Here is a 144,179-nt window from a genome sequence, read left to right as displayed (position 1 = left end):
TTGACCCACCTGTAGTTATAAGAAATTCGTGAATGGTCAATTTACTACTTATTGATTATATCTGTGGACACAGAAATATATCTACAGTGCGAAGAGTATAACTGTCAGTATTTAGTAGAGTGACCGACAATTATTGAATGTTTATTAATTAATTAAAGAGTTTAATTAATTAATCTTGTATCATTGAAGCTTCTAATTTGTAGGACCATAAGGTCCCCTTGTTGGCTCACTAAGGATAAAATAAGGGGAAACTGTTTTTTTGGAATAATTTAAATTGTTCAAATTATTTAAGGAAAACTTTATATTAATATGATTACTATAAAGTATAGCATATATTGATACATTATAGTTAATTATGAATGTGATTTATAATTAATGGATAAGGAAATTAATATAATGTATATTGATACACTATAGTTAATTACGAATATGATTCATAATTAATAATAAATATTTTAATAATATTTAAACTAATATAATGTATATTGATACATTATAGTTAATTATAAATATGATTTATAATACTATATGTTAAAATTAATATAAAGGAGATTCATATTAAAACTATAGGTTAGAAGAGAGAATTGCATTTTAATGTGATTAAAATGCATATTATATAGTTAATTAATTATATAATTTAATATCAAATAATAATAACTCCCCTAGGGAGTTATTTGGGTAGTTTTCACATACGAGTTCATTAACTCCTTCCCCTCTCTCTGCATATTCTACAATGAGAATACATTACCAAGTAAAAAAAAGAACAGAACATGAAAAATCCACAAGGAATTCTTTCTTGGTCTCTCTCAATTCTCTCTGCATTTCCCTCTCCTAAGAACACTAAAAGAGCCCATACGTCTTCATCTCTTAAATATCAGACAAGATACTTTGGTGCAAGTAGGAGCTTGGTCTAGAGTGAGTAAAAGTTCAGCCCAACAATCTTGGAGCTAGCTTACTCATGTGGATGACACATAGCAGGTATTTTTTTTTTGAGACGCTTAAGAATAGAAAATTATTGTTAAATGTACTTGTCCATTACATATTAACTAGAATACTGGGAAGAGTGATGAAGTTGTGTGCAACATGGGTGACTGGCTAGCAATTTTGATGGAATGATTGGTGGTTACTCTTGATGTGGCACCAAACGAGCTCCCCGAAACCATCTGCCACACAACTTTTTCTCATATTTCTTAACCCTTGGGTCCGTTTTCGCGCCGGAAGGTTCAGCACAAAAATTGGGCCCCGGGGCCGTTTGGGCACCAAATGAACTCCATTCCCAAAACCGTCTAGCATACGACTTTTTTTCATAGTTCTTAACCCCTGGGTCCATTTTCGCACTTTTTCGCACCGGAAGGTTCGCGTACAAAAATTAGGCCCTACGACAGCCCACGGGGCCCCGGGGGCCGTTTAGGGCATTAAATGAGCTTTGTTCCCAAAACCGTTTGGCATGCATCATACTATAGTATAAATGTTATATTATACGATTGAATGATGAATATGTTTCATTTTTATTGGTGAATAATATAAGTGTTATATTATATGATGAAAATGAATTGCATTGAATATGATATTATTTCGTAAATATAATGATATATTTAAATTAATATCATTAGATGCATGATAGTAGGTTTTAATGTTTCATTATTTTATAATTGTTATAAGTTCAATGAATTATATTAAAATCTCTAATCAAGAGTTGCAAATAACATAAGTCCTGATTAATTTTAAAATGTTTAAAATTAATTCACTTAGACTTATGTTAAAAATATTTCTAATATGATTAAAAATTGATTAATCTTTTATTTTTTTTATAGGATTAATTTAAATAATAAAAGATTAAATTTATAAAATAATTGTTTATAAGGGATCTCTGTCTAAGGAAGTTTCTATCTAAGGTTGGGGTATTTAAGCTAATGGAAAAGGAATACCCCTACCTGAGTATCAACCTGTAAGGTGAATTAGACAAATATTTTATAAACATGTAACACATGATTCAATTTATTAAAGAGTTTAATAAATTGTAATCATATATTGTTAAACTAACCAATATAAGAGTTATATTGGGCCAATTTAAAAATGGAATTAGATAAATTTATTAGCCGGATTTACCTGAATAATAAATCCTAGGTGTTAAAGTACTTAGTGGGAGAAAAAAGGTGTAAATGATATATCGTTTCTTCCACTCACGTTCTCCCTTAAAGTTCATACCGTGAGACTAATGCTCGGCCTCGAGGCACCCTGAGAGTGTACCACTTCAGATGACTTGTGCATTAGGTTAATATAAGGGCAAATTCTAGAATTGGATAGGATCGCTTTAGTTCTTGCCCCAATCGATTTTCCCTTTCGGTTGGCTCATTGGGGCGGAACTCTAGGATCTAAAATAGAGGGACACACTTACAGAAAATTATTAAACAAGTTAATGATTTCTTGACCAGATCAATGGTGACTAATTATTAAAGGAATAAGAGTTATTCTGGTGCAATAATTGGTTGAAAGTGTCTCATTTTAGTGAATGGGTGACTAACTGATGACATGCAGAAATGCATGTCATCTTAGACCTTTTACTTAGAATTATGAAGGTTGTTAAGCAGAATATGCGGCAATTGTGCTAGGAATCCATGAGAAAAGTAAGATTGCGTCGTTCAGCATGATGAATCTAGGCTAACCCATTATTATGCGATATTATGCGTTCAATGTTCTATTTTTGTAGCTAACGTAGGAAGTGGACACAAACCTGGAAACCGGACCACCGCATAGACGACCGCATGCAGAGAAACTCTCCATCGCAAAGGCGAACACGTTCGAGGGAGTTGCGCTCATCAAGCGATTGCGGTCATTGTGTAGAGTTGTGATATTAAGCGAATGTGGTCACTGAATGATTGCGGCTATGCGATAACGCATACTAATAGGATCAATGCAAGGTTGATAGAATGAACACATCAACGCATCTACCTTGGAAAAATCAAAAGCTGATGTTGACATTCCACCTACCACGCCGTTAGCAGTAGAGGTTAAGAAAGGACTAAATGCGCCGAATGTCAGAATCAAAGCAGTCCATTAATGCTGTCAGCAATCCAGGCTCTATATAAAGAAGCTGATGAGTAGAAATTCAAGTTATCCAAGGTTTTCGCTTGAGGTTCGCCTAGAGCGGATCCTTGTGATCCAGACAAAATGCATGAGAGGAAGCTTGAGAGTTCTTCACCTCCTTCATCCATTCCGAGTGACGACCAGAGCCTTCAACCGGAGCTAGATCTCGGGAGAGTCAGCTCCACCGCCCATCCATGGCACCACCGACAGCCTTGACGCACATCCGCTGGAAGCAAGTCATTGCTTCCAGCCGATCATTTCATTTTCTCTTCTTTTTCTTATATTGTATTATACTACATTTTGGAATTAATGAATTAATACATTTTGTGTGCAATACATTTCTATATTTCCTTCGACTCCCTCTTCATCTTCTTTACTTAGCATTTTTACCTTTATTGCATCACTTAGTGAGACTGCTTGAGTATTACATATTTAGTCATGTGGATTAGGGATATGAAGCATGTAGCAAACCATCGGAAGGTGTGCGTTGCGTAAGTGTGTGAGGAAACCTTATTTGCTTAGTGTGAAGCTAACGCAACACTTGTCTATGAGTGAAGTCAGCAACAACTAACTGCCCGGGAGGGTAAGTGGTTGGTCACATTAAGCAATGTAAGCATTGTTCACTAGAGATAGGAATAATTTTACGTTAGCCAAGTTCATGCGGTTACCTTGTCCTATGAGTGTATCATTCATCATTTAGGCATACTTGGGAGAGTAGTCTAAAACCCAAATCTAAGACTCGGAAGAGCAATTGGAATACATAGGCAAGAATGGGGATCTTAAAGATAAGCTCCGTTTGCTTTCACACAGCATATACACCCTACGGATAGGATATTGCATGCGTCTAGGAAGTAGGATAAGGTGTGATATGCGGCCATCATGTTCATGCGGTGAGAGCTCATGAGCGGGTTATAGGGGTTTAGGTTGGCATAGACTTCTCGGCAATATCGCATATACATCGCATACGTTCTAGAGTTAGGCTCAAGTGTGTGTAGCATGACAGCATGCCTTGCTTGACTAAGGTTGCCCTCTGCATGACAGTAATGAAAACATCTCTACATTTTATCTATTTTTCCATTCATTTATTTCATGTCAAGAGTTGTCGTGTCTTTACCTCCCATGCATATTCTCATCTAGGAGTAGGAGTAGTGTTAGTGTAGAAACCCTTCCATCATTCTTTTATTTAAACCGCCGCATGCACATCACCGCATACATCTTGCTACAAGTCCCTGTGTTCGACCTCGGATCACCCGAGAAACTTGCGTTCGCGTTATACTTGGCGTGAGCGCAAGAAAACTTGTGACAGGATGCATGTCATCACATACTTTCGTTAACGCATAGTCATTCCAACGCATGACCATCGACGCATGGCAATCAATGCATACACTTAGAACATGCATCGCATATTGCTTCCAAGGGATTTTAATTGTTGAGTAATTTGACATCTAATTTCCCGTTATCACTAACCACCCTTCGATGACTTTTATCCTAAATCACTAAAGAATTATTGCAAAATTAGATGTAAAAGAGTTCATTAAAAGTTTGCTAAACTTTTTTGGATTTATAAGAGTTATGCTAAAATCTAATGTAGAACAATTTGTTTCAACAATATGTCAAAGTTCTTTCAATGTTAGCCTCTATAAATTTGACCAAAGATAATTATACAATAGGGAAAAATTTACTTAAAACTATTTGGGTGGTCGATGACCTAAATTTTGACTTGACTGAGGAATGTCCTCCAGTCCCAGCACCTGATGCAACACGATATGTTCGTGATGCATATGAAAGGTGGACGAAGGTCGATGATAAGTCCCAAATTTATATTTTGGCGAGCATATCTGATGTCTTAGCCAAAATATATGAGAGCATGGTCACTGCATTTCATATCATGCATCATTGCAAGAATTGTTTAGGCAAGAGTCCTCACAGTTCAAGTAGAATGGGGATGTTTTTGACAAAACCAATAACATCAGCTCCCTAAATAAACTCCGATCCTTATTTAATGTCAAGGGACAAATAGAGGAGGCAAATGTTGCCAACTTTAGTGAAGTTTATCAAAGTGGTTCGACCTCTGAGATAAAATTTGGAGTTTATGGTAAGGAGTTTGAAGTTGATTTCAAATTTCTCCATAAAAGGAAGAAATCCAAGGATAGTAAATATGATTTGCTTGTCTTGAAAACATGTTTAGTGGAGAATGATGATTCTACCTAGATAATTGATTCAAGGGCCACTAACCATGTCTATTCTTCCTCTCAGGGAATTAGTTCCTGGAGGCAGTTGGAAGCTTGAGAGATAACTATTCGAGTTAATACTGGAGAAGTCGTTTCAGCTGTTGTCGTAGGCAAACTTAAGTTAATTTTGAACAAAAAACAATATATGTTATTAGATGACGTATATATTGTTCCTAATATTAAGAGGAATTAATTCCCGTTTCTTGTTTGATTGAACAAAAGTACTCTCTTTACTTTTCTGAAAATAAAGTATTTATTTTTAAGAACGGAATGGAGATTGACTTTGCTTCAATGGAAAGTAACTTGTGTGTACTAAGACAATTAGTTACAAATGCTATCCAAAATACCGAAATGTTTAGAACGACAACAACTACTAAAAGACAAAGAATTTCTCCTAAAGAAAACGCCCACCTTTGGCATCTAAGGTTAGGTCACATTAATCTCAGTAGGATTTAGAGATTGGTTAAAAGTGGACTTCTAAATGGTTTAGAGTAAAACTCTTTACCTGTATGTGAGTCATGCCTTAAAGGTAAAGTAACAAAACGACTTTTTATTGGAAAAGGTTATAGAGCCAAAGAGTCCTTGGAGCTTATATATTCAGATCCTTGTGGTTCGATGAATGTAAAAGCAAGAGGAGGGTGTGAATATTTCATCTCGTTCGTAGATGATCATGCAAGGTATGAGTATCTTTACCTAATGCAACATAAGTTTGAAGCTCTTGAAAAGTTCAAGGAGTATAAGACTGAAGTTGAAAACTTGTTAAGTAAAAAGATAAAAGCACTTCGATCTGACCGTAATGGAGAGTATATGGACCTAAGGTTTCGAGACTATTTAATAGAATATGGAATAACGTCCCAACTCTTAGCCCCAGATATACCTTAACAAAATGGTATATCAGAAAGGAGAAATAGAACTCTGTTGGACATGGTTCGGTCTATGATATGTCATGCTCAACTTCCTGACCCGTTTTGGGGATATGTAGTGGAGATTGCACTTTATATTTTGAATAATGTTCCATCAAAGAGTGTTTTAGAAATACCTTTTGAGCTTTGGAGAGGTCATAAAAGTAGTTTATGCCACTTTAAGATTTGGAGATGTCCGACACTTATGCTAATGAAAAATATAAAGAAGTTGGAACCTTGTTCAAGAGTATGCTTATTTGTAGACTACCCAAAGGAAATGAGAGGTGGGTACTTCTTTGATCCAAAATAGAATAATGACAAATGCTACATTTTTGGAAGAAGACCACATGAGGGACCACAAACTACAAAGAAAAATAATATTAAGTGAAATTTCTAATGAAACTACTGAGACTTTAATAAAGGTTGTTGAAGAGGCAAGTACATCAATAAGAGTTGTTAATATCGTTCATCTAGTCAAGCACATCCATTGCAAGAGTTAAGATTATCTCGACGTAGTGGGAGGGCTATGAACCCACTTGTTCATTACGTGGTTTAACAGAAGCCCAAGAAATCATGTCTGATACTAGGGTTGAGGATCCATTGTCTTATAAGCACACAATGGAAGATGTTGACAAAGATGAATGGATTAAAGCCATAAATCTAGAAATAGATCCTATGTACCTCAATTATGTCTGGAATTGGTAGATGTGTCATTTGGGATCATTTTGGAGCTATCAAAAGTGAAATCAGGCATTCAGGGCTTCAAAGGAGCAAAATGACAAATTACTCATGCACCTGCTTCGACGCTCAAAGGCAGTACCGTGTCCATGCGAGAGCACCGCAGTGCTCCAAACTTTGATAGAAAATAGTGCAGCATGCACTTGGCCAAAAAGCTAGAGCGCAGCTGCGCTCCCTCGCATTTAAAATGTTTCTCTTTACTTTTTTAGGGTTTATCATGCTGAATTCGATGGAGGTCGAGAAGAGACTTCAATTTCTTCCCCTCCTTCATATTTTTAGCATCTTACATTTGTTTTGGGGTGTATTTCATAGGTTCAAATCTTTTCCTCCTCATCCTTTGTCTATAAAGATGTTGAGGTAAGTTTTTCTTATTCTTGGGAGTTAACCTATGTAATGACTTTGAGGGTTCTTTGAATTAATTCCATGTTTTGTGCATTTTTAGATCTATTTAATTCTTCGATGTATGTTTATTGGATCGATTAACGCTCTTTCTTTTGAATGTATGTTGTATGCAAGAGATTTTAGGCTTGCACGATGTCTTGATTCTTCGTCTATCTTAAATCACCAAGTAGCAAATATTGAATCTTGCATGCTAAGGCTTATAGTCTAACTTTGAATCTCAAAATGCTTAATTTGATTTGGTCCAAATAACCTAGGTTAATTAGATTGGACTTTTCAGTTAATTAACTACCCAATGGAAACATAGGATTTAATGCAAATCTTAATTGATTCTTAACGACCGCTAAGGATCCCGTATGATCGATTACATTATGTCAGTTGGAGCTTCGTTAGAGGTTTTAATTATACTTAGGTCGCTTGCATGATTCGGTCTCAGCTAATTGTCCGTCTTTGTAGAGGCTAGTTAGGGCGAGTCAAGCATGTTATTGCGCAAAGCATAATTGATGTGAGTTAATAAAAATAGTTAGCTGATAATGATGTATGAACATAATCTCTTGTTAGTTATTTTTTAACTATATTTTCTTTTAAACTTGTTGCATAACCGGTTACCTACTAAACCGGTAACCTTTAATAGAATGTAACTGGTTGCCTCCTTATATAAATGACAACTTTGTATCATTTGAGAGCTAAATAAGATTTGAGTAATTTTCCTTTACTTGTGTATACATCAGATAGGAAATTACATAGGAACCCAATGACTCTCAAGAGTTAGAATCTCCGATTCTTGAGTACATTTACCCGTTTTATTTACTTTCTTGCACAATTTTCTTATCCACACCAAACCCCCCTATTTACTGCTATAACTAGTAAATTGACTTAAGAACAAATTGCGCTTCCCTGTGAATCGATCCGAACTTACCACTATTATTACTCTTTGTATTGATAGGAGTAGTTTAGTCCCGGGATCCACCATCCGTTAACTGCTAGGCATTTCATTAAAGACTGACAACTGAACTCTTCTTACCACAAATATATTATGTGTCACAGATCGCTCGTAAGTACAGCTCGGCCAATAATTAACCATTCAACAGTGTGACAACCTTTCACAGATCGCTCGTAAGTACAGCTCGACCAATAATCGTTATGCCTTTGTAGTTACATCTAACATCTTAAGTACCACTGATCCCTCTAATGAACATAAGTCAACTATGACTGAGTCATCTATTCTAAAAAGAAGTTGTGGCCACTATGTTCAAGTCCTAGAATCAGCCCTTAAGGGAGCAATCTCTATACTTATCCCTGCTTCGAGAAAGAAGTGAATTCCATATTGTGTATTGAGTTCCCAGCTTCCAGATCAGACAAGTCCCCAAAAAGGTAGGCATGTTGAGTTGGCAATCTGGCCATCTCACCCATACTAAGCAAAGTACCACCCTCAAAGGCAGGAGTTCCCAAAACACTTAGGATTGAGGTTGTGTCACCTATGGTCGTTTAGGTGAGATGTAAGTCTCTAGTATCAATGGCGTTATATATTGATAACTTGTAAAAAATACAAGTTATCTTTGCTCTTAAGTTAGAACAATTAAGGTTTTTAATGATAAATTCTCCTAATTTTTAATAGAAACGCATGGATTTACTTGAATAATAACAAATTCATGTAAAAGAAGTTTTATCACTGATTATCGCGGCGCTAACGCACTACTTTGCAGGATTTCAACGCAATAACTGACAAAAACGCATTAGACAAGTGCCAACGCAAGAACCATGTATCGGTGGGAATTCAACGCATAGAAGATTCGTTACTCTGGGCTGATTGTGTCACATCACCACTTGTAAGCATGGACACCTGCAACAGGCAGCGTCTGAAAAGCTTCCAAGAGGTCAGGCGGCCAACCAGGACATGGAATTTAATGTTGTCCAGGGCATGGATTTAAATGCAGCCCATCCTCCAAGTGGACGAGACCAGCGCCTATAAATACTTGAAGACCCTCCAAAATTAAAAAAGAAGAAGAAAAGACAATTAGAAACTCTATACTCTCTGTAAATTTTTTTAACTTAGTTTTAGCTGTACAAGCTGTGTCGAGGTGTAAGACGATCGAAGGAACTGAGAACCATCACCACCGCCGGCCAAGGAGTGGAAAAAGTTATTCTTGAGAAAGATACTCTGTCCTCGGCTCTTTAAAGTGATTGTACACAACAAGATTGAGCCAAATAACTACAAGAGATTGTGTTCTTTGGCTTGACTCATTCTCTCTCTTAATATCATTTTCATATCATTTTGATTGAATATAGTTCTTTGTAAAGACTCATTCATCCTTTGTTCAGTTCATATATTTGATCATCACTTTTGCTACTGTTTGTCTTCTGTTTATGTTGAAAGCATTAGTACTTCATGCATAATTATGTTTCAACGCCTAACCCAACTTGACAACTTGGTGAAAGCATCTTTAACTTAGTTATTTGAAAGAATAGCTAAGTCGCATGAAGCAGAACGCCTAGTACAGCTAGAGATAGACTTACTGGTGTTTCTTGCATTCTAAGTTAGACGCATATAACCTAGAGATAGACTTGTATGTCATTTGCATTGAGAAATGTTGAATGGAGTCTAACGCATGAACAGAAAGATGAACAAACCATCCCAATTCATCTACACTACATAAGTTGTGTACATGAATCTTTAACCGGTGCGTCCACTTAAAAAAAAAAAAAATTCCGTTCTCACATGAACCATCATTTTCCACTCAGCTCTTTTGTATCACACTGTACAGGCACAACATGTTAGTATAAACAACACATCTTTTGCATTTATTTAGGAAAACCCCTATTGCGAGTACAACGCATTCTCTGTGTTTAGTAAACTGAATCCCCGTGTTCGACCCTGGACTTGCCAGGAACCTAAATTAGATTTATACTTGGGTTTAATCTAGGAAAACTTGAACGCCATTTTAAGAAGTTGTGTGCCCTCTGTGTATAACTCTAACGCCCCGACGTATTGCACATATTTGGGCACATCAAGGCATAATACAACACTCATACTTAGAATTTATTTTTCCAATATGTTTTACTCTAAGCACTCCTAACGCACCACACGATAGAAAAATTGGAACAAGTTTTTGGCGCCGTTGCCGGGGAATTCAGCAACAAGAACTAACCAGGAATCCCGTTTGTATTTGTTGTAGGGACACTTCAATTAAGGGAAGTATTACAAGCTACGCCTAGGCTTGTGAACGTGTATGAACAGGGAGAACACTCCTGAGTTCAGATACGATCCCGAGATTGAACGAACCTTCTGGCATAGGAATAGATCCAACCGTCGTCGAAGGTTGAGGCAGCAGTTACTCAGATAGCAAGAAAGGGAAAGAGCAATGGCGGAAGAACAACAAAATCAGCAACTAGCACATGTTGCACAGAACCCAATCCTGATGGCAAATAACAGCATGTGTCCTATGAGAAAGTACGCGTCCCCTGTGCTATATGATTTCTCCCCAGGAATCATATATCTGACGCCTGGTGGAACTAGGTTTGAAATGAAACCTGTTATGCTCCAAATGCTCCAGACTGCTGCGCAATTTGGGGTAGCCGTGGCGAAGATCCTCATGCCCATAGGAAGCGTTTCCTGGAAACATGCAATTCCTTTGTGATTCCTGGAATCACACCAGAGGCAAGCAGGCTCTCCTTGTTTCCTTATTCTTTGCGAGATGATGCAAAGCATTGGGTACGTTCATTAGAGCCTAGCGAAATCACCACATGGGAAAAGTTGGTGGAAAAGTTTATGCAGAAATACTTCCCACCTACCACCAACGTGAGGAGGCATCGGGAAATCATGAACTTTGAACAGGAAGACACTGAGACTTTGAGCACTGCATGGGAGCGTTTCAAGGGCTTGGTCAAGAACTGTCCGAACAACGGACTACCTTTGACTATTCAGATGGAGACGTTTTATGGCGAACTAAACAGGGCGTCACAGATGGCAGCAGACGTAGCAGCAGCCGAAGGACTGATGGACAAATCCTATACTGAAGCTAAAAAAATATTAGATTGCATTACCAAACATAACATGGAGTGGGTAGATGACACATACGATGGAAGATATGACAGACGAAGAAGATCTCAAAACATTAACTCTATTGATGCCAATGCAATAGCCACGCTCTCTGCTCAAGTGGCTACCATGACCAACCTTCTACAGAACTTAACACTAGGTAACGCACCAAACCAGCAGAAGGTGAATCAAGTAAAGGCGTAAGGGCAACCCGGGGTAACTTGTGTGGGATGCGGAGATTTTCACTCATATGCTGAGTGTCCTCAGAACCCTCAGTCAATATGTTTCATCAAGAATAACCCATATTCTAATACTTATAACCCTGGATGGAGAAACCATCTGAATTTTTCGTGGACAGGAGGAAATCAGCAAGAGCACCACCTAGGTGCGAGCCATCAGCAAAGGAATGGACCGCTACCTGTTTTTCAACAAACGCATCAACAACCCTTCAATAGAGGCGGCCACGCATCGAGTTCTGGAACTCCGCTGGAAAACCTATTGAAGGAGTATATAGCCCAGAACGACACAATGCTGAAGAATCAGGTGTTATCAATCAGAAACCTGGAACTCCATGTGGGGCAGATTGCAAGCGAGTTGAAAAGCAGGCAGCCAGGTGTTCTACCCAGCAATACAGAGACACGTGGGAATAATAACGGGAAAGAACAATGTCATGTAGTAACGTTGCGGAGTGGAAGAGCCCTTGCAGAAAGAAAGATGAATACAAGAAACAATAGTCCTTCGAAAGAACACATTACATGTACAATGGATCAGGAAGAGAGAACGCCATAAAATACAAGCCATTTGGAAACCGGCACGTCTAACGTGGGAAAGCAGGAGGTGCTTCTGAACGCACCATTCCCCAAGCGTCTGATGAAGAAGAATGATAGACATCAGTTCAAGCGCTTTCTCGAGCTCCTAAAGCAGCTTCCATCAACATTCCCTTAATAGAAGCTTTGGAGCAAATGCCAACATACGTGAAGTTTTTGAAGGACATTTTGATGAAAAAGAGAAAAGTCAGTGAGAAAGAAGTAATAGTACTTACGCAGGAATGCAACGCATTAGTAAGCAACAAGTTACCACAGAAGCAGAAGGACCTAGGGAGCTTCACAGTTCCTTGTTCAATTGGAGGATTAGATGTGGGTCATGCGTTGTGCGACCTAGGAGCAAACATCAATCTCATGCCCCTTTCAGTTTTTAAGAAATTAAGAATATGCGAGGCATAACCTACTTCTGTCACCCTTCAACTCGCTGATGGGACAATTAAGTACCCGGAAGGAAAGATTGAAGATGTTTTGGTAAAGGTTGACAATCTTATATTCCCAGCAGATTTCGTTATTTTGGATTATGAAGCAGATAGGGAGGTTCCAATCATCCTTGGACGCCCTTTCTTGCATACTGGGAAAGTTCTGATTGACATGTATAAAGATGAGCTAACCATGCGTGTGGATAATGAAGAAGTGAAATTTAATGTGCTCAACGCATTAAAATTCCCAGACACTGATGATTGTCCGCTAAACAATATTGAATTGATTGAAGAAGAGACTCGAGTATGTAAAGTTCTTGCGCTGGAGGGAACCCTGAAGGAATCCGAGCCGCCAAGTCTTAGTGAGCGGCAGACAAAGCCAACGCGTCCTTCACTCGAACAACCACCTGAACTCGAATTAAAACAGTTACCCGGACATTTGAAATACGCTTTTCTTGGAACTAATAATACATTACCTGTTATCATTTCCGCTAATCTCACAAAGCCTAATGAAGATTTACTCTTGCAGATGTTGAAGAAACATACACGCACAATAGGGTGGACGCTTGCAGATATTCGTGGCATAAGTCCATCCTATTGTATGCACAAAATTAAGCTGGATGAAGGGAAGACAGGGTCAATCGAACCTCAAAGAAGGCTTAACCTCATTATGAAAGAAGTGGTAAAAAAGGAGATTCTGAAATGGCTGGACGCGGGAGTTATTTATTCGATACACGACAGCAGTTGGGTCAGTCCAATTCAATGCGTTCCCAAGAAAGGGGGAGCGACCGTGATAGTAAACAGCAACAATGAACTCATTCCTTCAAGAATTTTCGCAGGCTGGTGAATTTGTATGGATTATCGAAAACTCAACGCAGCAACTAAAAAGAACCACTTTCCTCTGCCTTTCATCGATCAGATGCTCGATAGACTTGCAGGTAAAGAATTTTATTGTATTCTCGATGGTTATTCTAGTTACAACCAGATTTAATAAATCCGAAAGATCAAGAGAAAACCACGTTCACATGTCCCTTTGGCACTTTCGCATTCAGACGCATGCCCTTTGGGCTATGCAATGCACCGGGGACATTTCAACGTTGTATGATGGCCATTTTCTCTGATTTCCTGGAGAAGACCATGGAAGTCTTCATGGACGAATTTTCAGTCTTTGGAGACTCATTCCAGTCATGCCTGGATAACTTAGCAGCCGTCCTCGCTCAGTGTGAGGAAACAAACTTAGTACTGAATTGGGAAAAATGTCAATTCATGGTGACAAAAGGAATTGTTTTGGGGCATAAAGTATCCATGGCTGGCTTGGAAGTGGATGAAGCCAAGATTGATGTAATAGCAAAACTTCCACCACCAGCGAATGTAAAAACATTAAGAAGTTTTCTAGGATATGTCGGCTTCTATAGACGGTTCGTCAGAAGCTTTTCTCAGATTGCGCGACCTCTGAGCGCATTATTAGAGGCGAACCGGCCCTATGTTTTTAATGAAGACTGCACTGACGCGTTCAAAACCTTGAAGTATGCGTTGATAACAGCCCCAGTATTGATAGCACCGGACTGGATGCAACATTTCATTCTTATGTGTGACGTGAGTAATGTCGCAGTAGGAACTATGTTAGGGCAGAAGAGGGGAAACTTGATACATCCCATCTCCTATGCGTCCAAAACACTAAACGACTCTCAGGAACACTATACAACTACTAAGAAAGAGATGTTGGATGTAGTATTCGATATTGAAAAATTTTGTTCTTACTTACTTTGTGCATCAGCCACTATATATACCGACCACTCAGCCATCAAGTTCATGATGAGCAAGAAGGATGGAAAGTCGAGACTAATAAGATGGGTTCTACTACTACAGGAATTTGACATTGACATCCAAGATAGAAAGGGAATAGAAAATCAGGTGGCTGACCACCTATCCAGGCTAGAAAATCAAGAAATGCAGGTCCAGGAAAACGACATCAAGGACGCATTCCCTGATGAGAGCCTGTTTAAAATTGAAGGCTGGGAACCTTGGTATGCCGATATAGTTAATTACTTGACCACCAAGCAGTTTCCTGAAAACTTCAATTCCCAGCAGAAGAAACGGCTAGTCCATGACAGTAAGTTTTATTTCTGGGACGAACTGTTTCTATACAAACAAGGCCCAGACTCTATACTACGTCGATGTATCCCAGAGGAGAAGACACAATGCATCTTGGCCGAGTGTCATTATTCTCCTTATGATTGGCACTTTGGTGGTCAATGGACCACGGCGAAAGTCCTTCAATGCGGTTACTTTTGGCCCAACCTTTTTAAGGATGCACGAGAGTTTGTTCAAAATTATGACCTCTGCCAACGCACAGGGAATATTTCTTCAAGGGATGAATTGCCCTTGAATAATATTTTTGAAGTGGAGTTGTTTGAAGTCTGGGGCATAGATTTTATGGGCCCGTTCCCTCTGTCTTGTGGTTAGCAATATATCTTGTTGGCTGTAGACTATGTATCTAAGTGGGTAGAGGCAGTAGCCTGTGCCAGAAATGACGCGTCTACTGTATCTAAATTTCTTATCAGGAATAATTTCACACGCTATGGAATGCAGAGAGCTCTAATAAGCAATGAAGGTACGTACTTTATCAATCGAATCGTTTCAAAATTACTTGCAAAATATAATGTCAGGCACAAGATTGCTACCGTCTACCACCCTCAGACAAACGGTCAGCAGAAATTTCAAATCGAGAAATCAAATCAATTTTGGAAAAAGTCGTTAGCACAACGCGGAAAGATTGGGCGCAGAGGCTGGATGAAGCACTCTAGGCCTACAGGACTGCATACAAAATGCTTATAGGTATGTCTCCTTACTCACTTGTATTTGGTAAAGAATGTCATCTTCCTATAGAGTTGGAGCATAAGGCATTTTGGGCAGTAAAGAATTTGAACATGAATCCGGATGCGGCGGGCGTTCAACACAAGCTTCAGCTCAACGAGCTCGAAGAATGGCGAATGAACGCATATGAAAACAACAAGAACTACAAGGAAAAGATAAAGTGTTGGCACGACCAACGCATCAGCAAGAAGATACTTGTTGTTGGTTAGAAAGTTTTATTGTTCAACTCACGCTTGCGTCAATTTTCAGGGAAATTGAAATCTAGATGGTCCGAGCCCTTCATAATTAAAACGATCTTTCTTTATGGTACTGTGGAATTAATGCGAGAAGATGGCACTGATGCATTCAAAGTAAACGGCCAAAGGTTTAAGCCGTACTTTGAATACGAAGTGGAACGCCAAAAGTCATCTCTTGCGCTACGCGAGACAAGTTGAAGCTCGCATTGAGGCATCTCTGCGGTTGTAACGCCACATCCTCCAGGGACGCCTCTCAACCTTATTCTTTTGCATTCTGTATTTTAAGTTATGTTTGAGATTGTTAGTTTAGTTATTTGAAGGGTGTAAGTTGATTGATTTGCCTTTACAAAATTTGGAAATTTGATTGTTTTTCTTTTAGAAGTGTATAATTAAAACTTTGAACACGTTAGACACAAGTCTAACGCAGGTGGCAGTGATGGGACGCGTCTCGAAAACACAAAACACTCGAGTGTTTTGGCTAAACGAGGCGACCCTTCCACTTTGCATTAATTGCAGACTTCAAGCGCCGCCTGACATCAGCCGCGATCATCCTCCCCTCCTATAAAAAAAAAATATATATATATCTTCACTCCCTACGAACAAGTTTTCTTTCTTTCTTGTTCAGCATCCCTACGAGCCCTCATTTCTTCAGAAAACCTAGGACCTCAGATTTACCAAACCTCCATCTTTCCTTTCTCGCTCAGCATCTTCAGTGAATAATGTCGCCTAGCTCATATTCTCAGAAAAAAATCTATAGCCTAGGCAATGATTCACCGGTAAGTTCCTTCTCCTCCTCTTCATTTTCGAGTTCACCACCACCTAATCCTAGGAAATCAACCCCCGCTTCTACCCAACCGACAGCCTCTTATGGCGGCGCTACCTCTGCTCAGCGTCTGATCGTCTCTACACCTTCTTCTACCTCCGAGAAAGCTTTGGTCAAGATCTCCATGAAACCTGTAAACCCTCCGGCCAAAAATTCTCTGCCTAGGGCTAAACCCCACAAAAACCCAAGTCTGCCCCTAAACCAAGAGTAAAAACACCAGCCAAGACCAGGACGTGTCCGTCATCTATGGCCGTATCCAAACCTTATACCAAGCCTGCCCTGGCACCATTTATCTCGAACATAACTTTAGTGGGTGCAACGCATGAACCCCTTCCTACCTATACCCATACCGCACCATCTCCAGCGGTGCGTCCACCTCCCCCTCTATCCATTGAACCCTTGGCCACAATTTACCTGGTGGAATCAGACACATCCAACCAGCCATCACCTTCACCCATCTTAATATCCTCTCCAGGGATGCCTCACACCCTAGTGGGCACCCTGCCATACACTCCACCTATCTCAGCCTCTGATAGTCCTGTGTCAGAGCATAACCTTGAAGACTTGGCAGAGTTAGCAAGACGTAATGAAGAGGAAGTATTTGAAGTTATTCTAGCATCGCTCATCCAAGAGCAAGAAGCAACTCAAGTGATGCGTTCAGATCCACCAAACGCATCACTCGCATTGGATGAAACAGAAAGATATGCAACGTTGCTAGAAGAAGAGATGGAAAATGAAGAAAGGGAAGAGAATGAAGGAAGAGAAGAAAAAAGTAGATAAAGGAAAGTAGGCCCCAACGCGTCGCAGCCACGCCCATCTGACGCGGATGAAGGGTCTATAAAATCAAAGAGAGTATCAAGAAAGAAAAGATTGATACTGGAGGAAGAAGAAGAAGTTACACCCGGACCTGAGTGTGTAACGCGTAAAGGGCACAACACGTTAGAAGAAGAGTTGGAAAATTACATGCCTGCGAAACTCGGGCGGAAGAAAACTAACCTCCAAAAGGAATTGGAGAATGAGTTGAGAGAATTGGCTAGAGAGGCCAAAGAACACACGGCTGGGAAACCCAAGGTAACGGAGGCGTTACCTAAAAGAACCAAGGGAAGGAAGCGTCAGTTCAGCGACATCTTAGTAGAAAAGGGCTTCTTCCCTGAACGCCACCCTTTACCAGTTTATATCAAGGAGACCATCAATGCATTAGGGTGGAATCAATTTTGCGTTAGGCATGATAGCATCTGGCCCAACCTTGTCCGCACATTCTACACTAGCAAATTCGACATTGAGAAAAACACCGCCTTTGTTGAAGGGGTGTTAGTTCGCTTCCTAGCAGAAAGAATTAATGAAGTGTTCAACCTAAGCAAAAATCCTAGTGCAGAGGGGAACCACATCTTGGAACAGCCAACGCCCAGTGAATTAGAAGATGCATTGAAAGTGGTGGCCAAACCTGGAAGCAAGTGGCAGACATCAAGAAACGGATTCAAGATGCTTGCTTCCAGGAATTTGAATCCGGACGCAAATATTTGGTGTTATCTTATTAAACGTAGCATCATGCCTACAACGCATGATGAAACATTAACCAGAGAGCGTGTCTTGGCCACCTATTACATAATGCAATGTATCCCCTTGGAAATTGGAAGGATCATTTGGGATCAAATCAAGGCCATCAAGAACAAGCCTAGAGGGCAATTATACTTTCCATGGCTCATCTGCGCATTATATGAACACGGGGGCATCCCTCTGGGGGATGAGTATGAAGTAGTCGATGGTCTAATAGATATAAAGTCAGTACGACGTCTACTTTGAGGATCACAACATCAGCCAGCCTTACCAGCCAAGGAAGTAACACGAAGACCTCGACCATCAGAACGCGCCCCCAAGAAGCAACGTGTCATAATAGTTGAAAACAACGATGAGGCTTCAGAAAATGAAGAAGTTGAAGCTGAGCCAGCAATCTTAGCTGAGGAAGTGCAACCTGCTCTTGAGTTTATCCATGATTCGCCAACAGCCCAGCCAACAAGGAGCCCTGAACAAACACAGCAAGAACCCACTTTCATAGATCGGGACTTCTCTCAATCATTTCCTTCACCCACCAAAGTCCAAATCACACTTTTGTGCCACCTCCAGTAATTTTCGAGCCAACTGGGTTAGAAACCAGTAACGCGGTAGCATTCGAAGGCCCAGTTGGACGAGAAGAGCCAGCGCCCCAACACAGCAGCATAGACTGGGAAGACTTGAAAACATTCATTAGTGATCAACTCTGACCGTTGGCCGCATTAATTGAAGAACTTCGACAACAGAACAGGGTACTAAGGGATTACCTGAGGCAGCAAACAAGAAGCATGCAAGACCAGTTCGTGTACACAACACAATACATCAACCAAGTCTTGGTGGGTATGTTTGTCTTGCCTCCATTACCAACACATCTCAGGAATCCCCTGCGTTTCATGGATGAGAACCCTGAATAAGAAGGACGTAAAGATGATGCGCTAGCGCAGTAATATTTTAGGGCGTTGGGTTAAAGAAAAATTTCTGTAATATTGAGTTTATTTGTTCTTTTACATCTTTTTGTTATGTTAATGAAATCTATGTTTAAATATGAAGAATGAATGAAAAATTATCATTTCGAATCTTTGCGTTTGTCTTCAGCATAATTTATTTTTGTTCTTTGATTATTTTTTTTAAGTATTGTGCCTAGCATAACCTCAATGATATCAACTATATGAACTCATAAGCATAAGATCAGAGTGAAGGAAATAGACAAGGCTTAAAATTCTCTTAAAAGATTTACTTTACTTTCTAACGTGTGCAAGCTTTAGATCTTAAACTCCTTTCAATTTCTCAAAGCTTTTTAAAACTTTGTTTCTCTTTTAGCAATAAGGATTTGCCTCATTTCCAAATTTGGGATGAGTCTAGCTCATTTCCAAATTTAGGGATGGGGGAAATTCGAGTGTAGATGCATCAACGAATATACCATTTTTTAAAGAGAGAAATTCAAATGCAGCTCCTCTGTCATTTCCTTAAAAGAAGAGAATCTTAATTGGCATGAGTTTAGTTGGAACAGGCACTTGGCCGTAGTTGGATGTTCGCATGACAACCCTGGGGTAAGCCAAAATGAAGTTAAGTCACTTAGACCAACGCGTCCCATAAAACTCCTCTATCTAGTCAAAAGAAAGAAACTATACCTTGAAAAAGGAATGAATATTACATGAGTTTAGTTGTAAAAGGTTCTCACTCGTAGTTGGATGCTCGCATGACACCCGTGGGCGCAAGCCAAAACGAAAGTGAGATACCTGGAGCAATGAATGGGTAAATAAGTACGCAATCATTTTCTTTTTATCCAGTGTTTTTTAAGGGAAAAAAAAACATCTTACGCATTGCCGGTTTAGAAAAGATTGAAATGTTTTGAGAAATGAAAGGAGTTGCGATAAGAAGCCTGCTGCACTAGAAACAAAATATTAGTCATTTTAAGAAACACGTCAAGCTAAGTATATTTTCTCAACTCTTACTTAGCTTTGTGATTGAATATGATGAGAGGTGAAACTTGAGTATTTAAGGCTGAGGAAATAGCAAGGAATTACTTTAGAATGCTTGAGGACACGCATTGTTCAAATTTGGGGGTGATTGATAACTTGTAAAAAATACAGGTTATCTTTGCTCTTAAGTTAGAACAATTAGGGTTTTTAATGATAAATTCTCCTAATTTTTAATAGAAACACATGGATTTACTTGAACAATAGACAATTCATGTAAAAGAAGTTTTATCACTGATTATCGCGGCTCTAACACACTACTTTGCAGGATTTCAACGCAATAACTGACAAAAACGCATTAGACAAGCGTTGACGCATGAACCATGCGTCGGAGGGAATTCAATGCATAAAAGATTCGTTACTCTGGGCTGATTGTGTCACATCACCACTTGCAAGCATGGGCTCCTGCAACAGGCGGCGTCTGAAAAGCTTCCAAGAGGTTAGGCGGCCAACCAGGACATGGAATTTAATGTTGTCCAGGGCATGGATTTAAATGCAGCCCATCTTCCAAGTGGACGAGACCAGTGCCTATAAATACTTGAAGACCCTCCAGAATTAAAAAAGAAAAAGAAGAGACAATTAGAAACTCTATACTCTTTGTAAATTTTTTAGAATTAGTTTTAGCTGTACAAGCTGTGCCGAGGTGTAAGATGATCGAAGGAACTGAGAACCATCACCACCGCCTGCCAAGGAGTGGAAAAAGTTATTCTTGAGAAAGATACTCTGTCCTCGGCTCTTTAAAGTGATTGTACACAACAAGATTGAGCCAAATAACTACAAGAGATTGTGTTCTTTGGCTTGACTCATTCTCTCTCTTAATATCATTTTCATATCATTTTGATTGAATATAGTTCTTTGTAAAGACTCATTGATCCTTTGTTCAGTTCATATATTTGAGCATCACTTTTGCTACTGTTTGTCTTCTATTTATGTTGAAAGCATTAGTACTTCATGCATAATTATGTTTCAACGCCTAACCCAACTTAACAACTTGGTGAAAGCATCTTTAACTTAGTTATTTGAAAGAATAGCTAAGTCGCATGAAGCAGAACGCCTAGTACAGCTAGAGATAGACTTACTGGTGTTTCTTGCATTCTAAGTTAGACGCATATAACCTAGAGATAGACTTGTATGTCATTTGTATTGAGAAATGTTGAATGGAGTCTAACGCATGAACAGAAAGATGAACAAACCATCCCAATTCATCTACACTACATAAGTTGTGTACATGAATCTTTAACCGGCGCGTCCACTTAAAAAAAAAAAAACCATTCTAACATGAACCATCATTTTCCACTTAGCTCTTTTGTATCACACTGCACAGGCACAACATGTTAGTATAAACAACACATCTTTTGCATTTATTTAGGAAAACCCCTACTGCGAGTACAACGCATTCTCTGTGTTTAGTAAACTGAATCCCTGTGTTCCACCCTGGACTTGCGAGGAACCTAGATTAGATTTATACTTGGGTTTAATCTAGAAAAACTTGAACGCCATTTTAAGAAGTTGTATGCCCTCTGTGTATAAGTCTAACGCCCCGACGCATTGCACATATTTGGACGCATCAAGGCATAATACAACACTCCTACTTAGAATTTATTTTTCCAATCTGTTTTACTCTAAGCACTCCTAACGCACCACACGATAGAAAAATTGGAACATATATAAAGTCTAATCATCTCGTGGTTCGGTCTTATACAAAATCTTTGTATGGAACACCCCGTTCGCACGTTTCCACATGAATGGTCAGGATCTACCATCTGTAGTAGTTTACAACACTTGCAAAACAAAGCGGGCCGTATCCGTAGTGTCACCAGGATTAGGTATCTCACCTTAATCCTTATACTACATAACTATTTAGGTTATCACTTAAGGCATGATCCACTAGTATATTATATATACATGCTTAAGTTTACATAAGATAGCCACAGAGCTTTGTTTATTGGACATGAGTAAATGCCATAATGAAATAACAGTTATTTTATTCATAAAACAATGTGCATCATTACAAACACCGAGACTACCGGAGAATTAGGACACCAATCCCAACAATCCCCCACTTGTCCTAATGCCTCGGGAGACTAATGTACAATACAATATAAAACATGTACAATATAAAATTAACTAGGGCATACCTCAGTATCATCTCCCACTTGCCCTAGACAAGATGTCACAGGTCCCGCAGACCCAAACTCTCCAGGTGACCCTCGAACACTTTAGCCGTGAGATCCTTTATAAAGGAATCAACAACTTTGTGCTCCGATGCGATCTTCGTGATTATCACATCACCGCAATGCACAATCTCCCTGATAAAGTGGTATTTTCGCTCTATGTGCTTACCCCGACGATGACTCCGAGGCTCCTTTGAATTTACCACAGCCCCGTTGTTATCACAATACAGAGTGATAGGAAAATCCATATTTGGACAACTTCCAAATCTGAAAGGAATTTCCTCAGCTAAACTGTTTCCTTAGCTGCTTCACAAGCAGCTACGTATTCGACTTCCATAGTGGAGTCCATAATGCATCCCTGCTTGATGCTTTTCCATACTATAACTTTTTCATTCAGAGTGAAAACTGACCCCGATGTCGATTTGCGAGAATCTCTATCGGTCTAAAAGTCAGAGTCCATGTATCCTATAAGCATCAGATCCTTATCTCCATACACGAGCATGTAGTCCCTCATTCTCCGAAGATATTTGAGGATCGTCTTGACCGTCGTCCAGTGATCAAATCTTGGATTGGACGGATACTTACTGACAATCTCTACTGTATAGCAAATGTCGGGTCTGGTACACAACATTGCATACATTAAGCTTCCTACACCTGAAGCATAGGGAATCCGTCTCATCTCCTCAACCTCTTGAGGTGTCTTAGGACATTGATCCTTAGACAAAACGATTCTACCTAAAGGGTAACAAACCCCTCTTGGAATCCTGCATCCTGTACCTGATCAACATTTGATCGATGTACGATGCCTGAGATAGGGCTAACCGTTTGTTCTTACGACCCCAAATGATCTGGATCCTTGGAACATACTGTACCTCACCCAAATATTTCATTTGGAACTGGGCAGCTAGCCCTTTCTTAATGTCAGTCAGATACCCTACATCATTCCCAATGAGTAGGATATCATCCATATACAGTACCAGGAAAGCTACTGAGCTATTGATGATTTTCTTGTAGACACAAGGCTCATCAACGTTCTGATTAAAGCCAAACGACTTGATCGTAATGTCAAATTTGATGTTCCAAGATCTAGATGCTTGTTCCAGCCCATAAATGGACCTATTAAGCTTGCAAATGTTTTGCTTTTGATATGGAACTATAAACCCTTCTGGTTGAGTCATATAGATGGTTTCCTTAAGATTACCATTAAGAAAGGCAGTCTTGATGTCCACTTGCCATATTTCATAATCATAAAATATGGCTACGGACAGGAGAATCCAGATAGACTTGAGCATGACAACAGGTGAGAAAGTTTCCTCATAGTCAACTCCTTCGACCTGGGTATAACCCTTTGCCACGAGTCTAGCCTTAAAGGTTTGCACCTTTCCATCTACACCTCTCTTTCGCTTATAGATCCACTTACACCCAATAGGTCTTACCCCATCAGGTGGATCAACAAGCTCCCATACGTTATTGAAGTACATAGACTCCATTTCCTGGTTCATGGCTTTAACACATTCATCTTTGTCAACATCCTTCATTGCTTTCTTAAAAGATAACGGATCATTGACCCCATCATTCGAAATGATGTTTTGGGCTTCAGTCAAACCCATGTAGCTATCCGGTGGGTTCATAACCCTCCCACTACGTCGAGGCAGTCTCAACTCTTGAGTTGGTTGACTAGATGTTCCGACCTCAACAACTCTTGTTGATTTGACAGCCTGCTCAATAACTCTTGTTGAACCCTCAAAAGTCTCAGTCTCACTAGAAATCTCATGCAAAACGAGCTTACTTCGTGGATTATGATCCCTCATATGGTCTTCTTCTAAAAAGATAACATTTGTAGAAACAAACACTTTGTTTTCACTCGGATCATAAAAGTATCCACCTCTCGTTTCCTTGGGGTAGCCTACAAAGAGGCGAACCTTCGAACATGGTTCAACTTCTTTAGGTTAGTCACTAGCACATGTGCTGGACAGCCCCAAATTATGAAGTGGCGTAAACTACCTTTAAAACCTCTCCATAACTCAAAATGTGTTTCAGAAACATCTTTCGAGAGAACATTATTCAGGATATAGCATGCAGTCTCCACTGCAAAACCCCTAAACGAGTCTGGAAGATGAGCATAACTCATCCTAGACCGAACCATGTCTAACAAGGTTCTATTTCTCCTTTTTGATACACCATTCAGCTGAGGTATACCAGAGGCCGAGAGTTGGGACGCAATTCCATGTTCTATCTTATAGTTCTGGAATTGGAGGTCCATGTACTCTCCACCACGATCAGATCATAGTGTTTTTATCTTCTTACCAAACAAGTTTTCAACTTCAGTCTTATACTCCTTAAACTTGTCAAGGGCTTCAGACTTACGTTGCATTAGGTAGAGATACCTGAACCTTGAATAATCTTCTCTGAAAGAGATGAAATATTCATACCCACCCTGAGCTCTAACATTCATCGGACCGTAGAGGTTTGAATGTATAAGCTCTAAGGCTTCCTTGGCTCTGTAACATTTTCCAGTAAAAGGTCGTTTGGTCATTTTGCCATCGACACATGATTCACATACTGGCAAGGAGTTTTCTTCTAAACTCTTTAGAAGTCCATTTTTCAAAAACTTCTCAATCCTATTGAGGTTGATGTGACCTAACCTTAGATGCCAAAGATGGACATTTTCTTTAAGAGAAACTTTTGGTCTTTTAGCTGTTATTGTCGTACTGAACATTTCAGTATTAAACAAGGCTTGTATGACTAACGACCTTAGTACATATAAGTTACTTTCCATTGAACCATAACCAATCTCCATTCCATTCTTGAAAATAAACACTTTATTCTTAGAAAAGGAGATGGTATACCTTTGTTCAATAAGACAAGAAACCGAGATTAAGTTCCTCTTAATATGAGGAATTACAAAAACATTATCTAGTAACAGATAATGTTTCTTGTCAACAAATAACTTCAGCCTGCCTACAGCAACAATTAAAAAAACCTCACAAGTACTGAATCATAGAGTCATCTCTCCCTGTAGCAATGTGTGTCAGGAACTGAATCCTTGTAAGAAGAACTGACATGATTGGTAGCAACTGAATCTATGATCCAGGCAGAACCATCATTCTCTACCAAACACGTCCCCAAGACCAATAAATCAGATTTACTGTCTTGCCTCCTCTTTTAGAGAGTAGTGGGATTAGTGTCAGAACAACTGACACTACTGGTTTCATCATCCATCCCTTTGTGCTAAAAAAGTAAGAACTGACGTTCAAACAAATCTTGCAGTGAGTCCGTGATCTCGCGTGCAATGACCATGTTTTCAACCCTTTTGGCCAAAACATCAGGTGTGTTAGCCAAAATGTGAAGTCGGGCCAACTAATTAGCCTTCATCCACACCTCATATGCATTGCGAACACTTCGCGGTACATCAAGGGTCGGGACTTGAGGACACTTCTCAACATGACAAATTCGAGGTCGTTTGCCAAGAAATACATTTCACATGATCCTTTCCACTATATGTAGTCGATCATATTAAAAGCACTAAACGGAAATACTAACGAGTGGCTGAAAAGAAAAACACATTGATCTACGTTAGGTTTTTAAGCAAATACCCGTTGTAAAAAAAACAACATCCAATAAGGTTTTAGCAAAACTAATATGAACCCCGTGTGACATCTAATTTCGCAATAGCGCTTCAAAGGTTTAGGACAAAAGCCGTCGAAGGGAGGTCAATTATCCCTCCTCTGAATTGAAAAGTTCTCAACCAGTAATTAATACCAAAACAACTTTTGCTCTTTAACGACTAGCCATCATTGATTTGGCCAAGCGATCATTAACTTACTTAACAATCTCTCGTAAATGTGACCCGCCATTTTAGGCCCTAGAGATCTACCCCAAGCAGCCAATCCGGAGGGAAAAAATCCGATTAAGGCAAAACCTAAAGCAACCCTATCCATATCTGGAGTTCACCTTGATCTTGACCAACTGCACAAAACCCATCCAAAGGGGAATTCTCCCACGGCATCACGAGGCCAAGCATGAATCTCACGGTGTGAACATACAAGGAGAAACGTTTGTTGAATCATAGACATATTAGATACATCTCTTCCTCCCACTGAGTATTTTATAACCCAAAGTTTAGTTTACTTAGAAAAAATATGGCTAAGGATTTTAACTAAGTGACTTTTAGGTTTGCCCAAGAGTAACTTTTACCTTGGATAGTTAAAATATTTTTTATCATCATCCATTAAACTCTTTAACAGAGTCTTTGACCAAATTGTCGCAGGCTTGTTGAAAATCTATTTAATTCACCTTTCCAGGTAGGTTCCCAGGTAGGGGTGTTACATTTCTATCAACTTAAGAACTCCAGCCTAGACAGAACCCGCCTTAGACAAAAGGTCCCTTATAGATAGATTTAAAACAAATTTAATCTTTTATGCCAATCAATTTAATCCTATTAAACTGATTTTAAAAGATTAATCTAGGTTACTAAACTCTTTAGAATAATTTGAACTTAGGTCTATCTCAATCCAATTTTAAAACCCTTTTAAAAAACTTGAGTTCACCCTAAGTCTGTATGCAACTCTTTCTTATTGATTTTAGTTCTAATTTCCTTTATAACACTTATAAACAGAAACAACCAAACCACAATGTTAAGCTAACACATGCAAGGCATTCATAACGATTATAAACAACCTAAGTATCATGTTCAATACATTGTTTATTCATTGCTACTTCTTTTATAGAACACTTATACAAAACAACAATGAAACAAGCACAACATGCTTCCATTCATCCTTAGACTATAACACTTATAATAAAAGGATGATGCATGATAATGCTCACTCCTTAAAATTAAAGCTAACTATTACAAAAACAAGGAGTCTCCAATTCAAACAAGCGAACCGGGTGTTGAACAGTCCGGGCGAAGCAACGTGTCTCCAACCATCGTGTACTAAACTCTCGGCGATCATCTACACGAAATAACAAACGGTTCGCTCTATCGTTTACCAACGCTCCCAGAGCTAAACGATCGTCTAGCAACGATTGTGTACCTTTTACTAAGTGATGAAGCCCAAGATACACGATCACTTAGCGCGCTCCGTACAACGCACGCCTTATGCAATCGTCTAAACGACTACGATGCGGCAAAGCACCATCGCCTAAAGGATCCCTTCGCAAACTCCTTAGTATCGTATACCGTACAATCGGGTAGGTAGTAACTAAGCGATGAGGCTTACTAACAACACGATCGTCTAGCGCACACCTTTTACTAAACGATGAGCATCAAATGCTCCCATTACGATCATCTACCTCCAGCGCCTACGCGATCGGGCAACCAATACTACGCAATAGAGTAAACGATTTACCCCATCACATAGCATTAGCTAAACAATCGTTTAGTAAATACTACATGATCGTATAGAAAAATCTACACAATCGCTTACATAAATCTCAACGATCATTTACCTTAGGCTACACGATACGACCAACTCTTGATCTTTTTCCTCATTGAGAATCGCATCTCTGCTTCGAAACTTCATCATGAACGACTCGACTAACTCAAACTCTTTGACTTATAGACTCGATTGCAAGTTAACTATGCCCAAAAACACAGGGGCCCTTACAAATTAGCACTTTGTAATTGAATAAAGCTTTAAACAAAGGAAATTAAACCCAAAAACATTCATCAACTTCATCCACAAATGCATTTAACAATTAAACACAAATGCAGAAAACCTACAAGACTGTAAAAGAAGTTTAAAACCAAATTGAAATTTGGAATATCAGAACAACCTGTTGTTGGGGTTGATGCCTTAAAGTCTCGTGTCCTGTAGTTTATAAACTGTTTGTACGAACGTTTGTGTTCTATAATATATGATATTTACTTCACATCTTGATTTTGCTTATTTGTATGTTTTATTTGTTTTACCACAAACCAATAAACATAAAATCCCTGGTTGTCTGTATGTAACTCAAGCATGTATATGGTGACATATAAGTGGATCATGTCTTGAGTGATAACCAAAATGAACTGTAGTATATGGATATAGGAGGAAAACCTTATCTTGGTAACGCTACGGATGCGGCCCGCTTTGTGGAATGGTCACAAGTGTTGTAACTTGTCACAGATGGTCTGATCTTAATCATTCGTGTAGGGGACATGCGTGCGGGGGCATCCTACACAAAGAGTTTGTATAAGACCTGACCATGAAGTGTCAACATCTCATTATATAACACCATTCATGACAGAGACTTCACTTCACTAGGATGACCATAGGTAACATGACCTCAATCCTGAGTAGGTTGGAAACTCCTACCATTGAGAGCAGCCCTTTGATTTGTATGGGTGTGAATGGCCAGGTCGCCGATTCAAACCTACCATTTTGCGGATTTGTCTGATTTGGGAGTAGGGAACTCAACTACACAAGATGAAATTCACTTCTTCTCTGAGGCAGGGGCAAGTAGATAGATAGCTCATTTAAGGGCTGATTCCAGGGCTTGAACGATGTGCACCACACACCTTCTCTTGGCCCAAGAGGTGTTCACACATAGTTAGGTAATGTTGTATTGTTCATTAGAGAAATCAGTGATATTTAAGGAGTGAGATATAACTACAGAGGCAAAACGGTAAATTGGCTCAGCTATACTTACGAACATCTGTGAAGGTCATCGTACTCATGATTGGTTATATCCGATGGATATAGAAATATATCTGTGGTAAGAAGATTTCAATTGTTGGTCTTTAATGGAATGCCCGACAGTTAACGGATGGTGGATCTCATGGCTAAAGAGTTTAGTTAGCTATTCACGTATCGTTGGAGCTTCAAGCCACAGGTCAATTGGGCCCGTGGGTAGCTTGGATAAAGTCGAGAATCAGTGTTTGGGTCAGTTTGAAATGTTCTTGACAGGAGGGAGTTCGATTATATATGATATAATTGAACTGGTTAACTATATATGATATAATTGGCTAAATGTACGAGATACATTATTTTGGAGAAAATTATATATATAAATATGATTTATATCAAGTGGAGGAGAAATAACTATAGTAGATATGTGATATCAAACTATAGGGTAAGAATATAATATGATTATACTCATTTATTCTTAAATTGGTTAATTATGAGATAATTGGCCGTATTATTCTCCTCAATCATGTGTTAGTGGGAGCAGCCGCATTCGGTTATGGTAACCGATGAATAAAATGAAAATTTGTTTCATTTGGAAAAAAAAAAACGTTCGAAATTTCGTAAACGATTGCCTAACTTGAGAGCCTATACGATAGTAGCTCATTGTCTAAACAATCGCACACCAATGTCTAAACGATTGCACGTCTGTCCCTAAATGATCGCTTAGTAAAACCTACATGATCGTGTAGCTTCATCTAAATGATAAACACCCTTGCTATACGATAGCTCTTTCTCTCCCACTTGCTTATCGTCTACACGATCTTTCTTTTCTCCTACCTCTACAAAATTCACCAAATATCATACTTTGGATTCTCACTCTGAGAATACCAAGGGCTCCAACTGGTGGTGTCGTCCCCGCTGCTTTCTTGTTCGCGAATGTTCGTGTTGCTGTCGTTCATGTAGACGATTGTGCTGGCACAGCCAACTGATTTGCTAGGCAATAGAACGTGTAAAGGTTCTTTCGCTGCTTCTGAGTTTGACATTTAAAGATAGTCTTCAACTGGTATGAGAACTCTTTCCCTTGTGTTTTATTATTTGAAGCATGTCGTTAATTAGTGTTTATTTGCATAACTATCTGTTATAATGTATATGTTATTTTTTCGATCATAATGAAATCGGAAAGATCTAAACGCGCTCATGGATACTCTTCGTTAAGAGTTCCTTCACTTGTCTCTGATACCAATTTAAGGAAATCGAACACGAGGATTTCCATGAGCAGTGGAAAGATCATTCCAAATTACAATCGCATATGAACTTTACAATTACAATCACAAACAAAAACATACGGTTATGCAAAAACACATAAATTACAACATGCTATACAAATGTTCAAGGACAAGAGAAACACACTTTTGCAGACTCATCACAAAACTCCTTGATCACGAACATTCAATCACTGCAACACAACAACACATGAATGCTCGTCCCACACGACTATTATATTGCACAAACATCGCGCACTCAAACTAAGCAATCGCCTTGGTCACAAACACCTTGAACAACACGAACAACGTCCACAGAACCTCGACAGTGTCGAGTTGAGTATAACACCACTAAGAAGACTACCTTGGTATTCTCGGTGTGAGAATTTAGAGGGTGGGCTCTGTGTGGACTTGGTTTGAGGCAGAACATAGGAGAAAACCACAAACCTGTAAACGATTGAGCAAGTGGGAGATGGAAGAACCTATCGTATAGGTCGATGCTCAATCATTTAGGAAAAACTAAGTGATTGTCTAGCAAAAGCTATGCGATCGTTTAGCTCATCGCTTAGCTGAGTGTTTGTCTCCTACTAACACTCCACGATCGTTTACCTTACTCCAAGCTGTCGCTTAGTAAATCCAATTTACCTGATAACTTCCCGTGAGTATTTTTTCGAGATTGGAAAATCTAAAAGAAAAACAATCAATAATTAATAATATTATAAATATAAATGATAACTAACTTATCCTAATATATTTATAACCTATAGTTTTAATATTTCATCTCATGAAACATATAAACCATAACTCTTTTTCTATTCCATGGTACTTAATGTAAATCTCATTTGCATTAACCTCCACTTGATGTATCTCATACACCATACCGATCATATCATATATAATCAAATCACCTCTTGTTAATTTGAATATTTCAAATCAACACCAAGAACTGATCATCAACTGAATCCATCGAGCTACCAAGGGGACCTTATGGACCTGTAGCTCAAAGCTCCAACGGTACGTGAATAACTGACTAAACACTTTAGTCACGGGATCCACCATCTGTTAACTGTCAGACACTCCACTAAAGACCGACAACTTAACTCTACTTACCATAGATATATTATGTGTCCATCTTAATCAATCAACAGTGTGATGACCCTTCACAGATCGTTCGTAAGTACAACTCGGCCAATAACCGTTATGCCTCTGTAGTTTCATCTAACTCCTTAAGTACCACTAATCCCTCTAATGAACATAAGTCATAGTTCTACTATGACTGAGTCCTATCTTTCAAAGAGAAGTTGTGGCCACTATGTTCAAGCCCCGGAATCAGCCCTTAAGGGAGCAATCTCTCTACTTATCTCTGCTTCGGGACATGAGTGAATTCTATCTTGTGTATTGAGTTCCCAGCTCCCAGATCAGACACGTCTCCAAAAGGGTAGGCATATTGAGTTGATAATCTGACCACTCTCACCAATATTAATCAAAAGACCGCCCTTAAAGGCAAGAGTTCCCAAAACACCCAGGATCGAGATCGTATCACCTATGGTCGTTTAGGTGAGATGTAAGTCTCTAGTATTAACGATGTTATATATAGAGTCTAATCATCTCGTGGTCCGATCTTATACAAACTTTTTGTATAGGACACCCCCGCTCACATGTCTCCACATAAATGGTCAAGATCTACCATTTGTAGTAGTTTACAACACTTGCAAACCTCTACAAAGTGGACCATATTCGTAGTATCACAAGGATCAGGTATCCCACCTTAATCCTTATACTACAGACCTATTTAGGTAATCACTTAAGGCATGATCCACTTGTATATCACATATACATGCTTAAGTTTACATAAGATAACCATGAAGCTTTGTTTATTGGATATGAGTAAATGTGAGAATGAAATAACAATTATTTTATTCATAAAACAATGTGTATCATTACAAACAACGAGACTACGGGAGAATTAAGACACCAATCCCAACAAGATTTAATACTACGGTCAAGTCTTATGAATTTGACCAGAATGTTGATGAACCTTGTATTTACAAGAAAATCATCAACAATTGAGTAGCTTTCCTAGTGTTGTATATAGATGATATCCTACTAATTGGGAATGATGTAGGTTTATTGACAGATGTAAAGTAATGGCTAGCCGGCCCGTTCCAAATGAAAAATTTGGGTGAGGTTCAATTTGTTCCAGGGATCAAATCAAAAGGGATCGTAAGAACAAAATGTTGGTCTTGTCTCATGCATCGTATATTGACGAGATGCCTGTCAGATATTTGATGCACAATTTTGAGAGGGCTTTATTATCTTTTAGGCATGGAATTTTATTGTCTAAGGAACAATGTCCTAGGACTCCTCAAGAGGTTGAAAAAATGAGACTGATTCCCTATGCATTGGTAGTTGCCAGCCTTATATATGCAATGTTATGTACTAAATTGTCTCATTTGTAGGTACATCGATCTCAAAGAGCAAATAACTCGTTTGAATGAAAATCAAGCCTAAACGAAGTAAGAACGGAAGTTTCAACGAGCAAACGATTCGTTGAAAGAAGACATCAAAATTACCAAGCTGCCTTTGAGGGTAGCGTTGCAACCCTCCTTCGTCCCTCACGTGATGTTGAGAGGAAGTAGGCATTAATTTTGGAAAATGTGATAACTTGTAGAAATACAAGTTATCTAGACTGCCTTATCTAGATATTGCGGCCAAAAGATAGTGAATATGCGTCAATTGTATGAAAATTAGCTTAAAATTACAATAATTATAACTTATCGCAATTACACCCACTAACATCTTTAAGATGAAAGAAAAGGAGATTTTACTTTGTTTTGCAAGAAATCGAGTCACCGCTTGCGCTTAAGACTCAAGAAGAACTGAACAACGCATCTCTGTCATATTGCACCTGTCAATCAACAATGAAGAGATGATTAATGCAATGACAGCGTAATGCGATAGTCGATCTAGAGTTGAATTTTAACTGCATGCGGTAATAAAAACAACACCACATGAGAACTCACGGTCGAAAGATGCAACTGAGCAACGCAAAAGCGGAGGATTGAGACACGTGTACATTTAACGTTGTGCAGAATTGATAGTCTGATTGCATAACAGAAGGAATAATATCCTTCCATCTTCGGAATTTCCATAACAACAAGTGAGGACCACAAGGCCAGAGTCAAAGATCCTCGCCTATAAATACCCCATAGATTTCAAAGAAAATATATGCTATTAGATACGGGGCTAATTGCTGCTAAAGTGTTTAGAGAAAAGGCTGAGCTGAGTGCTTAACTGAAGAAATCTGGGAAGAAGACAAGACAAGGCCGAGAGGTGAGTCTCAGTTCTATTCTGCCTAATACCCATCGAGAAGCTCTGTGTTGAGAACCCTGCTACCGGTTGAGCAAGCCTGAAAGGGAAGCTCATCCATCTATCTGATCCATCCAACCCGGCAAGAAAATCTCCACCCGAATCGGTGCCAAGATGTTGGCGCTTTTCATCATTGTACTTCACTTTCTTTATCTTTTCATTCACACACCATGTATCAAATGCTTAATAGACATATTAAATGTTTCAATTGCTTTCATATTCCATTTTCTGTCTACTTCCGTTCCTCCGTGAATCACTTTCTCCATGATGTCTTCTTAATCCAGTGATAGTTATATGAATTAAACGAGTATTTAACTTGTATTAAAGAGATAACTGCGTTTAGCTAAAGCATACTAGACGACATCTTCACCTGTGAGAGCAGAAATGAAGATGCCATTCTGATCTATCGAGAGAAGGTGAGAAGAATGCGTTAACTAAAGGAGTAGTACTTCCAGACATAGAAACAACCTTGCGTCCATTACGTTCGTCTCTGATTCACCATAGACATGTGGGAGCACAATCGAGAGAAAAGCGGAACCGTACTTATAACTTCAACGCAATTAAGAAACTTGCGCTGTTTATATTATTTATCTTTCTCTTTCTGTTCGTACATAAGACTTGCCGCCGCATTCTATACTCTTTGCATAACCTTCACAGCCAGCCTGAACCTCAGCATCTTGTATCATGAAGCCTGTATCTTGTATCATCTAGCTTAGGTTTACTGTACTTATTTTATTAGCATTTTACTGCTTTCCTTTACTTTACCGCAATTTTATATACTTGTACAAAACACTCTTTAAAGATTGAAAAACCTGGTCGCATATACCACAATAACCTCAAACAGTCCCTGTGTTCGACCTCGAATCACATCGAGAAACTTGCAGTGGAATCACATTTAGTTCCAACGTAAGGAAACTTGTGACAACACAAGACATACTACAAGAATATTCATAATTAACGCATATCTATAAGTAGTATCACATATTTGTCCACATGCTTAAAGATATGAATTTTGTATCAGCGCATTGTTTAAGAGTAAAATTTGTGTAACAAAAAGTAGCGAACGTCGCAACGCCATGCCAATGCTCCAGCTCGATGCTATTGGACAGAAGCATGCAAACAGGGAAATGTTGCAACGTTGAATAGGGCATTACAACGGAACTATGCATGCAATCATATAATATAATTCTTATATTAAATATGATGCATAAACATTCTTAATTAAATCATGCAACTATATAATATAACTCTTATATTAAATATGATGCATAATTTTATGTTTATCTTATGGTAGGATTTTAATTTAAATAATTAAATCATACATCACATGCATTAAATAGTAAATAGCAATAAATTGATATAACAATTATATTAATTTAATTAAAAAAGCAAGTAAAATAATTAATTACAATAAAAATGAAAAACCTAAAAAACTGCTTCAAAACCACTGCAAGCTGCTCAAACCCACGACCACGAACTACTGACGTGCGCGTTGAAGGAACTCGAGGCATCGCAATGCTGCGGCGCTGGATTTTATGTTGTCGTAGCGTACTCCTACTTTGCATGTAGCGTCGCGACGCTTCGCTACAGCATTGCAACGCTGCTGCCGAGCATAATGACGCTGGGCATTTTACTTTACAATGTAAAGAACAACGTTGCAATGCTATGCTTTACGCTTTAGGGCAGAATGCTTCCTCTGCTTCGATCTCTAGCCCAATCTTGCTCCAATCACCACCAAACTCTTTAGCAACCAAAAACCAACGAGCAACACAGACTTAAAACTCGATAGCAGAAATTAAATGCCCAAAAAATCGGGCAATTACAACTTTAAATACTTTAAAGTAGCAAATCTATGCCAATTTTGAAACATCCATGTGCAATACCATATACATTCAAAATGCAGTAACCAAAAATCCCACCAACTCTGTAAATAAGTCAGAAAATGAAATTCAAAGACGATATGGCTTTGATAACAATTGAAGGTAATCGATTTCCCATAACGGAAGCGAGCGATCGCTCATGTCTTTGAAATCATTTATAGAACTTAATAAATAGAGCAATAACGGAATCAGTGATAAAAGTCCAACTTTAAGCATGCTTCTAAAGGAATTATAGAGAGGAAAAGGGATATGAACACTAACCCTTGAATAACCATTCTTCTCACTTCCTCTCCATCAGCACGAAATATCACAAACAATCTTCTTCTCTCGATCTCAACACCACGAACATAGCACCCCAACGAATATGGCAAGAACACCACCACAAGGAGTCTTCCTTGTTATCCTCAAGGAGAGAATCTACAGAGAGAACTGGGCTTCCTTGTTAATTTTGTTGTAAGGGAGTTTGAGAGAGATTATGTTCTTTTTAGAGAATTTTCCACAGGGAAGTGCAAAGAGAACACTTCTTCTGCTAGATTTTGTTTTCACATAAAACACACCAAATCGTGTCCCCCTCTTCCTCTCCAAACCGTATATGAGAGATAACTAAATAACTCCCAAGTAGTTAGTGATTTTTGAATTCAAAATTCAAAAATTCAATTTTAATTTAATTATATTATTTAATATAATTGAACTATATTTTATATCCCATATAATATATAGCCTATAGTTTATTATATCACATATAATAAAACCTATAGTTTATTATTATCTCATATAACTATAGTATTAATATGAATCATATTCATATTAATTTTAACATATAGCTTTTATATGAATCTCATTCACATAATAAATACTTGAATCATATTTAGATATTTATCTCTCTCATTAAACTATATAATGTATCAACATACATTATACTTTAATGTACCAATATACATTATATTAATTGTATCTTATACAATTTATTTTCTTTAATTAATTTGAATAATTAAAATTAAACCAAAATTAATTTGATTCTCATCAATCATTCTTGAACTAAAAAGGGGACCTTATAGACCTATGATTGAAGCTCAAATGATACGAGATTAGAGTTTAATCAAATTAATCAGCATTCATTAACTATCGATCACTCCACTAAAGACCGACAACTGCACTTTTCGTACTATAGATATATTTATGTGTCCATTAGATATAACCAATCAATAGTGCGTTGACCGTTCACAAATTGCTCATAAGTACAACTAGGTCAATATTACCCTTTCTAACCCGCTTTAGTCATATTCCCACTATAACTAGACCCCACGCTGGCCAGTGAGAGGGTGATTACCCTCATTGTTCAAGACCTGGGATCAACCCTTAAGGGAGCAATTCATCTACTTACCCTAACAAAGGGAATGAGTGAATTCCATCTTGTGTAGTTGAGTTTTCAGCTCCTAACTTAGAAGAATCCCAAAAATGGTAGACATATTGATTCAGCGAATCAGGCCACTCTCACCCATACAAATCAAATGACTGCCCTCCAAGGTAAGAGTTCAGAACTCACTCAGGATTAAGGTCAAGTCACGTATGGTTATCCTAGTGAAATGTAAGTCTCTTTTAGCAACTGTGTTATAAAGAGAAACTAATCATTTCATGATCTGGTCTTATACAAACTCTTTGTATAGGAAACCCCTGCTCACATGTCTCCAAATGAATGATCACGATCAGATCATTTGTCACACCCCCTTCTAGATTTCCCTTTAAACTTGCAAGGAGATGTGAGTGCAGCAATTACCAACCCTCTAGCTGGCACTTACTGCCTACTAATCTGCTTAACTTGACTTAGAACCCTGAAATGCATACATACTTAACCATATACTGAAGATAATAACATTTCATAACAGAGTTCTACATAACTCTTCATTAATACAACTTATATACATTACATAATCAGTTAGCCCAACACTCAAACTAGTACTTAAATGACATAATACATGTGTACTACTTATACATAACCCACACTTAGACTTTCTAACAATTTGGTCTTGAGTGGCAGAGAAACAATAGAGTCGTCTTCTGGGGGTGACCGCTACCTGTAGAGAAAACATTTAAACAGGGTGAGCTAGAAGCCTAGTCAGTGACTAACCTTTGAAATATAAAACACATACATATCAATCATGCATAACATAGAAATCATGAACTGAAAATCGTAGCTGAAAACTGAGAATTTAGTCAAGCAAGTATTTACATAAAACTTCATTACACGTAACTAAACATAACATAGGCATCATAGACATCAGCTTTGGAAGGCCTTTGGAAGGCCTTTAAACTAAAGCCAACTCCTCTGTTCTGCTCTTTAGCATAACCTTACTGAACTTAAACTTGGTTGAGAGAGGGACCCTCTGGCCTAAATTTCACTATAACCTTAGTCAAGGTGTGTCACTTCTGACCATTACTTATGTCTTTAATTGTAACTCATCAAACAACTTCCATAAAACCTGAAGCATAAAACATAATAACATTATGTGAATACTTCCTGAATCTTAGTTAAGAATGGGTATTCATCGCTTAAGCTCTCAATGTCCGTATCAGGCCAAGAGACCCATACTTCGGCCTCAGGTTACTGAAATATGGCCTATGAAACCCATACTTCGGCCTCTCATTCAGAACTTTCTACGTGCACGTGGAGTTACTAAGTGATAACTGGTAGAAATACAAGTTATTACAACACAAATAAGTAAAATAATGAGAGAATGTGACGGTAAAATAAGCAATATCATGTCCAAAAGTGTTAGACTGAAAGAAATTGCGATCGCAAGCGCCCATCGCATAAAAGAAGTAATTTACTTATTTTGTGCAGGAAAAATGCGATGGCGCAAGTAAAATTGCGATCCAAAGGAACAAGACGTCAGCACGCTTGAAGATTGCGATCGTAAGTCATGCGATTGTATGTGATCGTGAGAAGTTTCTTACAAAGGTGGCCGCATAAAGACTGTGCATCAAGGTGACAACATAATAAATCATGATGGTACGGAAAGCTGATAACGGTCAAATCCGAATTTAGTTGACAAGCCGTTAAAGCTACACTGTAGCAAGTACACTCAACTTTCAGTGACCATTAATCGGCGCATCAGAGCATAAGAATTAATATCTCCTATCATTCATATCATTAGAAAGGAAGGTTGCTTCACCTTAAGTTCTATAAATACTGAAGGCCACCAGTGTAAGAGAGGTTAACAAGTTAGAGAGTTAGTAGTTCGTTCAAGCACATACTCGTACATATACTTAGAGGACGGAGAAGAGCAAGGAGACGAGGAAGCCGAGAGATCATTCCCGGAAAGATCAGAAGACTGCCGAAAAGCGTTACAAAAGAGAGAGGGCTAACACTTGTGAGAGCAAGAATACACATCGAGAACAGAGTTGGCGTGAAAAAGAACTGTGTAAAAGGCCACGGGAAGCAAGACATTACTTACCGGGCTTTTTATCTCTCAATTCCATTTTTTATTTTGTATTTAGTACTTTATTTATAGAAAATGGAAATCTCATTTCAATCTACGTTCAATCTCTCCATACTTCGCATGAGTAGTTAAATTTCTAAACGGGTTGAGAAGTACTTATCCATACTTTATAAGTTATTAATCTATCAAGCATTCATAAACATCAGTCAAGTAAATAGCTTGGCAAATGTTTGAGGGCTAGCTATAAATAAGTAACTTTCATTAAAGCATTACTTGCTAAATCAATCATAAACATTTGCAAACATTAGAGTCACTCATAGTCTTTGGAAAATCCTTTTAAGATTGATGTGCTTCTCCTACTAATGTCAACCCTGTGAACATATCAATATACTTTAGTTACTAGCCATGGTCTCCCTTTTAGACTCACTTTCCGAATTAAGCTCGTATTAAACCTCTCGCATTAGACTTTCCAAATTCAACTTCTAACATAAATAACTAGAATTCTAGAACTTATCTGAAGGGAAATGCTTCTAAAAACTTGCTTAGAATTGGGTTAGTAACATTACCTCAAAATTTCAGCCCAATAATCTTCATGGTTTGCTCTAGAGCATCAAATCTTCACCATCGGCCCCAAATCAAGCAGCTGCCTACTCATAAAATGAATTCTAGGTTTAATTTCCAAAATATGTAACTCAAACCTCAGACTTTATTTTGTAAAAGTTCCTTCTATAAACTTACTTATAAAGGTGATAACAATATTACCTTAAATTTTTAGCTTGAACTTCCATGTGGTTCGGCCTGGATCTTAATTTCTTCATCAACGGCCTGAATTCACCCAAATACGAATCCCTTCACTACTTCCTTCCTTCTCTGGCCTTCTTCTAGTGAGACTTCCTTCCAGTGGCTCAGCTTTAAAAATTAGACTCTTAGAGCTTTCTAACGGTACCAAGATTGCTTGATTTTCCCGAAGGAATTGTCCAAAATGAGCTCTTGAATTCCCCTTTTTCTTTCTTCATACCACCGCTCAGCCTTCTGCATGAAATCTCCTTAAGCCACCTCACTCACTAGTGGAGATTAAGGGCCAAGATTAAGCCAACTGTCTGGATTACTTAGAGTTTAAATCTGAACGCTTTGTGTAAAACTCGATACTCGAAGGAATACTCAATATTATTTTGGTAAATACTCGATGAAAAATTCAATGGTATTTTAGAAAATACTCTATGGAAAAACTCGATGCTCGATGGGATACTCGATGCTCAATGTCTTGCTCAATGCACAATCCTTCCTCTAATACACATACTCGATGCACGATCCTTCCTTGATCGCACATTCTCGATGCTCAACGGTATTTACTCGATGCATGCCTTGTGCTTACTCGATGCTCAGCCACCATTTTTCACGACCAACACTTAGCCAAAATTTCTTTTTGCAAGGCTAGCTTATTAAGCACCCGAGAGCCAAGTTTCTCATACTTAAACATTTACCTCTTCATGTCCTTATCCTTTACCCATTTCCCAATAATTCCACATTAAATTTTAATAACATAGTAGTAATATCAGCCTTAACCTTAGTAATGTCCAATCCTTTCCTCAAACATACTTAAGTAAGGTAATTAAACTCGGGTTTTACAATTACCTCCCCCTTACAGAAATTTCATCCTCAAAATTTTCTCGAACCTACCTTGGTTAAGGGTTACTCCTTTGTAAACCTTGTATTCTTCCCAAATACCACGCTTCCGTTGCGCCACTTTGATACTAACTGTCTTAGTATTTTCTTGGTGCCACGATTTCTCCTTAGCACTTTACTAAGAGTATCATTTTACCTTCTAGTTCTTTTTCTTTTCCATCAAGAATCTAATCTTCGATTCTCTTCCTTGTTTACTATTATAACTCCTTTGGTTATCTTAGGTAACCTTCAGATTTTCTTTGATAAGGTTAACATTATCTGATGTTTGTTGAACATACTCTAAGTCCGACAATTTCTTTCCTCTAACTAGCTTCAACATTTACATGGCCTCCAATAAAAATCTAATTAAAAGTCTTTTGTGACGTGTTCTTACGTCCATTCTTGCTTTGGGAGTAAGTTTTACTCCTCTCCGGCTTCTACTGTTCAGCCTTCTCATGGTTTCTCTATTAACTTACAAGTCAAACTCTTAATTTTCTTTTCTAAGAAAAGGTGTTTATAACTGCTTGAACTTCTAGTTAATTCCTAACCCTTACCTTTCTAGCTGACTTCTGAAATTCAGAATCTCTTAGGGCATATCTAAGAGTTTGAACCTTTGGAAAATGTAACCAATCCCTAGTTGAGGGCGAGCATCTTCTGCTCTGGTTCCCAACATTAAACCATTGCTAAGAGAGATCCTTACTTCGACCTCTCATTGTTGTACTACCTACGTGCACATGGTAACAACTAAGTATCGTCATACCTTAGGTACTATAACCCAGATACATTTTCAAAGTCCTTCAGTATCGGGTTAGTCAAGTTATCAAGGCCCACATACCTTCTCGAAGTCCTTCAGTATTGGGTTACTCATATACCTTCTCTATGTCCTTCAGTATCGAGCTAATTATATCATCATAGCCCAAATACCTTCTCTATCTCCTTTAGTATCGGGCTGCTCAGATACCTTTTCCATGTTCTTCAGTATCGAGCAAAGCATGAATTTAAGCAACACCCTCATTAATATGTTGTACTAGAAACATGATAATAAAATTAGCTCATGTATAACTTTCATACATAATATTGAAATGCCCTTAGGATACCTTCTTTACCTTCAGTATCCTTCTCAATATGCTTTTAAGAATACCAATGCTATTTCCTAATTTAGGTGTTTTAAAAAAAATAATAGGTCAATATTACTAAGGCCTTAACATCAACTTGACTTAACTAGAAGTTATGAACAATGAACTTAGCATACAATTTTCCTCAACTGTTCAAGAGATCATCTAAGCAAGGGTAATACACACTTATTCTCGACTGTCTCCTTAATCAACTACCTATAATCTTTACGTAACCTGCGAATACCATCTCTCTCTTTCCCATGCATGGCATTGGTACTTCCCAAGGTGACATATCGAGTCTAATATACTCCTTTTTTATTAACCCCAGTAAATGAACCCTTAGCTCTTCCAATTTTATTGACAGCATCTTGTACGGTGCCTATGGAATGGGGTTATACCTAGGATTGAACTTACAATAAATTCAATGTCCTTATCAGGTAGCAAGCCTGATAATTCTTGTTTCTCGCATATATCGTCTTTTACTTCCTTAATTTCCCGTGTTCTGCCTTTCCCTTTAGCAGCTACTAGATACAACTAATTGCATAACACCAGAATTTAACAAATATAAACATGCTAGTTATGTGTAAATACTTTACTAATTACAACATCCGGAAACTCCTTCGTTCCCTACTGGATCATTGCATATACTCTCCCTTGATAATGGGAGGTCATTCCACTACTATTCTCTATTAAACTCCACTGAAACCTCACCTTTGGCTTCAGTGGCATTTAACTATTTTCTTGTCTAACCAGTCATCCTTCACTCTATTTGAGTTGTTGGAGTTGATGCCCTAAATCTCGTAGGGTTTTGTAGTTTGTAAGCACCTGTATGAACAAACATTTTGTGATGTAATAATATGAGATATTTTATTCACTACTGTCTTTGAAATCTAAGATATTTTAGTTGCATTAACCACGAACCAATAAACTAAGATCCCTAATTATCGTTGTAACTTAAGCATGTATGTGATGACATACAAGTGGATCGTGCTTTAAGTGATAACCAAAAAGGTCTGTAGTATATGGATATAGGAGGGGAACCTTATCCTGATGACGCTACGAGTGTGGCCTGCTTTGTAGATGTTACAAGTGTTATAAAGTGCTACAAATGTTCTGATCCTGGTCATTCATGTAGAGACATGCGAGTGTGGGTATCCTATACAAAGGAGTTTTTATAAGACCGGACCACAAAATATTTAGTTTCGTTATATAATGTTGTTCATGACAAAGATTTTCATTTCACTAGGATGACCATAGGTAACATGACTTTAATCCTGAGTGAGTTGGGAACTCCTGCCTATAAGAGCGGTCCTTTGATTTGCATGGGTGCAAGTGGCCAGATCGCCTACTCAAACCTACCACTTTGGGGATTCATCTAATTGGGGAGTTGGAAACTCAGCTACACAAGACGGAATTCACTCCTTCCCTAATTCAGGGGTAAGTAGATAAATTGCTCCCTTAAGGGCTGATTCTGAGGCTTGAACAATGTGGCACCACACCTTCTCTTGGCCCGAGAAGGGTTTACTCATAGTAAGACTATGATGTATTATTCATTAGAGGAATCAGTGGTACCTAAGGAGTTAGATGTAATTATAGGGGGAAAACGGTAAATTGGCTCGGTTGTACTTACGAGCAATTTGTGAAGGGTCATCGTACTGTTGATTGGTTACATCCAATAGACATATAAATATGTCTGTAGCACGAAGAGTGCAGCTGTCGGTCTTTAGTGGAATGTCGGGTAGTTAACGGATGGTGGATATTGTGATTAAAGAGTTTAATCAATTATTCACGTACCGTTGGAGCTTCAAGTTACAGGTCCATAAGGTCCCCTTGGTAGCTAAATGGATTCGTGTTGAGAATCAGTTTTTGGGTTGGTTTGAAGTGTTCAAATTAACAAGAGGGAATTAGATTATATATGATATAATTAAATTGCTTCAATTATATGTGATGTAATTGATTTGATGTATTAGATACATTAATTGGAGGAATTATATGCCATAAAGGAGAAAAAGAACTATGGTTTATATATTGCATGAGATGTGATATTAAAACTATAGGTTATTAATATATTATTTATTTGTAATTAAATCAATTATGGGATAATTGGTTTCAGTTTTTTCTCCTAATAACCAACTTAGTGAGAAGTTATGATTAGTTATGGTATCTAATGGATAAAATGAAAATCGTTTTCATTTTTTAATAATGCGATCAATAAGCGATTGATAATCGAACGATAATCGGATGCACAAAAGAAAATAGCTATACGATAGCTTGAGAGCATAAACGATCGTGCATCAAGTTTGCTATACGATAGACATTCATTTTCTAAATGATTGAGTATTCAGTCTATATGATAGACTCTAGATTTCTCTCACTTACTCGATCGTCTATACGATCATTCAATTCCCCCTTCCCTCTACTAAATCCATACAGAGCCCACAACTCCTAGATTCTTATACCGAGAATACCAAGGTAGCCTCGTGGTGGTGTCTACTTACTGTTCGAGGGTCAAGTGTTGCTCGTTGTTATTCGAGGAGATTTTTGTGTTGTGAAGTGTTCATGTTGATTGAACGTTGGTGCTGTTTGATCGAGGAATACAAGAAGAAAATTTCTTCAAGGATAAGTTCACTCGATCTTTAGTAATTTCCTTTGGAAGCATGCTGTAATTTAGAGTTTATATATAACTATTGTTGTTTGATTGTAAATGTGTATGTTTTGTCACAATGGGGTTTGGAACGATCTTACTTCCGCTCATAGGTTCTCTTTGTTTAGAGTTCCTTCATGAGCTACATGAACTAACTGTGAACATTCCTTTCTTAACATGACTTACCTACCCGCGCTGGGAGCAGTCATCCCTTTCACGGTAACATATTCCTTAATGTTACTTGCCTTAGTTAGCACAGAAAAGTTTTCTATCTTTACTAGCCACTAGCTGGCCAGTTCATCCTGTTACTATTCTAATAGCTGAACCAGTTATAGGTCTCAGTCTCTTCCTACACAAACCTCGCTGGCTCGTAACTTCTTATCCTTCCATAACTAACTATCCAACAAATGGAAGTCTGAAAGTCTCATCATTTGATTCTACTGGAATTCCTAGTGGTTTCTTTTACCTACCCACCGTTATTCATCCTTAGCCAAACTTCTCTCAACTCGAATGGTTTTCTCTACTAAATGGGTGAGACCTTTCCAATTATCTGTACAAAAAACTAGTGTGCATGTCTCTTTTTGCAGATGTTTATAACGGTTTAATTCTAATTTTCTTTTTCTCGTACACTCGGCAATGTATACTAGAATAACCTTGTAAATCTCCACTCGCATTCAGTGACCGTCATCGATCCTTGTACTATCCTGAGGAATCTATCTTTTTAGCTTTTCTAAATGAGCTAGGACAGTATTTCTTTCAGGGCTTTCCTGAGTTCTATTCATGATACGACCTCAACATTAGTCCTTCTGGTGTCGAAAATCTCCCGCCAAATCTCAACTTCTTTTTGCAGTAAGAATACTGCATTCTTGGCTTTACGGTCATCTAAACATCCAACACACTAACTCTTTCTTCTTAGTTTATTCTAACCAAACTTCAACATCTTCTGAAGTTGTGGTACCTGTAGACGTCATTATATTTAAGGCTTTTACCTCTCAATGCCTTATCTCATCTTTGGATCCATCTAACTAGACCAAATACTTGTCGCCAATCTCTAGGCGATTCTGTCAAATACTCTATCCTCTAACTAAGGATCCTATTTCCCCCTTGTAGATGCTTGACTTCCCTTCTGGAGTCGTTTCCTGAACCACTGGATTGCTACCCTTTTCCTTTCTAAAATATGGATTCCTTTCTAACCTCGGTAACTCTAGCGGTAGGGTCATAATCCCCATATGTTGTTTGTGTGCTCTGCCTGCCACTTACTCTTTACATTCTTTACTTACTTAAGTAATACACATGCTAGGGACTCACATTAGGACTCTGACTTATGCATGAACTCTTTCGTTTCCCAAAAAATTATGCTCTAATACCAACTTGTCACACCCCCACCCAGATTTTCCTTTAAACCTACAAAGAGATGTGACTGCAGCAGTTACCAACCCTCTTGCTGGCACTTACTACCTACTAACCTGCTTAACCTGACTTAGAACCCTGAAATGCATACATACTCAACCATATACTGTTCATTAATACAACTTATATACATTACATAATCAGTTAGCCCAACACTCAACTAGTACCTAAATGACATAATACATGCGTACTACTTATACATAACCCACACTTAGATTTTCTAACAATTTGGTCTTGAGTGGCAGAGCAACAGCAGAGTCTTCTTCTGGGGAGTGTCTGCTATCTGTGGAGAACATTTAAACAGGGTGAGCTAGAAGCCCAATGAGTGACTAACCTTTGAAATATAAAACACATACATATCAATCATGCTTAACATAGAAATCATGAACTAAAAACCATAGCTGAAAACTGAGAATTTAGTCAAGAAAGTATTTACATAAAACTTCTCTACACGTGACTAAATATAACATAGGCATCATAGACATCAGCTCTAGAAGGCCTTTAAGCCTCAGCTTCCACATTTAACATCTTTACAAGAGAGCGCCTCCTCTGGTTCGCTCTTTAGCATAACCTTACTGAACTTAAACTTGGTTGAGAGAAGGACCCTCTGGCCCAAATTTCACTATAACCTTAGTCAAAGTGTGTCACTTCTGACCATTACTTATGTCTTTAACTGTAACTCATCAAACAGCTTCCATAAAGCCTGAAGCATAAAACATAATAACATTCTGTGAATACTTCCTAAATCTTAGTTGAGAATGAGTATTCATCGCTCAAGCTCTTAATGTCTGTATTAAGCCAAGAGACCCATACTTCGGCCTCAAGTTACTGAAATATGGCCAATGAGACCCATACTTCGTCCTCTCATTCAAAACTTTCTACATGCACGTGGAGTTACTAAGTACTGTTAACACCTTAGGTACATCATGGACACCTTCCATGCTTTCAGTATCTGACTTACTAAAAACATATCACGCTTTAAAATCATACATATTATGAATCTTTCAGAACATAGCTTTTAGATTAGCATTTGTAGAAACTTAGCTATAGTCTTTAAAACGCATGCTTCAACATGGAATACTTAATTTGATGAAACTAACACAACACCTTGGCATGCGATAGAACAAGTACATACTTGAGGAAAATGCTAAGCAATCTCAAGAAACTTAGTTGCTTGAAAACATATAAACTTATCATCAATTAGCACTGAAATCACATGATTTATCATTCTTCATAGTTCTTGCTAATGCGGAACCTACTCAACGCATAGCATTCTTCATTAACAAGTTTTACCAAAACTTGAGGCCATCTCCTGGGCTGTGACTCCTCTGTCCATCACTTTCCCAGTCCCACTGGCCCTACGTGTACGTAGCTAGGATCCTATCATCAATCGTCTCTAAGCTCGATTACCACCTCGAGGTATTGAACCAAACATACTTTACTAAGAGTCCTTTACATAAACATCACACTTAGCTTTCCCTAATAGCATGCGCTAACCATTCAGGCTTTGCCTAGGGCAACATACTTCATAAGCATTAGACATTAATCACTTACGAACATCATGCTTGGATCATACTTATCCATACTTTAAGTTATTAATCTATCAAGCATTCATAAACATTAGCAAAGTAAATAGCTTGGCAAACGTTTGAGGGTTGGCTATCAATAAGTAACTTTCATTAAAGCATGACTTGCTAAATCAATCATAAACATTTGCAAACATTAGAGTCACTCACAGTCTTTGGGAAATCCTTTTAAGATCAATGTACTTCTCCTAAAATGTCAACCCTGTGAGCATATCAATATACTTTAGTTATTAGCCATGGTCTCTCTTTTAGACTCACTTTCCAAATTAAGCTCATATTAATCCTATCACATTAGAATTTTCAGATTCAACTTCTAACATAAATAACTAGAATTTTAGAACTTATCTGAAGGGAAATACTTCTACAAACTTGCTTAGAATTAAGTTAACAATATTATCTCAAAATTTCAGCCTAAGAATCTTCGTGGTTTGCCCTGGAGCTTCAAATCTTCACCATCGATCCCAAACCAAGCAGTTGTCTGCTCGTAAAATGATTTCTAGGTTTAACTTCTAAAATATGTAACTCAAACCCCAGGCCTTACCTTGCAAAAGTTCCTTCTACAAACTTACTTATAAAGATGATAACAATATTACCTTAAATTTTCAACTTGAAATTCCTTGTGGTTCTTAGCCAAAATTTCTTTTTGCAAGGCTAGCTTATTAAGCATCCAAGAGTCAAGTTTCGCATACTTAAACATTTCCCTCTTCATTTCCTTATCCATTTTCCTACACTTCCACATTAATTTTTAATAACATAGTAGTAATATCAGCCTTAAACCTTAGTAATATCCAGTCCTTTCCTTAAACATACTTAAGTAAGGTAATTAAAACTTGGGTTCTACATCATTTGTAACACTTTACAATAATTGTAATAATTATAAAGCGGGTTGTATCCGTAGTGTCACCAGGATAAGGTACTCAACATTATCCATCTACCACGGACCGTTCAGGATATTACTTAAACATGATCCACCTGTGACCTATATGTCTCCACATATATGTTTAAGTTATATAAAATAACCTAGAATCTTATTGAGTTAGTGCACATAAAATAACAGTTATTTTATTAATAACAATTTGTTTATACAAGTTTACAAATTACGAGAATGTAAGAGAGATTTAGGACATCAATCCCAACAGGTTTGTCAAGGACTTTTCTCACACAGCCACTCACTTGACTTAGTTGGTTAGAAAGGAAGCTTCCTTTGTTTAGAGTAAAGCTTGTGAGGATAGTTTTCAGGATCTTAAGCAAAAGCTTGTTACTGTACCAGTTCTTACAGTGTCGGATGGATTAGAAAGTTTCGTTATTTATAACGACACCTCTAAGAAAGGATTGAAGTGTGTGCTGATGCAACATGGTAAGGTAGTTGCCTATGCTTCCTACCAGTTGAAGAATCATGAACGAAACTATCCTACACATGATTTAGAGCTAGCAGAAATGGTTTTTGCATTGAAGATCTGAAGACACTATTTGTACGAGGAAAAGATACAGATTTTCATAAACCATAAGAGTTTGAAATACTTTTTCACTTAAAAGGAGTTAAATATGAGATAGTGCAGATGACTAGAGTTAGTGAAAGATTATGACCGTGAGATTCTCTATCATCCAAGTAAGGCAAATGTGGTAGCGGTGCACTGGGTAGAAAGACAACTCATTGAAAACTTTAATTACTAGAAAGATTCATTATGCAATGATTTTGAACGAGTTGAAATTGCAATACCAGTGGGAGAAGTCACTTCACACCTAGCGTAGTTGACAGTACAATCGACCTTGAGACGAAATATTATTGATGCACAATAAGGTGATCCTTACCTTGTTGAGAAATTTTGTCAGGTAGAGTTAGGACAGGATAATGAGTTCTCAGTATCCTTAGATCATGGTTTTCTTTATCAGGGGCGCTTATGTGTACCTGCAAACAATGGCCTTAAGATGAACTATTGACAGAAGCTCATAGTTCCTAATTTGAATACATCTTGACAGCACCAAAATATATCAGGACTTGAAACGATATTATTGGTGGTATGATATGAAAAGAGAGATTGTTGAGTTTGTCAGTAAGTCAGCAGGTGAAGACCCTGAGACAAAAGCCAATAGGCTTATTGCAGCCCTGAGCATACCATAATGGAAGTAGGAGAATGTGTCTATGGATTTCATTGTGGGTTTGCCAAGAACAACAAAGGGCTATACAGTGATATGGGTTATAATGGGCAGACTCACCAAGTTAGCACATTTTATTCTAGGAAAGTCTACGTACTTAGTGAACAAGTGGGTTCAGATATACATGAAAGAGGTGGTGAGATTGCATGGAGCGTCGATGTCTATTGTGTCTAACATAGACTCCTACTTTACATCTCGTTTTTAGAAGAGTCTTCAATCAACATTAGGCACTCAATTAGATTTTAGCACAACTTTTCATCCATAGATCGATGGTCAAATGGAGCGTTTGAACCAAACATTGGAGGATATGTTAGACGCTTATGCATTGGATTTTTTTAGGGAGTTTGGACTCTTACCTATATTTGTTGGAGTTTTCTTGTAATAACAGTTACCATGCTACTATTGGCATGTCATTGTTTGAAGTCCTGTATGGAAAGAGTTGCAATTCTTTTATTTACTAGGATGAGATCAGTGAACATAAGTTGTTAGGACTTGAGTTGGTGCAGACTACAATTAAAGCAATACCAAAGATTAGATCACAGATGCTAACAACTCAGAGTAGATAGAAAAATTATGCCAATGTTAGACATAAGGATCTAGAGTTTGAGGTGGGTAATAAAGTGTTTTTGAAAGTGGCATCTATAAAAGGTGTTCTAAGGTTTTGAAGGAAGGATAGTTAGTCCTCGTTTTATTAGGTCTTTCGAGGTCTTGGAGTGAATTAATCTTGTGGCTTATTGGTTAGCATTGTCACAATATCCCTCTGCAGTTCATAATGTTTTCTCATGTCTCCATGTTGAGGAAGTATATAGCAGACCCGTCTCATGTGGTAGATTACGAGTTCACGAAGTTGAATGAGAATTTGAGTTATGAGGAGAAACCTAAGCAAATTCTTGCTGAGGAGGTGCAAACTTTGCGCAATCGGGAGATAGCACTAGGGAAAGTTCTTTGGTCGAATCATCAGTTCGAGGAAGCAACATGGGAATAAAAGGTTGAGATGAGAGCACAACACCCAGAGCTCTTTTAGGATTAAAACTTCCAAGAACGAAAGTTCTTAAGGAGGGAAGAATGTAATATCCTAAATTTTCAGGTAAATTTAAAATAATTAACTTTGATGTTTGAGTGTATTTTTACAATTTTGAGTCCAAAATTGAATTATTTTGATAAGATAATTTAATTTAAATTAAGCATGATCTAGATTCTTAATGTAAAGTGAAAAGTTTTGAGGGATTTAGATTTAAATTAATTGGGTTTGATTTTATTTTATGGGAATTTAATAAGGAAAAAGGAAAAGTATTTATATGTATATATATATGCTCCTCATGAAGCATACAGAAAAGGAAAAACAACAATAACTTTCATCTTCTTTGTGTAACTCACGCCGCCGCCACACACTCTCTCTCTATCTTCTGTCAGCCGAGTGCCCAACCACCACGCTGCTGTTGTTCGTCCGTCGCTCGTGCCTCCAATTGGTCTATGTCATTAGTCTCCAGCAACTGCTCGCGAACGTCGCCGTTCGCGTCCGTCGCCGACCTCGGATCTCACCGTCAGATGCATTGTGTCGTTCGTTCGCGCGCCCAACTGTAAGTGGAACGCCGCAGTCCATTGATTCAGTGCTGCTATCGTTGCCAGTGGAGCCATCGGTGTCCAGGTCGCGCCAGTACTGTCCAGTGGGCTCGCTGGAAGTTCCATTGGATTAAGATCATTGTTGTTTTTCGTCAAATTTTCTGGGTTATCTCGAATGCCATTAACGTTTTAGCTTTGGTTAGTTTTCGGGTTTTAGGTTGAAAATTGGGGGTGTTTAAGTTACTGGCTAGCAAGAATTCTGGGCATTAGGCCTTCAGTGGATAAAATTATTTGGAGTTGTTAGAAATCATTTGGAGAATTTGGTAGTTGAAATTAGGCCTTCAGTGTTAATTTTAAATTTGATTCATGTTTTGGGGTTGGTTTCAGATTCAAGGATTTCCATGGAAATTTGATGTTTAGATTAAATTCTAAGATAAGTGATACTATTATCGCGTCAGAAATATTAAGCTAATGATGGATTTTAGAAGCATGACCAGGTTTGGTAAATTATAAGCATGTATGATCTGTGATGTAATTATGAATTGTGTTATGGATCCTCTATTGATATGTATGTTATGACACATGTTTATTAAAGTTGTGATTTATTGCACTATCCATCTCATGTTATGTTATCGACAAGTTTACTTCCATGTTTTGACGATGTGTTTTTAGTGTTTGGTTGTATGTCCTAAAACTCGTGGTTTGTAAACTTTAAACATATTCTACCTTACAGAACAATTGTTATTGAAGTTATTCGATAAAAACTTTATTGAATATGGGTACCTTAATCTAGGGCCATTATGGATGCGGCCTCGATTTGTATTTGATATCGACGATGGTTCATGTGGAGACATGCGAGTGAAGACATTCTATGCAATGAGTTTGCATAAGGTCGGACCACGAAATAGTCACTATTACTTTATAACACTTTATTAATGAGACTGGCTATTTCAATTCGATGACTTAGGAAACTCGATCTTAATCCTGAGCTAACTATGAACTTCTATTTATTCGGGATTATTCTTTAATCTACATGAGTGAGAGTGGCTTAATATTCAATAAGCCTCCCATTTTAGGGGTAAGACCGGGTAGATAGATGGGGACATTGTTCTGCAAGATGGAACTCACTGTTACCTCATTCTAGGGTAGTAAATAGGTTGTTCTTTAAGTGCTGACTTTGGGTCTTGAACAAGGGACTATGCCCTCTCATTGGTTCGAAACGGATTCGGTTTGGTGGTTAGACCACAAATTAGAGGATGAGCAAGATGTAATTGTAAGGGTAAAATGGTAATTTTAACCCAACTGTAATTACGAACCACCCGTGAAAGATAGGCCTTAGTGGAGTGTCCTGATAGTTAACGAATATTGGATAATTAGGTTAAAGAGTTTATTGGAACTCATGATCTGTAAGTCCATTAAGTCCCTCTGCTAGTTCATATCAGATTAAACGTTAGAACAATGTTGATGAGAGAATTTGAAACGTTCAAATTTGGCTTAGGGGATTATAATTAGTTATATGCGATATAATTAACGTAATAAAATAGTTTAATTGTTGAATTTAAAGAAATTGGAGAGTTGTAAATATTTAATTTAAATATTTTACACGTGAATAGAGAATTCACGTCTGGGATTGATGTTTTATTAATTTAATATTTGATAATAAATTAATTTTATTAATTAAAGTGTTTAATTAATTATTAGAATTAATTTTATTTTAACAAATTAATTATTTGAATTATTTTTTATTTAAAACATTAAAACTAAAATTCATTTAAATTGAATTCGTGAAATTCAATTTATAAATGAATTTTAATTTAGTGTAATGTTCCCATTTTCTCCACTAAGTTGAACAACTCAAATCGCACTAAATTTTGAGCAGTTTGGTGTCAATTTCTCATGCAATTTTGATTGCATGAGTTTGCTCTTTGAATAAGAGAAAAATTAATTGTAGAAGGGTTCATGCAATTTTGAAATGTGAAAAAAAAATGGCTCTTTCCAAAATTTACTCCAAATCACTCTCAAACTCCAATTCCCTTCAAATCTCACCATAATTGGATCCTGCAATCTATTCTAAAGTCGGAGAATAGCGGGGAAGACTCTAACAATAGTCCATGACGATTTCGTGTTTAAAATTCACCAAGAATTTACATCAACTTGGAGGTTCTTCAAAGGTTTGAACTAAAAACCCTAATATTCAAGTTATGAACATATATGCTTAATCCTCAAAATTAATGTAATTAGAGTGCTTATAATCCTAATTGCTTCTGCATGCGCATTGTAGGCTCTTTCAATTAGGCCACTAGATACTCGTGAACCGACAAGTTCACTTTCTCGCTTTGATTTCGTGAGCCAACGGGTTCACTTCCATATTATGACGGTGTGTCTTCAAGCCACTAGACATGGGAGATAAGGCGAGATGGAAAATCCACTTATATAGTCATCCAGGAACAAATTTCAGGTTGCAAGTATCACAAACCTTCAGGCATTCCCTGTATGTGAATGCAGAGCCTGATCCCGTTAATGGGATCACTTACTAAGTATTTTATGTTCATTCTTTATGTTTACATGTTTTCAAATAAAGATAAGGACACATTGGTGAATGACAAGAAGAATCTGTGACCGAGCCTATGGGACTAGCTTGACACTTCTGCATATGATTTTCTCATGTTTTTATGTTTTTGTTTAGCAAACAAATGTTGATTGCTTTGATTATCTTTATTTATTTAATTAATTAATTTTAAATTAGTATTAGAGGTACCTCAAGCAAAGGTTATCTGATTTATTTTGTTGAAACTTTATATTCAATTAAAAGTTATGATTCTTTTTTGTTAAGTTGTAACGGATTTGTTTTCAAGCTTTTGCATGCATGAAGTAATGTCCTATTAGTACGTGTTATAAAGTTGGATCGTTACAGTTGGTATCAGAGAGGAACCTCTCCTACTAAGATGTGGTTGGGGGACGAGCCAAGTAGAAGCCGGTAGGCATATAATGACCCAAGTTTAGGAGAGGGACTTGGATAAACCGAGATCACATCCAAATGGGAGGGATCCTGAGGACATGAAAGTATAGTTAAGAAAGGCTTAATTGAAAGTTACAACTTATACCAACAAGGTGCACCTTACTTTTCGATGCTCAATAAAAAAAACTCCAAAGTTAAGCATACTTAGCTTAAAGTAATCCTATGTTAGGTGACCTTCCTGAGAATTTTTCTAAACCGCATGTGAGTGATGAAAGGACCCGTGTTGGTTTGTGAGGATAACTTGCACTTCTAGAAGCATTCAAGACAAGCAAGGATGATGTAGCTAGATCGGAGGGGATGTAGGGGAATATTGAGCCATCAATTGTTGAATTTGGATTTCAGATCCTAGTCTAAATCCTGAACCTGGGGCATTACAGTAGACAATTTCGTGGTTGATTTAGATGATTTGTATTTACGACAAAGCTTCCAAGAGATGTCGAGGGAGGTATTTATGCTGTATGAAAATGTTTTTTCTTTTCATTCTTGTATTTTAGTTGAACATTTAGATAGGTAACGTGGTTACTCAATGTATGTTTTGTTTGATATCGTCATCAAAGCGATGGAGGTATCATATGCTTGTATTTTAGTTGGAATGTTTAGATGGGCATTGTGGTATTTCCATGAGACACCAAAAATTTCAGTAGTTAACTTCAGAGTATCTATATTGCTTATGTTTTTTAGTACATTATATTGGCACGACTCAAACAAATATTTTAGCAGTTTAAGGTACTTGCATGGTTCAATCTAAGGTTGCAACAATATTTTTGTATATGATATGATTTGAAATGTTGGTGGGAAATTAATCGCCACTTAAAGCTTATTGCATCCTTAAACCAAATATTTTCTTTGAGGTTGTATTTTTGTTTTGAAAAAAAATACTTTTTTAGTTTGTTAAACTAGTCTTAGATGTGTTTTCACAAGAATTCCATATAGGGATAAATCTGGCCATTTGAAGATTTTAAAAGTAGTAGATTTTATCCCTATTTTTCAAAACTAAAATAATTTTGATCACTTTTTAAAAACACCATCTTATTTTAGCCATTTATTTAGGGAATCAACATTGGAATCTATAATAGATTTTAGTAGAGATATTTATGGGCAGGGCCGGGCGAGAATGGCTTCCCTGTCCCCATCCCAGCTACCACATTTTAATCCTCATTCCCACAAAAATTTCGGATTAGGGTGGGAATTCCCCACGGAAAATTCTCGAGTATGGGATTCCGTGCAGAGAATTTTTTTCCATTTGATTTTTAAAACAAAAAAAATTGACTTAATATGAAAATTTTTTAATTAAATAATTAAACAATTCACTCATATGTGAAAAATATAATTAAAATGATTAATTTGCATAATTTTTAAATATTACAATAACATATTTTAATTTCAATTTAATAAATATACTGTATTGAAATACTATATAATATATACACATAAACTGAGAGTGAGTTTATTATTTTCAAGAAGAAAAAAAAACTAACTCAACTCACTTTTGAGTTTATGTATAAAACTCTTGTAGTGAGTTCTATAGGTTTTTTTCCTTTGCAAGGTGAGTTTTATAGTTTTAGTGGGTGCATTAATATATATATTTTATCGGGGTGGGAGTAGTGAATGTAATTCATATCTCCGTCCTTATTTAGTTAATAGAAAAAAATTTCTCCCCACTCTCTCCCTCATTAAGGATGCTCCACTCCATTTGGAGTGGGTCTCTACAGGTCCTGACCCCACATATCAAATGGACATTTCTAAATTTTAGTAATGAATACATGAACGTCTTAGTTTTTATAATGAAGTATAGATTCCATATCAAAAAATTGAAGTATTGAAGCATATAAATTAAAAAAGCAATTCCATTAGATTTCAGTAAACGGTGCCTAAATCAAAATTTAAGTTAAATTGTAGCTAAATAAATATATGAACATCTCAGATTTTATTTTCGTTGAAGTTTACTTTAGGTCAGTAATTTAAAAGTTTAAAAGAACCAATAAAGTTGACTTTTAATCCATCGAAAATCTCTCAATACACCAGTCAACATACCTAAATCTCTTCAATCCAATATATCCCCTTACCCAAATTTTGTCAGAGGAAAAAAACGATTAAAAAATTAAAAAACACTTTTAATTCTAAATTTTTATGAAAATAACAATTTAGTATTTGAATTTTAGTTTGTAACAATTTAATCTCTATATTTTCAAGTTTATAATAATTTTAGTCCATAAACTTTAGTATGCAACAATTTAGTCTTTATATTTTTAAATTCATAATAATTTAGTCCCTAACATAAACAAATTTATCAAAATTAGATGTCAATTTTTATTATTTTATGATGTAGACTTTGTATTTTATAAAAATATTGAATTTCTAATTAGTTTATCGATTTATTTAGGCAAGAAATTTAAATCTTAACATTAATTTCTACCATGGAGACTAAATTGTTACAAATTTTAAAGCACGAGGACTAAATTGTTATATAGTAAAGTCCAAAGATTGAATTGTTATAAAATTAAAAGTTCAAGAATTAAATCGTTATAAATTAAAATTTAGGAAAAATTTAGAGACTAAATTATTAGTTTTATGAAAATTTAGGAAAGTTTAGAGAATCTTAGATATAGCTAGAGATTTCCTTCAAATAAATCATATCTTACTACTCATTATTTAAAATTATTTTAGTTTTAAAAATAGGTAAAAGCACTTTCCCAACACTCTCTTGTCTATCAACATCTATCATTTGATAATTATAAAATTTTGTTATATTTTGTAAATATTTTGATTATTTTTTTATATTTAAAAACAACTATTTGTTTTTCTTTTCTACAAAATTATCGAATTTTGTATTTGAATTCTAAAAAAGAAAATTTTCACCTATAGAAAGAATATCAAATTATTTATAGAAATAACAAAAAAATACTTATAGATTATATCAATGATAGAATTCTATTCTTATACTGATAGACGCTAATAGACTTCTATCAATCTTTATTAAAGAAGATTAAAAGACCCGTTTAGATTGATTTGATAAAATAAAATGTTTTAAAAAAAAACTTATTTTTGTTTAAACATTTTTCACAAATATGGTTGAAAATACTCTTCAAAAGCTCCAATTTTTTCAAAACGCATTCCAAACATACCTGAATTTTACCATTTTTTATAAATAATTTCTTTAATTTTTGTATTTTTGAAAATCTCCGTTCTAAAACGTGTTTCTAAAGAAGTAAAAGCTTACGAAAAATTGCTTCATTGTGAGAATCAAGCATAATTTTTCAAAATAGAAAACAAAAAGAATAATCTGTAAAGTTTTAGAACTAAGATAAGATAATTGAAAATTAAGCCAAAACGAGCTTTAACAACCAGATTTTCATATGTAGTAGAAGCACTTCGAAATACATCCTCCCAAGTACATTTTAGAAAAGTACTTTCGAGCCCTTCTACCTTCTTAAAAACCACTTTAAATCACCCCATTTGCTCATAAACTGCCTCACAACAAAGGAGTTCAAAAAGGCCCTCATTCTTTCCAAGCCCATGAACACAAACGTTCAGAAATCCAAAATAGAATGACCTTCCTTATAAAGGTTATGCTACAAATTTTATACTTAAAAGAAAGTTAAAACTGAGTATCATTTGATAGAACTTTGAACCATAAGAATAGAATTCTAAATTTTAAACCATAGTGATTAAATTCTATACAACAAAGTTAACATTTCTAATCAAAATGGTCAGCCAATGCCACCAATTCATCCACTAAAGCAGGCAGCAGATAATACACTCACTTCAAAAGAGGCCATTCAGCTACAAGAAATCCAAACACCTGCTTCATCTATTTCACATAAAGAAGGCCAAAAAAAGGGCAATTTTGCCATAATCTGATTCTTTATTCACAAATTGAAGTTCCCTTCAGCAAGTTTGGGAGCTACAAACTGCAGCAAGTTCAGAAGCTTCAGACAAAAACAAACAGGAAGAAGCTTTTTCTTTACGGTAAACAGTGATAAACAATGAGACTTGAATTCGCAGAGAACAAACAAACTGAATAATTTACCTCTATATGTGAAGATTTACCAGAGTTTTCTTTTTATATGGCTACACTGATTAGACAATCACAATCTAGCTAATCCAGTCAAAGATGAAAAGAACAATGTGAAAAAAAAAAAAGGAAGAAAAAGAGTGGAATAAAACAACAAAAGGACTAGAAAAGGAACCTAACTAGGATCATTTTCGACTTTCAGAAGCTGAAAATCTCTGCAACCAATCATAGTTTGAGAAGAAGGATGAAACCCCATTTGGAATTTGAGCCAATTGAGCCCAAAAATGGAGAAAAAGGAAGCCATTTTAGGCCTCAGGAGATGGGATTCTCTTAGTCTTCTTCTTGTTTTCAGTAACTGCCTTAGCAAAAGCTTCCACAATTCGCTGCTGTGAATCCAGGATCATTTCTGTTCGTTTAATCTCCATCTCCATTCTCATTGCTTCAATCTCTCTAGCCATTTCCATCTTCATCCTCTCCATTCTTACAAACCCATCTCCCAAAGTTTTAATAGCGGACACCATCTCTGCAACTGGATCTCGTTCCCTTTCCCTCTCCCCTCTCTTCCCTGTCACCGGCCTCACCGGGTTCGACTCCCTCACAACTCTAGTCCCAAAATTAACAGCGGCAGAGTTCATCCCTGAAACAGGATTTGAATTAGGGTTCATCTTCTGTTCAGATTTCGGATAATTTTTCAACCCTGGTTGAGCTATACTCACACCAGTCGGAATTCGAATCCGAAACCCTCCAGCAGCGGCTCCATCTCCACCACTTCCACCGCCAGTGCCACCGCTGTTATTAATCCCATTTCCATACAATTTCCTCACACTCCGAGTCGCCGAAGCCCCAGCATTCCTAAACTCTTCATACAGTTCCTGATCATCTTCTTCCTCTTCCTCCTCCTCCTCCCCACCGCTATCCGATTCCTCCGGCTTCGCAGACGGCCCTTTCTCCATAGCATCCATCCGCTTAAAATGAACCCAAGAAGACGTAAATCGGGAAAGCGGCATAGACCGAGCCCGTTGAAGCTCAGTCCGGTACCGTTTCCGAAGTTTCTCCATCTTATGACGACACTGCACGGCGGTCTTCGGTGGCGATGCGTTAGGGCATCGATGAGAAACGGAATCGGCAACATCCTGCCAGTGAGTGGCCTTGAGATTCCCACGACGAAGGGAATACCACTTATCCCTATAAGAATCGATCAAAGCAATCGTCTCCTCATGAGACCAGCACGGAGGCGGAAGACGGCGAGAGGAAGCCGTGGCTTGCGGCGGCGGATTGGAAGGAGGAGGGAGAGGAGCAGAAAGGGAAAGGGCTTGAAGGGGATTGGAAGGGTGAGAAGAAGAAGGGGGAGATCCATCGATGGGAGAGGAAGGAGAACCCATGGCAGAGGAAACCATCGGAGATCTGAAGAGAGATCAGAAGGGGGAAAAGGGTTAGATCTGAAGAAGAAGAAGAGAGAGGAGCGGCGGAGAGAGGAAGAGAGAGAGGAAGGAGGAGGAGGATTTAGAGGATGAGGCCACCGCTAAGGGGGGAGGGCTAAGGTGCGCCGGGGGAGGGAGGTGATAAAGTGCGCGAGGGGCGCAGGGAAGGAGTGACATGGCGAAAGGGGATTGGGCGGTGAGGATGATGAGGGGGATTGTAAGCCGCCGCCAAGGGTGGGGTGGGTGGGTGGAGGGAAGAGAAGGGTGGATGGCGTTGGCGTGGGGAGTGGGGCTTGTTTGGTGGTAACCTTTTTTATTTTACAATGCCATTTCATTTGGCTTGGCTTAGTAGTGGAGCAATTTCGGGACTTTTCAGATTTCGGTTTCTTTTTTCCTTCATTTTCCTATGGGCCGGTCTTTTTCTTTTTTAGAAATTAAAGTAAATAGCAAAATCGAGAGATATCTTTTGATTTTTGTCAAAAAAAAAAAATGAAAATAATAAGATTTTTGGCAAAAACATATTGGGTACATGAAATATTTTTTTTTTAATCTCCAAATTGCCCTTGGTATGGTCGATTAACAGTTTTTTTTTTCAGTACTGTGTAATTGTTATACTAGGTATAAATTCTCAATAGAAATATAGTGTAAATGGAATCGTCTCAAGACCATGTATCAATTCTCAATAAAAAAAATAATATAAATGGACTCGTCAGATAGGAGATTTCGTTGACCGTATATCAATTCTCAATAAAAAAAAAAAATACAATATAAATGGAATCGTAGGCAAGAGATTTCAATCTAACGGATTTAATGGATAAAGATGCCGAATTTTTCTGTCATTTTAAAATTTGAATTGGCAGTTTCATATTTGTTTTGATTTGATTTAACGAATTTTCGAAAATATTTAGAATTAATTCATCTTTAATTTGTTTTTCATTATTTTGATTTTCTTAATTTATAATATATCTTTAGATTTTACATTATTTTATTGGTTTTTTTTTCATTATTTTAAATTCAAATTATTTTTTATCTTGATTAGGATTTTACTAAAAGTTTTATACATATTATCATCTAACAAAGGGTACATTTCATTTAAAAGTTTTCATTTTTTAAATTTTTTAATCACCTTTTATTCGTTATCGTCTTATTATATTATTATACAATTAATTTGACTTTTTTACAAGCAAATAAGTATTCACTTTTGCAATCATGTTGTTTTTATTGTCTCTCCAACGAGTTAGGCTTCTTTCATAGGTTTTGTGGTTGATGGAGTTATAAATACAGTAATTGTTGAAGCTTAAATAGAAATAGAATTAAAAATGCAGTGTAATTGTAAAAAAAACAAGCTCCCTTTCGAATTTTTCTCTACTGAATTATGAAGGAAATCAGATATGAAGATTTTCATGAGCAGCGGAAGGATCTTTCCAAATTTCAATTATATATGAACATGTACAATTACAGTCACAAACGAAAACAATAGGCTATGCGCAAAACAGAAATTACAGCATATTTTACTACAGATCAATGGATAGAATTAACATACCTTTGAAGACTCATCTTCGAGATCCCTCGATCACTGAAGCTCAAACAACACGAACTCTACACTGCATGATCACATCGAACTCAAACTCCGCGATCTCCAAGTCACGAACACCCCAAACACCATGAACGGCCTCCACAGAATCTCGAATGTGTCGAGTTGAGTATAACACCACAAAAAAGACTACCTTGGTATTCTCGATGTGAGAATCCAGAGTGTGGGCTCTGTGTGGACTTGGTTAGATGATGAGGCCGGACGAGAACAATCGGGGAAGATAAAGTCTATCGTATAGGACAATGCCCAATCGTTTAACAAAAGCTATGCAATCGCCTAGCAAAAGCTATACGATCGTTTAGTTCACCAGTCACCTGAGAGCCTATTGTATAGAAACTCTCCACAATTGTCTAGTCTCTCCAAGCTGTCGTTTAGTTAATCTGATTTACTTCACAGTCTTTTTCGTGAGAACTTTCTGAGATTGGAAATCTCAAATCAACGTCTTACTAAATTTAGGAAAACATTTTTCCTTTTATCTCACGGTTACCATGAAACCACCAATAACCTCCCACTCAATTGGTTATTAGAGAAAAAGAGATAATTATCAAATAATTAATATTATTATAAATATAAATGATCACCAACTTATCATACTATATTTATAACCTATAGTTTTAATATTTCGAGATGAAACATACAAACCATAGCCCTTTTTCTATTTCATGGCATTTAATGTAAATCTCATTTACATTAACCCTTCACTTGATGTATCTCATACACCATACCGATAATATCATATATAATCGAATTACCACTTGACAATTTGAACAATTCAAATCAACACCAATAACTGATTCTCAACTTGAATCCACTAAGTTACCAAGGGGACCCTCCAACGGTACATGAATAACTGACTAAACTCTTTAGTCACGAGATCCACCATCGTTAACTGCCAGACACTCCACTAAATACCGACAGCTGAACTCTCCATACTACAGATATATTATGTGTCCATCTTAACCAATCAATAGTGCGACAATCCTTCACATATCGTTTGTAAGTACAACTCGACCAATAATTGTTATACCTTTGTAGTTACATCTAACTCCTTAACTACCACTGATTTCTTTAATGAACATAAGTCATAGTCCTACTATGATTGAGTCATCTCCTCCAAAGAGAAGCTATGGCCACTATGTTTAAGCCATAGAATCAGTCCTTAAAAGAGCAATTTATCTACTTACCCTTGCTTCGGGGAAGGAGTGAACTCCATCTTGTGTAACTGAGTTTCCAGCTCCCAGATTAGACAAGCTGCCAAAAAGGTGCTGCTGAGTTAGCAATCTGGCCACTCCCACCCATACTAATCAAATGACCATCCTCAAAGGCAGAGTTCCCAAAACAGATTGAGGTCATGTCACCTATGGTCGTTTAGGTGAGATGTAAGTCTCCAGTATCAACGGTGTTATATATAGAGACGAATCATCTCGTGGTCCGGTCTTATACAAACTTTTTGTATAGGACACCCTCGCTCGCATTTCTCCACATAAATGGTCAGGATCTGCTATCTGTAGTAGTTTACAATACTTGCAAACCCTTATAAAACGGGTTGTATCCGTAATGTCAATAGGATCAGGTATCCCACCTCAATCACCTATTTAGGTTATCTTATATACATGCTTACGTTTACCTATAATAGGAGCTTTATTTATTGGATATGAGTAAATGCCAAAATGAAATAACACTTATTTTATTCATAAACAACTCTGAGAGAATTAAGACACCAATCCCAACAAATTATATTTGTATTTTATTGTATTTTATTATCAAATTAGATTTTATTTGACTACTTATCGAATTAATCACAATAAATAAAAACTTTCTCATGTTTCTCTTGAAGTTATATTTGAATTTATCTTTTACAATCAAAATTGATTTTATCTAACTAACTTTCAGTTTGTTTGAATGTTTGTTACAAACTCAAATATATCTAAATATTTTTTTTCATTATTTTAACATTTTTTTTATCAAATTAACTTGATCTTTTTTTTTTTGTTTTTGTTTTTTTTTTTCATATTTTCAATGTTTTCAAATTTTCACATAGAAACACGTATAAAGGGTTGTTATACTTAAAAAGAAATATATAAATGAGAATTAAACTGTTTGAAACATGTGTATATATATATATATTTTTTGTTCACTTTATTACTAATATTAATATGAAATTATTATTATTATTATTATTAAAATAAGATAACAAAAAACCCTAAATCTCATATCCTTCATCTTCTTCACTTAGCCGCCTCCAAAATCTCTTTTTCTCCCTATCAATCTCATATCTACAATTGTTGGTTCAACAACCCTCTCTTGAATTCCATCGTCTTGGCTAGTTTACTCGCACATATGTTTTCTACTTTTGTTTCTAATTTGGACATCGTTTTCAACAATGATGTTATGGGATTGATAGTATTTAAAGTTGGCTTTCAAGATCCTATGAGCAAAATGATCACATGGAATGAAGACAATGAAACTCCGTATAACTGGTTTGCTGTAAAAAACAATTATATTTCCAATAGTCACATCGTCCTAAAGTTGCAATTCTTTCAAATACTCACTTGTCAACTGCAACTTCACTAGTGCAATCAACTTTGCTCTTTCTCGCGTTGAAAGAAGTCCATGATTTGGACATCCAAAAGTTTCTAATGACCTCCACTGTTTAGTTGTCATCCTCCCTCGCATACACACATTCTATAGGCAACCAAAAGTGTTAAGGATCATATTAGGTGATTTTTAATTTTTGCTTATGAAATGTTTAGATACGGTGTATTTATAGTTCTAGATTGTTTAGGTAGAGTATATTTGTGGTATTCGAGTTGTTTTTAAATTAGTATATCTTTGCATTCTTGTTTGTACTTAATTTTGTTGTTTTAGGGTAATTTTGTCATTTACTAATTAGTATTTTCTATTATACAAATTCGTTTTGTTATTTTTATAATTTTGAAACCTTTTTGCTATTTTTTCAAATGAAACTTTAAAATTTGCTATTTTTCTTGTCAGCCCTTCTTTTTTTCCCCTTTTCTTTGACGTGATTTGGGATTGGTTTGGGAGAGAAATAATTTCATCTAGGACATTTTTTTAAGAAAAAAAGACAATTTCTATACTATATATATGAAGTATAATTGAGTATATAGATTCGAACTACAAACTTCATGCATTAGCGTACTCGTATGTCGATTGAGCTATGCTCGATTTGGCGAGGTAAAAATATTTTTGGTTCTTAGGTTTTCGCTCTAATTTTTATTTGGTATATGAGTTTTAAAATGTTATATTTATAGTTGTTAAGTTTTTAGTCTAATTTCAATCTTGTCTCTAAATTTAAAAATTTGTAGTATATCCTTGAGATTTGAGTTTTGTTTCAAATTGGTCCCTAAGTTTTAAAGTGTTGCGTTTTTAGTTATTTAGTCCATTTTGGTAACCATTTTGTTTTTTATTTTTATTTTTGAAAATTAAACCTATTTCTTTCCTATTGTTTGCAATTATTTGCATCTTTTTTTAAGTACAATAGTTGATTTCTTAGCAAAAAAATCCAAAAGCAAGTTTTTAAAAGCTACATTTTTAGTTTTCAAGATTTTGCTTGGTTTTCTATAGTATTGGTAAAAGGTAGATAACGAATGAAGAAATTTGGAGGTGGAAGTAGTGACTATAAGCTTAATTTTCAAAAACAAAATCGTTATCATGTGAGACTCGAGTTTTGAGTTTGATTTCACTTTAGTCATTCAGTTTCAATAGGTTATAATTTTGCTTTTGAGATTTTAGTTCTGTTTTAATTTGATTTCTAATTTTCAAAGTCCTACCTTTCTCATCCTTAGATTGTGAGTAGGTATTTATTTTAGTCATTTGGTTTTCAAAATGTTACAATTTTATCTTTGAAATTTGAGTTTTGTTTCAATTTAATTCCTATATTTCAGATTTTACACTTTTAACTTTTTTCTTTTTTACTAAATACTCACTTCATTGACGTTAATGTCTATTAATTAATTTAAAACAATTGTGAAGTGAAATATTAAAGTTAATTTTAATAATTATGAAAAAACGGTGAAATTTAATTGATTATAATTTTTTTAATTTTTTAAGTCAATAATTTTTTGACAATAAATACATTATGTTTATATGTGTTCGCACGGGGTTTCCGGAAAAACTTAATTCATGGAATTTGAACTTTTGTATTTTTATTAATTTTAGTATAGCAAATACAATCTCTAATAGAACAACTCTTTGAAGCTTTCAAAATAAATTTTAATCTTTAAGCTGGTTGATTTTTTTGGATGATCGTCCTTTGGCTTGATGATTTCTTGGATGATCGTCCTTTGGCTTGATGATTTCTTGGATGATCGACCGTTGGACGTGTTGATCTTCTTGGATGATCGACCTTTGAGCTTGTTGATATTTTTGGATGATCGACCTTTTTGGGCTTGTTGATCTTCTTGGATGATCGGTCTTTGGGCTTGTTGATCTTGTTGGATGATCGGTCTTTGGGCTTATTGATCGACCTTTGGGCTTGTTGATATTTTTGGATGATCAACCTTTTTGGGCTTGTTGATCTTCTTGGATGATCGGTCTTTGGACTTGTTGATCTTCTTGGATGATCGGTCTTTGGGCTTGTCGATCTTCTTGGATGATCGGTCTTTGGGCTTGTTGATCTTATTGGATGATTGGTCTTTGAGCTTGTTGATCTTATTGGATGATCGGTCTTTGGGCTTGTTGACCTTCTTAGATGATCGATCTTTGGCTTGATGATCTTCTTGGATGATCGGTCTTTGGACTTGTTGATCTTCTTGGATGATCGGTCTTATTGATCTTTTGAATGATCGACCTGGCTTGATGATCTGCTTGGAGGATTAATGTTCACACGAGGCTTTCAGAGAAACTTGTTTCGTGGAGTTGAACTTGAGTTGGTGTTGATGTTGATTTGACGTGGTTCGATCTCTAGGATTGGATAATTTGATCTTTTAGTACTTGATCCAGTCGAATGTGTACCTTGATTTGGAAAAATTCTCTCTAGGTCCACTAGAATATAAAATTTAAAATTCTCTCTAGGTCCTCTAGAATATAAAATTCCTGATCCCACAAATGAGAAATTGTTCTCTATTTATAAAGCTCTCTAGTGGGTCCATGGGCTTAGGCTAGGTTGACTCATGTGTCTGGTTCTTGGGCCCAGTTAATTGGATTTAGGCTTGATTTAACATTTGGGAGAAATTCAACTTATTTTTGGGTTTAGAGACTTTAATCCAAATAATAATATTAAATTGGACCAAATTAAATTTTATCTGATTCATGAAACCACGTGGCGACATCGAAATTTGTCTTCAATTTCAATTTGGGATACATTAACTCTTAATTGATCCCAAATTTGATGATTTGAAATTTTGTCATTAATTTAGTGAATAATGCGTGTTTTCAAATTTTACAGTCAACATACTCACAGTTATGTTTTCGAAGGAAAAAAACCAACAATAATCTATCGGTATGGACTAAATTAAATACATTGATAGTATATGGACTAAATTAAATACGTTGATAGTATATGGACTAAAATTGGACAAACTAACTTAATATTTTAAAAACATATGGACTAAAATCGAACAAACTAAGTCAAGATCTTGAAAGTATATATATATATATACGAAAATAAAACAAACTCATAAATAAGGGACCAAAATTGTACATGAGCTAAAATTGAACAATAAACTACCCATCTCATGTTCTCGGATGAAGAATAAACAACTATGCTCGTTGTGCTCGTTGTCGTTGTGTGTTGTCATTGAAGCAAAATACAAGAAAGTGAGTGTTACTATCGCTCGAGACGAAATAGAGAATGGATCTAGAGGGGAAATACAAAAAGCAAAAAACAATGGAGGAAATCTTAGAGAAATATAATGATATTTTTTTAAAGTACAATGGGGGTGGGAAAATTCGAATCATATATATTTTGGTAACTAACAAGCTATGCTTACTTTTGCAGCAAAGCGATAGCTGATAAAAATGAATAAAATAAGATATTGAAACAACATTTTTTTTAAATATATAAATTGAAAAAGGTTATAAAATTTTATTTTAAAATACCCCATAACTTTCAACCGTTTAAAAAAAATACCCACAAACTTTTAAAATAGTTTAAAAATGCTTTTATCGTTGGTTTTGAATGAAAACCGTTTGTGTTTTGTTTAAAAATTACTCATGATTTTTTGAAAGTTTTAAAAACACCCTTAAACTTCATTTTTTTTTAAAATACTTACTTTTAGTGTGAACATAAATCGATAATATCTCATTGGAAAAAATACTTTTGAACTTTAAAAAAGTTCATTAGTATCTACTTCTTTTTTAAAGGTTAAAAATATTCTCACCTCCATTATATCTCTCTCCAACTTCAATTTATGATCTAACACTTCTCTAGTTTCTTTATTTTTCTCTGGTTTTACTTATTTTCTTATTGACTGCTTGACCTTCGTTTATCTCGTTTTTTTTTTAAAAAAGTTGCTCGTTCAATAAAGGTATGTAGATTGTAACACCAAGAAAAATAATAATGGAAGCACCAACGGAACCTTGGGACTTAATAAGATTGCATGTTAGTAGTCAAATGTATCTTAATAACCAAATACTTAGTTTTTGTAACCATTTATCAGTTTGGTCATTTTTAGTGGGAGACTTTATTTTGGAATTTTGAGAGATTTTTGTCGGAATTTAGTTTATATTTTGTTGCAAGAAAATTTCGGTAAGAATTGGACAAATTGGAAAAAAAACGAGAGCATCTATATGAAAATAAAACATTTATATATTTTGTGTTTTAAAATTGATTACTTCCAAACTCAATAAGACTTCAAACAAATTGATCAACATATCAACGGTTATTTTTTTTTTGTAAGATTAATAAAATTTATGCAACTTTTGAAAGTTCAATGATATTTTTTAAATGAGTATCAATAGTTTGTGTTCATATACTAATAGTAAGGTATTTTTGAAAACTTGTTTTAAGTTAAAAGGGTAATTTTGAAAATTTTGGAAGTTAAGAGATATTTTTGAAACAAAACATTAACGGTTTCTATCCAAAACCAATAATTAAACATTATGATTATACTTTCTTAAAAGAAAGTTTTATGAGTATTTTTGAAATTTTTGAAAACATAAAAATTAGGAAAAAAACTTTTTTAGTCCATGAGTTTTCAAGAATATGTACATTAATTTTTAATGTTTCAAATTTACCATTTTAGTCCCTAGTTTTCAAAAATAGGTTTAAAAAGTCTTATACTAATAAATTCACTCAATTTAATGCTAAAAATGAGTAAATATTGATGTGTCGAGATGACTTGGAAATATATATATATAATTATTTTTCCTCTTCTCTCTTCTTCTCTCTTCCTTCCCTCCTCTTTCTCCATGTTCTCATCTTCTATCTGAGCTATGAAGTCTGGTTTTCTCCTCCCTTTTCGTTCTCTCTCCATCTTTCTCATTTTCCAGACAAATGCAATATTTTCCTCCAGCTACAAAAACTTAAATGTGTTACTTAGGCTTCATCCTTATCTTCTTCACCTAACACCTGCAGTTTTTTTTCTAGCTCCACAAGCTTTCATTCACATTAACCTTGCTCAGATGGCAGTTTCAGAGGTTTAAGCTTGTTTTCTACTCTCTCCCATATTCTTTTCCCCTTTCTTTTTTGCTCCAAAGTTGTCTTACAGAAATTGGTTCTTACGATTCATGAGAATTACATATAATCACGCGAAAAAAAACTCTCTTTCACTACAAGACTTTCTCTCTCGAGAATCTTGAAGGAAAGAGAGAGAGATAATCTTATAAATTCGAGGGTAGTTTCAGAGCTACCTTTGCCTCACAAAAATAATGTCAAAGAGAAGGGTTGAGACTGTAAAGAGAGGAATTTTAAATAAAACTGGCAACAAGTTAGTATATGGAAGGAAAAGTTGCTAAAAAAAACGATAGAGAAAAAAATAACGGAGGGAAAGGGAGACCCTAGGAGAGAAGAGGAAAAATAATTAAAATGTATATTTTTTTCAAGTCATTTTGACACATCACAATTTTAATGATTTTATTAACAGAGACTTTTAAAACCTATTCTTGAAAACTCAAAACCAAAAAGATATTATGGACATAAAATACAAATTTCAAGATAATTTGGCCAAAACATTTTAACTATGTCAAATCTATCAAATTACTCAAACGCCCTCAAATCTCCTAAACCCAATCAAATAGAAGGAAAAAGGGGGAAAAAATAAAAACAAAATCCAACAACCCCACACCGTTTACCAAGGTCGCGAAGACAAATCTTAGGTAGCCCTTTTTTCTCAAATTTAATTTTTATTTAAAGAAAAAGAAATAACGAGAGAAGAAAAAAAAAAGAAAAAAAAAAAGAGAACAACCAAGCAGCGGGTGGTGCGAAGTCAATCTCGTAGAACCTCACCTGTCGATTACACACCAAAAACTTCCCACCATCTTCACCCTCTCCCTCCGCGTAATCTTCATCTCCAATTCTCCCTTTCAATTCGATTTCAACCGCTTCCGTCGATCGATTCAGATCCTGATCCGCCGTCCTTCTCAGCTAATGGAGGCAGCTACTGGCGGCGGAACCACCGGCGGCGCTGGTCCGGCGCCGTTTCTCATCAAGACCTACGATATGGTTGACGACTCAACCACCGATGAGATCGTGTCGTGGACCTCTTCGAAGAAGAGCTTTGTGGTCTGGAATCCCCCTGAATTCGCCCGCCTTCTTCTTCCCACGTTTTTCAAGCACAGCAACTTCTCCAGCTTCATTCGGCAGCTTAATACCTATGTAAGCTTTTGAAGATTCCTCTTTCGTTCACTTCTATGATTTAATTTCGTTTCTTCCTATAATTGGTTGTGGAGTATGTTCCTTATTGCGTAATTATCAATTTTATTGTTGTTTCCCTCTCTCATTTACTTAGTATGTTTGTTTGTGTTTATACATTCATCTCATGCGTTTTAGCAATTCTTAATTGTTCTGTATTCATTCCTATTCAATTCTGTTTTGTATTTATGAGCTTCAATTGATGTAACTTGTAGGGATTTAACTATTTGCCTACCACGAGTTGTGTTGATAAACCAATTTTTGTATGTTAATTCTATTCTATCATGCTAATCTATTAGCTCCGAGATTATGAAACCGTCACCTTCTCAGTTAAGTTTTCTGAGATTTTTTTTTTTCTAACAGATCTCTCTAGTTTAGCTACTACCAGAAGAGAATTATTTCCACTTCCCCTTGCACTCCCAATTTATTGTTGCGTGATTCCTATACTCCTAAAGGAATGGGGCTTTTGGATGGAATTGGTTTGCAGGGTACCCATATGGTTTCTTTACCTCTATATGGTCATTTATGTATTGGGAACGATCTTTCCATCTATCATGCTAGAATCTATTGAATGGTTTCTGTTGTACACATCATTTTATAAGGAAGTCGTATTATTCTTTCGTTTTGAAAAAGGGACCAATCAATAGTGCGAGAAATTTGCAAATGAAGTAGCCTAAACTTGCCAGTTCTGAAAATTTTGTTGGCAGGGGTTTCGAAAGATTGATTCTGAGAAGTGGGAATTTGCAAATGAAGATTTCATAAAGGATCAAAAGCATCTGCTGAAAAACATCCACCGTCGAAAACCAATTCACAGTCACAGTAATCCTCAAGGATCTCATGTAGATCCAGAAAGAGCTGCTTTTGAAGATGAAATAGAGAGGCTATCACGTGAAAAAACTACACTTGAAGCCAATATATCAAGATTCAAACAGCAAAAATCGACTGCTAAACTTCAGTTGCAAGATCTAACAGTGAAGGTGGAAAGCATGGAAAAAAGACAGAAGAATTTATTGGCATTTTTAGAAAAGGCTGTCCAGAACCCTTCTTTTGTTGAACATCTTGCTCGAAGGGTCGAGTCTATGGACTTTACAGCATTTAAAAAGAAGAGACGACTGCCTTCGGCTGATCTTTCACCGCTGGTCATAGAAAATAGTTTTTTAGATAACCATAGTAGTTCCAGATCTGAGTCTGGTAATATTTTTCATCAAGATTTTTCACATAAGCTGAGGTTAGAAACTTCATGTGCATCAGATATCAACTTAATTTCACGTAGCACTCAGAGTTCAAATGAAGAAGGGGGAAGTTCACAAAGACATATGTCAAAGCTTGATACTAGAGCTGTCCAAGAAAATCTTCATTTTGTAGCTGAAACATTAGATCTCTCAGACACTGGAACATCGTTTATATTGAAGAGGGATTCATCGTTGTCAGGGAAATCGCCTAATGACGAGAGTCCACATCTACACTCATTGCAACCAAGTGTTAGTTCCAAAGAAGATGGAGAAAGTCACATCTCATGTCAATTGAATCTCACTCTAGCATCGTCGTCCCTGCGAATCAGTGACACTGCTTGTTCGGTTCGAATGCCACAACTGGGTCAAAATGCTCGAAAATCCCCAGATTCAAAAGTAAATTCAAATGGAAAAGAATCAGATGCGAGACTGTTCACTAAGAACATAAATCTTGACGAGAGGACTACTCTGATTTGTCCTCAAGAGACCTCGAATAAAAATAATGGACCTCCAGCCAATGACGGTTTCTGGGAACAGTTCCTTACCGAAAGACCAGGTTGTCCCGAAAGTGAAGAGGCAAGTTCTAATTACAGGGCAAATTTATACAAGGAGCCACATGATGGAAGATCGGGCCTATCTCTTTGACAATAGAGGTAATTTCAAAGCTTTTCTAACAGTTCATATAGGGTTTTCTGTTTCTATGATACAATAAGTAGAGCCTGACTAGGATTTGCAGTTACTTCCTATAATTGTTCTATGATTCTTCGGAGTCACTCATACCCTGTTGCGATGAGTTCTTCTTGGTACGTTGTAACCGTGTATAATGTTGTTCATTCTTGGATAATTAGGTAGGTAAATCTATAACTTATTAAATACCTTAGCTTAGAGATGACTTCACCACAACTTACCTTGAGTACTTCATCTGTATATTGATGGAAATTTTGCTAATAAACACACACATATGTGTCTATGCTGAATTGCTTTGCCATTTTTCCATTGGAGAGTGCATTGTCTATTCTATTGAATAAATTGTCATGGAGCCTATGAATCCACTTTATTGGTCTGTCATTGTTCGTTTCGTTTAGATATTTTTGCCGAGTGTTTGGGCTAGCTTGCACCCATCACTTAATCTAATTAGTTATCAAATAAACTTATTAAATCTAATTAGGTGTCATTTCCTCTTTCTCTGTTTGCATTCACTTTTATTGACCACTTTGAATAAAACATACTACGACTTAGTTTTTATTATCATTATATTTTTTAGAAACTACGACTAGGTTCTACACTTGAAAGTTGGATAAGTAATATGTTTTTTAGTTGCTAGAATGGGAGTCCTCATGCTCATTAATTCGATAAATTAAGGCTACGTTTACACTGGTTGAAAAGTAATCCATCAATCGTAATATAAAAAGTGGGTCCCGGTTGATTACTTTTGTTGTTGTTTACCTGCTTTCCGTAATTGTAATGAGATGTGGGTTCCGTCTTGAAATTTGTAATAAGATCTTGTAATTTGATTGAAGAATAAAAGGTGTTCAATCTGATTGTGGTTGAAAATTATGTGGGATCTACTACCTTTACTATTATCGTGTCGTTACTATTACCGTGTCGTTACCATTACAAATATTGTTACCATAACGTTGTGAAAATGATGAATTTACCACATTTATTACCATTACCGTTAGGGTCAAATAGTAATGGTAACGGTAAAATATGACAAATTCATAATTCTAGATAAACGTGATAAAAAACAATTCAATTATGTTTGTAATTCAGGCCTATTACGATTCATCCATCAATGAAATCTCATTTCGATTACACCAATTTTCGTTACTATTTGGTAAACGTGACCTAAATTGTTTGAAAATTTTTCATAAAATTAATTATAGTCTCTTTTTTCCATCGAGACCATGAAATCCTTGTGCTCATCATTAAATTTGTTGAAGGTATGAAATATAAACGAGTAAATAATGTTTATATAGGTGGTATTTTCTCATTATAGGATCAATTTGTTGATATATGGATGAAAGTATTTTATAGATATTTATTAAATAATTTTAGTTGCTATAATGGGAGTGGTGTTATTCTAGTTGTAGTGATTGCAATTGCCTTTTATGAACAAAATGGGGAACAACCACAACTTGAAAATGACCCCCTGACCCCACCAGAAAATACTAACAAAATTTTATTTTATTTTATTTCATTTTCAAAGCCCAATCCTTCCGATCCTTATCCTTGTGAGTTGTAATAAGTTACAATACATAATGGATTTTGGCTTTTTGTCTATGCTTCATCTCTCTTTTCTTCCTTTCTCCTTTTCTCCTTTGGTTAATTTTCTTACTAGTTATTTAACTGAAAATCGATTATGATTCGAAATTCCACACTTAATTTACCATTGGTCAGCTCGTTGAAGAGATAAATAAACATAAATGTATCATTGAGATGCTACTGAACCATTTATTATGTATATGTTTGGTTTAACTTTTTAAATGTTTATCTTTGAAAATGTGATTTTGAAAGAAGTTTGAGCGTTTAACAACCATTCAGAATAATTTTTGAAAAAAAAATGAGTTTATGAAATAGGTTGGTCTAAGAGAAATACTTGAAATCATTTTTTTAAAATGGAGTTTTGACATTTAAGGAGTGTTTAAGGCATTGGTTATTATTACTTGGGTTATAATAATTAATGTTTAGGGTATAAACTATTTTAGTTTAGGTAGAAAATAGTAAATACAAGAGAAAAGGAAATGGTAAACATTGTCGCAAAAAGAGATATGAAAGAGTAATACAGTTAATTGTAGGTTACAATAGTTAAAAACACTAATTATTATAATTGAAACGAAGAGTAGACAATAATATAACTCACTCCACAAACTTCAAGTTAGGGGCGAAACATCTCCTTATTAAAACACTTTAAAAAACATCTCCTTATTAAAACACATGTTATTACAACGCAAAGATATAAAACAATGTAGGATTGCGATAGTAAAAATATGTAAAATCGTGTCCAAAAGCATTTTGAGAACATTGCGATCGCATGGTATTTTGTGTAGGAAAATGCGTTGGCACAATTCTGCCTTGCATATAATTACACTTTTGAGAAAAAGTTAAACAAACACATGAGTGTTTTATGAAATAATTTTTTGAAAAATGCATTTTTTTTAGCAATTCAAACATGCCCTAAAATGCCTTTGTGATAATAGGTTCATCTTATGTTATGTTATTTATTTTTTAATCCGGCTTTACTTAACCATCCTATAGATGCATTTTATGTTTTTTTTTTTTTTTTTTAATGACAATAAATGGTAAGATCTCTTAAAAATAAAATCGGGTTTGAAATAATTTTTTTTGGGTTGTTTTGAAATAAGAAAAAATGAATCAATCTATATATAAATATAGTAAAATATCATTATCGTTCACTGATATATCTATCTCGGTGTATCATTAAAGATACATTTTACTATACTTGAACATATTTTCAGCAATTTTACCATCTAAAATAATTACTCTTTCTTTAATTTCTTCTTTAATTTTGCCTTAAATTCTAAAAGCGTCATTAGAATATAGATAAAAAAACAAGGAAACAAAACACGTGTAAATATTATTATAAAATTGATTTTTAAAGTTTTTTTAAACTATAAATAAAAAAAAAAAATAGGCAGGGGATGTTAGAAAAGTTTGCTATCAATCGAATGCATACATTTTATTTTCATAATCAACACAGATGGTAGAAAATAACGTAAACCTCTAACAATCTGATGATTCTTAAGAAGTGTTTTAACTTTAAAATTAAAATTTAAAGATCTTAAGTAAATTACCTTTGATAGATATTGACATTTGACATAGATCATTAGGAAGTTTGAATTTGAAATCTCAAAAAGCGATCATAATACATTATTATCCTCCGTAATTTGAATCAAGATGGATTTGTTTACCCGATTGTTATATGTCGACTTGGTCCGATCACGTTCAAGACTTATATTCAGCCTAATATTCTAACGTAAAAACGAACAGAACAATGACATCTCACTTCTTCAAAACACGATATCTTTTTCATATTGTCTCCATCAAAATGTATATTGATAAATTGGAAGTGTAAATATCCTATTTTAGAGTTAAATTGTTATTTAAAAAAATGACAAAAACACCTTTGCAAGGTAGATGGTAAGTGATTGCAATGATTGGAGGAGAGATAATCCTACGATATATATATATAGAAGGGCTAGTTGCAAAATAGGCGGTATAAGTTACTAATTTTAGACCCATAGCCCAAACCTTTTAGTTTTGTTTAAAAAAAAGTCAGCCCATGATTTAAAACAAGAAATGTAAAAAATGTACGAATACATCTGATACCTTCAATACACACTTAATATACTTACACTTGATACCTCTAATGTACCTGATACACTTGATGTCTATTGATACACTACTGATGTACACTTGGTACCCTTTCTTGATACACAATTTGTACACTTGATACCCCTTAATATACTTTTGTTTTTTAATATGCTGGTTGATTGATGCCTGATAGTGAGATGTTGTACTTAAATTTTATAATGTTTGTTGATTAACACATACTTGATGACTATTTATGTACTTGGATTTTTAATATGTTAATAGTTGATGTATTCACAACTATGATCAGCTACATCAAATCATCAACTAATAATAAAAGTATTTACTAACAATAGATTATTATAACTCCTACATCATATATATGGAAGATTGGTTGTTGCACCAAAACTACATTCTTTTCATTACTGACTTTTGCACCCTTTACCGTACAATTTGTCTCTAATATAATGTGATTACCATTCCCTTCTCTCTCGTTTTTTAGCTGTTACTTTGCATAGAGAGAAAAAAAGGCATATCAAGTCTTTCAAACTTGATTTCTTGAGACGACAAGGTACCTTTGTTTTGTTTTATTTGTGTTGGTTTGACTTCTGGATATTTGAAGTGATAAGGTTAGGAATCAAGTAATATGGATAACTTTTGTCCCACATCGATAAATATAGGACGATCAATGTGGTACTTAAATGACTTTAATAGTTGGCTTTTGGGTTGTGGTTCTCCAAGACACTTAAATATCTAATATGTTAGTATCAGAGTCACATTCTATGAAGGAGCACCAGTAGAGGGTTTTGACCGGGTATCGGGTATTTTTGAATGAAGTATCATCGGGATGTGATTACCTTTATCCCACATCGGTTAGACCACTAGTGTGGTACTTAAGTAGCTCTTGATGTTTTGTTAATTACCCTTCTTTTTTAGACTGTGCTCTCCTTTGTAGGTTTTGGCTTTTACCAAGGTTAAAGAATTAGTTATATCTCTCTTATCCCAAAATAAAGGTCTTTTGTTTTAATCATTAGTTATTGTTAGTTTCTACAAAGGCTGGTTTGTATCCATAAAATAGGGGGAAATTATTAAAAGACCCTACTCAAGGTCTAAAATGATTTTTGCCCCACTTTTAAAACTTAAGAATTTTGATCTTTTAATTCTGTTTTTTGTCAACGTCATCATGAAGAACAAGATGGCACAACATCCAATTAAATAATGGTGTTTAAAAAAAAAAAAACTTTGACATTTTGCTTACCTCATCATCAAGTAATTTTACAAAATTACTCTTATTTCTTCTTTCTCTTGTTCTTCTTCTTCGCTGGTGCTCTTCTTCTCTAGTACGATCAACTTTGACAAGACCACACACAAGTTCTGGCCGTCTTTTCTTCTTCTTCTCTCTCTATTCAATTTGTGTTGCAGAGCGAGAGTAAGTGGCAAGATTGTGAGAGAAAGGGCAAGAGGAGAGCGATTTGTGAGAGGAAAGGGAGAGAGATAGAATAAGTGAGCAAGAGTAGGAAAGCGAGAAAGTCCATTTCACGTGCGCGAAGTTCCTTTAGGTAATCTCACCCAAATTTGACATCAATAAATGGTGAAAAACCCCATTTTCAAAAAGTGAGGCAAATCTCAGTTTTCTCCCCGAATTTGAACCCATAAAATAGGATCCTTAAGTTGTTAAAGATATGTTTTCCATAACAAACAAGATATATCTTCGAAGATTTGATTCAAGAAAATTAGTCTACACTATAACTTATCTTGTTCTTCTACAACTAGTACCTAGATTGACTTTAGAATTTGTAGTGGTAGTTAAATAAATTTGCAATTGGCATAGCGAAACTAACATTATCACTACGAATGCACGATTATCAAAGGAAGTGAAGGAACTAGTAACCATCCTTTCATCACTCTCTTTAGGGTGTTAGCATTCTATAGATCTATCTTTTGATATCATGATAGATTTTGAACTCAACAAAATTTCATTAAGTATAGAGTAAGTCTCATTGTACACTTGACTTGGAGTCCCTCCTTTATATGGGCTTGTATTCATTCTTTCTTTCTCAATGAAAATTCGATTCTTAATAATAATAATAATAATAAATGTGTGATATGGGAGTGTGAATGTGATGAAATCAACTCGCTAGTATAGGTAAAAGTATTAGGGAAGAAGTATTCATTTGTACTAAACAAGATCTATTATGAGAGAAAGATATCGGGAAAGTTTCTACTACTACGGTAGTATCTACTACTTCTATTCATAATCTGACACATCAGTAAATTATATTCATTTATTTTGTAGACTCCATATAATTCTCAAATTATATTTTTGTGACAAGCAGTTAATGATAGTATGGAAAATTTTTCATACTACTATAGTAGCGAAAATTTCTCCGAAAGATTTCCAATTTTTTTTACTTGAAAGTTTAGAGACTGAAGCTATCTATTCCTAAAAATTTGATGAGTAAAAAAGTCATTCTTTTCATATTTTTTTTTGTTTCCTTCGTTTGAGTGATGCTTTCATATATTAATTTATTTCTGGAATATAGTAGCAATCTACATTACATAATATATATCCGTGTGTTTAATATAGACGGTAACTACTATGTAATATATAAATATTTTTATATAGAGGTTGAAATTCCTCATCATAATTCAAATTATAGCAGGCTAGTAGTATATTGGAGAGGGAGTGGGGGAGGTTGCTCCCTTTTTCCTTAAAAAAGAAAGCATATAAAACATAACAAATCTCTTTGGGAAGAGAAGGTTATCCCTTTTTCAACTATCAAAACAATGGAAAACTTTAACGACGAGTAACATCAATTGATTGTTTGTACTAAAATAATAAATTCAGTCAAGTGCAATATTTCGATAAGAAATTCAATAGGAACGCTCTTCTCACAAGAACACGTATTTCAATAGTCTAGTCAAAGAAGTAATCAAAAAATAAATAATTTCGAAATTGAACACTTTAGGATAATGAACATAGTCCATAAGGATATCATAATTTCACCGATTAATATGATTATAGATTTTTCAGATTTTTTATTACATATTTCTATCCAATCATTGTTTATAAATTTTCAACATTTTATTTAATTCAGTTCTTTTTTTTTTCAAATTAAATCAGCATACTTATAAAACATTGTGGAATTGACCTAACCCACTCTCCAAACAATCCTAACGTCAAAGGCAAGGCAAATTGATTGTATTGGACAAAAATGGCACTTTTTTTTTTTTTTTTGGTGTTTTCCTCACAAATATATTTTGTATTATTGTTAGGAAAATTTTTACGAATAAAAAAAAATATCAAATTATTTTTAGAAATAATAATTAAAAAATATTGATAGATACTGATAGACCTATTAACGTCTATTTACATCAGTTTCTATCAATATAGTATCAATGATAGACTTCTCAGTTTCTATCACCGATAAACTTCTATCAACTTCAATTAATGATAGACTTCTATTAATTTTTAACACTGATAAATACGGATAGATTTCTATCAACGTCTATCAATGATAGACTTGTAATTTTTAACACTGATAAATACGGATAGATTTCTATCAACGTCTATCAATGATAGACTTGTATCAGTTTTCATCATTGATGGTATCAATGATAGACTTCTATCAGTTTCTATCATAGACATCGATAGACTTCTTTCAATCTCGATTAAAATTTTCTATTTTGTGAGAATAGTTTCTATTTTTTTATTTTTAGAAATATCCTTTATTATTATTTATTTTATTTTATTTTTATTATAGTTAATGGTCGGGTCGGGCCTTCAATTTATGGCCGAAATCCACCGACAAAGTTCAGTGGTTGGGATTTCGGCCCTTAGTGGTGCGTCCTATTTTCACTATATAATTCAATTTTTTTTTCTTTTCGTTTTCAAGGAATTTAATTTTCGCTGTAGCATTTAACGAGTCCATTATAAATAAAAAAATTAGTAGATAGTTTATCCGGGAATATATATATATATATATATTTTTAGCAATTGATACGCTTTGAAATTTTAAATTATTAATAGAAATAAATATTAATTTGGTGGGGAATAAATCATCGTTTCAAAATTTGATTATATTTTTATTTTGACGATACCAAATAGTAAAATGGTCTGCTTTTCAAAAAGGAAAAAAAAAAAGAGGAGATTTTCAAAAATAAAAAAATAAGAAAAATTAATTACACAAAATAATAATTTTTTCTTCCTTATAGAGATTGATAGAAGCCTATCAATATTTATCAGTGATCGAAATCGATAAAAGTTTATCAGTAAGGATAGAAATCTATCAGTGTCTATAAGTATTTTTTGCTATTTTTTTAAATAGTTTGACTTTTTTTTATCTATGGAAAATTTTTCAAACAAATTGTAAAATGGTCTTTTTGAATAAAGGTTTTTTACTTTTTGATTAATTCACAAAGAATAATAAATATCAATCTAAAATGTTGATGTCGACAAAAATAATGAGACGTTAAATTTTTTTAAAAAAAATTGATTAGAATATGGATATTTTTTTGAAAAAACTTATAAAATATTAAGAATATTTTAAAATTTTAAATTAATCGATACATTTTTAAAAAAGTTAAAATATTTATTATTTATATTATATTCACATCACGAACATTTTATTATTTCTTTTCTCATATTTTATTAATTTATTTTACAATATATTAAAAATATCGAATGAGAAATATCTACGTGGAAAAGAAAATAATTTTAATGTTTATTATTAAGAGATAACTCTATTTCAAGTAATCATCAGTTACCATACCATCACACAGTTGTCTCTCAAAGTTTCAAACAATCTCAAAACTTTGAAATAAGAAAATGGAATTCCTCTCTTTCTCTCTCTATTTTTTTTTCTTTTTTTTTTTTAAATGAAATTTTTATATTTTAAGAATATGCTTTAATGTCATAAAATTGTATGCAAATGAATTACATCCAACTTGTTGATAGAGAAATGTTTTGATTTCATTAGTTAAAAATCATTTTCAATCCCTAATCTTTTTAAAATAATAATTTAGTTATAAACTTCTGTTGATAACGATTTAATCTTTGTATTTTTAAATTTGTAATGATTTAGTACTTAAACTTTAATAAGTAACATTTTGGTTTATATATTTTACCATATGTAATAAATTAGTCCTCGTTAAATTGATTGGAATAAAAATTAGATTGTTACCTAATAGAATTCAACATTTAATTTTAAGGAGATTTTTTTCTTAATAAAGAATAAATTATTAAATTTTTCAAAATATAGATACTAAATTATTAAAATTATGTTAGCGACTGAATTATCAGTGAAAAAATGGTTTTGAACGTTTTAAATTTATGGGTTTTCCATTTAGCTTTTGATAAAAGGAAGGCAAAAGCATTACTATTTATGAACATCCAACCAATAAAGAATCTCACATTCAGAGCCTATATTGCTGGAGAAGAAGACGAGACAGTGAAAAAACAAAGCAGAGACAGAAACAAATTCCCTTCAAAATGGCAAACCCCATTCTCTTCTTCTTCTTTTCCATCCTTCTTCCACTTGTTTTCCTGCAAACCCATTTCTCATTCTGCGATGCGATTCTTGATCTCAGATCTTTTAAGGGCAGTGAAATGGATTTAATGGCAAAAGGGGTTTGCAATCAGAAGATCGGGGAGTGTCTGACTGAGCCAGAAATGGAATCAGAAATCAGCAGGAGAGTTCTGATGATGCAGAAGAAGTATATAAGCTACGATACACTAAGAAGGGACATGGTTCCTTGTTCAAGACCAGGCGTTTCATATTATGAATGTCATCCTGGTCCAGCAAATTCTTATGACAGAGGCTGTGAAATCATTACTAGATGTGCTAGAGATGTTCATGACATAAACACTTGATGATGATGATGATGATGATGGATGAGATGCCACTGGTAAGGTGAGAAATAGAGTTGGTATTTAGTAATTACTTTGTTTTTTAGAATGTGGGTGTGTTTTATAATGCTATATTTTGGGTTTTAATGTTGTGCATTGTTGATTTCTTGAGAGATCTGGGCTTTCCTATGGGGAAAACTTGAGATTTGACTCTGCTCTCTGGTTTTAAGGATTTTGTGGACTGGGGTCTTTGATTTTGTCTACCAATCCTAAATTTAGCCAATTGGGTCTTCATAACTGATTTCCTTCTCTTGTATATTTATGTGTCAAGTTTTGTTCCTATTTCAAGGAAGAAGATAGGAATGAAGAGAGATTTTCTTCTCAGCTCTTCAGGTAATGTAGTTACTGGTTTATGAAGATTAAAGCGAGAAGGGAAATGCATAACTTGATTTGAAGTTGTGACAAAGGTTGGGGTTGAGAAATGAAACCAGTGATTGATCTTTGAATGTCAGATGCTCTCGTAGCTTGATTTTTTTCTGGGTGTGTAGGAAATTCCTATTTGTTATTAAAATAAATAAATCCACTTCGTTGGAAGAAGGAAGTAGTGTCTTTAAGATCTTGACTCTAATCGAAATCAACAAATGCTTTCCCTCTTGGTTGTTTTGTTCCCCTTGCACGTATGAACTTGAATCGTGTCTTTGCTGGAAATGGGGATTCAAAGATACGAGTATGAAGTAAAAATATAGAATGTGGGATATGGGGTGTGAATGTGAGAAATCAACTAGCTAATATGGGACAAAGTGTCGAAGAAGAACTAGTCCTTTTCGCAAAATTAAAGCTATTGTGAGAGAGGTAAATATCTCGAGGCATATTTCTATTGAATTGACTCAACATCTCTTGTGGAGTGTATATCAACTTAGGACATTGGGGCGTGAGTGTGAAGAAATCAACTAGCTAGTAAAGGGAAAATTGTTAGGTAAAACTGACGTGACGGTTTCCTTCTTCCTTTTAAATTAGTCCTCGTTAAATTGATCGAAATGACGGAGGACAATTCACCCTCCATATCATCGATTGGAGGTAGCTCTTCTACGAACCTCGCATTTGCTTGATGAAATTTCCTGTGATGACTGACCCAATCTCATGTTTCTATCGTTCGTCATACATCTCTTTCATGATCATGTGCAGCAAATATAGTATTACTAACTTCCAAGAACAGGATGACAAGGGAAAATAACAAGAACCATGGGTCATTTGTTTCCCTATTGGGAGTGATTTACCAACTAACCTTAACAGTTGTACAACTAACAAACGCATCTTATTCCTTCCCTATTGGAAGTGATTTATCAACTTACCCCTCCTCTTATTCATATTAGTGATGAGAGGCCCAAACAGAGTCCTTTGCACCGCAATGCTTAAGCAAATTTAGGATTAAAGATTTATCTATATTTCTATGAACTCAAGGGTCATTTGTTTTCACTATTTCCAGTCATGGCCACTGATTGGTCCTATAAATATTTTTTTTTGTCAGTGAGAATTGTTTTCCCCTTTGTGCAACTTTTTTTTAGCAGATATGTTAAAAGTCTAGCATGTGATATCCTGCTTCTAGGTACAGTTTAGTAGAAAACACCAGACTGATGTTGCAGGTGAAAATCAAAATCCCAAGGCTGATTTCAGTTTTGATTTCTTGCTTCCTTAGCCCCATTTGATACCATCTGATTTTTTGTTTTTGGAAACAAAAAATCAAAAATGAAGATCCCGTTTAGTAACCATCTGAATTTTAATTTTTGAAAAAAAAAAAAAAAAGAAGGTCCCGTTTAGTAATCATTTGATTTTTAGTTTTTATTTTTGATAATTAAGTCTATAGACACTACTTCAACCTCCAAATTTCTTCCTTTGTTATCTACTTTTTACCAATGATTTAAAAAATCAAACAAAATTTTGAAAACTAAAAAATAGCTTTTAAAAACTTGTTTTTGTTTTTAGAATTAGTCAAATTCAACCATTGTACTTAAGAAAGATAGAAATCATTATAACGGTAAGAAATGAGGAGGAAATAGACTTAATTTTCAAAAACCAAAAACTAAAAACGAAATGATTACCAAACGGAGCCAAAATGATTATCAAACGGGCCTTGTTGTGCTTTACACTTTACTTATATAATTTTGAATTATAACCAAAAAACCAAAAACCGGTTATCAAACTGGTCAACTTTTTTCTTTACCATTTTACAGGTATAAAACTTGAATTTCATTGCTTGATCCCAATATTGGAAGTGTAGCTTCTGAACTCTGTAAGTTACTTGTGGAGGACTATATTATTCTTACTAAAGAGTTTGGACACTCTTACATATGATATTACCAGCGGTCATTGAAACTAATGAAAAGCAAAGGGCTCAACTGTGGTCACCCACTTAAAATCTTTTTTAAGTCTCACTCTTGTGGTGGGAGGATATTCCATTTTCATATTTTAACTTGAATTTCCTTTAACTTATATTTGTACTTTTGAATGGTAATTGTATATTTATATGGTAGTTGAATCTTATCCATAATACCATTAGCTATTTAACTTGCTCATCACACACACACATATATATACACACACACATGTGCATAACCTGATGCCTTTTCATGCTGGAAGTCACTTAGTTCATTATTTTTTGTGATGAGAAGTGCTTTTTTAGAATTTTGAGATGGAGCATTTTTCTTACAAAAATTCTTGAAAAAAAAAAATAATATACAGAGTTCTTTCTGGAAGTTCCCTAACCGCCTTTGAAGAGTATTTAATGAGTCCGTTTTTGTTTTTGATCTTTCACATAAGCAACAATGTAATCCTTTCAACTTTAGACCCTTAGCATGTAAAGAATTTAATTCCTATACTTTTAAATTTGTTACAATTTAGTACTTACCTTACCATACAAAAAGTCTCACAAAATTAAGTATCAAATTGTATTAAGTGATAACTTAACGTTGATAGTTTATAAACAAATTTGATCCTTAATTTATCACTCTTTACATGTAGAAGAAATTTCATTATATCTAGATAATATATTTTATTGTAGAGACTATATTGTATGAATTGTAAAGTATAGAGATTGAATTGTTATTTATTGAAGTTTCTAGATTAAATTCCGCCATAAACTAACAATCAAGGACTAAATTGTTACTTCTATTAAAGTTGAGAGAGAGATGATAAGTGTAATTTTAACTACTTTAAAACTATCTATTGTTTATGCTTTGCATAAATTTACTTGTACTCTTTTTGCAACTTGATGATTGTTACTCTAGTAGAACTGCTTTTCAACGTAACTGTGATTCATTTTGAGAACGTAATTTTGCAGCTTCTTGTTGGCAGCCCTTCAACTGTTGCACCCAGAAGCAGATAAATGAACCACGTGTTGTTGTTCATTGAGATCAAGCAAAAACATTTATGTGCTTTTGTAAAAAGTAGTGTTGAATTGAATCTTATGATAACTTGAACATTATAAAGTAAATGGAATTGCTTTTCAACATCATACATTGTAGCAAGCTTTTGGATCACATTGGTCTTCACCAACATTTCTAAGTGAAGAATATGGCATTTTTGTCAAATTCACAAATCATAGCCTTGGCTTAGTTCTCCTTGGTTCTTTGAACATTATTAGTGAAGAATTTGACCATCTTAGATTTTTGTTTTTTTTTTTTTGGGGATTAAAATCCACTATTATCCCTTAATTTTCACATGACCAAATTTTAGTTTTTAACGATTTACTCTTTATACTTTAAAAATTTGTAACAATTTAGTCTTAGATTTTTATAAGTATAATTTAGTCTTTGTAATTTACAACTAGTAACGATTTAGTTCTTATTTGAAAAAGATACTATTAAAATTTAATGGAATTTCTCAGATATGTAGATCTACAAATTGATTAAAAGTCAAGATTGTTTATAAATTATAAGGACTAAGTTGTTATGTAATCAAAATTGACAATTAAATTTAGTGAATTTTTTCACAATAAGAACTAAATTATTACAAATTTAAATGTGGACTATAAATTATTACATTCTTAAAATATAAGGACTAAATTATTACAAATTTGAAAACATATGGATTCAATTATTACAAATCAAAGTTTGAAAATTAAATCATTACTTCTATAAAAATTAAGGGACCAAAAAATGAATTTGGACCCTTTTTATATTAATAGACTCGGAATAATGGTGAAAATAGCAAAGGGAATAATAGCATAGGAAACTTAGGATTAGTTTTAGATTGTTGTAGCTTTGAAAATAATGGTTAGGAATTGTGCTTGTAAGTTGTAAACCTACCTATTCTATTATTATATTTTTTATAATTGTTAATAACGGTTTGAAATGTTATAATTTATTTTCTCTAGATCAATTTTTAAATATTAACTCTCCGATTCAATAAAGTTTAAGAAATATTTTTAAATCCAATTAATTACTTTATTTGGAATGTATAAGGTTTAACACGAATGTATTTAGAATTTTGTATTTGGATGGTAATTGAAAAAGAGAGTTTATAAGTTACTAATAATATAGGCATTTGTATTAATTGAAAATTAAAATTTGACAAGATTAACTAAGTAATTTACTTTCAAATCCTATGAAATTTGCACTCTAGCCATGAAAGTTTTTTTAAGTGAAAATGAGGTTTAAAATCTCATATTTTAAAATCCTTCTCTTTCTTTGCAATAACAAATAACAAAATTCATTTGATCATGAGGTTTCAAGTCAAAGGAAAATAACTTTATTTTTTAATAAAAAAATCAATATGGAACCATTCTTTTAAAAAAATAAATGCGTTTACTTATGAAGATTAAAATATACATTTAATTAGGTGGGAAAGAAATAGATATATAAATCTAGTAATAATGTATTAATCTGAACTTTGAGGTATGACTAATTAGTTACTGAATTTTGTTTGAAACTTTGGCTAATTAACAGGTCTCTATATAAACTGTTTTAAAAATAATCAATTAGATATAAAGTTGCAAATTTGAATTTTGTCCGATGAAATTCTGAATATTCATTTTTGTATCTCTATTAAATTTGTGAATTTTAAGAAATATTGACTAGCTAAAGAAATATTGGAAACTGAAATAAAAAATATATATATGAAAATTGAAAATACATTGACACTTACATTTAGGAATTTATCCCATAAAGGAGTCGAATTAAATCAAAATTTAACCCCTAGCTTTCCAAGCTAAGGATGCGGGTTCAATTCGACTATAACCGCTTATCTTATTCTTATAATATTATATTTATAATCATTCCATCAAGAAGGAAATGTCACAAACATTTTCAATTAAAGTAGTAAAGTTCTGAAATTATTATTAGCAATGAAATTGAAGAGAAATTCACCAAACACCTAACTATGCTTTCACTGATATTTGTTCCAACTCAAAGTATATTTTTATTCATGAAAAATAAAATTGAAACTGTTTTAATGGAAAAAAAATGCAGCCAAAGGAACTGCAAGGAAGTAACAAAATAGTGTATCCCACACAACCCAATCCAACCTTATTCAATCCATTTGATCTTTAGACAAAAGAACTTAATCTTTGTCCTAACCAAACCTCTCCGACAAAATCCGAATGCAAATCGAAACCTATCACTCTATATGATGAAATAATTCTATATAAAAAAAGAAAAACAACAAACCCTTCGGATCGTCAATACCTGTAATGAGCAGGCTTGTAAGGACCTTCAATGGGGACACTAATGTAGTCAGCTTGATCCTTACTCAGCTTAGTAAGCTTAGCTCCAAGCTTGCCAAGATGAAGAGCAGCAACTTTCTCATCAAGATGTTTGGGTAAAACATACACTTTCTTCTCATATTTTCCAGTCTTCCTCTCGTTCCAAAGCTCAAGCTGTGCAATCACTTGGTTGGTGAATGAGCAGGACATCACAAAGCTGGGGTGGCCAGTGGCACATCCCAAGTTCATCAGCCGCCCCTCAGCAAGCACGATGATGCCCGAGTTAGTATCAGGGAACACCCACCTATCAGTTTGAGGCTTGATTGTGATGCGCTTCACTCCGGGGTAAGTCTCAAGCCCAAGCATGTCGATTTCGTTATCGAAGTGACCAATGTTGCAGACAATTGCATTGTTCTTCATTTTCCTCATGTCATTCACCATGATGATGTCCTTGTTGCCTGTAGTGGTGACGAAAATGTCTGCCTCGGATACGACATCGTCAAGCGTCAAGACCTGGAAGCCTTCCATCAAGGCTTGAAGGGCGCAAATCGGGTCAATCTCAGTGACGATCACACGAGCTCCACCTTGTTTGAGGGCAAAAGCACAGCCCTTGCCAACATCTCCATAGCCACACACAACAGCAACCTTGCCAGCAATCATAACATCAGTAGCTCTCATCAAACCATCTGGGAGTGAGTGGCGGCATCCGTACAAGTTATCAAACTGTTTAATCAAGTATCCAAAGTGATTGCTTATTAGTCCATAATATGTTCATACAAAATATCAAAAACAGAACCACCAGATTCAAGCAAAAATTGGAATATCCAGAAAATTTTGTAACCAAATTTATGCTAAAACCAAATAGCTCAACCATATTTACTCATATCTAAAACAGCAGTAGTCAAATCTCAAACAATGTAACTAGTCCATGTAATGTTCATACAAAATCTCAGAAACAAACAACCAGATTCAAGCGCAAATTGGAACACCCAGAAAATTTTGTAACCAAATTTATGCTAAAACCAAATAGTTTAACCATACTTAACATATCAAAGCTAAAACAATCAAATTAAACATTATAACAATTCAATGGTTCAATGTTCTAACAGATAATTACCAATCACTACAATTACAACATCATTTTAAAATGAGACGTGTCAGTGTTACATATACCGATAGATTAAAATGATTTCAGAAAACGACCGCAATATTTAAAAAAAGTAGTTCATGGAAGAGGCGAATGTACTAAACTAACTTTGATTCGGTCCAAAATTAGTGATAACCTGAGAATTATTACCTTGCTCTTAGTGACAGAGTCATTGACATTAATGGCGGGGAACAGCAAAGTTCCATTAGCCTGCATCTGATACAACCTTTTCACACCAGTGGTTGTCTCCTCCGAAACACCGACCAATCTCTCCTTCATCTTGTGGTACCTCTTAGGATTAGTCTTCAATCCATCTCGAACAATGGTGAGCACAATCTGAAACTCAGAGTTAGTAGATGAAGAAGGATCCGGTAGCGTCCCTGTTTTTTCATAGATCTCCTCCGCCTTAACTCCTTCGTGAATCAACAGCGTAGCATCGCCACCATCGTCAACGATCAGATCCGGACCACCGTCGGGGCCCCAATCCAAGGACCGCTCAGTGCACCACCAGTACTCCTGGAGAGTCTCGCCCTTCCAGGCGAACACGGCGGCACTATCGCGAGCAATGGCAGCGGCAGCATGGTCCTGTGTGGAGAAAATGTTGCAGGAACACCAACGAACCTCAGCGCCGAGAGCGGTTAGGGTTTCGATGAGGACGGCGGTTTGAATCGTCATGTGAAGAGATCCAGTGATTCTCGCTCCCTTAAAAGGCTGTGATGGTCCATATTCAGCCCTACAAGCCATCAATCCAGGCATTTCAACCTCAGCGAGATCGATTTCAAGGCGACCGAAATCGGCTTGCGCCATATCCTTGACCTTGTATTCACGGCCACTGCTGGTTTTGTCGACCAATAGAGACATTGTGCTGATCAAAATTGAATCAAAGAATGAACAAACAAGAAAAAACCGAATGAATTCAAACGAAACGAAATGGAAATTTTGTTTTGATTTTGATTTTGAGTTTTTGTTTTTTTCTCTTTTTCCACAGAAAATGGCGATGGAGATTTTTGTAAGTTTCAGAGGAGCGAGGCGAGGCGAGGCGAGGAAGATGAAGTGAGTGAAGGAGTTTATATAGGCTTCAAAGGGAGTGTGATGGACGGTTGAGATTTAATGCTGACGTGTTGATCTTTGATGCGATTTGGGGTTTGGGGGTCGGTGGATTTGGTAAAAGCAACGAGCGTTCTACGCAGGTAGTTTCGCGGGGTCCATTGGACCAGAAGACTGACACGTGTTTTTATTCTATTTGATGACTGCATCGAAATACCGTGAGATTGATTGTACGAAGTCCATTTCTTAACGGTTAGCGCGGGAAATTTGATCATTTTCCGTTATTCATTTTATCGTTTCTCGTTAGTCGTTTGTACCGTTAGGATTCTAATTTCCTTCTCTCTTTCTCCACTTCTATTCTTTTTTCAATTTCCATATCCATAACTCTTGAGTTTTTTCCATCGATTGAACTCTTAACAACATTTTATGAATAAGACAAACTAAATAATATTAAGAAAGAATATTTTTAATAAAAATATCAATTTATACTCTTCGACTTTTAAGGTTGTATCAATTAAAACTCTAAATAATTGTACCAATTTAAACCTTAAACTTGTATAGGTGTATCAATTTATACTATTTATTATATTGACAAACGATGGACTAAACTTTTTTTCCATGTGCTTACAATTAAACGTTGTGAGGTTTCTTGTTTGTTTTTGAGACCCGTCGGTTGACAACCCTGACTGTCATGACTATCAATAGTTGCCTTCGACCTTGGCGATTGGTCATGCAACCATCTATGAGCAATGTGATTGTGAATATGACAAGCAGTTTAACTGCTTCAACTCAAAAGTGATGTGGTAAATATTTATTATGTTACATCATAACACAAACCATTTTCATTTCTTAAAGAGTGCAATTTTTCCTCTCAACAAAACTATTATGAGAGACACCTCAATTTTCATAAGCTAATAAATTGTTAGAATTTTCTTTGAAAATTGTATCCAATCCTTGATCTAACGTTTGTGAGAACTAATACATTGACTATTTTAAAACAATTTGAAGAAAATGGTTTTTAGATGGATGATGTTTAGAGTAGTTACTCAAAAAAATAAACATAGAAAGGATCAAATTCAAATTTTAAACCAAAAATACCATAATAGCAAGTTTAAAAACTTCAGGAACAAATATTAATATTCTAGAAACTTAGGACCAAAAAAATTGAGTACAAACATATATAAAAGATTATTATCTACATTAAAAATGAACAAACTTGCCCTAAGATAGATTACAAAGATTTATTTGGAACTTGGAAGTATAATTTCAAAGATCGTTTCTGTATAAAACTTCTAGTGTACATTAAAAAACATAAACTTATTTAGTGTACCTCCTCCTCCAACCTATCTTTAAGCAAAAGCTTAGAGAGTTGTTTGTTGATGAAACAAAGCTTGATCAATCCAAATAACTTCCCTTATATTTAAAATAAAGCTATCCAATGAAACATTAAACATAATAATAACTTTTTTTAATTTCAAAATGAAAAATTTTCAAAAATAAAGAAAACCATTTACACAAAATATCAAAATTTTAATCTTATTTGATAGAGGTTAATAGAAACTGATAAAAATTTATCAATGTCTATAAATGACAAGAACGAATGGAAGTCTATCGTTGATAGACGTCGATAGAAGTCTATCTTTTTGCTATTTCTATAAATAATTTGATATTTTTGAAAATTTCTTTTTAAAAAATGTATCGGTTTTTATTTAGAAAAAATAAATTGTGAAGATACAAAACACTCCATAGAACTTTTTTCATTATACCTTCATTATGCCTCCACGTTGCAGTCAAAAAATCACATAATATATCTTACTTTAAAACGCATAAAATAAGAATTTTCCTCTAAAGATGTATTTGAAGATAATTACAATTAAGAATAATCTCTTAAAATATATACTTCAAAAATCCCGAAGGTAATCCACATTTTGAAAGGAAAGCAGTTAGTGATCTGGTGCGGGAAAGTACAGTGGTTACGCGTACACCAGCAAGGTAATTGGTGGGGTTGGTACACGTCAGCATCAGGTGAGGTGGGTAAAAAAAATGGAAAGGACCAAATTGCCCACCTGCTCCGAGGTCCCTATGCCTTGTTCAGGTTGCCTGTCACGTTTCTGTATCACCGCAAGGTGACGTCCTAACCATTTAGTATTTACCGATCTGTTAGAGAACCAAAACATTGGCTACTTAATTAAAAAATTCAGCTCATATTTATTGCATCTTTGAATTCTTAAAACACTTTCAAATGAAGACCCCATAGTCTAGTTTTGCTCCTATTAACATAAACATATAACTCGTTTAGGATTAGCACTAAGAATGGTTCGATCTCCCACTCTACGAGTGTTAACTCAAATAATAATAAGAAAAAAAAAAAAGTCTATCTTTTGATTTCGCTAAAGTTAAACCTTTAGATTGCATCCTTATATTCTTAGATATAATTCTAAGAATATAATTCTAAATAATTACTGATCTTTTTTTTTAACTCCTACCACACTATAATAAATATTTGCAAATCATATATATTTTTTTCCCTTGAAAAGTCAGAATCATATTTTTAGTCTTAAGCTTCAAACAAAATTGCACCCTTAAAATAAAGAAATCGTTTAAATGTATTGGATGCAGTTTTCAAGATAAGGAAAAAAGAAAATGATAGGTTATTATTCACCAACTTGAATATAGTTCAAGTCGATAATATTTCTTAAAATAATAGTGTAGCCTAAGAAATAAAAGGAGAGAATCCTCCAAGATTTAAACTATAGAATGTTACTATCAATTAAAAGCATCAAATATATGAGAGGACTCCCTATTTACAAGGGATTAATACATAAATAAGGGTAAAAAGGATTAACCTATGAAATTACCTAAAGTATCCTAATCCTACCTCCATCAAATAACTAGGTTAAAATTTTCACAACTAAACAGAATCATAATTATCTAATCATACATGCATGCATATGTGGGTATGTATGATATTATTAGGTAGGAAGAATGTCTGGCTTCCAAGCAATCGGAGTTGGCTTCCAAAGAGAGTTAACTTGTAAGACCAATTGGAACCAACCAATGTAAGTCAGTAATTTAGAAGCAACAGCATACTCAACTGACCTGTTTCCACACTAACCCATGCTTTAGCTTGCAGCTACGAAGATCCAATTGAAGTTCAAACATTCTTGCATGGCTTCAATCAAATATCTCCTGGCTTTCTATTATGCTATGTTGGCTGTAAAACAGAATTGGACAAGTTAGTAATGAGAAGAATTAGGTGAAAACCAGATGACAAACAAAATGAGAATAAAATATGTAGAAAGACAAATACACTAAATGGATACATATATAGTAAGAGCCTTACTGGTCGTCCTTCGTAACACGATAATATTTCTCTGCATGCTGTCTCTGACCAATTAGCTGAGCGAAGCGCTCGTCATGTGTAATTACTATGAGCTGAAAGTTCTCCTGCCCTTTCCTGTCCTCCATGATTCTGCAGAAAAAATGGATTGTACCTAACATATGTTTGGTTCCAAAAGGCGATTCTTCGTTCGGCTCAATTGTAGGGTCTAATTTCTTAAAAGTCACAGTTCTTTTATCATGTTGGAACTTAAAATCAAATTAAATATAATTGATGTATAATTATATCGATACCGTAGAAGAGCTGCAGCAAGACTTTCGGCATTTGGACCATCTAGATTAGTGGTTGGCTCATCTAGAGCGAGTATTCCGCAATTGAGGCAGAACGTTTCGGCCAATGCTAATCGAATTATAAGAGAAGCAAGAACCTGTAACTACAATATTAATATTTAACTCTTCAAATGAAAAAGGGCAAATATTAAGCAGAGGAATTGAATTGGACCGCCACCTTTTGACCAGCACTGCACCTTCCTCTCATTTCTAGTTCTGCATCTCCAGTCTGCATGAGAACCTGAACAGTATACACTGCTAATATTGAATATATAGTAAAAAAGAATAATACCAGAGAAAGTTTGAGAAAGGTATCGAAAGGTGCTAATAGAAAGCTAACCAACCTTGTAGCTATATGAACGAGTTCCTGCACCCTCAGAATCTGAGTGAATACTTATATAGTCTATATCCTGTCCCCTGTATGTTTGTTGCCACAACTCCCTTATAATTTTATTTATTTCCTCCATTTTCATGGTGTGGAAACGCATGAGTGCTCTGAAATGAAGTCACAAGATATAAACATAAATAAAGAAAATAATATAACGCAAATTAATATATCCTGCCAGAGAATATGCATGAATGACAATGAACCAAACTGCTGAATGTTCCTTTAAACTCAACGTATTATGATTTATGATTTATTGCATATTAGAAGTTGTACATATAACAGTGAAGATCTATGGGTTTCTATTGCCAGAAAAATAAATTGCAGTAACAGCCCGAATATAGTTTCCTCTTTCCTAAAATTCTGCTTACAACTTGCATAAATTGCTGCGGCAGGGAGAACCAGAAGGGGGTAGGTGAGCTCAGAAAATATAAGAACAATTTGAGTAGCAAGTTTACTGAGAGATAATGATTATTTCTTAACATCTTAATAGTAAATATGATGCACCAGCCATCAACATAGAAATCTGAAATTATTTTTTTAAATGGTCTCCAAATCCAGACTTGTTGGGTAACAAAGAATGATTATGGGGAAGTGGGAATTCATCGTCAGTTAAGAGATGATGAATGGATGATAAGGAGAGAGGATAGTGAGAAACTTGTTGACAATAAAGTTTTCTTATATATATATATATATATAGGTAAAAGAAATCAAAATTATAACTCATTATGACTTTATAGAAGCTCACTTGTCAAGAGCATTGTAGTATCTGTCCAAGTCCTTGTTTGCCATCTCAGTTGTCTGTCATTAAATCTTAAGCTTATCAGTAGAACCAAATTAGAAAGGGTGAACCTATTAGCAGCTGAAAAAGAAAAATCTAACCTTAAGCTGGATCAGCTGATCAAAATACCGCTTGTCAATGTCCTTATATTGTGCATGTTTCAAATCAATTTTATTTTTTGAAATATTGCTCTGATAGACAGACATTGTCCCATGAAACCTGTTTAGCTGTTACATAATTTATACACAAAACCATTCAGAAAAGAGACTGAGACACACACACACACACACATATATATACCCTGGATGTCATCTACCTATATATGAACGAATGAGTAATGAGTGGGAGAAAACTTGTGAAAGTAGAAAAGATCAAGGCAACAGTAGAAAAGATCAAGGTTTACAATTCAAATTAAAATATCATAATTCACAAGATAAACTAACATAAATATTAACTGGAAACTTTATATATAAATGGTGTTAGAACAAAGGTTTAGCTTCAGTGATACAAAACTACCCGATGAATTGACTGTCTTTGATGGGCAAATGAATCCTATCTCTATCAGACCAACGTTGCTCTTAGCTCAAGCAAAGTAAAACTCTCTAGCCCAAGAAAAGTTAGCCTCTGCTTCTTTTAAATGCAATTCACAAAGCAGTTCAGTCTCATTACTCATTCCCCCAACTCATGAAGTGTATGGCCTTTCCCTTTTACCCCACCTCACAACAAATTCAGAAAGTCGCCACAATGATCAGTTTAAAAGAATTATCCAGTGACAATGACGACAACAAGTCCTGTTATTCCAAATATTAAAGTCGTGTGTATCAATGTAACATGTATCATCTATATATTAATTGGATGCACAGCCTAGATGGAAAAGAAAAATAAGATTTCATATTTGTAGGCAGAAGAATAGAGAAACCTCAGACAATAGCCTCTCTCTTTCCTGAGACAGTTTTCCTATTTCAGCCTCAACAGTTGAAACCCCTCCAATCTTTAAAATTTGCTCTTCCAATGATTCAATATCACGGGCAAGTTCATCGACTTCAGCCTTCGTTTTCCGGTAGTTCAAGTTATCCTCAATGTTCCTTCTTAGTTGATCTTGATTCCGCATTAAGTCCTTGCTTTTGTTTAATTCAGCCAATATCTCCTGCTTCCTACTGTCACAACCTTGAAGTTGAGATTCAGCCTGTGCCTTCTTTTCCTGCAGTTCTTTCAGCCTCTCACCTTTCTTTAAATCAAGATACCTGTAAGGTAAAACCAAACATCAGCTTTGAAGGCATGAAAGAACATTTGAGATCACTCTAAAACTCAATGAACGTACTCTTTAATCTTAGAAGTTGTTCTAAGAAGTGTCTCAACTTCCTGCTGAAATTTCCTCTTTTTCTCACCCAGCTCCTCGTATTCACGATTAAGTTTATCTTTTAGTTCATTATAGTCATTAAGTAATTTATCTTTCTCCTTTGACAAAGGGATAAGGGCTTCTGTCAAATGCTGCAAGTGCAGAAAGCCGTCATTAAAACAAGATTAGAAACACTGGAATGTTAAAATCAGACCAGATCAAAACATAAAAAGGAAGAAAGAAATTATGATCTTCAATCAGAAACTTTCAGAACAATCATAATCATACTCCATGACCGTGACATTTTATTTGCATTGATATTTCAAGTGCCTCTGTTCTACAACTTAACAGAGTCTTACCATTGGCCCAGGGCATGTTAGAGTGTCGCATAAAACTCACCTTTGCATTTTCCTGTTAAGTTTACATTTTATTTTGTTACATATAACGAGAAGCATGAGAAAATGGGTGAGTGTAAGGTTTTGAAGAAGGTGTGAGGACCCTAGTTGGGAAATATCAGGATTACTAGTGGTTATTATTTATTAATAGGGGCATAGTAGTAAATAGCTAGTAAATTTGTTAGGGCTTTTAGTTATAAATAGAGGGAGTGGGTTGGGACAAAGGTGTGGATCATTTTGAAGAAGTTCCATATGGAAACTAGGAAGAGAGATAGCCCTCTCGAAAGGTTATGTTATATTGTAGTTACTTCTTTGGATATTGCAATATAACTTAATCTTTTAATGTTCTTTGTTGTTCTTGAGTTGAGTTTCCTTGTTATGTGGCAACCTAACAGAAAAGGGTTTCCGTTTGAAGCCTGATCTGGAAAAAGCTTATGACAAGATTGACGGGCCTATATTGATGTGATTCTCAAGCTCAAAGGGTTTGACCAAAGACGGAGGAGGTGGATGAAAGGCTGTTTATTTAATACTAACTTCTCCATTTTTTTAAAGGATTTTTTTTTCTTTTTTTCCTTTTTCTTTTTTGAAAGGATAGTAACTTCTCCATTTTAATTAATGGGCATCCGAGAAGTAAATTCTTTGCTAAAAAAAGGATTAGACGAGGGGATATGATTTCTCCATTCTTGTTTACTATCATTGGGGATGATCTCAGCCATTCTATTCACTATTGCTATGAGAGACAAGTGTTCCAAGGGTTCTGAGTGGTAGCAAGTAGATCATGCTCTGCCATTTACAGTCTGCAGATGACACTTCGATTTTTTACCTCGCATTTGAATGGACAAGTTTTTTGCGATATATTACATAAGTGAACTCCTTGACCTCTTTTACCTTTGAAATTTGTTTTTCTTATTATATTTTTCATTGTTTTCTACCAAGAAAAAATAATTACCTTTTCATCAAGATCAACTTGACCTTTTTCCTCAGTCAGACGGTCCAACTCTTCTTCTGCCTTCCTAACATCACGCAAAGTATTAGCTGCTTTCACTTTTTCCTCTCTTAGAGTGTGCCACCTTATCTGAATGTTGGCCAAATCATTTTCCATATATCTTTGTTCATCCCTTAGCTTCTCTAGTTCATTGTGTAAACCATCTCTGTTTCCAAAAGATACAAGAGGTTATTCTATAGATATATAGAAGAGAAAACAAAACAAAACCAAAAATCAGCTATAAGAGAGCACTTGGTAGTTGACTTCAAGAGTAAACAAATAACGGGAGTGACCCTGGAAAGGCAAAGATTGGAAACATGAAATTTTCACGTACTCTTAACTAGAATGTAAAGTATGGCTTTACGAAATATATATAAAATCAAATAAGTTAGTTACTTGGTGTTTTGCAATGCATTCAGCTCTGACTGAATTTCTTCCAATGTTTTCACACCTTTCCCTCGAAAATCAAGCTTGTAGACCAAGTCGTCAACTTGCTTTTGCCAAGTTTGAATTTCTTGGTAAAGCCTGTCGGCAGTGTCAATAGGTTGCACCAAGTTCTCAACTGAGTCCCGGTCAGCCTTTACTTGAGCTAAGACACCCACCACCTACAGGTAAAAAGAGACATCATGCTACTTGTAAATATCTTTAATAAGAAAAAGAGACCGTTTTCTAATATTCAAGTTGAAAAGGAAAAGAGAAAACTACACATTTACTCCCAGTTTATTAGAAAAATCAGTTCTTCGGCTGTTTGTAGGCAAGTACATCCTTCCTAATGAGGAATTATTTTCGACTTCATTGTTCGTTTTTTTACTTCATCTGACATCTCCACAAAGGATTCTAGCCATGTACTACCACATTGGCCCTGCTGCTGGAGAATAAAATTAATATTTTGCTGGTGTGGTGGACTTAGTAGCCTATCTCTTCGAACTATACGAGAGATATTACTGAAACTGAACTATGTGCACAACAAAAAAAAACAGTTGATTTCAGTGGCTTAAAGATGAAGGTGTAGTCTACAAGAAACAACTACATCTGAATCTATCTCTTGACAGGAAAATCGACATTAGTTCAATTTGAGGGAGGAATTTGTCTGTTACTCCAGAGAAATCTATTCAACCAAATTGAAAGAAGACTTTGTCCCTACACACTTGGGAACCTTCCACACACATGAAAGAGAGAGAGAGAGAGAGAGAGAGAGAGAAAACAAACAAACAAACAGAGCAGAGCAGAACAGAACAACAAAAACAAAAATACCTATGACAACGATCTTAATGAAATTCTGTTTCCCCTCTGTAAGAAAAGAAATTAATTCTACGACAAAGATCTTAATGAGATTTTGTTTCCTCTAAAAGAGGAAACTAATTCTATAACAAAGACCTCCTTCTACCGAAAAACCTTCTTAGTAGGAGGCTTTCCTAGACATGTTCGCTAACATGGACTTGACTCTTTCATAAAATCAAATCTCGACACTAGAAGGAAGATTTTTTTTAATTAAAAAAATAAAATAAATAAATAAATAAGAGCAGCATTCTAATGTCGTGTTTCCGTTTTTTGTATTCTTCCTTAGTAAAAGAAGAAAAAGAGATAGCACATAAAAGGAGTTATGGCAATTACATCATCAAGGGCCTGTGACTTCTCATCCAGCTCTTCGTTAAGCTGATGAAGTTCTTTCTCTGCATTAGGAATTGTTTCATTTCTAAGTTTGACATATTCTTCAAAAACCATGCGGAGCTTATCCAGTTGCTGAAAATGGGAATCAGCTGTTGAAGACTCCACTGCAAGGACTTTCATATGCTCTGCAGAACTTGCAGCCTTCACTCTTTGCTGAAATTAGAAAAGAACCAAAAACCAATAATAATTAAAGAGCCTTTCGGTACTAGATACATTTCACATTAAACCAATAGAAATAGCTCGCTGAGTTAAAGCAACATTCAAGTGAGGAACTTTCTCCTACTAGATACATTTCACATTAAAGAAAAATACCAAAATAAAAAAGAACAAGTACCAAAGTGAGGAATCTCCCTATTGATTTATGGAGCACGGATAACTTCGAGTATATCGGGCAAGCATGTGGTGGTTTAGTTCACATCGCCAAGAAAACCCTTTCCCGCCTGGACATGATGGAAGTAAGGCTCAAAGTGAGCAAAAACCGATTGGGTTTCCTTCCAGCATCGATTCATCTGCCATCCTCATCAACAAAGGCATTGATTGTTGACATTGATCCCTTTTTCCAGCCAGATTACTACGCCCGATTCATCGCCGACGTTCATGACAATCGAAGCTCAAAGCACACGTGCCACAGAAATCGGAAGGATGGTGGCAAGTTTACCAAGGCCACACGTGGGGTACAGTCTGAAAATATACCTACTGTTGTCCTTCCACTGCCACCAACACCACAGAGCGCTGACACAGTCGCTTTGCCCATCGGACAACAGCCTACATCCAGCCAAAAACCTCCCCTCGCTTCTTCACCTATCGGTCAATGGACCACCCCCTCACCTAACTCTAATCCTGAAAACTCCACTGACCTACCAGATATTTCGCCTTCCCCATCTAACCCAAAACCTTACCTCATTGGGCCTTCACATTTGGGCCTCGGAAAGCAACCTTCACCCAAAAAAACCCCACCATACCCAATCCACCTTTTATTGATAAACCCACTTTGCTGAAACCACCCAGCCCAAATAATATTAGCCTGACCAATCCCCCATTTCCAAAGCTCACTTCCTTACCCATTCCATCTTCTAAGGCTGTAATCATCAATGGAAAGCAAACCATCCTCTTAAGAGGTATGAGACACTCCACTAATACGTTGAATGAAGTCTCCCACTCCGACACGGAAGAACAGTTCTGCAGCCCCTATACCGAGTCCATTTCCACTAGGGTTGATCCCACTTCACCTCTCTCGTCCATTCCGATAGATTTCTTTGATGATGAACAACAGCTCGAAGTCTCGGAAAGTTTACCAATCACACACTTTACTGAAGGCCCTAACACTCCAGGCTATTACGTTAATGCAAATATAGATAAGGGAACTTATTCTTTGCTACATCCGAGTCTTCACACTCTCGCTCCATGGTTGTGGGAAAATGGACTATGTATTACGACTTTGCCAAGCAAATCCAAAAAGACCAGGAAATCCAACCCCAAATCCACCCGACTAAAAAGAGAATTGAAAAACCTTTTCTCCTCTGTCAACTACAACAAGGATCTGCCCCCTGTTTTGGAAGGGTCGCCCAGCCGACAATGATTATCCTGTCGTGGAATGTTCGAGGCCTCTGCTCGAGGAAAAAAAGAACGTTGATCAAGGATCTTCCCAACAAAACTAATGCCACCTTCGTAATTTTACAGTAGACCAAAAAAATCTAATATTGACCGCCTATTTATAAAATCTATATGGAGCTCCAGACACATTGCTTGGGCATCTTTGGATGCGGTAAACAAGGCTGGAGGCATCATCATTATATGGAACGATCACTCTGTCAATGGTGATGATGTATACAAAGGTACCTTTACTCTTTCAATTCGAATCACCCTCATGGATGGCTTTTCTTTTTGGTTACAAGAGTATATAGTCCTTCAAAGGCCATCTACATAGCACCATTTTCCCCGGAAGAATTGTTTGACTTATCACTTATTTGCAATGAACATTGTATCCTTGGAGGTGACTTCAATGTTACCAGGTGGTCATTTGAGAAATCTAGTGGAAAACTGAAGACCACCAGTATGGATCAATTCAACAAATTTATTGAGGACTGCTAAAAAATCGGCCCCCCTCTTTCAAATGGCAAATACACTTGGTCTAATTTGTTGAATTGATCAGTCCTCAATAAATTTGTTGAATTGATCCATACTAGTGGTCTTCAGTTTTCCACTAGATTTCTCAAATGACCACCTGGTAACATTGAAGTCACCTCCAAGGATACAATGTTCATTGCAAATAAGTGATAAGTCAAAGACCGGGAAATCCAACCCCAAATCCACCCGACTAAAAAGAGAATTGAAAAACCTTTTCTCCTCTGTCAACTACAACAAGGATCTGCCCCCTGTTTTGGAAGGGTTGCCTAGCCGACAATGATTATCCTGTCGTGGAATGTTCGAGGCCTCTGCTCGAGGAAAAAAAGAACGTTGATCAAGGATCTTCCCAACAAAACTAATGCCACCTTCGTAATTTTACAGTAGACCAAAAAAATCTAATATTGACCACCTATTTATAAAATCTATATGGAGCTCCAGACACATTGCTTGGGCATCTTTGGATGCGGTAAACAAGGCTGGAGGCATCATCATTATGTGGAACGATCACTCTGTCAATGTTGATGATGTATACAAAGGTACCTTTACTCTTTCAATTCGAATCACCCTCATGGATGGCTTTTCTTTTTGGTTACAAGAGTATATAGTCCTTCAAAGGCCATCTACATAGCACCATTTTCCCCGGAAGAATTGTTTGACTTATCACTTATTTGCAATGAACATTGTATCCTTGGAGGTGACTTCAATGTTACCAGGTGGTCATTTGAGAAATCTAGTGGAAAATTGAAGACCACCAGTATGGATCAATTCAACAAATTTATTGAGGACTGCTCAAAAATCGGCCCCCCTCTTTCAAATGGCAAATACACTTGGTCTAATTTCAAAACTTCCCCCCCCCCCCCCCCCCCCCAATCATCATTATGTGGAACGATCACTCTGTCAATGTTGATGATGTATACAAAGGTACCTTTACTCTTTCAATTCGAATCACCCTCATGGATGGCTTTTCTTTTTGGTTACAAGAGTATATAGTCCTTCAAAGGCCATCTACATAGCACCATTTTCCCCGGAAGAATTGTTTGACTTATCACTTATTTGCAATGAACATTGTATCCTTGGAGGTGACTTCAATGTTACCAAGTGGTCATTTGAGAAATCTAGTGGAAAATTGAAGACCACCAGTATGGATCAATTCAACAAATTTATTGAGGACTGCTAAAAAATCGGCCCCCCTCTTTTAAATGGCAAATACACTTGGTCTAATTTCAAAACTCCCCCCCCCCCCATTATGACTCTCATTGATCGGTTTCTTATCTATGGAGATTCTATGGACAAATTCAAAAGTGGTATTGTTAAACGACTACCTCGTTCAACCTCAGATCACTTCCCAATTCTCTGGACATTCAGAAATGGGATCCCAGTTACTTCAAATCTGAAAAAATGTGGTTGGAACATCACTCCGTTGCAAATTGGTGGCATTGCAATCAAATGTCTGGATGGCCTGGCCATGGTTTTATACAAAAGCTTAAGAGTCTTAAACAAATCTTGAAAGATTGGAACAAAGATACTTTTAGCTGCACACAAACAAAAAGATCGATCTCTTGAATGAACTCAATAGATTAGATGACTTTGAAGAATCACACGGACTTGATCAATCGGGGCAGCAAAGGAGAGTTATTATTAAAGCCGAATTGACCAATCTATATTTTTTAGAAGAAACCAGCTGAAAACAAAAATGCAAGCTCAAATGGGCCAAAGAGAGGGATGAAAATAGCAAATTCTTCCATCGTTACATGTCATATCAAAGGAAAAACACAATTGTTGAACTCTTGTCTAGACAAGGCCATAGCTTGATCAACGACAACGATATTGAAACAGAATTTTTGGGTTTCTACAGTGAGCTCTATACCAAACTACTGGGAAATAGATTTCTTCCATACATTGGCAATTGGGACCCTATTACCATCTAATAGGCACTATCATCGGAATCCCCCTTCGAGGTGATGAAAATTTGGCGTGCTATATTAGAGTTGGGGAATTATAAGTCTCCTGGACCAGATGGCTATACTTCTGAGTTCTTTAAAAAGCATTGGAACATCCTTAAAGACGACATTAAAAGAGTGTTCCAAGATTTTTTTTGAGAAGTCTATTATCAACACCAATCTCCACGAGACTTATATTTGTTTGATTGCAAAACAGTTCGATGCCAGGAAAGTTGGAGACTACAGGCCGATAAGCCTTACCACTTGCTTATACAAAGTTATTGTCAGGGTCCCATCTAAACATTTGAAGAAGGTTCTCCCTCATACAATCTCCAAGAATCAATTTGCTTTCGTGGAGGGAAGATAGATCACTGATGCCTCTTTGATAGCAAATGAACTTATTGACCTCTACTCCAACATTAAAAGAAAAGTAGTGATCAAACTTGATATTGAAAAGGCCTTCAATATGGTTGATTGGAAATTTTTGGATGAGATTATGAAAGCCAAAGGATTTGGTTCGGTATGGAGAAGATGGATTATGGGCTGCCTTTCAACTGCAAACTTCTCCATTATCATCAATGGAAAGCCTAAGGGCAAAGCTACTCGTGACCTTAGACAGGGGGATTCCCTTTATCTATTCTTATTCAAGTTAGTAGTTGATTGTCTGCGTCGTATGCTTCTAAAAGGGTTAGACAATGGTCATACTGAAGGTTTTATTGTCAGAAACTCTGGCATACAAATTAGTCATTTGCAGTTTGCTGATGATACCATCTTATTCTCTTCATCGGAAAACAAGAAGCTTGTCAATCTATTTGAGATTATTCAGTCATTTGAACAAATTTCTAGTCACTGTATAAACCACGCGAAATCTGAATTCTTAGGTGTTAATATTGAGGAGGGAGCTATTAATTCTTTGGCATCATCTTTAGCTTGCAAGGTTGGCACTTGGCCCTTGACATACCTTGGCTTACCCCTCAACAACAAATCATTCTCTATTCCATTCTGGGAACCTATCATTGAAAAGATTGCGATGCATCTTAATGGTTGCCGTGGTAAATATATCTCCAAAGGTGGTCATCTCACTCTTTTACAAGCCAATCTTAGCAACCTACCTACTTATTACCTCTCTCTTTTCAAAATCCCCTCCAAAGTTTCCGAACAAATTGATAAGATGCACAAAAAGTTCCTTCAGAATGGACTCGAAGACAAGAGGTGTTCACTCAATCAATTGGCAAAAGGTATAACTCCCCACTACTGAAATAGGCCTCAGTTTAATTGATCTGAAAAAGAGAAACAAGAGTCTCATAGCCAAGTGGATTTCGAGATATCACATTGAGGAAGATGCCCTTTGGAAAATCCTAATCAATGCTAAATATGGCCTCCCCTTTCATCCACAAAGCAGCTGGCTCCAATTGGCTAAAAGTCCATGGAAGTACATTGCTAGGCAGACCGATCTCATTCACAATAATATAATTCACATTGTTGGCAACAGGGAATGTACATCTTTTTGGAATGTTACTTAGGTTGGCCCCACACCACTCCAGGACGCCTTTCCTAGACTTTATGCTCTCTCAATGAAAAAATAGGCTACAATAGCCCAATGCTGGAACAATAGCTATGAAGCGTGGGACCTTGGTCTTAAAAGAAACCTCATTGATAGTGAGCTTATTGAATGGTCTGATCTCCACTCTTCTTGCGCCACCAAACAGCCATATAGTAAAGGATTCGTGGAAATGGACCCTGGATAAATTTGGCAAGTTCACCACAAAATCTCTCTCAACTCATCTTGCATCAAATGGTAATGATATGAACGTTGCCCTTTATAAAAATATTTGGAAAGGCCTTATCCCAAAAAATGTCCCGCTTTTTTAATGGGAAGTCAGCCATGGAAACATCAATACAGCCGACGTCCTTATCAAAACGGCCCATGGATCGTGTTTGCTCCTAACTGGTGTGTTCTTTGCCACGTAGCTGTGAAACCATTATGCGCATGTTGGTATTTTGTGATTTTGCTGGTGATTTTTGGGGGAAAATCCTCACATACCTCAATTATCCTATAGTGTTTCCCGTCAACCCAACCACTCTCTTGAATCTGACGCTCATAGGTCATCCCTTCAAGAATGAGAAAGCAATTCTATGGACCTTCATCATCAAAGCCTTCTTTTGACTTGTTTGGAGTGAACATAACCATCGCATATTTGAAAAACAAATGAAGGATTTTCCTCAATTCTTTGATCACCTTTTGTATACATCTTTAACTTGGTGTAAACTCACCCCTCTCTTTTGTGATTACGACCTTACTTCTCTCATTACACATTGGAATAGCATCATGTAACTTCTCACGGCATCTTTTGCCCTTTTGTAATTTCATACTATCAATGAAATTATGTTACATGTTTTTCATAAAAATAAAAAAAATAAATAAATAAATAAAAAAAGAAGAAAAGAAAAGAAAAAAGAAGAACAAGTACTTAAAGACAGAGCAGAATAAATCATAGGAAAAATGTGCAGGAAAAGCATAAGAGCATCAGGTGGAAAAAATAATCGAGGGTTTGAATGAAACAGCATTTCGACCTTTTTAACAAATTCATCTTCTTCTTCTGCTGTGAAGGGGCGCTCACAACAAGGGCAAACATGATGAGCACGGGCAACTCTTTCAAATGGATCAAACATTTGACGCATACCATCTGCAATATTGTACTTGCTGCAGATAATGCACCAAAAACCTTATGAATCATCATTGGAAAGAAAAGGTAAATTAAATTAAAATCTCAAAATGGCAGCATCGTGAAGTTTAACCTTTTCTGCACATCTTTTTTCTCCTTAGCCCCTTCCAGGGCCTTGAGATACAAATCAACACTAAAAGAGTGTGGATCCAAGGACTGAAGTTTGGATTCAACAAATCTCTTTCTTGCTGCACCGAAACAAATGATGGAAATGACGTTTGCAATCAAACAATCTTATATAGACAAAAATGGTGGTATTTAGTGAGATTGAGGAAGCGCGGGGGTGGGGGGGGCGGTGTTGTGTGTGTGTGATGCTAAAGGCAACACAAATACTTGCTGAAAATTCTAATTCATAGAACTGTAAATTTAAAAGCCATCTTTAAGGGAGTCTTTTTCTTCAAATATTAGACACTTGGACTATCTTTTATCAGGTTACTTTGATGCGTTGCTCAAATATTCATGAAGTAGCCTAAGTAGCCTTAAGGATTTAATCCTCCAAGAATCAAGTTTATGAGTTTTAATTATCAATCAAAGTGTAAAGACTACATGAGAGGAAACTCCTATTTATAGAGAATAAAATCCTATAAGAAAACTGAAAATGAATAATAGTCCAGATAAGAGAATAAAAATGATTAACCATTATTTCCCTAATTCCCTTTACATCAACAAGAAACATGTTGAAACCAACATAAAAAGAAAACAACCTTAAAATAAGGATGAACTAAAAAGAAAAGTAGAAAAACCATTCTCATAACAACAATTCAATAACAAACATCTAAAAATATAAATGAAGAGAGAAAATTTAAGAATGGATCATTCCTAAAATACTGGCCAGAAGGAAAACTCACACTCCATTTCCTTTTGATATCTGGAAAGGTTGCAATTAACTTCCTGTATTTTCATCTGCAACATATTCACATCCTTCTCAGCTTCACGAGATTTAGAATTTAGGTCATCATACTCCATGCCAACACCCCTGAGATAGGAGAAAAGAAGATTAAGCTTGCTCTTTGAAAGGAAGGTAAGGTAATGCCTGTTGCAAAGAATATAAAGCTCATTCTATTGAATCATCCCAACAAAATAAACTTTTTTATGCTAACATAATCCCCCCAAGACGAGAAGTTAGCCGATGATTGGTGTTTAAAATTCTCCTGAGACTGAATTTGTGAAACATCCCAAATCGAGAAGCTAAAGAAAAGAAGGGGGAACGAGACCAAGCCAGTAAATGATAGATAATCACAAGTACAAATATTATATTCTTGAGATCTAAGGCAATACATTTGGCCAATGCTTTAATGCACAACCTGTTGAAATTTCTATATTGTATATGAATATTTATTTTTCCTTTATTGTCTTTATTCTTTCCATATTTGTAAAAGGTCTTTCTCCTATATAAGAAGACCTAATCTGCACATATTTAATAAGAGAAAAAGGAGATTAATATTTCTATTCCTCCAATTTCTATATGGTATCAAAGCGGGTAAATCTTGGCTATTAAACAAAATCCTAGCCGCTAACACTACTACCATGAAACCCTAGTCGCCGCATCTTTTCTTCCTCATCAATAAAATCGTAGTGGCCCTCCAAAAACCCCTAGCCGTCACCTAATTATCACCATCATTGGAACCCTAGCTGCCAAGTGAAACAACACACTCAACTTCGAACAATCTCGAGATAACTTCACTAGGGGAACCTAATGGACCTATAGATCAATCTTGGAATAGCCGCCACCGCAGCTGGTCCACCTTAAAACAGGCACCACCCCTTGTTGTGTTGACGCGTCGCTACGCTGCCAGTGGAAGAAGACGTGTTCGACGTGAGTTTTGTGTTCGACTGATTTTCCACCTTCGAAATTGTCGTCCGTGTCTTCCGCCATCGTCGTCGGTGCCTTGCCCTCTGTTGTCGAGTCGACGATCATGTTGTCCTCTACTGCTCGCATTATCTCCCGTCGAAGTAGCTGCTCACGATCGTGTCTGTAGTTTTTTTTTTTGTTCTGGCCCAGTTCACCTTCCGGTTTGGTTAACTCCTGATTTGGTTTGGTCCAATCCAACAATTGGTTCAACATTTGGTCTAGCTTGGTCTTGGTTTGGTTCACCTATGGTCTAGTTCAAAATTTATTTTTTGGTTGGTTCAAATTCTGGTTTGGTTCACTCCTGGTTTGGTTCAAACTGGTTTGGGTTGCTTCTATGATTTGGTTTTAAAACTCTTTCTTTTTGGGTGGATTTCTACTATTTGTTAAATCTTCTACCATGTTACAAGAGCAAATTCATCAAACACTACAACTGCCAACCACCAATTTTTCATCTAATAATTCATATGTTTCTTGACTCACACAGGTCCAAGACATTCTCGTGTAGAAATTCATCTCCATGGATTATTGATTTCGGAGCTTCAGATCACATGACTAGTTCTTCTTCTTCTTTTAATTTGTACTCTCCATTATATTTAGAATTGTTGATGGTAGTTTTTCTTCTGTTGCAGGAAAAAGAACTAATAAATTGACTGAAAATATCTCTCCAATCTGTCTTACATGTTCCAAAATTAGTCTGTAATCTTTTATCCATTGCTAAACTTTCCAAAGATTCTAATTGTTGTGTTACATTCTTTGAATTTCATTGCATTTTTCAGGATCAGGATTTGGAGAGGATGATTGGGAGTGCTAGGATGTTTGATGGTCTCTACTACTTTGATGAAGGCTCTTTTAGTAATAAAATAACTCAAGATCTTAGTAGTATCAGTTCCCTTTCTGTTAAAGAACAAATTATATCGTGGCATCATAGACTAGGGTATCCCAGTTTTTCTGATCTCAAATATTTGAAAATTTATTTAAGGGAATTGATTGTTCATCTTTTGATTGTGAAAGTTGCATTTTCGCCAAAAATCATCGGTCCACATGTTTTCCAAAACCTTACAAGACTTCGAAACCTTTTTATTTAATTCATACCAATGTTTGGGGTCCTAAAATTACGACTCAGTGGAAAAGAATGGTTTGTTACTTTTATTGATGATCATACTCGTTTATCTTGGATTTATTTAATGCAAAAATAATAATAATAATAATAATCTGAGGTGAAAGACATTTTTAAACATTTTTACAATATGATTGAAACACAGTTTCAAACCAAAATCAGCATTTTACACCCTGATAATGGAAATGAGTACTTTAATGAGTTTTTTGGCGAATTTTTGAAAGAAAGGTATTATTCATCCGTCTACATGTCGAGATACTCCCCAACAAAATGGGATTGTTGAAAGAAAAAATAGGCATTTACTTGAAGTGGCATGTACTATAATGTTTTCTATGCAAGTTCCAAAATATCTAACATCCCACATATATGCAAGTTCCAAAATATCTAACATCCCACATATATTCAGAAAAAATAAGATCTTGAATTTTAAGACTCCCATCGACTGCCTTAAAAAAGAATTTCTAATATCCCACATATATTCAGAATTACCCCTCAAAGTTTTGGTGTACTACTTATGTTCACATACCTGATCAATTCCGGTCCAAACGTGATCATAGGGTTGTTAAATGCATTTTGTTGGGTTACTCTTCAAATAAAAAAGGTTATAAATGTTTTGATCCTCTAATAAAAAAAACTGTTCGTGAGTATGGATGTGTCTTTTCTAGAAAATCAATCCTATTTCCCCAAAATTCTCTTCAGGGGGAAAAACCAAATTTGGAAGAAAATTTTTAGGATGTTTGTATTCCTTTGCCCAGTCCTAATTATTCAGATGTTACTAGTTCTATGATGCCAAGTGTAAAAGCTTCTCAATCAGAGGGAGAAATACTACAAAATGATCATATTAATCAAGTGCCTGAGTTTAGGTTTTATACCAGAAGAAAATTCAATCAAAAGAACCCAGATAAGATAGTTGATCCTTAACAAGACCAATCTGAGACCCCGACGACTGAAACTGGTAATTCTTCTTCTATTCCTACTCCTTCAACTACTCAAATTACATTTCCAGTAGTGTCTGATCTTGATGTTCCCATTTCCCTTAGAAAAGGTATTCGAAGTTGTACCAAATCTCCTATTGCAAACTTTATGACATATCAAAATTTTAGATCTTTCACATCCATGATTGATGACTTGTTTGTTCCAAAGAATATGCATGCGGCTTTAGATCATCCAAATTGGAAATTAGCAGTTATGGAGGAGATGAATGCTCTAAAACAAAATGGAACTTGAAAAACAATAGATTTACCTAAGAATAAGAAACCAGTGGGGTGTGAATGGGTGTTTACCATGAAGTGTCATGCTAATGGTAGTGTTGAAAGATACAAAGCCAAACTGGTAGCTAAAGGATTCATTAAGACATATGGAATTGATTTTCAGGAAACATTTGACCTTGTTGCAAAAATTAACTCTATTAGAGTCTTTTTGTCTCTTACAGTTAATTTAGATTGGCCACTTTACCAACTTGACGTGAAAAATGCTTTTCTGAATGGTGACCTTAAGGAAGAGGTCTTTATGAGCTTACCACCAGGCTTTGAGAAGGAGCTTGGCTGTAGTAAAATTTTCAAATTAAAAAAAAAATCTCTCTATGGTCTTAAACAGTCATCAAGTGCTTGGTTTGAGCGTTTTGGAAAAGTTATGTCCAGTTATGGATTTCTTCAAAGTCAAGCAGATCATACATTATTTTATAAACATTCAGAGAATAATAAGATCTCAATTTTGATTGTTTATGTAGATGATATTATTCTCATAGGTGGTGATGAAGCAGGCTTAGCTTATCACAAGAAAAAACTGGCTCGTGAATTTCAAATGAAGGATTTGGGAACGTTAAAATATTTTCTAGGCATGGAATTTGCAAGATCAAAGAAAGGGAACTTTGTTAACCAAAGAAAGTATGTCCTTGACTTGCTTAAAGAAACAGGCTTGCTTGGTTGTAAGGTTGCAAAAACTCCTATTGAACCTAATATAAAGCTTCTAGCAGCAAAAGCAGAAGAAATAAAGGACAAGGAACGATATTAGAGGTTTGTTGGTAGATTAATTTATCTGTCTCATACACATCCTAATATTGTATTTGTTGTGACCATGGTTAGTCAGTTTATGCATGCTCCTAGACCAACTTATTTTGAAGCTGCCTACAGAATTTTGAGATATTTGAAAGGGTCTCCTGGAAAAGGTATTCTATTCAAAAGGAATAAGCACTTCCAAATAAAAGTCTACACTAATGCAGATTAGGCTGGAAGTACTACAGATAGAAGATCTACCTCTGGTTATTGTTCCTTCGTTGGAGGAAATTTGGTTACCTGGAAAAGTAAAAAACAAAATGTGGTGGCCAGAAATAGTGTTGAAGCAGAGTTTAGAGCCTTGGCTCATGGAATTTGTGAGGGCATATGGATCAAAAAGATACTTGAAGAATTGAAGATTTCTTTGACTATGCCTATATAGATTTATTGTGACAATAAAGTTGCAATTTCTGTTGCCCATAATCCAGTTCTAAATGATAGAACAAAATATAAAGGTTGATAAGCATTTTATTAAAGAAAAAATTGAAGCAGGAACAATGATGTGCTAACTAAAGACCTTCCAAAGAAACAATTTGACAGATTCATTGACAAGCTAACTATGGAAGACATCTTCAAACTAGCTTGGGAGTGTTGGAATTTCTATATTTGTATATGAATATTTATTTTTCCTTTATTGTCTTTATTCTTTCCATATTTGTAAAAGGTCTTTCTCCTATATCAGAAGACCTAATTTGCACATATTTAATAAGAGAAAAAGGAGATTAATATTTCCATTCCTCCAATTTATATGTAACCTAAATATTCTACCAAGATGGATATTATGTGTTTGCAAGAGAGAATTAAATGCGCGCGTGTGTAACATATTTATGCAAGATTAAGAACATAATTCTTTCCAAGTATAACACAACAAAACAATAGACACATTACAACATAGCAACTCCATCCGCGAGCTGTAAACAATGTGTAAAGAAAACTATCTTCATAAAATGCATTCCAAGCAAAAACGATGACATAGAATGTAGTGGGATAGATATGAAATGGAACAAATTTCATGCCCCACGTGATCCTTATTTATAGATACGGTCTATATTGTTCCACTGTTCTTTATCTTAACAGGTTTGATAGCTCTCTTGTAACACCAGTTCATCAGTTGGGGTAAAGAAAATAATTGTCAACAAATATTGTGTATGTGATAGCATTGGTCCCAGCAAGCATTCAACACTAGAATTATACTTCAAATAGATAGCAGAAAGGTATTTAGGCTAGAACTAGAAGAACCTGAGCGCTTGAGTGATTTCTTTCTTCAAATCCTTCTCTGGAGGAAATCTCCCCTTCAGCACTGCTCTAATTTTGTCCTTGTACTCGTCAATTCTGAAGAAACAAGTATTGAGAGAGAAGCAAAAAACATAAATATCTGCAATTGAAGCTGACAAAACTTATTTATGCAGAAACTCCCAAACACTCGATGTTCACCAGGGCTATAAATAGTGATACCACTGGCCTATAACACTTTGACAATCATGCAATGTATGAGATTCACAGTATCCCACAAAATTAGTCCAAGATTTGAATTTTTAAACTCCAACTTGGTTTCATCCTCAGACTTTCACCATTACCCTTGGTTAGAAGCTGACATGCCATGAAACATAAGCCAGAAAGAGAGATTTCACTTACATCTTTCTATGCTTCTTTTTATGATTATCTAACTCCGCTTTCTTGAGAGCAAGTTTTACCCTGTCCTCAGAGTCACCAGCCATTATGTCCTTCTCTCTGTTAACAGCCTTAATTTTCTGCTCAATGCCATATAGATCACTTTGCTTTTGACGTATTGTTGATTCAAATTCTCTTTCAGCAAGCTGGTTTGTCTTTCTCTCAACCTCAATTTGCTGCAATAACCAAGAGATGATGTCCATATGCATCATCTCCATCCCCTCCAAAAAAGACTATGCAACTCCAATTTTTAAAAAATATGAAGTAGGACAACTACTACCTACCATGTTTTTTTCTCTTTCATCAATGTGAGAAAGATCGACATGAGAAATTTGAAGTTCGAATGAATCACGCTCGCTCTCCTTCTCTTCAATTCTTTTCATGATTCCTCTCTGCATAAGGTCAGTTAATAGAATAAACAACATACAGTTGAAACATTTTTTTCTTTTTTGAAGTTTCAACATCATTTCATACTTACTTTAATGTCCACCTTAGCATGTTTTTGGGCCTCGATATTTTTCCATCGATCATTTGCATCCATGTAACAATCCCAGGCTGTCTTAAGTTCAACATCATTTGAAAGCTGCAATTCCATCTCCCTTAGTATATTGGTTCTCGAGAAAAGGCTTTTGAGGAGAGGGAAAAAAAACAGATACAAACAGTTTCTATACTAAACTATTCCCCAGCATAGATAATATAAAGTCAATTGAAAGCAAGAAAGTTACCCTTTTATCTTGCATATCCTTGTCAAGGTCCACTAGTCTTGATTTTATCCTATTGGTTAGGTTAGATGCAACTTCGTCACTGAAAGGAGCATTTGGCACAGAACCAAGATGATGTCTTGCAAAAAGTTCTTCAATAGTAGAATCACGTTCATTCTTCAATGACATGTGCACCTGGAGTCAAAAGTTTAAACAATAGCAGATATTGGTTTCAAAAGTACTGAGGCATCACCTTCTACATTTGAAGGCAATGTATACCCATCCTTTTTGGCGATAAAAAGCGGGGACAAAATTGTTAAAATTTTGGGCAAAGATGACTGACCTCAGCTTCTGTTTGAAGCTTGCTAATCTCCCATATATATTCATTAATTGTCTGCTTAAGAAAGGAACTTTTTGTCTCCATGTCATTCATCTCCCTCTCCAACTTGCTTACCTTAGACTCCAAAATAGCAATTCTTTCTTCAAACTTGGTTTTCCATTCCTTCAATTCTTCATCAGTGTCTACGAAAGGGAGAAAAGTCAATGAGAAGGAAACCCCACAACAAAGAAAAATCAACAGACTGAAGACCATAGTGAGAAAGATAAAAATTGTCGGAAATAAGGGAGTTAGTTGATTGTTTATAGTCTCGGAGATATTATAGTTATTTACTTTACCCTATCTTTTCTTTCCTTTTTTGTATTTAGGCTTGTTGGAGCCTATAAATAAGAATCCTCTTGTATCTCTCACATGATGAAAAATTAATAAAACGGAAACTATCTATCGTGGTTTTTTCTCCCCGTTCTAGGGTTTTCCACGTAAACCTTGTGTCTCCTCCTTCTCTTTTCCTCTCTCTTAACAATGGTATCAGAGTATGGTGACAAAACCCAAACCGCCATCGGCAAAAACCAACCGGTGCAAGATAACCTTAGTGCTGCACCAACACCGCTTCCACCACAACCACTAACGGAGCCTTTGACTGCCACCGCTGCCACTGCCATTCAGACCACCGTTGGCCAGTATCTTCGATCGCTGCAAATACATCCATTCAAACCGCCGTTGGTGAGTATCTTTGATTGCTGCAAATACATCCTCAATAGCAGCCGATCAAGAACCCTAGCGCCACTGGCTTTTGTTAAAAGTAAAAGCGTAGAGAAGAGAATAACACACAATTACGTGGAAACCCTAGTACGGGGAGAAAAACCACGATATAGAGACTTTTCTTATTATTTTTAATCTGATACACTAAATACATAGGGACACACTGTATAAATAGACAGTAGGAAACCCTAGGGGTCTACACAATTACATAAACGCCCCTAGGTTAATAACCATATTTTCAACACTCCCCCTCGAGCTGGAGCATAAATATCGACAAGGCCCAACTTGCTTACACAATAATCAAAGCTTTGTCTCAGTAACCCTTTTGTAAATACATCAGCAACTTGTTGATTTGAAGGAATATAGGGGATGCATATGTTTCCACTGTCCAACCTCTCCTTAATGAAATGTCTGTCTATCTCTACGTGTTTAGTTCTATCGTGTTGAACCGGTTATTTGCAATATTGATGGCAGCTTTATTGTCCCAAAACAGTTTTATCGGAAGCTCATTATCTTGCTGGAGATCTGATAGTACTTTCTTCAACCAAATTTCTCCACAAGTCCCTAGACTCATGGCCCTATACTCAGCCTCAGCACTACTTCTAGCAACAACTCCTTGTTTCTTACTTCTCCAGGTGACAAGATTACCCCAGACAAACGTACAGTACCCAGACATTGATTTTCTATCAACAACAGACCTTGCCCAGTCAGAATCAGTGTAAGCTTCAACAGATCGTTTTTCGGTCTTTATGAACATTAGACCTTTGTCAGGGGTTCCTTTCAAGTATCGAAGGATACGATCAACTACTGTCATATGATCCTCACATGGAGCTTGCATAAATTGACTGACAACACCTACTGAATAAGAAATATCAGGTCTTGTGTGAGACAAGTAGATCAACTTCCCAACTAATCATTGACATCTTTCTTTATTAACAGGAACTCTATCATTCTTATCACTGAGCTTCGCATTATACTCTACTGGTGTGTCAACAGGTTTACACCCAGTCATGCATGTTTCCTTTAGTAAGTCCAGAGTATATTTTTGTTGAGAGACTGATATACCTTCTTTTGAGCGAGCCACTTCCATTCCCAAAAAGTATCTTAGCTTCCCGAGGTCTTTAATTTCAAATTCTCGAGCCATCTCTATTTTGAATCTCATGATCTCTGCTTCATCATCCCCAGATAAAACAATGTCATCAACATAGACAATAAGAGAGCTATCTTCCCTGATGTTGATCTTTTTATAAAAAGAGTGTGATCAGAATGCCCCTAAACATACCCCTGTGCTTTTACAAAGGTTGTGAACCTATCAAACCAGGCCCTTGGAGACTGTTTCAATCCGTATAACGACTTCCTCAATCTACACACCTTGTTTTTTAATTGACTCTCGAACCCAGGAGGAGGACTCATATAGACTTCCTCTTCAAGTTCCCCATTCAAAAAGGCATTTTTAACATCAAGCTGGTTTAGGGACCAATCCTTATTTACAGCAACAGACAAGAGCACTCGGATAGTGTTAAGTTTGGCTACAGGAGAAAAAGTTTTAGAATAATCTACTTCATAGGTCTGAGTAAATCCTCTTGCAACAAATCTAGCCTTGTACCGGTCAATCATCCCATCTGACTTGTATTTTATAGTAAACATCCATTTACATCCAACTGTCTTGTGCCCTTCAGGCAAAGCTGCCTGTTCCCAAGTTCTATTCTTCTCGAGCGCTCTCATTTCTTCCATAACAGCAGACCACCATTTTGGTTTTTTCATTGCAACACTTATGTCATTTGGAACCGCCTCAGCGTCCAAACTAGTAGTGAATGCTTTGAACTCGGTTGCCAGATTACTATACGTCATGTAACTATGCGTAGGATATTTAGTACATAAACGAGTGCCTTTCCTCAGAGCTATAGGCAGATCAAGCGATGCATCATGTTCTTTCACCTCTCCAGGCTCCTCTCCATGATCAACTATCTGTGTATCAGAGACTTCTTCTACACCATCATTAGCAAGAATCATTTCATTCTCTACTGTCTCCCCTTCTGCCATTTTTTCAGTATTACTACTTTTGTCTCCCTTGTCTTGCCTGCATTCATCAGTCTCCATACATACATCAACATCATTAATTTCAGGAATGGACATACCTAGATCTGATGGCAGGTTAGACTCATGTACTAGAGCCGGCAGTTTTGGCTCGACAGGTGACACTGTTTCCTTCCTGAGATTCTTCCTATAGTAAGTTTTCCAAGGAACTTGGTTGGTAGAAAGGACCAGACTGTCATGCTCAGAACTAGGTTTAGACAAGGTTTGAATGGAAGTTGATTCTAAGGGAATAGCATAGGATGACCAGTTAGTCTCTTCACTCATGTTCTCCCCCTGAAGATGACTAACAAGGAAAAACGACTGATCTTCGAGGAAGGTGACATCCATTGAGACATAGTACTTACGAGAGGACGGGTGATAGCACTTATATCAGTTGAAAATAGAGTTATTAACCTAGGGGCATTTATGTAATTGCGTAGACCCCTAAGGTTTATTACTGTCTATTTATACAGTGTGTCCCTGTGTATTCAGTGTATCAGATTAAAAATAATAAGAAAAGTCTCTATATCGTGGTTTTTCTCCCTGTACTAAGGTTTCCACGTAACTGTGTGTTATTCTCTTCTCTACGCTTTTACTTTTAACATGGTATCAGAGCGAGATGACGAAACCCCAACCGCTATGGAAGAGAATCAAGCACAGTCATCTTCTGAATATGGAAATTCAAGTTTTAACATGAAGACGGCGATTCAAGCGGCTGTAAAAGAATGTTTTCAAGCAGCCTTACCGCGGTTACTTTCAACCGTCCAAAAGCAGTCGATGGAGAGTCCGTGGGAGCCGCCGCATCAGACAGAAGTTTCGATCGACGGACGAGTAGACTGCAGACATACCAATCCGATTGTTCCAGGTGATAGGGTGTTGGCGTTTGTGCCATCGGAGTCCGCCACACCGCCTCAGATATCTTCGTTGGTTGGGGTCGCGCCGATCGGCCAGCTTGCCTCAGATCTGGTCGACTTCCAGCGAGCTATGCCAAACAAGAACACAATGGAGATCGACCGCGCGTCTGACACCTTCACTACTGGAGTCGATCGACCGTCCGCATCAAACATGCTCGACCGACAGAGTGGGTTTCAGCCATCGATCTACTACCCAACGGCGAGCCAGCCTACCGGCGATCATCTCGAGTTGTCCGGTCGGCTGGGTTCTTCAAGGTTGCCTTCGACCTCCGTCCAGCCGGCGACTGCCTTCCAGCCGGTGATGTCGTTTCAGCAGAAAGTAGCAAACCCGGTTCCAGCCGCTTGTGGTTCGACCCATTACCCAGACGATGTGAGACAACGGTTGGCTTATCTGCAACAACAGATTTCAAATTTGGATACAATGTTTGGCGCAAATCCCAATCCTGTTCAACCAATTTATTCAGAGAACCCGGTAAACTCGTTTCCTGTTCTGCCGAATATTTCTTATTTATTTGGTTCAATAGGTAATTCTGCAGGACTTCTTGTAGGGGAAAAATTAAATGGCCAGAATTATTTCTCTTGGTCCCAATCAATCCAAATGGCCCTGGAAGGGTGTCACAAATTTGGGTATCTGACAGGGGAAATTCCAAAACCAGCACCTGACGATCCACAGAAACGAATCTGGAAAGGAGAAGACTCACTGTTACGCTCGGTTTTGGTGAATAGTATGGAGCCTCAAATAGAGAGACCATTATTATATGTTGCAACCGCCAAGGATATCTGGGAGGCAGCGCAAGATTTGTACTCAAAAAGACAGAATGCCTCTCGACTATATACGCTCCACAAACAGGTCCATGAATGCAAACAAGGATCCATGGACGCTACATCTTATTTTAACAAACTGTCAATGCTATGGCAAAAAATGGACTTGTGTCGAGAGATTGTCTGGAACTGTGCACAAGATGGGGCACAATACTTGAAAATCGAAAAGGCAGATCGTGTTTACGTGTTCTTGGCTGGATTGAATCCTAAATTCGATGGTGTCCATAGTCGAATAATGGGCCAACACCCGACTCCTTCACTTAGAGAAGTCTGCTTCGAAATACGGCTTGAAGAGGATCGATCGTGTGCTATGAATAATTCCATTCCTACAACTGACGCAGTTGCCTTTGTTGCAAAGTCGTCCAGTGCTGATGGCGATAAAAAACCTCCACCTGTGTGTGAACATTGTAAAAAGCTCTGACACACAAAGGATCAGTATTGGAAATTGCACGGGAAGCCCCCAAACAGCAGGCGACGACAGTCATGAGACAAATCTAATACTAGTCGTGCCCTGGTAAGTGACTCAGTAGATGAACAGACTCGGAAGCAATCTTCCATTGACAGTAAACACAACTTGGGTACGGTTGGGGTGAGTGCAATTGCACAATCAGGTAATTTCCCTTCCTTTGGCCTGATTAGTATGAATGGTAAAAAACCATGGATTGTGGACTCAGGGGCCACAGATCATCTTACAAGTTCTTCAGAATTGTTTATGTCATATAACTCAAGTGTTGGTAATGAGCGTATTCGCATTACAGACGGGTCTTTTGCCCCTGTTGCGGGGAAAAGCCATATCTCTCCGTTTGACGGTTTAATTCTACTTGATACCTTACATGTGCCTAAAATATCGTATAATCTGTTGTCTGTCAGTAAAATAACAAGAGATTTGAAGTGTAAGGCAATTTTCTCACCTGATTCCGTTTTATTTCAGGATCTGAAATCGAGGATGACGATTGGCACTGCCTGGCACGATAGGGGACTATACTTCCTTTCTGAAGAAGCTTCCTCTAGAGATGATCATCAAACTGGGTTTATGTCTTTAAATTTCTCTGCTTCTGAAAATGACTTTATGTTGTGGCATTTCCGTTTAGGACATCCTAATTTTCAATATATGAAGTATTTATTTCCGCATTTATTTCGCAATGTTAATACTTCTTCTTTAAATTGTGATGTGTATTCGTGCCGAGAAAAATCGTGTTTCTTTCCGGTCTCAGCCTTACAAACCCTCGAGTCCTTTTTCCCTTGTTCACAATGATGTATGGGGTTCCTCACCAGTTACTACTTCCACTAGAAAACGGTGGTTTGTCACTTTTATAGATGATCACACCCGCCTTACCTGGGTTTTCCTTCTTACTGACAAATCTGAAGTGTCATCTATTTTTCAACAATTTTATACAACTGTCGAAACTCAGTTTAAAACAAAGATTGGGATTTTACGAAGTGATAATGGGTGAGAATTTTTCAATACCTCCTTCAGGGATTTTCTTGTTTCTAAGGGTATTGTCCACCAGAGATCGTGTGCATACACTCCGCAACAAAATGGAGTAGCTGAGCGTAAAAATCGTCATCTGGTTGAAATAGCCCAGTCTCTTATGTTATCTGCCACTCTTCCGTCATACCTATAGGAAGATGCAGTTCTCACTGCTGCCCATCTCATTAATCGGATGCCTTCTCGTATTCTTAATCTTCATACTCCTTTAGAATTGTTTAAAGTGTCCTTTCCAACTCCTCAATTGATCTCTGATGTTCCTCTTCGGGTTTTTGGTTGTGTTGTTTTTGTTCACTCCCATGGTCCAAACCGCACAAAATTAACTCCTCGTGCTCAGAAGTGTGTTTTTGTTGGATATCCACTCCATTAACGTGGATATAAGTGCTATCACCCGTCATCTCGTAAGTACTATGTCTCCATGGATGTCGCCTTCCTCGAGGATCAGTCGTTTTTCCCTGTTAGTCATCTTCAGGGGGAGAACATGAATGAAGAGACTAACTGGTCATCTTATGCTATTCCCTTAGAATCAGCTTCCATTCAAACTGTCTAAACCTAGTTCTGAGCATGACAGTCTGGTCCTTCCTACCAACCAAGTTCCTTGGAAAACTTACTATAGGAAGAATCTCAGGAAGGAAGCAATGTCACCTGTCGAACCAAAACTGTCGGCTCCAATGCAGGAGTCAGACCCGCCATCAGGTCCAGGTACGTATATTCTTGAAATTAATGATGTTGATGTATGTATGGAGACTGATGAAGACAGGCAAGACAAGGGAGAAGGAAGCAGTAATACTAAAAGAGTGACAGAAAGGGAAACTGCAGAGAATAAAATGATTCTTGCTAATGATGATGTGGAGGATACTACTGAAATTTCTGATACACAGATAGTCGATCATGGTGAGGAGCCTGGAGAGGTGAAAGACGTGATGCATTGCTTGATCTTCCTATAGCTCTAAGGAAAGGCACTCGTTCATGTACTAAATACCCTATGCATAGTTACATGATGTATAGTAATCTGGCATCCGAGTTCAAAGCATTCACTACTAGTTTGGACACTGAGGCGGTTCCAAATGACATAAGTGTTGCAATGAAAAAACCAGAATGGCGGTCTACCGTTATGGAAGAAATAAGAGCTCTCGAGAAGAATGGAACGTGGGAACAAGTGGCTTTGCCTGAAGGGCACAAGACAGTTGGATGTAAATGGGTGTTTACTATAAAATACAAGTCAGATGGGACGATTGACCGGTATAAGGCTAGACTCGTTGCAAGAGGCTTTACTCAAACATATGGAGTAGATTATTCTGTAACTTTTTTCTCCTATGGCTAAAATTAACACTATCCGAGTGCTCTTGTCAGTTGTTGTGAATAAAGATTGGCCTCTACACCAACTTGATGTTAAAAATGCTTTTTTGAATGGGTAACTTGAAGAGGAAGTCTATATGAGTCCCCCTCTTGGGTTCAAGAGTCAATTCAAAAACAAGGTGTGTAGATTGAGGAAGTCACTATACGGATTGAAACAGTCTCCAAGGGTCTAGTTTGACAGGTTCACAACTTTTGTGAAAACACAGGGTTATATTCAGGGACATTATGATCACACTCTTTTTATAAAATGATCGACATCAGGGAAGATAGTTGTTCTTATTGTCTACGTTGATAACATTGTTTTATCTGGGGATGATGATGCAGAGATCATGAGGCTCAAACCAGAGATGGCCCGAGAGTTTGAAATTAAAGACCTCGGGAAGCTAAGATACTTCCTGAGAATGGAAGTGGCTCACTCAAAAGAAGGTATATCAGTCTCTCAACGAAAGTATACTCTGGACTTACTAAAAGAAACAGGCATGACTGGGTGTAAACCTGTTGACACACCAATAGAGTATAATGTGAAGCTCAGTGATAAGAATGATAGAGTTCCTGTTAATAAAGAAAGATATCAACGGTTAGTCGGGAAGTTGATCTACTTGTCTCACACAAGACCTGATATTTCTTATGCAGTACGTGTTGTGAGTCAGTTTATGCAAGCTCTTTGTGAGGATCATATGATAGCAGTTGAACGTATCCTTCGATATCTAAAAGGAACTCCTGGTAAAGGCCTAATGTTCAAAAAGACCAATAAACCATCTGTTGAAGCCTACACTGATGCTGACTGGGCAAGGTCTGTGGTTGATAGAAAATCGACGTCTGGGTATTGTACGTTTGTCTGGGGTAATCTAGTCACCTGGATAAGTAAGAAACAAGGAGTTGTTGCTTGAAGTAGTGCTGAGGCTGAGTATAGGGCCATAAGTCTAGGGATTTATGAAGAAATTTGGTTGAAGAAAGTATTATCAGATCTCCAGCAAGATAATGAGCTTCCGATGAAATTGTTCTGTGACAATAAAGCTGCCATCAATATTGCAAATAACCCAGTTCAACATGACAAAACTAAACACTTAGAGAAAGACAGACATTTCATTAAGGAACGGTTGGACAGTGGAAACATATGCATCCCTTATATTCCTTCAAATCAACAAGTTGCTAATGTACTTACAAAAGGGTTACTGAGACAAAGTTTTGATTATTGTGTAAGCAAGTTGGACCTTGTCGATATTTATGCTCCAACTTGAGGGGGAGTGTTGAAGATAAGGTTATTAACCTAGGGGCGTTTATGTAATTGTGTAGGGTTTCCTACTGTCTATTTATACAGTGTGTCCCTATGTATTTAGTGTATCAGATTAAAAATAATAAGAAAAGTCTCTATATCGTGGTTTTTCTCTCTGTACTAGGGTTTCCACGTAACTGTATGTTATTCTCTTCTCTGCCCTTCTACTTTTAACAATATCCACGTTGATGAAGTGGATATCTAACAAAGACACACTTCTGAGCACGCGGAGCAAATTTTGTGCAGTTTGGACCATGAGAGTGAACAAAAGCAACACAACCAAAAACCCGAAGAGGAACATCAGAGATCAATCAAGTGGTTGAAAATGACTCTTTAAACAATTCTAAAGGAGTATGAAGATTAAGAATACGAAAAGGCATCCGATTAATGAGATGGGCAGCAGTGAGAACTGCATCTTCCTATAGGTATGACGGAAGAGTGGCAGATAACATAAGAGACTGGGCTACTTCAACCAGATGACGATTTTTACGCTCAGCTACTCCATTTTGTTGCGGAGTGTATGCACACGAGCTCTGGTGGACAATACCCTTAGAAACAAGAAAATCCCTGAAGGAGGTATTGAAAAATTCTCACCCATTATCACTTCGTAAATTCCCAATCTTTGTTTTAAACTGAGTTTCGACAGTTGTATAAAATTGTTGGAAAATAGATGACACTTCAGATTTGTCAGTAAGGAGGAAAACTGAGGTAAGGCGGGTGTGATCATCTATAAATGTGACAAACTACCGTTTTCCAGTGGAAGTAGTAATTGGTGAGGGACCCCATACATCACTGTGAACAAGGGAAAAAGGACTCGGGGGTTTATAAGGCTGAGACCGGAAAGAAACACGATGTTGCTTGGCACAAATACACACATCACAATTTAAAGAAGAAGTATTAACATTGCGAAATAAATGCGAAAATAAATACTTCATATATTGAAAATTCGGATGTCCTAAACAGAAATGCCACAACATAAAGTCATTTTCAGAAGCAGAGAAATTTAAAGACATAAACCCAGTTTGATGATCATCTCTAAAGGAAGCTTCTTCAAAAAGGAAGCAGAGTCCCCTATCGTGTCGGGCAATGCCAATCGTCATCCCCGATTTCAGATCCTGAAACAAAACGGAATCAAGTGAGAAAATTGCCTTACACTTCAAATCTCTTGTTATTTTATGACAGACAACAGATTATACGATATTTTAGGCACATGTAAGGCATCACGCAGAATTAAACCGTCAAACGGAGAGATATTGCCTTTCCCCACAACAGGGGCAAAGAGCCCATCTGCAATGCGAATACGCTCATTACCAGCACTTGGGTTATATGACATAAACAATTCTGAAGAACTTGTAAGATGATCTGTGGCCCCTGAGTCGACAATCCATGGCTTTTTACCATTTATACTAATCAGGCCAAATGAAGGGAAATTACCTGACTGTGCAATTGCACTCACCCCAACCGCACTCAAGTTGTGCTTATTGTCAACGGAAGATTGCTTCTGAGTCTGTTCATCTACTGAGTCACTTACCAGGACACAACTAGTATTAGATTTGTCATGAGACTATCGTCGCCTGCTATTTGGGGGCTTCCCATGCAATTTCCAACACTGGTCCTTTGTGTGCCAAAGCTTTTTACAATGTTCACACACGGGTGGGGGTTTTTTATCGCAATCAGCACTGGACGACTTTGCAACGAAGGCGGCTGCGTCAGTTGTAGGAATGGAATTATTCATGGCACATGACCGATCCTCTTCAAACCGTATTTAAAAGCAGACTTCTCTAAGTGAAGGAGTCGGACGTTGGCCCAATATTCGACTACGGACACCATCGAATTTAGGATTTAATCCAGCCAAGAACACGTAAACACGATCTGCCTCTTCGATTTTCAAGTATTGGGCTCCATCTTGTGCATAGTTCCAAACAATCTCTCGACACAAGTCCATTTCTTGCCATAGCATTGACAGTTTGTTAAAATAAGATGTAACGTCCATGGATCCTTGTTTGCATTCATGGATCTGTTTGTGGAGCGTATATAGTAAAGAGGCATTCTGTCTTCTTTAGTACAAATCTTGCGCTGCCTCCCAAATATCCTTGGCGGTTGCAACATATAATAATGGTCTCCCTATTTGAGGCTTCACACTATTCACCAAAACAGAACGTAACAGTGAGTCTTCTCCTTTCCAGATTCGTTCTTGTGGATCGTCAGGTGCTGGTTTTGGAATCTTCCTTGTCAGGTACCCAAATTTGTGACGCCCTTCTAGGGCCATTCGGATTGATTGGGACCAGGAGAAATAATTCTGGCCATTTAATTTTTCCCCTACAAGAAGTCCTGCAGAATTACCCATTGAACCAGATAAATAAGAAACATTCGGCAAAACAGGGAACGAGTTTATTGGGTTCTCTGAATAAACCGATTGAACAAGATTGGGATTTGCGCTAAACATTGTATCCAAATCTGAAATCTGTTGTTGCAAATAAGCCAACCGTTGTCTCACATTGTCTGGGTAATGGGTCGAACCACAAGCAGTTAGAACTAAGGCTCCTACTTTCTGTTGAAACGACATCACCGGCTGAAAGGCAGTCGCCGGCTGGACGGAGGTCGCCGGCAACTGTGAAGAACCCAACCGACCGGACAACTCGAGATGATCGCCAGCAGGATGGCTCGCCATTGGGTAGTAGATCGACAGCTGAAACGCTTTCTGTTGGTCGAGCATGTTTTACGCGGAAGACCGGTCAGACCCATTTGACGCGGAAGGTCAGTCGACTCCAGCAGTGTTCGCGTTTGGCGTGGCTCTTTGGAAATCGATTAGAACTGAGGCGAGTTGGCCAATCGGCACGACCCTAACTAGCGCAGGTGTCTGAGACAACGCGGCAGACTCCGATGGCACGAACGGCAACACGCTATCACCTGGAACGGTCGGATCGATCTGTCTACGGTCTGCTCGTCCGTTGATCGGAGCTCCTGTTTGATGCGACGGCTCCCACGGACGGCGGCTCTCCATTGATTGTTGTTGGACGACCGAAAGCAACTCCGGTAAGGTTGCTTGAAAACATTCTTTTACAGCCGCACGAATCGCCGTCTTCATGTCAAAACTCGAAGTTCCATCTGCAGAACATGACTGTGCTTGATTCTCTTCCATAGCGGCTAGGGTTTCGTCACCTAGCTCTGATACCATGTTAAAAGTAAAAGCGTAGAGAAGAGAATAACACGCAGTTACGTGGAAACCCTAGTACAGGGAGAAAAACCACGATATAGAAACTTTTCTTATTATTTTTAATCCGATACACTGAATACACCCACACACTGTATAAATAGACAGTAGGAAACCTTAGGGGTATACACAATTACATAAACGCCCCTAGGTTAATAACCCTATTTTCAATAGCTTTACTCCCAACGCCGTCGCCACCGGCCACTTCATCCAGCCGCCGGAATCTGAAGTCGGTGCTACTGGATCTTCCACACATCACCAAGGCAAGTCCATAGTTGGAGTGATGTGCCGTTACCCACCTATAACAGCTTGTTGACGCCTGGGTTCCTCCATCCACCGCCGCCCAGCTATGAACATCATGGGTCCATGGGTCTTTCTCCGGCAATGGTTCAACAATAGTTAGTTGATCTTCTAGTGAATTTTCAACAACAAATCGCCGCTCTTGGGGTAGCCTTAGGTGCTTCCACAACCACAAACTTAAATTCAAGTGTATTGAATTCAGAGGTTCCTTCCAATTTACCGATGTATCCAAAGAATCCGGTAATCTCTTTCCCTGCTTTGGCTACTGCAAATTATTTGTCTGGTTCTATGGGAAATTCCCCAAGCTTAATTGCAAGAGAAAAGTTAAACGGCCAGAATTATTTCTCCTGGCCTCAATCTATTAAAATGGTCCTTGAAGGGCGTCACAAGTTCGGTTATTTGACTGGTGAGATACGCAAACCTAGACCAGGGGATCCTCGAGAGTGCATTTGGAAAGGAGAGGACTCCTATGATCACTACTGATTAATAGTATGGAGCCTCAGATAGGGAAACCATTGTTGTATACTGCCACCACTCGAGATATCTAGGAGTTGTTCAAAAATTATATTCAAAAAGGCAAAATGCATCTCGTCTTTACACTCTGTGCAAACAAGTTCACGAGTGCAAACAAGGGACGATGGATTTCACTTCGTACTTTAATAAATTGTCCCTAATCTGGTAGAAAATGGACTTGTGTCACAAAATTATTTGGGATTATCCATGTGGAGGTGTCTAGTATTCCAAAATTGAGGAAGTAGATAGGGTATCTAATTTCTTAGCTGGTTTGAACTCCAAATTTGATGCAGTGCGAGGTCGTATATTGGGATAGAAACCTATACCCTCTCTTATGGACGTGTGTTCTGAGATCCACCTTGAGGAAGACAGATCCAGTACTATGAACATCACTACTGTGTCACCTCCTGATTTTGTTGCTTTTAGTGTGAAATTATCTGATAATGATGGAAGCACAATGGAAAACAGACTCCAGTGTGTGAACATTGCAAAAAAAAAACCTGGCATACAACGGAACAATGCTGGAAATTACATGGTAGACGACCAAATGGTAGAAGAGGCCCTCCGCAAGACAAGTCCAATCCCGGTCGTGCATTGGTAAGTGAATTTGCGAGTGCTTCCCAGTCACAACCTCAGGTAAATTGCCAAAGTGACTATGTTGTCCCTTCTCTTGGGGCAATGCTCAATCAGGTACATCACAACCCTTAAGTTTCCTAAGTATAAATGACAATAAACCATGAATACTTGATTCAGGGGCTACAGATCACTTAACTGGGTCATTTGATCACTTCCTATCGTATCTTCCGTGTGCTGGAATGAAAAGATCATAATTGCATATGGATCTTTTGCTCCTATTGCAGGCAAAGGTCATATTTCTCCCTTCCATGATTTAACTTTACAGAATGTGTTGCATGTACCTAAATTATCTTACAATTTGCCATCTATTAGTAAGATGACCCGAGATCTAAATTGTCAAGTTGCCTTCTCGCCGGATAATGTTTTCTTTCCGGACTTGAGCTCGGAGAAGACGTTTGTTATCTTTGTATTTTTCAACTTCGGAAAAAGATTGTATGTTGTGGCATTTTTGCCTTGGTCATCCAAATTTTCAATATATGAAATTTTTATTTCCTCATTTATTCCATAAAGTTGATACTTCTTCTCTTTCTTGTGATGTGTGCATTCGTGCAAAACAACATAGGGTCACCTTTCCCTCTCAACCTTACAAACCTTCTCGACCCTTTACTTTTATTCATAGTGATGTTTGGGGTCCCTCTAGTATTACCACCTCTTTAGGAAAATATTGGTTTGTGACATTTATCGATGATCATAACTGTCTTAGGTGGGTCTTTCTTCCCACTGAAAAATCAGAGATCTCGTCGATATTTCAACAATTTTACACCACTATAGAGACTCAGTTCAATACTAAAATTGTTATTCTTCGAAGTGACAATGGTCATAAATTTCTCAATAATACACTTTGTGAATTTCTATCCTCCAAAGGCATTGTTCACCAAAGTTGGTGTGCCCTATACCCACCCCTCAACATAATGGAGTGCTTGAAAGGAAAAAAATCGTCACCTCCTCGAGGTTGTCCAATCTCTCATGCTATCTACCTCTCTTCCATCTTATTTGTGGGGAGATGCAGTTCTTACTACAGCTTATCTGATTAACCAAATGTCTTCTCATGTTCTCTAACTCCAAACCCCTCTTGAATGCCTCAAGGACTCGTACCCGACCACACGACTCATTCCTAATGTTCCTCTCTGGGTTTTTGGGTGTTCTGTCTTTGTCCATAGTCATGGCCCTAACCAAACTAAGTTTAGCCCTCGTGCTTAGAAATGTGTCTTCCTTGGATATCCTCTTCACCAGTGAGGTTATAAATGCTTTCATCCTTCTTCTCGAAAATACTTGATCTCCATGGATGTCACATTCCTTGAGGATAAACTTTTATTCCCTATTAGTCATCTTCAGGGGGAGAGTACTAGTGAAGAGACTAACTGGTCAACATCCTCGTTCCCTATTGTTCTTCCTGAGCCCATCTTGAGTCCCCATGACAATGTTCTACCAACTAAGCAGGTCCCTTGGCTAACATACTACGAGAAGAATCTCAGAAAGGAAATTGTGTCCCCTACTGTTCCGCCGGCTCCGGTCCATGAATCTAAACCGACACAAGCTCAAGGTACTACTGAGTGTCCCTGATAATAATGATTTGTGTGTCAAAGATGATATTGTGGATGTAATTGAGAATGGTAGGATTGATGTGTTCGTTCCAGAAAATAACAGGGTAGCAGACAGTGATGAGACTACAACAGAAACACAAGAGAGTGAAATTCTACCTCAACCTGAAACGTGTGATCAGAATCCTACTACAGGTGGGAAAGCAAATGAAAAGTCAGACAAACCTGAGGATTATGATGTTTCTCTTGACATGCCAATTGCCTTGAGAAAGGGCACCAGGTCTTGCACTAAGTATTCTATGTATAGCTTTCTATCTTACAGTAATCTGTCTTCTAAGTTCAGGGCTTTCACTGCCAATCTTGACACAGCAACAATACCAAAAAAACATACATGTGGCTAAGGAAATTCCATATTGGAAAGACTACTGTTATGGAAGACATGAGAGCTCTTGAAAAAAATAAGACATGGGACCTTGTTACTCTCTCAAAGGGACATAAAACAATTGGGTGCAAGTGGATGTTCACTCTGAAGTATAAATTTGATGGTACTTTAGACAAGTACAAGGCCAGACTTGTAACGAAAGAGTTTACTCAGATTTATGGGGTAGACTATTCAGAAACTCTCTCCTATAATGAAGTTAAACACGATTAGGGTTCATCTCTTTGTTGCAATAAATAAAGATTGGCCTCTTCACCAACTTAATGTGAAAAATGTCTTTCTAAATGGTGATTTAGAAGAAGAGGTGTATATGAGCTCTCCTCTAGGTTTTGAAGCTCAATTTGATCATCAAGTATGTAAACTCAGGAAGTCCTTGTATGGTCTGAAACAGTCCCGAGAGCTTGGTTTGAAAGATTTACTACCTTTGTTAAATTCCAAGGGTTCACTCAAAGACACTCTGACCATACAATGTTCACAAAAAGGTCGGTGTCTGGAAAAATTGTTGTCCTAATTGTGTACATGGATGATATTATCTTGTCAGAAGATGATATTAATGAGATCACCAAACTGAAAAAGAAGATGGCAGACGAGTTTGAAATCAAAGACCTCGGGAATCTAAAGTATTTCCTTCGAATGGAAGTGGTCAGATCAAGAGAAGGAGTCTTTGTCTCATAACAGAAGTACACTCTTAACTTGTTAAAGGAAACAAGTATGACTGGATGTAGACCTACTGACACTCCTATAAAATTCAATGCTAAACTGGCAAATTCTGTTAACAAAGTTCCAGTTGATAAAGAAAGATATCAGCATCTAGTGAGAAAGTTAATTTACTTATCACATACCAGACCAGACATTTCCTATGCTTCCAGTGTTGTCGGTCAATTTATGCAGACACCTCATGAAGAACATATGGAAGCTGTGAATTGAATTCTGAGATATTTGAAAAGCACTCCCAGTAAAGGTCTAATATTCAGAAAAACTGACAGGAAATGCATTGAGACCTATACCGACTCTGACTGGGTAGGATCGATGACTGACAAAAAGTCTACCTTAGGGTACTGTACCTTTGTATGGGGTAACCTAATTACTTGGAGAAAAGCAAAGTGCAGTTGCTAAAAATAGTGCAAAGGCTGAATATAGAGCTTTGTATTTGGGAATTTGTGAAGAAATCTGGTTGAAGAAAGTACTGCCTGATCTTCATCAAAATGGTGTCTTACCTATGAAAATCTATTGCGATAATAAAGCTACTATAAGCATCGCCAATAATCCAGTACAACATGATTGAACGAAACATGTGGAGATTGACAGACACTTTATAAAAGAGAAACTAGACAATGGCAATAACTGTATTTTGTATGTTCCATCAAATCAACAAGTTGCAGATGTTCTCACTAAAAGATTACTCAGACAATTTTGACTCTTGCGTTAGCAAGTTGAGTCTGATTGATATCTATGCCCCAACTTAAGGGGGAGTGTTGGAAATAAGGGACTTAGTTGATTGTTTATAGTCCCAGGGGTATTATAGTTATTTACTTTACCCTATTTTTTCTTTCTTTTTTGTATTTAGGCTTGTTGGAACCTATAAATAAGAATTCTCTTGTATCTCTCACATGATAAAAAATTAATAAAACAGAGACTCTCTATTGTGGTTTTTCCTCCCCGTTTTAGGGTTTTCTATGTAAACCTTGTGTCTCCTCTTTCTCTTTTTCTCTCTTTTTACAAACATTACGATGACATCACCACGCAAAGGAAAGAAAATTTAAATTAGTAAAATACAGACAACAAAAGTTTAAGAAGATAGTACCCCCAAAATCCTCAATGAAATTAGTTTCTCTTTTACCCTTCTTTTATTCTTTTATTTTTTTTTATTTTTTTAATTAAATAGGAAAATAAAATGAAAGCAACACGATGATGAACTTTACGTAATTGAAAGAATTACAAAAAGGGTTTGCATTTAAATAAGGAAAAGCAAAGAAAACCACTATAATGCTTTAAATACCAAACCCAAACAATGAAACAACTTCAACCACTCTTAAAAAATGTTAATGATTGAATATATTGTTGTATTAAGTAATTGCTTACTCCATATAAACTAATCGAAGGATGCTAGCCCTCCCAGTTCTTTACCAAGTTCCTATTACTTATCAAGAAACTTGAACCTATTTATTCTGCTCCAGCTAGAACTGACCTTCATTCTCCTCAGCGAGAGCAGCATACTGCTTCTGTTGCTCCTTAAATAAAGTGCTTCTTTCAGCGGTCTTGGTAGATATTTGATCTTGTAGTTTTCGAACATCTTTCAGGAGTGTTTCAGCATGGTGAATTTTGGCATCAACATCTTGGATGTTCTTCTCCAGTTCCTCCATTTGACTTTTTACAGATTCTGTTTTTTCCTGATCTTGAGAAATGCTTTCCCTTAGCTGTAATAGTGAGAGATTATGTCAGCAAGACAACTCCATCGCCAAAGTACAGAATACATCTGAAATCTTTCTCTCTTTCACAATTAAAGTATCAAATAAAAACTTGAAGGAAAGATCACAGGACCACAAAAGAACGGGACGAAAATGCAGTTAATGGTTGTGTGCCACCCTTCAGAGAGAATAGTAACTAAATAATGCATCTAAGAGTGAACTGAATGGAGGACCAAGAAAGAATTTAAAACTGAAATTGAATAGTATAGTTAATATCAGTCACTCTTTTAGGCCAACCACATTTGTTCCTCGATGTAACAATCTTTACGAAGGAAAAATTACACAAGCTAATACAACGTGGTTGGCAATACCGTTGGATGTAGGAGGGAGAAACTAAGAATTCTTGTTCCACCATATTTGCTAAGGTTTAAAAAGTGGCCACGTTGAACTCTCTTCACCAAAGGGGATCATAGACCTTCAATATCTTTTAAAATTTACTCACCAAAACAGATTAAAATTTAAAACTAAGAATTATTGCTCCACCATACTTTGGGATGTGTAAGATCCCAGACAGTCGAACCTAACTCCTCCAAAAAGGAAAATGCTAGCCAAAGAGATATAGAATTTGAAATCAGTTATCACATATGAATGGAAAACATGAAGAACCTTATATGCTGCGTCTTTTAAAGTTTGAAGATTCTCCAACTTCAGTTTGTAAGTCTTTATTTCATGAGCCTGATCCTTGTGAAGCTTCTTGATGACCTCCAATGCCTTTGTATATCTGGTCAGTAGTATGCTCAAAAATTAAAATATGAACTTACATCATCAATCATGGAAGAATAAGAAGGAATCAAACACCAGAGAATGGGAATATGAAAAGGGGGGGGGAAGGCTTTCCGATACATTGGCAAAACAAATTTCCTAAAGGTAATGATATAGACAATCTTAGTTCTGACTTATGAGGCTAAAGTGAGAGTCAACGGATTCTCTAAGAACAGCAAGAGCAAAAGTAGCATTGCATCAAACGAAATAGATAAGTGACCATCTGGTGATAATTTTTCATAAATATTTTTAATCTTTACTGAAGGGAGAGGGAGAGAGAGAAGATATTGATAATATAGACTTAACTTGAATAAAAGTTGTTACTTATTCTGGCCAATGACAATACCCATTTGAGAACTCAATGTTGTATGTTTACTATTTAAAGACACGATTTAGCCATATTATTTATTATGTCAAGATAAGTCATCAAACAACCTCAACTTCATTGTAACATGGAAACATTACCTTGTAGCAGAGAAGATATCATCAAATTTCTTCTTTAGTGTTGAAGGATCTTGCAATGGCCAGTTAGCTTCATCTTGGTGAACAAATATCACATTTTCCAGAACAGCCTTTGACACGCCCATTAAGGCAGGAATCTCCCTATCCATGTCTGCACATCTATAGCTGAGACAAACTTTCTGCAATTTTACAACAACAAAAACGATGATAACTGAAATTAAGGATGTCAAATTTTAACGAAAAGCATAAAGCTCAAATCACCACATCCCCATGCCACTACCCCGTCAACAAGTATACATGATCAACAGCATAAACAACAGTCACTGCATTATTTTAAGTTACCTAACTCATTTAAAAGCAAAATAAATTATTAACGACATACATAATCTGAGAATATTACTCATCAATACATCAGGAAAAGGATGCCAAAATTCTATAACAAGAAAACATGAAAGCTCTGTCAGGAAACATCGCAGTGCTCTTTGTAAGAAAAAAGGAAAATGACAATCACCATGAAATTGGGTTCCTGATAGTCACAAATGATTGATTGTTGCCTTTATCTAAAGTAGTGACCACGTTAAAATGAAAAGTTGACGCCAAAAAATTGTACAAGAATTCTAACAAAAGCAAGGACGCCCTCTCAACATCAATGAAGAAACCAAGAGGTGAACAGCACCACACTTTCTTTGTATATTCTTTTTAATAAATCCATCTTGACATCTTATCAAGTTCAATGTAAAAGTTTCAAAGACTGTATACCTCAGGGATTCTAAATCATATCAACAATTATGGAAGAAACTGATACAAATAACTAATGTTTGCTGCCCCCACCCCCCACCCCCAACTAATTTTGTTGAAGTCTGACACTTCCTTCCTTCAATTTGGTCACCCACGTTATTTTCTCCCTCACTTAACTCGAAACGTCAAGTTCAGCCACCTTACTCCAAATTGTCTTTCTCCCACTCTCTTTGTTTGCCGCTTTCCTCTTTAGACCCGTATTCCTCAACTTCTTTTGAGTTTCAACATAAAATTACATTTAATTGTTTGAACTTCCTCTGAACCTCCATCTCCCTTCCTTCTGAATTGAAAATACTCTCTAATCTATCATACGAATTAAGTTTTCACGCTTCCAACACCCCTGCATTCAACATGAAGAATTTGTAATCTCTTGGGCTGTCCACTAGCTTCTCATTTCCATTCTCTAGACATACCGCTGACACCAACTGAATAGTCAATGAAGTTATTACCCCACCAAATTCCTCGATCCCAGTTCTACTTTCTCTAAATCTTGCATATCAAAGGAAAATCTAAATGCACAAGCTTCTGTTGAGCAAGACGAAGCTTTGTAGTTCCACTCAACACTCACTTTATTTCAACCTACCATCCTTTTTTCTTCGCCTTGAGAAACCTTCTTAATCCGTGTGAATGATACGTGAAAAATACTAATGTAAAAATGTAAATAATAATAATAATATGCAACACCTCTCCAGTATGTGGATTTATCGTCTGAAGCACGCTTTCAATTGCTTTATACTCCATTTTGGATGCCTTCTGAGTAAGTTGGAACGACCTTATGCAAACCACGTCCTTACCTGCCGCTGTCTTAAACCGAAGCTTGATTTGTCCCTTTGTCTCTGTCTCTCCTGCAACCTACACAGAGGTCCAAGAATACCCAGATAACCAGACAAGTAAGCTTTTAAATCCAAATTCTCTATTTAATGAAGAAGCTACGTGAGCTGAGAATAATGGAAAGCCTGCATATGGATAACCCTTTCGCCTCTGGTCCAAAACAAATATTACATAAAAAAACTGAGAGAGCGAAAACAGACGGACCTTAGGGTCGTGAATGAAGCTGTGGCCGGACCTGGCATTGGGAGGCAACTCGCCGGTACAAGAGAGTTTCAAGCATTCGATTATGGTCTGGGGAAAAAAATCAAATGTAAATCAAGGACCACGAATACTGTTACTTAAATATCAAATGGAGTTCGAGGAGGAGAAATTACAGTTTTCCCAGCACCGTTAGGGCCAACGATCAGAGTCAAGGGCTTGAAGAAGGTGATGACGTTTCTATTTTCGGGGTCAAAACTCCGAATACCTTTAATCAACATCTTGTCTACTGTACTCATCTTTCCTACTTTCGCTGCAATCCGAAAATTTTTATCAAATTATAGAGTGGGAAATTCCGCGAACAGGGATCAAGCGCAAAAGTTTTGCCGATAAACAGCTGCAGCCATGGCGGGAAATGGGTTTTAAATTCTCACTCTGAGAATCGACACTGGCTCGAAACTCAGTTTGGTATTTGGAATGCTAGCAATGAAGAAGACACTTCAAAAGAGCTTGGGGACTTTACTTCGTCTTCATGCGTAGAGTATTAGTTCGTCGCTTAGTCACTTCATCGCCGTGGCTTAGCTAGCTTTCCCGATACGATATAACAGAGGAAGGTGTCGCCGGAGTTTTTTCAACCATCGACAGTGGCGGCAAGGTTTATATATAGCACCAGAAGGTTTGACTCTTTGACCGACGACAGCTGTTATTTTCTTATGGGCCTGGATTTCTAGTTAGTCTTTTGGGCCTGTATAACCAAAGTGATGCAATTAATTTGGGCCCATTTCTGGTCCAAACAAATTTTTTTCTAGAGTCGACCGGACGAATGTCTAATTTGTAAATAAAAATTTAAAAAATAGAATTTCAATCCCAAAAAATGTCTCATATTTAAATATACGATATTTATTTTAAATCATTGATGGATATATCCTTCCTAAGGATCAAAATAATTAAACCATATTAAAAATCAAAATTTCAAAACTACCGTAAATATAGAAATTATAATCCAATCTAATAATTCAAAAATCTAAAATTGAAGAAATATTAAATCAGAAACCCGTTGAAATTATATAAAACAAAAAGGAAAAAATATCGTATGAAAGTAAAAAGTTACCCCTACACTGTTCATCCAAATACAAGGGAGCAAATAAATGAAAGGTAAATATGAAAACAAAAATAAAACACTATCCAACAAATACAACGTCCATACACTGATAATTATTAGGGGTGTTCATGAGTTGGATTGAATTGGGTTGATAGACTCAACCCAATTATTCAGCAACCCAAATAACCTTATTAAAAAATGAACCCAACCTAACTCAACCATGAAATATTTGAGTTGGGTTAGTTTGAGTTAATCGAGTCATTTATTTAAAAAAAAATTCTAAAAAAAGCAAAACATAAATATGTAAAAATCTAATTCAATTATTTTCATAAATTAAATTAAAATTAACAACTCAATTTCAATTTATACAGTGAATTTTTTCTTTTTAAAGTGCAAGTAAACTACTTTTAAGAGTTGTTGAATAATAAAGTATTCAAAAATATTAGAATTAAATAAAATTAAAATCAATATATGTATAAATAATTGTGTTATAAGTAATAACAAAAATATATTTTAAAGTTAATAATAAACTCGGGTTGGTTCGGGTTATATTAAGTGAACCCATGAACCAACCTAACCCATAAAATTTTCATTTATTTGAACCCAACCCAACTCAAATGGGTTGATAATCCAACTCAAACTGTACAGATTGGGTTAGGTTGATTGATTTTTTTGGATCATCGGATTTTTCGAACACTCCTAATAATTATGGTGCAAGCCCCAAGACTTACAATTGAAAACTAAAATAATGAAATCTACCTGTTCTTGAGAATTGATTTGTGTTTTTACAACTTTAAGTGGAACTAAAACCCAAACCATGAACACACAATCTAATCAAATAATTTAAACTATCAAACAATTAGTTAATTAAAAAATATAATATAAAACTAAAATTGCACCCAAGGTCTGGCTTCTCTTAATTAAATCGGGATCATTATAGGTGGCATGGGTGGAGGCGTATGTTTTGCGTGGGCGATTTTTGTGGGTTGTTCAGAGTACGGTTGGGATGTCTTAGTACTTGAGTTCTATCTTGCGTAGTAGAGATAAATTCAAGCATCTAGTTCGTTTGATGGTCGGTCTTGTTTTGTTTAGTGGGATCCTTGGCTGCCGGAGGGTGCGATTTTGGATTCATACAGATCTACAGCGGTTTATGATGCAGGGAGTAGTTTGGAGGCATGGTTGTCGGAGTTCATGGATGGTGAGGGAGGTTGGAGGTGGCCCATAGTGTCTTGGGAGCTGCTTGAGATCTTGGGTCTTTTTCAGGCAGTAGGGCCTAGGGTGAGGAGGGAAGTGATGCATTATTTTATGATGTGGAATTATGGATGAAATGCGATGATGAAAATGTATTGAGCACTCAAGTTTTCTCAGTGGAATCCAAGTGTAAACCCCACTGAGTTTCCTGGTAAGTCCAGGGTCGAATTTAGGGACTTGGGAAAGCAATATGCGGTGGTAATTTTCAGAAGACTTTGCGGTAACCAAAAAAATAAAGCAGTTGATGGGAATGTTGTTTGCGGTAATAAAAATAAATAAATACGGCGGAGTTCAAAAATAGTTGATAAAATGGAAGATACAATGAATATGCGGTGAACGGGTTGAGAAGGGTTTCGGCTAACACTTCCTATGATGCGTTCAAGTTACGAGATCATGCAACACACATACAATAGTAAACCATCTCTCGATACGAATGTCACGGCTTCTAAAGCTAGAATGCATGTGATATATGCGATAAGTCTATAGGACCTACACATAAGCCTCTATTCTTATTTATGCAATGACAAAATGACACACACACAAATAAGGTGACCACATAACATCATACCTATCTCTATGATGCATCAATGCAGATTGGCAACAAAGTTTATCTCTAAGTCCCTATCTTGTTTATGTAGTTTTAATCTTGCTCTCTCGAGTCTAGATTCTAACCTAGATCTCTCAAGTCTTAACTTCTTTCTTTAGACTATCTCTCGAGTAGCTCTAAAAGGATGTTTGGCACAGCATAAAACAAGATAATCGCAAGCAATGAACAACCTAGGTCATGTTAGCTTAGTTATTTTCAACCCATTCGACAAGTTTAGCTACTCATGCGTGCTAAGAGAGTGAACAAATGTAGAATAAAGACTTTTATTGTATAAATATAAAGATGAAGTACAAAATAACAATGCAAGAAGAGAATAAAGAGCCTGGTAGCAATTCTTGCTTCTTAGGTTTATACACTGTCTTTTGCTAGTCGTGTTCAAAAGATAATCTTGCTCTCGCGAGAGTCGACCCGCTTTTTGCTTCTACGCCTCCGGGTTCTCTCTCAAGTTGCCCTAAGCGATCTTCCAGCGTCTCGACTCTTCTCTTACTCCGCCTTAAAATAAAAGGAAAACTATGGACAAGGTTAAACTATTGAATATGTGAACTTGTGAACTTGCTGAACTTCGGAACCCATTTTCTGAAGGATGCCTTCGATATTTATAGAGCTTAGGGATGAAGGACGGCTTCTCTCTTATGATTGCACAGATGAGATGGCTTTAATTCTCGGACTGATGCGCCGAATATTTATCACCGAAAAGCTGAGTGTACTTGTCATCGTTAGCAGCTGTCAACTTAATTCGGATTCGACCGCCATCAGCTTTCTGTCCCATCGTGATTAATTATGCCTTTCACTTAGATGCGCCTACCAAGTTGCACCGACTCTATGCAGCAATCCTTCTTAAGCACATGTTTGCGAACACAATCACCGCAAAGCCTTGCAATAATGTTGTGCTCGTCCGTTGATTTCTTGTGATCGCACTTTTTGCCTTACGCCAACTCATATTCTGCATAAAAACACAAAAGTTAACTGTTTCTATGCGATGGACGCATGTGACTGCTATATTATAAACTTAATGCTTTTGATGCAATCTAACATATTTCATCAACACAAACCTTTATTGTTTAATAACTTGGCACTGTAATAACGTGCATTTCTGCTCGCTATCACACCCCCGAATTTAAATAATGCTTATCCTCAAGCATAAGCTAAAGATTTCCTTTGGCAAGTCGACTGCAATTCTCTTTCCCTAGATTTCTCAAGGATACTCCATTCAAATTCTATACACCAAAATTCCCTTAATTCTTATTCAAGTCTCCTTTTAAAATATTCCTAAGACATAGGGACCGCAAGTTTAACCTTCAAAAAAACTTTACTAAATTTTGGGACATCGCATGATTTATTTCAAAAAGAAAACTTGCATATTTCTTGACATTATTATTTTTTTCTGACCTTGCGCTGATCCAAGTGCCTTGCCTTCATTTTGGCTTGTTCCTACGTGTGTCATGCGAACATCAAACTACGAGCAATGCGCTCTTTCTCAGACTAAACTCATACCTACTTGGCAATGGATTTGTGGTCATTGTATTTATGCATTGCTCCTGGTGACTTACTTTCGTTTTGGCTTATCCCCACGTGTGTCATGCGAACATCCAACTACGGGTAAGTGTCCTTCACAACTTAACTCTTATCAACATGGGTTTTTCCATTGCGTTGACAGTGGAGTTATTATTCTCAGTTTTTTTCTCATAAAGCTAAAAATAGCAAGGTCGAAAATAAATACCTCACCCCTAAATTTAAAATGCGGCAATATCCCAATTGCCAAAAGATTGAAAGAAGTCATGTGATGTTCTTAGAAAGCTTCGTAAAGAGAGTTTGAAATAAAGCTAGCATACCCCTAACTTCTAGAAATATTTCATGAGGTGACTATCTTAAAATTAAGTTGACTCTAGTATATATGAAAGAAATAGAAGCATGTTTTTCATCATTGAAATCATGATTGACAAAGAGACAGCATGTGGCGACTTACTAAATTTATCAATATTAAATAATTGCGGTAATCAAATAGGATGTGGTGATAAAACTTTCAAAAGTAAAATGCGATGCGATAGTGCAGAATTTGAAATAAAGATAAGGAAGAATACAACCCCCAAATTTGCGTTGTCGCCCGCATTGTGTATTGATCCATCCTTCTTTGTGGCGATCTATCTTCTTTGGATTGTGGTGACGGAATAAGATAAGTTGCTTCTTCGTGTAACACTTTCACAATCTTGCGCCTCGATCGTTGCAAGAAAAACAATGAGAGGGTCAAATGATTTTAAACAACAAAAAAAGTTTTTACCGCAATCGTTCAGCACGATTCCCCCCCCCCCCCTATTTTTTTTTTAAGAATAGATAAAGAACTGAAAAGATATAGTGGAATGAAAATTCAGAGTAGTAAAGAAAAGTTGAAGATTCCTTGATTCCCAAAATTTATGTCCCTGATGAATTTCGATCGTCTGATAGCGCAAGGACCACCTACTTTATTCTTTCCTTAGTTCCACGGAGTCGACTTGGCGATGCCAGCCTTCTCCATGATACGGTTTTCCTCGTTGGCCATTAACTTTGAATATGTTGGTTCTGTCATCATTCGATAATTCGACTGCGCCATGCGAAAATACTTCTCTAACTATGAATGGTCCGGACCAATGTGATTTTAATTTTTCAGGGAAGAGTCGTAAATCGTGAGTTGAATAGTAAGACCCTCTGCCCGACTTGGAGGTTCTTGTCGCATATATTTTTATCGTGCCAGCGCTTGGTGCGCTTCTTATAAATCTTTGCATTCTCATGTGCGTTGATTCTCCATTATTCCAACTCAACCAGTTGCAGTTTTCTCTCTTCTCTTGCTTTCTTCAAATCAAAGTTTAGTTTCTTCACCGCCCACAATGCCTTGTATTCCAGCTCCAAAGGCAAATGACATGCCTTACTGAATACCAATGCATACGAGGACATATCTATGGGTGTTTTAAATGCAGTTCGGTATATCCACAACGCATTGTCGAGCTTTGTTGCCCAATCATTCCGCGAAGGCCTTACTACCTTCTAAAGTATCAGCTTGATTTCTCGATTAGACACCTTGGCCTGACCATTCATCTACGAATGGTATGTGGTGGCCACTTTGTGGAGAATGTCATATTTGCGCAGCAGCTCATTGACAGTATGATTGACAAAGTGGTACCCTTCAACAATTATTATGGCACGTGGAGTGCCAAAATGAGTGAAAATATTTTTTTTCAGGAATTGAGAGACTACCGCCGCATCGCTTGCGGCGCATGCCACTGGCTCTATCCACTTGGATACATAGTCGACGGTTAATAAAATATAATGTTTACCATTCGAGGGAGGGAATGGTCCCATAAAGTCGATACCCCATACGTCGAACAACTCAAGCTCCAAGATGATGTTCATCGATATTGCATGTTTCCACGAAATGTTACCCGTGCGTTGGCACCGATCACACTTCATCACGTAGTCAGCTGCATCCTTAAACAATATTGGCCAAAAGAATCCACTCTGTAAAACCTTGGATGCGGTGCACTGTCCTTCAAAGTGCCCACCATATGGTGAGTCCTGACATTGCGATAATATGTGTTGTTGAGCAGCATTTGGTATGCATAGTCGCAGAATCTGGTATGCCCCCCTTTGTACAGATTCAGCTCATCCCATAAATATGATCTGCATTCGTGCTTGAGCCTCCTCTTCCGATGGTCAATATGTTCCTTTGGGAATTGCTCGCAAACCAGATAGTTGACTATGTCGGCATACCATGGAAATTCTTCAATATGGAACAACTGCTCATCTGGGAACACCGCACTCACCTCTGATCATTACGCTCAACCTCAGGGTTTTCCAATCTGGACGAGTGATCTGTAACTTGGTTCTTCGTCCCATTTCGATCAATTGTTTCTATGTCAAATTCTTTGAGGAGGAGAACCCATTTGATCAACCTCGGCTTCGCATCTTTTTTTGTCATTAAATGCTTTATTGTCGAATGATCAGTATGGATGAGTACCTTTGTTCCCTGCAGATATGCTCTAAATTTTTCCAACGCGAAAATTACCGCAAGTAGCTATTTCTCTGTGGTGGTGTAATTGGTCTGAGCAGGATTCAACGTCTTACTCGCACATGCAATGGGATGTAAGATTATATTTCTCTTATGTGCTAAAGCTGCTCCCATCGCATACCCGCTTGCATCGCACATTAATTCAAATGGAAGTGTCCAATCCGGTGTAATTAACACGGGTGCTGTAGTCAGTGCATTCTTCAAAATCCTGAATGCGTTGAGGTAATTGTCGTCAAAATCAAATTTTCTGTCAGCCTCCATCAACGCACTCAGTGGTCGTGCTATTTTCGAAAAGTCTTTGACAAAGCGTCTATAGAATCTAGCATACCCCAAGAAACTTCGTACAGCCTTCACGTTTGTTGGAGGTGGAAGTTTTTCAATTGCTTATATTTTTTCTTTATCCACCTCCAACCCATCCCGAGAAACCTTGCCCTAACATGATGCCCTCCTTTACCATAAAATGACATTTTTCCAGTTAGGAACGAGATTCGTCTCCTTGCATCTTTTCAGTATCTTCTTTAGGTTGGCTAGACAGACTTCATGGGTGTGCCTATAGACAGAGAATTCATCCATGAATATTTCAACAGAGTCCTCAAGATAGTCTAAAAAGATGGCCATCATGTACCTTTGGAACGTGTTTGGCGCATTGTAGAGGCCGAATGACATGTGGCAAAAACAAAAGTCCCATATGGGCAGGTGAATGTGGTTTTGTTCTGATCTTCTGAAGCAATCATAATTTGATTATACTCGGCATAGCCATCCAGAAAGCAGTAAAAAATCATTTTTGGCTAGACGATCTAGCATTTGGTCAATGAACGGTAGATGGAAATGATCTTTCTTTATGGCCGCATTCAGCTTGCGATAGTCCATGCAAACATGCCACTCGGTGACGGTCATTTGCAGTATTAGCTCATTATTTTTGTTCGGGACTACCGTCATGCCACCCTTTTTAGGCACACATTGCACGAGGTTGACCCACGTGCTATCTGCTATCGGATAAATAATGTCTACATCTAACCATTTAATGATCTTCTTTTTAACGACCTATTTCATCGCAGGGTTGAGCCTGCACTGATGTTCAATCGTTGCCTTGTGGTTTTCTTCAAGACGAATTTGGTGCATACAGTACGCTGGGCTAATTCCTCGAATGTCGGCGAGCGTCCATCCAATTGCTCGCACATGTTTCCTCATAATGCTCATCAATGCATTCTATTGGTCTTCATTATGTTCCGAGGAAATAATTACTGGCAGCTTCTCATTCTACCCCAAAAATGCGTACTTTAAGTGGTTCGGCAGGGTCTTCAATTCCATTGTTGATGGTTCTACTAGGGACGGTTGCGTTGTTTTTCTTTCTTCTTTTTCTATTGGCTCTTCTTCTTGGGGTGCAATCATTTCAACTTTTTTTTTCTACGATTGCATTACAGGCAGCAATGGATGCACTTGCATCCTCTTCTTCATTCTCTTTGTCAAACTCTTATTCTTCAGTCAAATTTTGGTCGTCGTCAGAGTCATGCAGGTCTTCTTCGGGAGACTTCATGGCACGGATTATGTTGAACTTGAGCTTCTGTCCATTTATGCTCAAAGTGATATCTCCTTTATGTACATCAATCTGGGCACGACCTGTTGATAAAAATGGTCGCCCCAGGATGATGGACACGTCTTTGTCGGCTTCGTAATCTAAGATGATGAAGTCGGCTGGTAGGATAAATTTATCGATGGTGATCAGCACGTCCTTCACCTTCCCCTCTTGATGCACCAGAGATCTATTTGCGAGTTGGAAAGTCAAGGTCGTGGACACAAGTTGCCCTACATTCAACTGCTTAAAGATCGACAGAGGCATCAAGTTGATGCTGGCTCCAAGGTCACACAAAGCTTGCCCGATGTACAGTCCTCCTATGGAGTAAGGTATAATAAAGCTCTCAGGATCCCTCATCTTCGGTGGAATTATTGATTTTGAACTCTGTGTTAAAGCCACCCTGGCAAACTTACCAGTACCCCTCTTATTGGATACCATTTCCTTCAGAAACTTCGCATATGTAGGCATCTCCTCAATCGCTTCACTGAACGGAATATTAATATGTAACTGTTTTAACATAGACAGAAAGCGTTGGTACTGTACCTCTTTATTCTTTTTATTTCTGAGTCTCTGCGGGAAATGTAGTAACTGCACTATCACGGTCCCCTTTTCTATTGGCTTTGAGGTGGACGCAACTTTTGACTCTATTGCTTATTTTTCTCCTTTTTCTTCTTGAGTCACCGCAATTTCAGGTTCCAACGCAATGGAAGTAGTGCAACTAAGCTCCTTCTTTTATCCCTCCACAGTTTTTCCACTTCGCAATGTCACAGCTTGACATTGCTCTTTACCTAATCACCCTAGGTTGCGTGGGAGTTCTGTTGAACTCGGCAGAGCCCCTTACGGTCTGTTCTTTAGCTCGCTTACAATCTGGCTCATCTGTAATTCTAGATTGCGGATGGATGTAGCCTGACTTTGAAGCACAATTTCGTTTTTCTCTATATATTATTTCAACAAGCTTTCCAAGGAGGAAGATTGTGACGGTTACGAGCTCCTAGCTTGATTGCTTGTCTGACCGTTATTTCGCAGGATGAATCTAAGTGGCTCTTCTTTCCGCACCACATATTGGAAATTATGCTGCTAATTTTTCCATGCAAAATTGGGGTGGTTTCTCCACCCGGGATTATAGGTATTAGAAAATAGATTTTTTTTTTTTTTTTTTACAAAGTAAATAGACTATGGATTCTGTGGGCATTCTTCCATTGCGTGCCCATCGCCGCAAGTCGCACACCTTGCGGTGTTTTTACTAATTGCGTTTACTTACCCATTTTGCGGTGTTAGGCTGCTTATCGCATTTTCCTGAATTAAGTTCATCATTGTGGTCATCTGATTCTGTAGTAAAGCAATAACACCATTACTTGCGTTGTTATCCTTGATTCTTAGTCTCTGATCATTCTCTCTCCAATCTTTATGGTTTTTATAGATGCGCTCCAAGATGTTCTTAGCCTCATCATACGTCTTGTTTAGCAAACCACCAACGGCTGCCACATTGGCAGTGGTCTACGAAGCGGGATTTAAACCATGATAAAAGATTACCATCTGAAGGCAGTCTGGCAATCCGTTGTGTGGACAGTCCAAGACCAATCTCTTAAACCTCGCACAGGTATCGCTGAGCGATTCATCCATGTCTTTTTCAAAATTAGTGATTAGTTTCCTTCGTCTAGCATTCTCAGTAGGTGGAAAATATTTCTTAATAAATTTCTCTACGATTTGTTCCTATGAAGTGATCTCTTCCGGCTCAAAGGAATACGTCCATTTTATTGTCTGATCACACAGAGAAAATGGAAACAAAGTTAGTCGAACTTTTTCGGCAGAGATTTTTTGGAACACAAAAGTATTGCAGAT

General features: G+C 36.6%; 5 protein-coding genes across 10 annotated transcripts; 2 read left to right on the top strand and 3 right to left on the bottom strand.

Annotated features, from left to right (window-relative positions):
- Positions 1–57,851: 57,851 nt before the first annotated feature.
- Positions 57,852–59,953, bottom strand: LOC120088332 (Alcohol dehydrogenase transcription factor Myb/SANT-like family protein). Its single transcript, XM_039045555.2, has 2 exons — positions 58,037–59,953; positions 57,852–57,917 (listed from the first exon to the last, which is right to left on the bottom strand). The coding sequence occupies exon 1, from the start codon at positions 59,416–59,418 to the stop codon at positions 58,327–58,329; it is 1,092 nt and encodes a 363-aa protein (XP_038901483.1). The 5' UTR covers positions 59,419–59,953; the 3' UTR covers positions 57,852–57,917; positions 58,037–58,326.
- A 9,334-nt stretch (positions 59,954–69,287) lies between these two features.
- On the top strand, positions 69,288–72,057 carry AT-HSFA5 (winged-helix DNA-binding transcription factor family protein). Its single transcript, XM_039050776.2, has 2 exons — positions 69,288–69,812; positions 70,556–72,057. The coding sequence occupies exons 1-2, from the start codon at positions 69,585–69,587 to the stop codon at positions 71,723–71,725; spliced, it is 1,398 nt and encodes a 465-aa protein (XP_038906704.1). The 5' UTR covers positions 69,288–69,584; the 3' UTR covers positions 71,726–72,057.
- Positions 72,058–80,778: 8,721 nt separating this feature from the next.
- On the top strand, positions 80,779–84,771 carry RALFL24 (ralf-like 24). 4 transcript variants are annotated; one of them, XM_039020050.2, is made up of 2 exons: positions 80,779–81,324; positions 84,598–84,771. In XM_039020050.2, the coding sequence occupies exon 1, from the start codon at positions 80,904–80,906 to the stop codon at positions 81,282–81,284; it is 381 nt and encodes a 126-aa protein (XP_038875978.1). In that variant the 5' UTR covers positions 80,779–80,903; the 3' UTR covers positions 81,285–81,324; positions 84,598–84,771. The 4 variants fall into 4 exon arrangements, with proteins under 4 accessions (XP_038875978.1, XP_038876008.1, XP_038875986.1 ...); XM_039020080.2 differs by having other exon boundaries at positions 80,797–81,319; positions 84,612–84,771; XM_039020058.2 differs by having other exon boundaries at positions 80,797–81,319.
- A 1,880-nt stretch (positions 84,772–86,651) lies between these two features.
- LOC120070919 (adenosylhomocysteinase-like) lies at positions 86,652–89,155 on the bottom strand. Its single transcript, XM_039022830.2, has 2 exons — positions 88,256–89,155; positions 86,652–87,681 (listed from the first exon to the last, which is right to left on the bottom strand). The coding sequence occupies exons 1-2, from the start codon at positions 88,964–88,966 to the stop codon at positions 86,935–86,937; spliced, it is 1,458 nt and encodes a 485-aa protein (XP_038878758.1). The 5' UTR covers positions 88,967–89,155; the 3' UTR covers positions 86,652–86,934.
- A 1,729-nt stretch (positions 89,156–90,884) lies between these two features.
- On the bottom strand, positions 90,885–134,406 carry RAD50 (DNA repair-recombination protein (RAD50)). 3 transcript variants are annotated; one of them, XM_039035871.2, is made up of 28 exons: positions 133,939–134,406; positions 133,769–133,855; positions 133,418–133,585; positions 131,939–132,114; positions 131,318–131,432; positions 130,432–130,660; positions 112,909–113,087; positions 112,590–112,760; positions 112,343–112,447; positions 112,149–112,256; positions 111,829–112,040; positions 111,433–111,525; positions 106,019–106,146; positions 105,244–105,358; positions 105,019–105,148; positions 98,321–98,530; positions 97,103–97,311; positions 96,671–96,872; positions 95,309–95,478; positions 94,907–95,231; positions 94,089–94,214; positions 93,955–94,007; positions 93,166–93,316; positions 93,000–93,062; positions 92,786–92,919; positions 92,496–92,624; positions 92,252–92,366; positions 90,885–91,309 (listed from the first exon to the last, which is right to left on the bottom strand). In XM_039035871.2, the coding sequence occupies exons 1-27, from the start codon at positions 134,059–134,061 to the stop codon at positions 92,327–92,329; spliced, it is 3,951 nt and encodes a 1,316-aa protein (XP_038891799.1). In that variant the 5' UTR covers positions 134,062–134,406; the 3' UTR covers positions 90,885–91,309; positions 92,252–92,326. The 3 variants fall into 3 exon arrangements, with proteins under 3 accessions (XP_038891799.1, XP_038891805.1, XP_038891814.1); XM_039035877.2 differs by having other exon boundaries at positions 90,885–91,286; XM_039035886.2 differs by lacking the exons at positions 90,885–91,309; positions 92,252–92,366; positions 92,496–92,624; positions 92,786–92,919; positions 93,000–93,062 and having other exon boundaries at positions 93,248–93,316; positions 93,955–94,019.
- Positions 134,407–144,179: the final 9,773 nt, after the last annotated feature.

The sequence above is a fragment of the Benincasa hispida genome, chromosome 1 (assembly GCF_027475165.1).
Source record: "Benincasa hispida cultivar pf3 chromosome 1, pf3_genome.v1.1, whole genome shotgun sequence".
Classification (NCBI taxonomy): Eukaryota; Viridiplantae; Streptophyta; class Magnoliopsida; order Cucurbitales; family Cucurbitaceae; genus Benincasa; species Benincasa hispida.
The sequence above is the reverse complement of the archived record's forward strand: the minus strand, read 5'-3'. Positions and strand labels throughout refer to the sequence as shown.

Bases quoted from the DNA above. Each gene is read 5' to 3' on its own strand.
- LOC120070919 (XM_039022830.2), bottom strand. From the start codon at position 88,966: ATGTCTCTATTGGTCGACAAAACCAGCAGTGGCCGTGAATACAAGGTC. The intron at 87,682-88,255 runs GTAATAATTCTC...TTGATTAAACAG, and splicing joins ACTCTGTCACTAAGAGCAAG to TTTGATAACTTGTACGGATG.
- RALFL24 (XM_039020050.2), top strand. From the start codon at position 80,904: ATGGCAAACCCCATTCTCTTCTTCTTCTTTTCCATCCTTCTTCCACTT.
- AT-HSFA5 (XM_039050776.2), top strand. From the start codon at position 69,585: ATGGAGGCAGCTACTGGCGGCGGAACCACCGGCGGCGCTGGTCCGGCG. The intron at 69,813-70,555 runs GTAAGCTTTTGA...TTTTGTTGGCAG, and splicing joins TTCGGCAGCTTAATACCTAT to GGGTTTCGAAAGATTGATTC.
- RAD50 (XM_039035871.2), bottom strand. From the start codon at position 134,061: ATGAGTACAGTAGACAAGATGTTGATTAAAGGTATTCGGAGTTTTGAC. The intron at 133,856-133,938 runs GTAATTTCTCCT...TTTTTTCCCCAG, and splicing joins CTAACGGTGCTGGGAAAACT to ACCATAATCGAATGCTTGAA. The intron at 97,312-98,320 runs GTAATTGCCATA...TTTTACCTGTAG, and splicing joins AGTCACAGGCCCTTGATGAT to GTGGTGGGTGTCTTAGCTCA.
- LOC120088332 (XM_039045555.2), bottom strand. From the start codon at position 59,418: ATGGTTTCCTCTGCCATGGGTTCTCCTTCCTCTCCCATCGATGGATCT.